Source organism: Xiphophorus maculatus, chromosome 10 (assembly GCF_002775205.1).
Source record: "Xiphophorus maculatus strain JP 163 A chromosome 10, X_maculatus-5.0-male, whole genome shotgun sequence".
Classification (NCBI taxonomy): Eukaryota; Metazoa; Chordata; class Actinopteri; order Cyprinodontiformes; family Poeciliidae; genus Xiphophorus; species Xiphophorus maculatus.
In genome coordinates, this window is record NC_036452.1 from 19,578,227 (window position 1) to 19,688,807 (window position 110,581).

At 39.5% G+C, this 110,581-nt stretch overlaps 2 protein-coding genes across 5 annotated transcripts; both read left to right on the forward strand.

Annotated features, from left to right (window-relative positions):
• The first annotated feature begins 16,334 nt into the window (after window positions 1-16,334).
• Window positions 16,335-76,170, forward strand: LOC102231360 (canalicular multispecific organic anion transporter 2). 4 transcript variants are annotated; one of them, XM_023340616.1, is made up of 31 exons: window positions 16,337-16,719; window positions 34,321-34,497; window positions 35,360-35,485; window positions 37,572-37,709; window positions 42,410-42,535; window positions 42,632-42,693; window positions 45,717-45,848; window positions 48,817-49,074; window positions 50,952-51,129; window positions 51,532-51,693; window positions 51,780-51,872; window positions 52,963-53,166; window positions 54,331-54,477; window positions 54,562-54,646; window positions 54,854-54,920; window positions 55,009-55,135; window positions 56,691-56,867; window positions 58,001-58,168; window positions 58,456-58,639; window positions 58,744-58,852; window positions 58,967-59,117; window positions 60,213-60,420; window positions 63,194-63,507; window positions 67,404-67,603; window positions 68,627-68,753; window positions 69,364-69,465; window positions 70,387-70,533; window positions 70,622-70,780; window positions 72,392-72,558; window positions 72,645-72,839; window positions 75,360-76,170. In XM_023340616.1, the coding sequence occupies exons 1-31, from the start codon at window positions 16,642-16,644 to the stop codon at window positions 75,469-75,471; spliced, it is 4,680 nt and encodes a 1,559-aa protein (XP_023196384.1). In that variant the 5' UTR covers window positions 16,337-16,641; the 3' UTR covers window positions 75,472-76,170. The 4 variants fall into 4 exon arrangements, with proteins under 4 accessions (XP_023196386.1, XP_023196387.1, XP_023196384.1 ...); XM_023340617.1 differs by lacking the exon at window positions 63,194-63,507 and adding an exon at window positions 60,777-61,087 and having other exon boundaries at window positions 16,338-16,719; window positions 75,360-75,471; XM_023340618.1 differs by lacking the exons at window positions 68,627-68,753; window positions 69,364-69,465; window positions 70,387-70,533; ... (2 more) ...; window positions 72,645-72,839; window positions 75,360-76,170 and having other exon boundaries at window positions 16,335-16,719; window positions 63,194-63,413; window positions 67,404-67,492.
• Window positions 76,171-87,469: 11,299 nt separating this feature from the next.
• Window positions 87,470-91,764, forward strand: LOC102231621 (WAP, Kazal, immunoglobulin, Kunitz and NTR domain-containing protein 2-like). Its single transcript, XM_014472728.2, has 2 exons — window positions 87,470-87,655; window positions 90,164-91,764. The coding sequence occupies exons 1-2, from the start codon at window positions 87,470-87,472 to the stop codon at window positions 91,703-91,705; spliced, it is 1,728 nt and encodes a 575-aa protein (XP_014328214.1). The 3' UTR covers window positions 91,706-91,764.
• The last annotated feature ends 18,817 nt before the right edge of the window (window positions 91,765-110,581 follow it).

The following is a 110,581-nucleotide window of genomic DNA, read 5'->3' on the forward strand; positions in this document are numbered from 1 at the left end:
GGTTTGTGCTCCCAGCTGGAGGATTCTTCGGATTCCTTAAATACTTCAGTGGTGTCGTACACTGTAGAGGGAGACGTCTCCAGTCACTCCTCGCTGTTCTTTCATGTAGAGCCTTGCAAGAAATATTCACGAGCCTTCAGCTTTTTCGTGTTTTGCCAGAACAAAACCACAAACTAACAAATAAAATATACAGGCAAGATATTTTATTTGGATTTTGTGTGACAGGATGGCACAAAGTGGTGGGAAGTGAAAGGAAGATTCTTATTTTTATTTGATGTTTTGTTTCGTTTTACTACAGTAAAACATAACATGTCAAACAAAAAAATAAGAACTTCTTTAAAGATGCATTTTATTAAAAAATATGAGTTTTTATTCATAAAAAACTGAAAAGTGCGGCATGCTTTTACATTCTATCCCCCATTGCTTCGATGCTCCTCAGTAAAATCAGTTGTAATCAAATGCCCTTTTTGCTTCACGTGTTTACTTAAATTAGAGTTCACTCGTGTCCATTTTAATCTCAGTACAAATCCAAATGTTTTCTGAGAAGTTTAAACCGTGGTTAATTCAAAATGTGTTCGTTTCTCTTTCAACTGAACAGCAGTAGATGAATAGAAATGAAGATAAATGGATAATTTTTTTTTTTTTAGTGTAAATCTTCAGATTGTGGTATGCATTTTATTAGCGGTGATGGAGGTAAACTACGAGACAAGCCTAGACCGAAAACGTCCTCTAGAATAACTGCAAGTATAGTCAGAAATGCACTGGAATAATTTAGATCGAAGCATATATGCATGTGGTAGAATGGCCTAGTCAAAGTCTGCACCTAAATTTGAATGGTATGATTTGAAAATTGACTCAAAATTGCAAATTTTTCAAAGGAAAATGGAGGGAACGTGGTTCTAGATCTACAAAGCAAAACAGAAATAATTAATCCATGTGACACTTCGGATTTGTTTTGCCATATATTTTGAAAAACATGCATCATTTCCACAAATATGCACTTAGTCGTGTGGGTATGTTGTACGTTTTGCCTTTGTCTTTGTATCCGAATGGTGATAGCTGTTAGTGTTTCTTGTTCCCTTGTGATCCAAATCAAAACACCAGCCTGTAAGTTGGAGAAATCCCCCCCTGGAAAGCACAGAGAGTTTAATGAGCTTATAGGGAGGAGAGGGTGGAGCCGCTCTGTCAGGGCCTAATTGCGTGTAACATGACACTGCTGGTACCTGTGACATGCCAAGCTGGCTCCACCATCCTCAGGTAGCTTCCATTAGCAGGCTGCTAGCAAAACAGAAATCCACTTGACTGAGGATGAAGAGGGTTCTTCCTGCAGGCCGAGGTTAACCGTCCTAATGAAGCAGGAGGAGAACGGACGGGCTTCAGGATTTGAAGTCAGATCCCCCGGTGGAGAAGGAAAAGGGAAAATTCATCAAACTTTCTCTTCTGGTCAACAACAACAGAAAATCTGGCTGGAAGTGCATTTGGTCGGTGGAAAAAATAACCGTCACCCTTACCCTACCCCAAGAGAAAGGGCAATGTTGTGAGCAGAGCATATACTCAAGCCTGATTGACAGCTCTAAGACCCTCCACCCGGCTCTGATTGGTGTGTTTCTGCAGATAGCAGTAGGACAACAGCGAGAAGGCAGAAGGGCTGGATTTTTTTCATAGATTACCCGTCTCATACTTTCCCAACATTGTGACATTTTTAACAAATATGTAGAAGAAAACAAAGAAACAAACAAAAAAAGGCATTTTGTTTATGAAAGTTACATACTGCAGCTTTAAATTAAACTCTTCGCTTATCAAAAATCAATCCCAAACTAACTCACTTGATCTTCAATGTGTTTTGTGTTTCGGTCTGAGGAGATAAAGTGCCACCGCAACTCAAAACCCAGCCTAGAGCTTGGCTCGGTATCTCACGGCTCCAGATCTCCAGTTCAGTGAGTTCAGCAGCTGCCTCTGCTGCCCTTCTCTCCGTTTGGTTCTCTGTTACTTTTGTCAGACAAAGGATGACAAGACGTGTTCTTCACGCAGCACGGACGGCACTCTACCTTGGCATTTCAGCTGAGGTTTAGAATAATACTTCGTATTGTTGCGTTGATAAAAGAGCCAGGCGGACGATTCACCAAGGAGAGCACTTAAGGATCAGTGCTGTCAGAGATAGACAGGCTGCTTCTCTGCAATCAAAGTCTAATTTTCAGTCACACAGAATGCAAATGCTGATCTCACGGCCTTTACAGCGTCATCAAAATGTTATTTCAGTATTTAAATTCAAATGATATGTGGTCCTTTCACATTATTTTTTTTAAAATTTTGCATAGTATCTATTCTTTCTCCTTACTATTAATGGACCCCAGGATTTTGTTTATCAGAAAATTGGAATATCATATGAGACTACTGAAATACGTGTTTAGTTCTGTAATGCTGTAATGCTAATGCTTGGATGTAGTATATATGGTGCATCTGGTCAAAATTGCGCCATCAATCTACAACCGTTGGAGGGGGAAAACCTTGTCAGAAAAGTAGAAGAAGAAATAGACAGACATCAAGAAATCACATAAATGAATTCTACGTAATCATTAGAGATAACATTACACAAAGTATAAATCATCACCCGTTTGTGACTTTGAGCTCAAGATCTGTAGAGAGTTTGGTGGTGGCAGGCTAAATAGTAGTAATATTACTTTAGTCTGATGTTTAAATTGGTTCCATGATCTGAAACATTTGAGTATGACAAAATTAGAAAAAACTAAACAAAAACAGCACTAAGGCCATACTGCTGGCACAGAGCGATCCACGCTGCACTCACTATTTATATTTGAGCCGTCGGCTCCCTTAAAAGCAGCGCTCGGTGTGAAACGATGTGTGAATGAGTTTTCGGATAAACAGTTTTCTAGTCATTGATCCCTGTGTGACTCTGCTCTTTGCTTGTGACCCATTGTGGCTGATAGGAGCCAGTAATGGCCCCCGGGGTGCGTGGTTCTGAGATCAGTGCAGTCTGAACAGACCCTCGCATTTATCTCGGACCTCCCTGATTGACTGGAGGTCCATCTTCCCATCAGACAGATAAATGTCGCGGTGTGTGACATTTATCTGTCACACACCGCGTGCATTTTGGGGCAAATGCTGGTTTTGCAATTTCTTGTCTCGAGCAGGAAAACCGGCAACAGCCACAAAGTTACGCTCAAGATTACGGAGCCCTCTAGGGGACATGGGAATTTTTTTTGTTTTGCGTTCCCTCGCAAAACTTTTGTGTTCCCTCGCAATGATCTACTGATCAGTTATGCAGCATAATTGAATACTGTAAGTCCCTTCTTACGGTGGCCGCCGTACTTTCTGCCTTAATACAAGGTTATGTAAGGTTTTTCCATGTATGCTAACATCTCCTTTTGAAATATCTGACATTTTATATCTTTTTCTTTAGTACAGAAAGGCTTCACAAAAATGTGATATAAACAGAAACTTCCCATAGGAAAGAAACAAAAATACATCCAAATTATTTGGACTATTTCAAAGTTATTATTGTGGAGTAATAAGTCATCTGACAGTTTTGATTGTGTCTCTGTTGTGTTCGTAGTCTGAATGGTTTAAAGGACTGCTTTCAGTGCAGTTCCATCTTAGAATTAACAGACATAAACATACACCCTAACCTCTAACCCCTAACACTTAACTACTTAATTCACATAATGGTGCGTTCACACCAAACATGATTTGAGAGTCAGGCGCATCTGATTTACATTCAAAGTCTATGTGGAGGCACGTCGAGGGCCGATGCAGTGCATCTGGAGCGTCTAGTGCGGCGCCATTTGAACCGTTTGACGCATCGAGCGAGTCCAACATTCCACACAGACTTTGAATGTAAACCAGACTCGCCTGACGCTCAAAAGGAGTTTTTTTTTTTTTTTTTAAACTTTATTTTTATTATTTTTGCAGTTTTAGAGACGCACATACATACATTGAACAGTTAGACCCCCCTCTAACAAAAAAAAAAATTACAGAGCAGCTAGTTTGACAGGAGCAGTTGAGTGATAACAAGGAAAAAACAAAAATAAGAAAATAGGTAATTGCATAAATTATACAGTTGGTGTCAGGCTCTGAGGAGTGATCCATTTCTTCCAGTATTTATTGTATTTATAAGTGGCAAGCCTTAATGAAAAGGTCAGTCTCTCCATGGCGTGAATTTCCTCAATTATGTCCTTCCAGTCCAAACATGACGGTGGTTCCACATCAAGCCACCGGCGAGTTATAGCTTTCTTTGCACCTGCTAATAATATTAGTAGAAGATATCTATCAGACTTCTTCAGTTCCTGAGGTAAATTACCCAGAAAAACCACAGTAAAATCACAACATAAATTTAAGTCCATTTTAGTATTGATTTCTTTTATCACTTCCGACCAATAGGGTGCAATCTTAATACATTCCCAAAAAATATGAAAATTTCCTGCAGATACATTCCCACAGTTCCTCCAACATTTTGCCTTTTCAGTATCGTTACAATGTTTACTTTTAATATCAGGTGTAACAAAAAAACGCACCATACATTTCCAGGAAAATTCCTTCCACAGGCCAGAACTTGACGTGTGAATCACAGAGTTGCATATATTTGACCACACCTCTTCATTTATTGTTATTTTGGCTTCTTTTTCCCATTTAGTCTTAATATATGTTGTATTACATTTCCTCTCCGTTTGTAGACATGCATATAGTTTGGATACCGTTTTTTTGGGAGGTCTTCCGTTGCTCGAATCTAATAGGATTTTAAGTATACCATTCTCGTCCTCCTCCAAATGTTTTATACTTTTATTGTAGTACTGTCTTAACTGGAGGTATCTAAAAAAGTCACATTTTTCCAGGTTATAGTTATCTTGAAGTTGTTTAAAACTTTTTAATTCATTATTCTTTGTCATCTTCCAATAACTTGTTATGCCTTTTTGTGACCACTGTGTAAATCTCTTATCCATTCTTGCAGGGAGAAAATTTCTATCATAAGCTGGCCATCTTAAAATTCGAGCATTTCTTTCAGTCTTTACTTGCTTTAATATTTTATGCCATATGTCCAATGGTACTTTTATCCATAAGGGTATTAGGTCAGAATCTATATGTTTTTTAATAAGATAACGATCTCCGAGCCAGGATTGTAGAGGTATATCACTGTAAGACAGGTCTATCTCTTTCCACTTAGCTTCACATGTTGGGTCACACCAACCCACTAACACTTTCATCTGCGCTGCTCTGTAATAATCCTCTAGGTGTGGTAAAGCCCATCCACCCCTTTCTTTTGACAGCTGTAGTGTCTGGAATTTTATTCTCGGTCTTTGGTTAGCCCAGATAAAATTTGAGATTGTTCTGTCCCAATCGCGAAATTGTTTGTCAGGTACTTTTATAGGCAAGGCCTGAAAAAGATAAAGAATCCTTGGTAAAAGGTTCATCTTTATTATATCTATTCGATTATGTAGATTCATGGGTAATAGAGACCAACGTTGTAAATCCGCCCTAATCTCTACTGTCAGTGGGATATAGTTGCATTCAAAAAGATTAGATAACTCTACAGGAATTTTAATTCCCAGATATTTTATAAATGTATTGTGCCAGTTGAACCTAGACATTTTCTGAATTTTTACTGACGGTTGATAATTAAATGAGAGAACTTGTGTTTTCTGTAGATTGGATTTATACCCTGAATAAGTGCCGAATGTCTTGAGTAAAGACAGAAGATTAGGTAGGCTGACTTCCGGGTTAGTTAGCAATACGAGCACGTCATCGGCATAGAGGCATATCTTGTGCACTGTGCCTTTAATGGCTACACCCATAATATCCTTGTGCTCTCTGATGGCCTGTGCTAGAGGCTCAATAAAAAGCACAAACAACGTGGGGCTGAGGGGGCAGCCTTGGCGACAGCCCCTTCCTAATTGTATTTTATCTGATAAATCCCCATTCACCTTAATCCTGGCAGAGGGTGACTCATACAGAGACCGAAAGCAACCTATAATTTGATTATTAAAGCCAAATCTTTCCAAAGTCAAATAAAGATAGTCCCAACTCACTGAATCAAACGCCTTTTCTGCATCTAAACTAACAGCTATCGATTCTGTGTTTTTCATTTGGTCTATGAGGTGAAGAGCCCGTCTCACATTGTCATGGGTTTGTCTGTTGTGAACAAAACCGGTCTGGTCTGCGTCTGTAATTTCTGGAATTATAAATTCGAGCCTTTTAGCCAATATTGTTGCAAATATCCTGTAATCAATGTTTAAAACTGATATTGGTCTGTATGAACCACATTCTGTTTTATCTTTACCTGGCTTAGGAATCACTGAGATCACTGCTCTTCTCCAAGATGGTGGTGTTTCCCCTCCAGAAAGTATATGATTAAAGCAACTCCTAAGCAGAGGAGTAAATAATTTTCGGAAGTGTCTATACCACTCCGCCGGGTAGCCATCCTCACCTGCCATCTTATTCCCTTTCATTTTTGAAATTGCTTTATTAATCTCCTCCTCAGTTATTTGTTGTGTTAGCCTATTATTTTGATCTGTTCCTATCGATGGTAAATCCAGTGAGGCAAGAAATGCTCTCACTGAGGACGGGTCTACTGCGTGAGGCTGTGTGTATAGTTGAGTGTAGTATAATTCAAAAGATTTTTTAATATCTTTTAGAGAGTGGTGTGTCATTTTATCTATTGGATTTTTAATTTTTTGTATAAATCTATCAGTTTGTTGTTTACGTATTCTCCAGGCCAGAAATTTCTTTGATTTGGGTCCATTTTCATAATAATTCTGTTTAATAAATTTAGTTTTTTCCTCTAACTGGTCTTCATATAAGCAGTTTAGGGCTTGTTTTGTTTCTCTTATTTGTAGCAGGGTGTGGTCATTATTATTTTCCATATGCTGTATTTCTAAAGATTTTAATTTTATAGTAAGATCTTTTAAACATTTCTCTTTTTCTTTTTTCTTATGGGAGGACCACATAATTAACTTCCCTCTCAAAACAGTCTTTGCTGCATCCCATAAGATACAGGGAGAAATATCCTCTGTGTTGTTGTGGTCCATATAGTCTTTGAATTCTTTTTCTACGAAGCTGCCAAATTTAGTATCATTCAATAAACTATTATTAAGCCTCCACAGGGTTTCTTTACAATCATTATCCAGGTGAAGAGTCATATACAACCCCGCATGGTCAGATATATCTCTCACCCCGATGTCACAGTTTATTATTCTATGTTTATCAACATTTTGTATAAAGAAATAATCTAATCTTGAATGCATCTGATGAGAGTGAGAAAAAAAGGTGTATTTTTTATCCCGAGGATGCAAGTTCCTCCATATATCTACCAACCCTAATTCTTTAAGCATTCTTTTAATGTATATTGCTTCTGTCTGAGCCTTTGTAATTTTGCTGGTTGAGTCCAGAAAAGGATTTAAGTGAACGTTCCAGTCTCCCCCGCACATCAATATCCCAGATACTTCTGTTGCGATCATGTCAGAAATTTTCTTAATAAGTTGTGTATTATTTCCGGGTGGTCTATACACATTCAGTAAGGTAACTTCTTTATGATCTATGTATCCTTTGACCAGTATATACCGTCCTTCTTTGTCTTTTCAAAAGGAGTTTGATGTGAATGCATCATTAGAATGTTCAGTTCCATTGGTAACAATGACATCAGCAGTGATATCATAACTCTATGATATCACAAAGGAATCTCTCTCTTGACTGTAGCTCACAGACAGTGTTTTCTCAGACCTGTTCCACAGTTCTATCGCGACAGATCACTCTTCAGAGCACTTTCGAAATTAATCAAAACGAGCGGAATATCGATTCCAGATACTACGAACCTTTCAGAGAAGCAAGGATTTACCAGAATATAGATATGAATCAACAACAGAATACTGGTGAACATGAAGCTTTTCCAGCTGAGCTTTCATGGATCAAAATGATGGAGCAAAACATCCAAGTCGACTACGACGAAATCCTTGTTTTTGAAGACGACAGCGAGCCGGAAGATGAATTATCGGAGATCCAGGGGGAACCAAGTCCTTCCGGCGACTTTGAGAGTCCAAGATCATTGGAAGTCGAGCAGAAAACAACTCCCTCTGCTGGCTTCCAGATCACCCCCTTAGTGGAAGACGTAGAAGAGTCTAGCCAACATGTCATAGATCTCACAAAGCAGGTAGGCGATCTTAAAGAAGAACTGCAGAGTAAGATTTTAGAACTCAATCAGGAAAGAGACCGAAGGATTGTGTGTCAGGCTGAAATGAAATCACAGCAGCAGGAAATTCAAAAACTGCAAAAAATGTTGGAAAAAGAACGTCATCTGCAAGTGAAACATGAAGATGGATCAAAGGTTTCTTGCTCTTCCAAAGTAACAACAGACAAGAGTATTCTTCAACAGCTGGATTTCTTCAAGAGGGAGGCAGAAAAATATGCCTCCCGCAATAAAGGTCTGATAGAAGTAATGATTGAAGAATACAGAGTGAGACTTAAATATGAGGAGCAGCTCAAAAGTCACACTGAGCAAGCTTCGAAAATCAAAGAACAGGAGGGAACAGTGAAATCATTGCAGGGTCAGGTTGCAGACCTGAAGATAAAGTTGAAACTTGCTCTGGAAAACAACCATCCGAGAGTCTCCACCCAACCAGAGGTCCCCCTCCGAAAAGAAGGCACCCTGCAAACAGAAGAAACCAAGGAAAGACAGACCTCCAATCAACCAGGGAGGTCCGAGGGAAGATGGACCTCCAATCAACCAGGGAGGTCTGAGGAAAGGCAGACCTCCAATCAACCAGGGAGGTCTGAGGAAAGGCAGACCTCCACTCAACCAGGGAGGTCCGAGGAAAGATGGACCTCCACTCAACCAGGGAGGTCCGAGGAAAGATGGACCTCCACTCAACCAGGGAGGTCCGAGGAAAGATGGACCTCCACTCAACCAGGGAGGTCCGAGGAAAGATGGACCTCCACTCAACCAGGGAGGTCCGAGGAAAGATGGACCTCCAGTCAACCAGGGAGGCCCGAGGAAAGATGGACCTCCAATCAACCAGGGAGGTCCGAAGAAAGATGGACCTCCAATCAACCAGGGAGGTCTGAGGAAAGGCAGACCTCCACTCAACCAGGGAGGTCCGAGGAAAGATGGACCTCCAGTCAACCAGGGAGGTCCGAGGAAAGATGGACCTCCAATCAACCAGGGAGGTCCGAAGAAAGATGGACCTCCAATCAACCAGGGAGGTCTGAGGAAAGGCAGACCTCCACTCAACCAGGGAGGTCCGAGGAAAGATGGACCTCCAATCAACCAGGGAGGTCCGAAGAAAGATGGACCTCCAGTCAACCAGGGAGGTCCGAGGAAAGATGGACCTCCAGTCAATCAGGGAGGTCCGAGGGAAGATGGACCTCCAATCACCCAGGGAGGTCCGAGGAAAGATGGACCTCCAATGAACAAGGGAGGTCCATGCGACCAACCTCCACTGGTTGCATAGAGGGGCTTCGTGTTGGCGTTGGCCTGAAGGCCAGTCTAAGCCCAGCTCGGCCTTTACGCCGACCCACACCCAGGTGGCACTAACATAGATAATTATCCAAACCCAGGTTTTGCCAACACTAGACATCATAAAAGTTCAATGTTTTACACAAATTTAGGAAATCAAATCAGACACAGGCAAATAATATTCCTAACTCCAAAGTCAATGGAGAAAACACAAGATCAATTTCAGAGTTAAAAACACCAAAACAAACATTATTAAAACTTTCCTATATATAAAAACTGCAGCAGGTAGAATTTCTAAAACATTAATTGGTCTCTCTAAATTGTCCTAAGGTGTGAATGTGTGTGCGCAAGGATAAGTGTGTTAGATGATGGTTGGATGAATATTTGTTAAAAGTGTCTGACATTAAAATATGAAACTTAGAATCTGTGAAAATTCCTCTGACTCTGCTGCTGTCCAGAAACAACCAATCAGAACCAAAAGACAAACATTTGCTTCTGATTGGTTTCTTATGTGTTGAATGTGTCCAAGCACATTCAACACATTAGAACAGGGGTGCCCAAGGTCGGTCCTTGAGGGCCGGCATCCTGCATGTTTTAGTTTTCTCCCTGGTTTAACACACCTGGATTCAATGATGGCTCGTTAGAAGGCCTAAGAAGAACATTGACATGCTGAAAAGGTTGTTGGTACCACCAGGGAGAGAACTAAAACTTGCAGGATGCCGGCCCTCGAGGACCGACTTTGGGCACCCCTGCATTAGACTACTAATGTACTACAGCTATGCAATTGGCAGAAATACAACCTAACATTATATCATCATTATTTATAGAATGATTTAGAAAACAAAATGCTATACAGGTTTGTCAAAACTATTTTGACCCATATTAGAACTCTGCATTCATTTCCCTTCATTTTAGTTGCTGCGGTTTTCCCTAACCTTAACATTAACTAAAACTTAATTCACATCTTACCTCTAATCTTTACACCTGACTCAAAGTAATGAGTCCATCATGTTAGGACCAGGCTTTGGTCCTAATATAATGGAACTAATATGACACTGGACATATAATGGTGCGTTCACACCAAACACGTTTTGAGAGTCAGGCGCATCTGATTTACATTCAAAGTCTATGTGGAGGCGAGTTGAGGGCCGATGTGGCGCGTTTGGAGCGTTTGGAACATCAAGTGAGTCCATGGCGTCCAACATTCCACATAGACTTTGAATGTAAACCAGACTCGCCTGACGCTCAAAAGGAGTTTGATATTAATGCATCATTAGAATGTTCAGTTCCATTGGTAACAATGACATCCGCAGTGATGTCATAACTCTATGATATCACAAAGGAATCTCTCTCTTGACTGTAGCTCACAGACAGCGTTTTCTCAGACCTGTTCCACAGTTCTATCGCGACAGATCACTCTTCAGAGCACTTTCGAAATTAATCGAAACGAGCGGAATATCGATTCCAGATACTACGAGCCTTTCAGAGAAGCAAGGATTTACCAGAATATAGATATGAATCAACAACAGAATACTTGTGAACATGAAGCTTTTCCAGCTGAGCTTTCATGGATCAAAATGATGGAGCAAAACATCCAAGTCGACTACGACGAAATCCTTGTTTTTGAAGACGACAGCGAGCCGGAGGATGAATCATCGGAGATCCAGGGGGAACCAAGTCCTTCCGGCGACTTTGAGAGTCCAAGATCATTGGAAGTCGAGCAGAAAACAACTCCCTCTGCTGGCTTCCAGATCACCCCCTTAGTAGAAGACGTAGAAGAGTCTAGCCAACATGTCATCGATCTCACAAAGCAGGTAGGCAATCTTAAAGAAGAACTGCAGAGTAAGATTTTAGAACTCAATCAGGAAAGAGACCAAAGGATTGCATGTCAGGCTGAAGTGAAATCACAGCAGGAGGAGATTCAAAAACTGCAAAACATGTTGGAAAAAGAACGTCATCTGCAAGTGAAACGTGAAGATGGAGCAAAGGTTTCTTGCTCTTCCAAAGTAACAACAGACAAGAGTATTCTTCAACAGCTGGATTACTTCAAGAGGGAGGCAGAAAAATATGCCTCCCGCAATAAAGGTCTGATAGAAGTAATGATTGAAGAATACAGAGTGAGACTTAAATATGAGGAGCAGCTCAAAAGTCACACTGAGCAAGCTTCGAAAATCAAAGAACAGGAGGGAGCAGTGAAATCATTGCAGGGTCAGGTTGCAGACCTGAAGATAAAGTTGAAACTTGCTCTGGAAAACAACCATCCGAGAGTCTCCAGCCAACCAGAGGTCCCCCTCCAAAAAGATGGCTCCCTGCAAACAAAGGAGACCAAGGAAAGACAGACCTCCAGTCAATCAGGGAGGTCTGAGGAAAGGCAGACCTCCACTCAACCAGGGAGGTCTGAGGAAAGGCAGACCTCCAATCCATCAGGGAGGTCTGAGGAAAGGCAGACCTCCAATCCATCAGGGAGGTCTGAGGAAAGGCAGACCTCCAATCCATCAGGGAGGTCTGAGGAAAGGCAGACCTCCAATCCATCAGGGAGGTCCGAGGAAAGGCAGACCTCCAATCCATCAGGGAGGTCCGAGGAAAGATGGACCTCCAATCAACCAGGGAGGTCCGAGGGAAGATGGACCTCCAATCACCCAGGGAGGTCCGAAGAAAGATGGACCTCCAATCACCCAGGGAGGTCTGAGGAAAGGCAGACCTCCACTCAACCAGGGAGGTCCGAGGGAAGATGGACCTCCAATCACCCAGGGAGGTCCGAAGAAAGATGGACCTCCAATCAACCAGGGAGGTCCGAGGGAAGATGGACCTCCAATCAACCAGGGAGGTCCGAAGAAAGATGGACCTCCAATCACCCAGGGAGGTCCGAAGAAAGATGGACCTCCAATCAACCAGGGAGGTCCGAGGGAAGATGGACCTCCAATCAACCAGGGAGGTCCGAGGAAAGATGGACCTCCAGTCAATCAGGGAGGTCCGAGGAAAGATGGACCTCCAGTCAACCAGGGAGGTCCGAGGAAAGATGGACCTCCAGTCAACCAGGGAGGTCCGAGGAAAGATGGACCTCCAATGACCAAGGGAGGTCCATGCGACCAACCTCTACTGGTTGCATAGAGGGGCTTCGTGTTGGCGTTGGCCTGAAGGCCAGTCTAAGCCCAGCTCGGCCTTTACGCCGACCCACACCCAGGTGGCACTAACCTAGATAACTATCCAAACCCAGGTTTTGCCAACACTAGACATCATAAAAGTTCAATGTTTTACACAAATTTAGGAAATCAAATCAGACACAGGCAAATAATATTCCTAACTCCAAAGTCAATGGAGAAAACACAAGATCAATTTCAGAGTTAAAAACACCAAAATAAACATTATTAAATCTTTCCTATCTATAAAAACTGCAGCAGGTAGAATTTCTAAAAAATTAATTGGTCTCTCTAAATTGTCCTAAGGTGTGAATGTGTGTGCGCAAGGATAAGTGTGTTAGATGATGGATGGATGAATATTTGTTAAAAGTATCTGACAGTAAAACATAAAACTAAGAATCTGTGAAAATTCCTCTGACTCTGCTGCTGTCCAGAAACAACCAATCAGAACCAAAAGACAAACATTTGGTTCTGATTGGTTTCTAATGTGTTGAATGTGTCTCAGCACATTCAACACATTAGACTACTAATGTACTGCAGCTATGCAATTGGCAGAAATACAACCTAACATTATATCATCATTATTTATAGAATGATTTAGAAAACAAAATGCTATACAGGTTTGTCAAAACTATTTTGACCCATATTAGAACTTTGCATTGATTTCCCTTCATTTTAGTAGCTGTGGTTTTCCCTAACCTTAACATTAACTAAAACTTAATTCACATCTTACCTCTAAATGTTACCCCTGACTCAAAGCAATGAGTCCATCATGTTAGGACCAGGCTTTGGTCCTAATATAATGGAACTAATATGACCCTGGACATATAATGGTGCGTTCACACCAAACACGTTTTGAGAGTCAGGCGCATCTGATTTACATTCAAAGTCTATGTGGAGGCGCGTTGAGGGCCAATGCGGCGCGTTTCGAGCGCCATTTGAACCGTTTGACGTATCGAGTGAATCCAACATTCCACACAGACTTTGAATGTAAACCAGACTCGCCTGACGCTCAAAACGTGTTTGGTGTGAATGCGTCATTAGAATGTTAAGTTCCATTGGTAACAGTGACATCAGCAGTGATGTCATCACTCTTTGATGCATCAAATGAATCTCTCTCTGTGTTTTCAGACCTGTTCCTGTTTCAGACTTATAAGTTATGAATCTTCTACGGGAGCATTGTTAAAATTATTTGAAGTCACAGAATCAGCCCAGTACAGGTTCGCATTCTCAGGTGAGAGACTCACCTGGTATAAAGTTAATTTTTAGGTACTGGAATTACACCGAAGATAAATTAGTTTAATCAAAGCACGTCATGATTATGCGTTCGTGTACTCCGTCTTAAGTGAAGAGCATACTAGGTTTTTTTTTAAACTTTTACCACCAGATGATATGCCTATATACCATGTATGACAATCAAAGTGGAATAAATCGATAATTGTGACAGAACTAAGAAGTGGTTTGGAGTTGATTGATACACGGACAGATGAGATTCCTCGAGTTAACCCAGTGCGGCCCTCTACCACCATTAGTTTGCCATGTTTTATAATAATAAAACGTGTTTATTATTATTAAGTCTTTGGTGCAAAAAACTGATTGAAAGTCGATTTATTCACTGCATGTTTATGTCTGTTAAGGTTGAGATGGAGCTGAACATGAAAACGGCCCTTTAGACAACCAGCACAACAGAGACACAATCAAAACTGTCAGATGACTCATTACCTGCGATAATAACTCAGAAATAGTCCAAATTAGGATGCATTTTTATTTCTTTCCTACTTACGGAAAGTTTCTGTTTATATCGTAGGTTTTTGGTGCCCTTAAAGAAAAAGATAAAACTTCAGATATTTCACGAGATATTAACATTCATGGAAAAACCTTACATAATCTTATATTAAAGCAGAAAGTACGGCGGCCACCGTAAGAAAGGCTTACAGTATTCAATTATGCTGCAAGTACTGATCAGTACAGTAATGCGAGGGAATGCAAAACCTTTTGGGAGGGAGCGCAAAAGAAAAACAAATTCCCATGTCCCCTTGAGGGCCCCGTACAATATAACACGCATCTCACCTTCTGCTGAAGACTACGGTAATTCACCGACAAGAGGTGTAGGAAAACAAAATGAGGCGTAAATCTGCCCTTGCAGGTGTGTTGAGCAAATAATAAGTCAGCCATTCATAGAAGACTTTAGGACCAATGCTTTCTGTGTTGACAGACAGTGGGGCTGTAGTAAGCTTCTATAATGGCTGTAATAAAAATATACAATGCTTGTGCAAATTAGGAACTAGTACATCTACAGTCGCTATGTATTTTTCCCATGCTGTGGCAAGCACTGACTCTTTAAAAAAAAAATTATTTTATGATGCTGAAAAACTTTAGGCAGCCATGAAAAACCAAACGAGCTTAATGGACAGAGGTGTCTTAAACGTGCTATTCTCCAACACACTCTGGACATGTTTTTCAGCTTTTTATTTCTAATTGTAGTGGTAAAGGACACCCTGGCTTATGGAGTCAAGCTGCCTGACCCGGAGAGGAGGGGAAGAGTCAGGCTGGAGTTTAGCGCGACCAGTCAGTATGAATGAAAACACCAAGAAACTAGACTTTAAAGATTAAGGGAAGTTTTGTTGGATTTCATTTGGGGCTCAAAGCATCAGCAGAAGACTAAAGCACAAACAGTCTGGACTAAATAGCAGTTCCATGATTTGGAAAGTTGCAAATTAATATGTAGACTGTTTGCGCTATGACAAATATGTGCAGATGAAATGTTCACGAACATGTTCCCTGCATAGTGTTTACACAGTGCCTATTGCAAGCGACCTGATGAGATAAAAAAAACAAACATCAGAAGTACAGGTATACAGTTCAATAATGAAACTTTTTAGACGGATGACTGCAGATATTAGTCTCAAAGTCAGAGTTGTTACAAACGTTGATTTCTTCCATTCTTGTAAAGTTGATTTAAGTCTACTCTATCTGTCTTCAGATGATTCAAATCGAAAAATGTGATTGCTAACCAGTTTAATTCTAGGTTGGTGTGCTTTGTTCACAATCAACAAGTGCAGACACTTGTTGATTGCAAAACAAGTGGATAACATGGAGCTCTGCATTCAAACACTAAAGTAAGACTTTCTTAAACACCTCTTTTGTACAGTAGTGTGTTTATACACATCATGAAAAGCCTCAGAATTGCAATTACGTTGTTTACTTTTGCTACTGTCAATTAGTATTTGAGGCTTGGCGGCCATTTTGGATTTCAGGTCAGGGTTAGTTAGAAATTTCTACTTTATGAAGAGATTCCAGCGATTTTTCTGAACACCTTTTAACTAGTTCCAAGCTATAAAATCATCGTTTCCCATTTTTACGAACACACACTTGCGTCGGTCTGTGTTTTCTTCTTTTCATGTAATCTCACACAGTCATGATGTTACTATCACTGCTTAGAGGGGCCGCCACCATCTGTTGCAAGATGAGGCAGTTCTTGTTTGCTTAACTGAGTGTCACCTTTTGACCTTTTTCCGGAAGACTTCAGATAAATCACATGAATTTAGATCATTGTTGTTTTGTTAATTTGGAGTAAAAAAAAAGAAGAAGAAGAACAAAGCACGGTTTTCCTCTAACGTTATTTTTGTCACGAGTCATGACTCAGCAATAAACCCGAGACTCCCGCTGCGGCGCACAGATCTGTGTTAGTAAGGCGAAGGGGAGGAGCGTGGAGACTCGGTGCGAAGGGGGCGGAGCTCGGTAGTAAGCTGACGCCTTTCCCTTTTCCATCGAGGCAGAGCAGCTTCCTCCTGTAGAAAATCATTCTCGGCTGGATACGAATGACTTCTTCCCCTCCCGGTCCTCGTCAAAGCGGAAGGAGCCGACAGTTTCCCGAGACAGGACGGCTGGCGGTCGGACACGCAAAAAAAGGAAACCGGGAACCCCCTCCGTCAGCGACGCGTACCTGTCCGTGTGGCATGTGACAGCTCGCGGCTGCGGGGATAAAGGACAGCGGCTCAGCAGACGGGACTCGGCCTTTCCGCGTAGACCGACGGAGTAATGAACTCCTCCGGTGGTACCCGCTCCCCCGCCACCAAGGAGATGGGGTGGCTGTGCGGAGACAAGCTCCACTTCTGGGTGAGTGCATTTCTCGCTACCGCCGCTGTACGCTGCTGAACAACACTCCCTCGGTCGTTTGGTGCCTGAAAAGCGTTTCTGGGGAGCTGGAGTATCTGTCGCAGCTCCTATAAATATCCCCCCTCTCGCCCCCTAATTGCATTTACCGTGTTAACGAGCTCCCAGTTAACAACATGAAGACTTGGGTGCTTTCGTGTTGCCTTTACGGAAGACGCATTGAAGCCAGTGAAGTGTTCACTCAAACTTGTTACATCTGGCGTGTGCTTAAAGCGCTTTGCCGACTTATTTGCGTTGTGCAAACGTGACTCTGATAAGTTCATTAGACAGTAGCCTTGCCAGGACTATTGGAGTGATAGCACACAGATAACTGCGTAATAGTAAAGATAAAAAATGTCCAGGAGCTGAGAAAACTGGTTTAGTGGCGTTATTGCAGCTCCCTCCATCATTTTGAGGCAAAGTTACATTTTAAATCCAATATAAAAAACGAAAAGTGATTAAAGTGCATTGGACATTTTCATTGTAAATATATGTACTATTATACATAATGTTTTCGTTTGGTGCAATCATAAAATTGTCCCGATAACAACATAATAACATTATATCAAGGCTTCAAGATGCAGTAGCTATTTTTATTGTTTAATATTGCGTTTAGTATAAGTTAACTCAGGTTTTCGTGCCTCTCTTCTTTGTTGTCCATGATCGTCGTCATCATCTTTTCCATCATCATCATTATCTCCCAGACTCCTTCCATGAGCTTTAACATTTCGGCCATTAAAAACTGCATCAGGATTGGACATCGAGGGCAATAAAAGTTTTAAGTGGCCATATACATACATCTTTTTGTTGGCAGAGCGTTAATTTGTGTTTTCTAAAAAACATAATGGCCTGCCGAGTATTGCATCCGATCAGTCCTGTGCAGTCCTAGTATTGGATATTGCAGAGACAATATACTGTGCAGTCCTACAGTAAAGCAGTCATGCTTAATTCTTTGTTGCCTATCACTTGTATGCAGTCATAAGATGTGGAGGGTTTGCTCATTTACAGCCCATGGATTATTTTAGCATAGTGAAGCTGATGTGTATAAAAACAGAAGTTATTTTCCACCCAACTCACTCACCAATTGGTCAGTACAGCATGTTTTTGTTTGTTTTTTTGCTTTTCCTGACATCCATGTAAACCATAATACATCCAAACAGTATGCTTGATAGATGCATTTGTTGTGTGTTGTGTGTGTGTGTGTTGGATCTTGAGCTTTCTCCATCGTTTTGTTACTGGCTCGTTTTATGTCTATAATACATTTTTGCAGTATTTTTCAATCTGTTTAATTCACAAAATGAATTTCTCCTTATCCTCACGATGTAGCTTTACATACAAGCTTTTATCAAAAGATTATGTTAACCTCTATTGTCCACAGTACAAGTCTGTGTTTGAATTATATGCAAAGGGTTCCTCAATGAAAAAGTTGTTTTATGGGAAGCGGTGAAAAAATGTGCAGATGGTGGATAGAACAGAGTCTCACCTGTATGACAAATCCAGAATATTTGCAAGCTGCTTTATGAAGCTCATGATGTTCAGATATGTGTTTTGTTTTTGGACGTCAAAATTTGGAAGTCAAAGTAGGGAAAACAAAGTAAATGCGGTTTTACAACCAGAGCACAGCCTTACAGTTTGCTCTCTGTTTTTTTCTTTTTTTAGTTCCACACAATCATAGTTATGCATCTTTTTAATGTGTACATACAGGTCCTTTCCAAAGTGTTCATACAGTTTTAAAAAATTTTTGTCTCACTTAGGCGCATTTTATTCTGAGTAATTTGTAGGATACATCGTCCGATTGATAAATTAGCCCTCATATCCTTAATTTTGGGTGATCGGCGATTGGCCAATACGTACATGTGAAACCAATCTTAACTTCTAGAATTACCTGGCAACATGTGGCCACCCGACTGCTGACAATTTAGCAGATTTGTCGCCATATTGAGCCTCTTTTCAAACCAAAAACATTGCCATCGGACAAAATCAAAACTACAATCTACATAATTATGATAAAGGAAAATGACTCATACTTTCCAATTTTTTTCCCCAAATAAATCTCTTAAAATTGTATCATGGATTGGCGTTACTCCAACCTAGAAAAACAGGTGGTTAAAGCACGGCGATTCTACAAAATATTGACTGAGTAAGTCAGTACGCCACAATTTTGAGATATATTTTTGGTTAAAAATGTGTAATTTTTCTCCCTCTCCACAGTTATCTGCTACTTTGTGTTAGTCACATAAAATTCAATAAAAAAAATACAACAGTTGTTGACAGTGACTGAGTGCACTAATACTGTTTTCACATGAAACTACACTGTGTAATAATTCCACGCTATTGCTGAGACAAAATTACCGCCCAATTAAATAAAGATATTATTAATAATAATAACAGTAATAGTAGTGTGTAGAAAGGAGTGGTCCGCTTTGTTTATCTTGGAGCGGCTGAGAATCTCGGTCTTCAAGATGTTTCAGGTTTTTGAATTGAAGCTCTCCAAACTGCATTTACACAAGAGGTAGTTGACGTTACCAGCTTTATTTTTCTTAGAGTCCTGCAGCTTTAACATTCACCTTTCCTTCAACACCTGGATCATGACTAGGCCATTAGTGGGACTGCGTGCTGGGGAGGTCACTCAGACATCTTGCACTAAAATTGAATCAAAACAGTCATCTCAAAGTGCAGCAGTTCTAGAATTACATCATTAATCAATTAATGTGATTAATTGTTAGTATTTATATAAATTGATCATGATTAATATCGCCTTTAAAAATTGTCAGCCATTTTATATTTTCTATTATTTCTAGAATAAATGGTAAATAGTTTTTTGTTTTGTTTTGGATATGCAAATGCGACTTATGTTATGATTCATGTTGTCTAAATGATTGTAAATGTGTGTTGTAAACTGCTATGAAGGTTGTTTTTTTTTAATCTCACGTTCACATCCCCCTAACACCAATATTTTGTCCACATTCTCCACCTCTGTCCATTCTACTGGACAGAAAAGTCAGCATATTTTCTTCCTGTCAGTATTTCTCAGGCAGCGAAGGGAAGTTGCTGAAGCGTTGCACCTAATATAGTAAAGAAAAGTCAGGAAGTGGTGACATAAAACAAATAAGATGCTGTTTAAATGAGTCCAATTCAGGCAAATAATAATAATAATATTCTTAAAACCTGCATTGTTTTTCAGATTCTTATTGAAAACAATTTTTTTTTTTTTTATCTGGGTTATTGTGGTTTGTTTCTATGTTGCGACCTGCTTGTGGCAGAAAACTCGATGGTTCTGATGACAACTTAAGCAGCTAAAATATTAAGTTTCTATCAGCTTTACCCAAGAAACATCAGATTTTCCTTCCCTCTCCTCTGTTCAGCCAACTTCTTTTTTCCAAATATCACCTCCACCACGAACACATCGCTGTGCTTAAGTGTCCAGCTGATTTGCCTCTGGGTAAATCCCGCTGCGAGACGTAACCGTTTTGTGAGGCCATGACAGGTGGCGTAGACTAGTTGCTGCTATTCACGTCCACTTCAAACAAACAGGAGGCAGCTGTAATCCCCCAGCTTTCAGCAGTGCATGCTGAGTACAGGTCAGAGTTAATACTTAGGCTTGATCAATTGCCCTATTTACAGTGTTATTCTTTTTAAGACGTCTAGGCAGCAGCTTGAAGTCCATTTGACAGCACAAAACAAGGTTTATATTAGGACAAACCGCTGCGCATGAGACTCTATTATACCCTAAGTAAGCTTAATGAAGAAATGTAGACACTTGTCAGACTTTGTAGTTTTAAAATGCTCATTGTGCCAGATATTCTTTTCTCTGTTCTGCTTTTTTATCTTGTGCAAGAATACCGGATATTCCCTCTAAAAATGCTTATATCTGCTAACTTTATTTGTTCAAACACCAGATATGCCTTAATGTGCATTAATACACAAAGTGTAAACCATCTTGCCACTACAGCCAATCAGCACCAAGGAAAGTGAATGCTGCTTCTGTACTGGGTGGTTTGCCAGTAGCGTGTCAAGTAGCATTGTGTCTGGATATCTCAGCTTCCCAAGCTGCATTTCCCCTTCCTAAAATCCCAAATATTTTAGATTGGTTTTCCAAAAAAGTCCACAAATGGTGAATTTCCACAAAAAATTTGGAGCTACTCTTCATGGAAAAACTTGCAAATGAGTAAGTCTGCAAATATCTTCTCTATTTTCTTTGTTTACAATCCCACAGTCCTAGCCTGACACACAGGAGGAGCAGATGTCACGGTCAGACAGTGGGAAAGCAGGGGTGAAGGTTGTCCCGTCAGACCGTCAGTTCCTGAAACCACACGCACAAAAAGCCTCGTAAAAGCTAACTTGTTGGATCCAAATGACCCCATTTCTTAAAACCTCAGGAGGCTTTAAAAAAATCAAGCAATAAAAACAGTATGACAGTTTTCAAGCAAACCTTTTGCTACCTATTACTAAGTAATAGGTAGCAAACCTATTGCTACCTATTACTAAGTAATAGGTAGCAAAATGGTATTATATATTGCAGTAAAACCCTGCAGGATTTAGGTATACCATTATCTTTTATTTCACCAACATGTTTCTTCTAATATTAACTTTTAGACTGGTCCAGCCAAAGCCCTGCATAAGTCTGCGATAGAATCAGTGGAGAGAGAGGGTGATGTGAAGCTCGACGTGAAGGAAGGAGTGTGATGTTGTTAAGCTTGTCATCAAAGATAAATTGCCAAAATACTATTATAAACATGCAAAACCCTTGTCAGCAGTTATAGGAAGACTTTTACTGGTCAACGCTTCAAAATTGCTCTCAGAAACAAACTTCTTGGTTTAAAGAAAAGCATCTGAAATCCAAGTCTGCCAGAGGTGTGAACAATTATGGGCTTAACTGTAGTTCCTCAGTGAAATACGCTGTGTGTCCCATCAAGACAAAGAGCTTTTGAAGTCTTGCCCCAGAGGGAGCGTTTGCTTGTCATGCCTCATTTTAACAAGATCTGCATGTACTTCTGGGCTTGGCTACAGCTCCAGTGATGTTGCGGTGAGTTTCCAGAGACTGCCGGGGACGGCCCTTCCCCATGCAGTTCAAACATGCCCAGAAAACCATTGCGTTTGTTAAGGGCATTCTCAAGTCAAGCCCAACCTAAACAAGTTCTGTTAGGGTTGGCGTTGGGGGCAAGAGAAGGCCAATCACAAACCATGTCTCTCCTTGTTGGTTGGTTTTTAACAGCCTTGAGGTGATATGGTTATTGCTTCATTGATGCACAACAAGGGTTTTAGCCAAGCAGAGAGGTTTTCTGAAGAAATGCTTTGAAACAGCAAGCAGATCTGATGGCAAAGATGATAAGTATAGACTGCAGCAAGATGCCTCTTGAACAAAACTAATCTGTCTGACAATACTGCTCAGTGCAACTTAAGTTCAACCATCTCTCTTAGGAAGTTACCCAATGAGTTTATCCCAAATTTCAAGGAGTAATGACAGGCAAGGCAATGGAGAGAACTACGGAGAAAAGCAACCTAGTGGCCCGTTGTTAATATGGAGGAGCTGCAGAGAATATGCGGAAAGGACACTTGTTAGTAGTTCCCCTCACAAATCTGGCAACAAGAAAGCCATTGTTATGAGAAAGACATGAGAACTCAAGCTAGCGGTTTGCTACAAGCCATGTAGGAGTTAAACTAAGGCTACATTCACACAGCGGGCAAAAACAACCCAAATGTGATTATTTTTCCAATTTCCGATTTGGATCAATATTGTTTTTCTTACTTTCTTTTCTTAAAATATGATTACAAATGACAGGCTGACTAGTCGGACTTGGCTGAAGCAGTGGTCAGATACAACCAGCAGGGGGAGTCTAGCGCTTGCGCTAGCTATAGTGAAGAGCACCAGCACTTCCTCCTTAGATAATAATAACCGTTGGAGCAGAAGCACCGTGTCCAGCTCTTTTATTAAAATACTCCCCTTCTTCAGGTATGAGTATATATATATATATATATATATATATATATATATATATATATACACACCTGTAGGTTGTAAGTGAGTTCATTAACTTTCAGAAAGCTGTGAGTTTTTTTGACGCTCCGAACGTTAACAAATTCCGTTGTTAGCGCTGTTGTTAGCGCCGTTGCTAACATACTGCTGTTTCAACGTTGATATCATTGTGTATGTTTGTAAGATAACTTAGATTATAATAATCGCTGGAGTAGAAGCACCGTGTCCGGCTCTCTTATTAAAATACTCCCCTCCTTCAGGGCATTTACATCTGCAGTCAGAACAGTGATGTTGCATTTTATCAGATTTTCACTTCATTGATGTGATACTTGCGTCTTAATTCTGCACCAGAAGAAGCCAGATGTGACAATTTCGGATGTAAATAATGGCTGAAGAAAGCAGTGTCGACACTTGGCACACTTCTTTGTTTGTACTTTCCTTTGTCTTGTTATGAAACTGTGACAATATAGTCGACTCCCATTGCTCAACAAGTTTAAAATCAATCCATAGATGACGAAATCCATGATTACTTACATAAACAATGCGTCAAGGTGAGGCGTCTGTGTTCTTCTTCTGTGCACGTGGGTTGCTTTTAGCTTGTAAAAACTGTCCACACAAAAGTCTGATTGAGGTCGCATTTAGTTAGTTATGAACCACCACCCAAAAAACAATTTGTATTACAGCAAAAAAATCTGAATTTAACAAGTCTTGCTGTTTGAATGTTGCCGAAAAAAGGGATAAAGCATGTTCATGTTTTTAAAATCACCCAGTCAAAGCCCATAAAATTAATGTTTGCAGATAATTTCTGTGTAATCTGAGATAAATTGAGCTATATTGAAAAGACAAAATGGCCTAAATGACGTGCAGTCAGTAATGAAATACCCCAGTGGACTAAGGACTGTAATCACTGTGAAAGGCAAAGAATTGGCCAAAAAATCTCAAACTATGCATTCCTTTCCTTCCACTTCAGATTGAATTATACACTGTGTTGCATTGCTCCCTCACATAACATATCGGTAAATACATTAAGTTGTGTGGGTGTAGCATGTCACAATGTGGAAAACTTCTGCCAGACATCTGTATAATTTAATAAACAGAATGTTCTCTTTCAAAGGCGTCACCTGTTCACAGATGAATGCAGAGGCAGACAGAATGCATGGCATCTAACGCACACATTACCAGGCTCGCCCAAAGCCTGTTTATCAGCAGCATTATACACTAACAATTCAGAATGTCAGCAGCAGCTTGGATTACAGCTAAAAGGAAGAGCAGCCCTGACAGGAGACGCGGGGAGGTGCCGCACTTTGTTTCATCTGCGGGCATCAGGGTCTGGACGCGGCTACCGACGGAGCTGAATCGAAATTGCGAAGAGGAAGCTGCTGCGGCACAACGAGTTTTTGTGACACGTCGGGCTTCGTGTGAAACTTCCCTACAGTTGCCTAACATTTTCGGGATCAGTTTTATTTCTTTTGTATATTTAGAAACGTTGCATCACTTCAGTTTTGCGACGTTTTGCAGAAATGTTGCAGATTTTGCAGAAAAATCCCTAGAATGTCGTTGACTTCAATACTGCTAACTAGATATAAAACCTGACACAGAGAGAGAGAGAAAGAAGGAGAGAGAGTTGTGAAATATGTGTTTTCTGTATTTCAAAATTTGAAGTGTAATGTTTAATGTTGGTTTAAGCATTACACTCCTTCCCTCTCGTAACCGCTCAAAACTTATGAGAGCAGAAGTAAACTGGTTTAAATTTGATGAATACATTTGTCTTATGTATTTTCGTAGTCAAAATGACATTAGTTTGTCATGTTAACAAATTTTGCTGGACGATAAATTGTAACAGTAATATTGTTCTTTTGAGATCATTTTCAAGTCATGTGGCAATATAATATCAGCAATAATGGCAAAAATAATGCAAAAACACATTCTGTGATATCAATAAACTTTAAATTCTAATGCACATTTAAAACTGGGACTGGAAGACATTTCAAATATCTAAAGTAAATTAAACAACAAAATATAATGGTGCTAGTGGAGACCAATGCACCACACTGAAGACTGTTGTCTTCCAGGTTTTGGTAGAAAGAGAGAAAAGAGAAAAACAATAAATTATGAAAACAGAAATTATTGAGGTTGTTTTGAAATATGTGATTATTTGGTTTATTGCTTATTGCAACAGGCCTTCAGTGGATCTACTTTAATTGATTCAATTCTGTCAGCTTTGAGGTTCAGAAAATTCTCTGATGCACAGTTTAGTGTTTTGTCTAAAACGCACGAACAATGGCACTAATGATTTCCATACAAGTGTGTCAATGAGTTTAGCTGGCAGCACTTCCTCTCTCCTAGAGTCTTCGTCCTCCCATTCTGAGTGGAGATCCTTTTACTGCTGTTTCCTCTCGTAAACCTTCACAGACTTAAGGCACTGATACTTCATCAACCCTTAATTAAAAGTATACATATTTTAGAGGCTCTCCAAGAAATTGATCAGATGATTTTCCGCTTGACTGAAAAGTCAGAAACTCAAAAAGCCAATATTTTTGGAATTTAATTAATTTTTAATATTTTTTATTTGTTTTATTCTTTTTTTTTTTGCCAACTCCAGGCCTAACACGCACATAATACTGAGGCAATAAAAAAAAAGCAACTTAAGTTCCTTATTAATCCTTATTTGGCAGATTCAAACCCAGCACATGTTCTTTTTCATATTGCTAATATGTCAAAGGACTAAGCGCCTTTTCATGTCTTGTTTTTGTAAATGATGATTCTTCTGGAATGTTTTTCAAGACATTGCTTGTTCTGTCATTTTAAGCCTACAAACACAGTCATTGTGGGACTTCATCTGGCGAAGCTAATGCGAGCCATCATGATTCCTCAATATGAAGATCAGGATTATGGGATGATTATGCAATTTAAATAATTAGCTAACACTTACTGCAGTCCAGGCAGAAATTTGCAGTATGCAAATGATGCATATTGTATATTATATTTTTCTTTCCATTGTGTTGCAGTAAACTGACTGGCCAACCGTTAGCTGCTAGCAACGCTGAACTTGGCCTCTGTTGGTGCTGAAGGGCTATTTCACAATCTAAAAACTGGATGTTTTTTGATCCAGTTGATCAACAAACAACTGGTTGTTGTAAAGTTATGAAACCTTTATTTTATTTGTGAAAACACAAATCAATGCTATGTTGGCAGAACAACTTTAGGATTATGCTAGAGAAATAATGTCAGTGACTTGTGATAGCTGGACTGGAATATTCTACAGACATTCCTAAAAACACAGTTTTACTTTTATCCCACATTTTTTACTGAGAAAGTGGGATTTTTTTGTGTTCTAACTACATCTTTGAAATTTAAAAAAAAGGTGTCTTCTTGTTTTGGTGAACCCGATACGGTCTATTGTCTTGTCCCATCAGCCGATGCATCCTCATTTCCCACTACCCTCTTCTTACAACCGATGTATGAAAGCTGTGTTTTACATCTCCTTGTCTGCTCTATTGTCCACTTGACTGTGAAGCCAGTGTGACCTAAATCTCGACAACGGTATCCACCCACTAAGGGTCCCTGCGGGCGTCACCCGCCGACAGGGTCTAAAATTAGACTAGCCAGTCTGTTGGTGGTGCCCAATGGCCAGCAGATGAGGAGAAAGACAGACCAGATGATGAGCAGAAGAAGAAAACAACATCTTCCAAGAGACTGTGGCAAAATCTGATCTCTGATCAGGAACAGTTCATCAGATCAGTTAAATATAGTATGATCAGGCCATGGAGAGAAGTAGGAATATTGAGAAACTAAAGAACAAAATAGTGGAAAATATATTTCAAACCTGTTATATTGTTAAAGTGTTAATTTCATTATTTAGATGTGCAGCTTTCCATTAAGATACCAAGCAGGCAAACAGTAAGACTTGGGAGATTGTGGCTTTTTGACTGCTCACATTTCTTAGAAAACAACAGAACTTTTCATATAAATTGAAAGCATTAACTACTTGATCTTATCATTTACTTTACAACTCTGTATTGAAACAGGCGTGTGGCAGTAACTCAAGAAGTAAAGCAGAAAGGTCTAGGTCATTAGAAACGGCAAACATAGTCTGAAGGAAAGGCATTGTACTCGTTAGGTTTATAGAAATGCCTGAGAAATTCACTTCTAGTTGCATTATAAACTACGTCCTTCCAATCTAAGGTTAAGGTGTAGCCTTGAATAACACCAAATATCTCTAAACCGCAACTATATTTTATCATTACATTTTACCAGCTAAGGCCACCAGGTTAATTGTTTGACTCTTCTCAAATCAGCTTTTTTTCTGAATGACTCTCCAAAATGGATCAGAATCTGGCGCCGCATCTTGGCCACAATCTGTCTGTCGCTCCAGTATTCTCCGTAACTTCGGGGAGGATGTTTATTATTCCTTGGCATTGAATCCACAGGGGAGCGTACGTAGCAGATGTATTGGGTTTCCAGCAATTCTGCTCCAACACGAGCAGACACATCAGCGTCAATAAAAGCCCTCTGTGATTAGGCCGAGTTTACTGATAGGCCAGCAGTTATCTTCAGACAAAACAATGTCAGTGACCGTCTCTGCGTCTGACAGAGTTCTGTCCCATTGGTCAAACTCATCATTATATTTGTGTTGTGTGCTGAGATCTTTGCAGCTCTTCTTGACTGCTGTGATTGAAAACAGGCGGTTTTTGCACCTAAATATAACGTATTACTGATTAATCGACATTCTGTCATAGTGCGATAATAACGTGTCTTACTTAACTCTCTCACCAATGACCTTCTACACTCTGCACTCTCTACTGTCTACTGTGTGTTAAGTAAATGGAGATTGTGCAGGACGTAGTGAAGGTCAATATGCTTCACTAGGGTCTACTATCGTCTAGCATGTAACGTGAAGCTTTATCTTACGTTTCCACACATACATCTGATTTGACATCTCCAGTCTTTGGTAAACTCACTCCTTGCTCCTGCTGAGGATGTTTTGATTTGAAACAAAACTTGAAGAAAACGTCTTACAATCTGGCAATACAGTCAGACCCCCAGTACTCATGAGTTTGGAGCCACAGCCACCAGCAAATAGCTAAAATCTTCCATTTAAAAACACTTGGAACCATCCATTTCCTTATTTTTAACTCCAAACATACCTTAATATGCTGTGGAAACCATCTTAGCACCACCACAGAAGCTAACAGCTATAGTTCACCGAAATCTGATCTTGGGGGTACAATCAATCACAGCCTCCAAACTCATAATACCACGCCAACCGGCATTGTGCCTAGGTTTTTCCGCTAACTAACCAGAATTTTCTTTCAAATATTTTAGATAAAATTTACAGAAAAAAAATCAGTGAAGAGGCAAATTTGTTTTATGAAAAATTTGGGTTTACATTCCACATAAATGATCCCAGACATTGTGACTCCGCAACTGCAGAGTAAGAGACAGTAACAGCGAGCTAGCCGTGGAACTAGCCATACAGTAAAGTCAAGTGCAGCGATATATTTACTTTTCTCCTCTTACCACAGCAATCACTTAATAATAATAGCAAAATAAACATTAAGTCTAAAACCATCCTGCTGCAACAGACTGAATGTTCTGCTCTTTGTGGGGGAAATATTTCAGTGGTTTTTTTAGGGTTGTTGTCGTCAGTTGCTATGGCAACGAGTCTGTGTGTAGCCTGGCCAATACAGAGAGTGAGAAAGACGTGGTTTTGAGTTGTCCTTCAACGGTTTCTCCCTTTGCTTTGGAGCACAGCACAAAATTAATAATATCTACATGTCCAGGTTTGATTGAGTTAACAGAATTATGCCACGGTGGCAGCGCGGCCATGCATGACATGTAGAAGAATAGTCCTTTTGCCCTCCATCTTTGTCCGCATGTGCGAAATTTCCTCATGTAAACTATAACATGCAGGTGGTCAGCATTTGTATATTTCATTATGATTAAGTCAGTGCCTCGACAGCTTTGCACCTCACCGCATGTCACTGCTTGTATTGTGTGCTGACAGTGGGAATTCAAACATATTATTTAAATTCCACCCAACTGATAATGCCAACTTTCCACCCAACTGCAAATTATGATGAGAAATTTGCTCTTTGTCAAATTAATGGCTTTAGCTATTAGTGGAGAACATAAATCTGACGAGGCCAAAGCAGGCCACGCACATGTAACACCAACCCTGACAGGCTGTAGTTCTGTTGGAGACGGTGTTCCTGTTGTTGTGCTTTAGCAGGGTTCAAATGTGACATTGTTGAGTTAACAAAGTTTAATTTTTGGGCTACGCCAAGAACAGAATCGAGAAATACTTGGTGCTTGGGAACTTTGTCAGGTCAGGAAAGATTGCCTTTCTTCCAGAGTTTCTCCGTTTGAAGATAATGATTCTAACTCTGGTTCACTAAAGCAGAAATGGTTTTAGTGACCCTTTTCTAGTCTGATACATTTCTCAGACTTTCTTTCCCATCTGTTTTTTTTTTTCTTTCCTCCAACTGCGTCATAATGAAAATGTTGGATTTCCTGTTGCCTCCTTTGAATCCGGCATTAAAATTGGAACAACAAAGCAAATGTAGGCTTTCCCCTTCATTATATGGACAAATGGATTGATAGCATAGTTGCCAAGTAACCAGCTCACTCAAACCCGTTCAGTGACATGACGAGGTTGTTGCAATCACTAACAGAAATCTTAAAGGCCACATTTCAGTCTGGGTTCCCTGTCGATACCTGCGTGCTCTGCAACTCTTCTCCAGAGGAATAAAGAGTCGCCAGAGAGGAAATAGCTATAGCTACAGTTTAGTTGTGTCGTCCTCATCTCATAGCAACAGGAGGAGGAATGAAAAGGCGCAATGGGCTGCTACACCTCGCTCTGTCATCACCGTCTTTCAGCTCTCTGAACTACACGATTAGACAATAATTGTTCAAGAGCAGCTTCCTCCTTTTTCGATGATTATCAGTAGAAAAAGCATTTGTAATTATGTTTCCCTGTGTTTGTTTTTTCTAAAAACCCTTCACACATTTCCTCTTAATGCGAACAGTACTTCTCATTTTATGCTAACTTCTTGAATTACTGTTGTGCAACTAGATATTTGCTGGTCAAGCGTGCCACGAATGCTTGAGCAGTTGCAAAATCATCTGTCATACCTGCCAGTAATTGTAAAACACAATGTTGATCTAATCTTTAAAAAAAAAAAAAAGGGAGTGTGTTTATGCAGCAAAGCTGCCTCAAAGAAGTTCACCCAGAAGGAGAGGAACTTGTGTCACTCCCACTTATGTCCATAGGTTCATTTTAATCCTGATTATAAACTCGTTTTGTAGGTTTGGGTGTGAGCTTTTTACGGCAGTCGGTCAATCAGTTTCCACTCCTCCTCCTCCTTTGTGCGGTTTTCAAGCATAGTTTTAGATTTCACATTTACGTTTTCTTCCTGCTGCTCAGTGGAAGTGGGGAAAAAAAAACATTTCTATTACAGAATTTGCTGCGCAAACAATTCAAATGCAGATTTGGGGGTTCGATAAATTCAATAAAGTTCAATAAATTCTGGCCAGAATAAAATAAGAATGTTTCATTTTGATCTAAAGCTTTGAGGCACATTTGACTGATTATAATCAGGATTGCTTCCTCTGGGTTTCTGCCTCAAACAGAGGAATCGAAATATGAAGGAATGTTTGTGAATGATATTAGGATGGAGTGGGAGATGTATAAACAAATTGTTTCCTCTTTTATCTTCCTTGTTGTCGTTTTAGCTTCTCTTTCTCTGATTTCTGTTTACCCATTTTACCTCTTCCTCACATCTCAGGGCTTAAAGGAAACATGTTAGTTAACTAATAAGGAAGTAATGGTGCTACTTGTGAGATTATAGACTATACATCTTGCCATATTAAGTTGAAGGCATAAATAACTTCCTTTTTAAATCTTCCTCTGTATCAGTTATCACAGCTCCATCAGTGGTTCTCATTTCTCTTTCGGTGTCATGATTTACTTTATTTCCTGCTCTCGTCCTTCTCAGCTGTATGTTGTTCATATAAAATTCTGGAATAGTTAAATTCCTCACATGATCTCTGCCTTCGCCGAACTGGCCTGAGATAATATAAACTGTTTACATTGATGTAATTTGTTGCCTCTTTCTCCAACTCTTCCTCTGTCTCTGCTTCAAATCTTTCCATATTAATTTGTTTCTACAATAAATTGGCCTGTTTTTTAGAAGCGCCTTTGTTCTCCGGAGGACTGATCCTGCCAACATTGGCGATAAAAGTAGGAATATATAAATGGCTTGAAAGTGTAATTAATGTGGGAAACATTGTATCCAACAATGAAAAGTACAAATCTCTCCCAACTTGGATCTTGACATTGGCCCATAGGTGAGAAGCGGGTCCACTAGATCCTCTTCTCCATTGGTTAGTTTAGCTCCTGCAAAGATTCAGAAGGAAAAACTAAATAAAAAAGTAAATTAGAAAAAAAACAGAAGAGAAAATAAAAAAAGGAAGTAGGGGAAAATAAATCAATGTATGATTTAAGAAAGTGACATTAAAAAACGTTCAATATAGAATATGAAGATATTCTATATTGAACAATATAGATAATATATAAAAATTAGAATATGGATTTAAAAAAATGAGAAAAATTGAATTTGTCCATTTCGATACCTAAAACGAAAACGTACCAAATTTCTATTTTTGTATAGTCAAGCAGTCAAAATGTTTTTCCTAGGAAGGGGTCTCAGACATTTTTATCTCTTTTCTCCACGCTGCTTCTGCTCACACACTCAGTCGTGGACACGAGTTAGTACTGATAGGGGAGGTCTGCGGAGCAGAGGAGGTTGGCAGCTGTGTTTATCTTGGTTCTGCCTGTGGGCGGGCCTTCAGGCGTGTTTGTCCAGGGAAGCAGCGCTAGGGGTCACGACTCACTGCAGTATGAAATATGTCTACTTTATCTTTCATTTCCGGATGGTCTCCGCTGTTCCTATTGTTCCACCAACTTTAAACGATGAGTCACGAGACGTGATGGAGTCTCGCCTTAATGCTGAATCACTGTTACAACTCATGGAGTGTAGCTGTAATACGTTCATTCATAGTTCACTGGTTGAACACTCATTGATTCCTTCTAAGTAAGAAGCACAACTTTATGTTTAGGTTAAAATTTTTCAAGTATATGAAAACTCACTTGAAATCAGACACAGTATACAAAAGTATTCTTGTTTTGTTCCCAAAATGAAAATAAGGAGAAAAAGTCATAAGAATCTTGAATTGCACTGCTGATTTAGAGTTCAGTAGAAAACTTATTTGCTCAATTGCATATCTGGTTTGCTCTAATTAGTCAAATCTTTACTTGGAGACTGTTTGTTTTATATTTTACATACGGGGTGCCCCAAGGCTCAATCCTTGGAGCCCTCTTATTAGACATCTACTACTGCAAGTTATATAAAAAATAAGATTATAAGACAGTTGAAACACTGAGCTCCTTTACATTAATACTAAAACCCCACCTATTTAGATTTGCTTTGAACCATAAAAATGGATTATATATTATAGCAACATATTTGAACACTTTGAATTACCCTTTTTCAGAAATGTTTGATTTCTGATTGATTGATGGTTATCTTGGCATTCAGATTTGTTTAATAACCTGAAATGTTTGTTTTACAAAACAAACAACAAAACAGAAAAAAATCTTCAAATTCTTTTTACAGTGTGGTGACTACAACATATACACAGAGATCAGATCCAGATTCACGACGGGGGCAAATATTGATTTTTGATTTTCTTTAAGTGCCTCAGGCAACACAAATGTTGGCCTACAGAGCCATTGGGCAGTATCTTTTTTAATACAATTAAGCACTCTTTGAAATATTGGATATTTTTAATATCACTCTCTTGCATTACATTTTTTAATACCACTCTTGTACATTAAAGAGGCAACAAATAACTGTTTGCTGAAATCGCTACAGGGAGCAGAGTGAGTGATGAAGACGGATTCTGCATCTCATATCAGCGGGACGGTGTGTTAGAGTCCTGCAGCTTCGGTTGATTCTCTTCAGTCTGATTGTTGTCAAAATATTTGTGTTTTTAAACATTTTTGAAGGTTCTTTCTAATAAAGATGAGAAATACATAACCAATTCTAGTAAAACTTTTTAGTGTCTTTTTATGCCACTGGAAGAAATATAGAATGCTTAGGTCCATATTGTCCATCCTAGTTGTTAGTTTTCAACGTCAGTTCAAAATGTCTCCTTTCCTCACCTCAAAAGGTTGTGTAGGAATCTGCAAAGGGCACAAACTCAGGCATGAAAGGAGCTCCATAATGTAAACCTGATCCTCCAGCTGCTGCTGTGTTTTGAAAAAGCATTAATGACCTTTGAACTTTCTTTCACCCACTACAAACTTGAATGTGTTCAAGTGGGTTTTATGTCACAGAGCAAAACAAAAAAGCTAAATTGTGAGTTGAAAAGAAACTAATACATGGTTTATTAAATGTTTTTAGGACGCGTTCACACCAACCACGTTTAGTCCGCTTTTATCGAACTCTAGCTGTTTGCCTAGAAAGTCTGAGCCGCCTACAAACCTTGGTCTTGGTTCGACTGAAGTGAACTCTGGTTCTGTTCAAATGCCTATGTAAACGCAAAGCAGACCAGAGACCGCTCCAAAAGTAGGAAGCGGAGTCTAGCGCAGGGTATTATGGGTAAATTTAACCAAAACAAACAAGTCCAAAAGTTGGCTAGCGGGAGAAATGGCCAGTGGTCTTTTACAAACCAATCCAATCCTACACCAGCTAAAACTGGATGTCACTCCCCATTTGTTTACATTTCATGAATAAGGAAGCTGCCCTCATGTCTTCTTCAGAGGTTTCTGTATCGTTTCCTTCTGTGGTTCTTTATACAGCGCCACCACAGGTGAGGAGGTGAATAAGCTTTTGAGGAGTTCAGTTTGCAGTGTGAAAGCGAACCACATCAGCTGAAAATGTAACAGATGTCGCAATTTTGTTCCCCAGTAAACACTCAGAGGCCTTGACCACTCAAATGATAAGTAAATGAAGTTCCTCTGCATGTATTTTATTTCAAGATGTTCTCAGAGCTTCGTTATAGAACATTAGTGAACAGACAGCACCATGAAGACAAAGGAATAAAACCGACATTTAAAGAATAATAGTTCTGGAGAGGTTTAAAGCAGTCAGGAAGGTTTTGGTTATAAAATAATAATCCATGCTTTGTCATCTGAAAATAGTGAAAAAATAAATCAACTTGAACATACACTGAGATTTATGGTTGTAAGGTGACAAAATGTGGTGAAGTTCAAGAGCAATGAACACGTTTGGGAGGGAGGAAGTCTGTTGGTTTGACTCCAGGCTCTGATGGACGTTTTGTTGGGTTTCTGGTGCAACAAAGTAACAACTGAGATGTTTTTTGCTCAGGATTCTTTAGTTTTCCTTTACTTGATCTAAAAGAAACGCCACTAACCGTGACAGTGTTGTTTAATCTCTCTGACTGATTACGTCTGTTTTGAAGCTTCTGTCCTGTGAGATGACCCGGTTGTTGTAATCCGAAGTTTTTCTTTTTGAGACACCTTGTTGTGTGAACTAACCAGCCAATCATCTGGTCCTCTGTAGGAACCCAATCAGACGTTCCACACGGACCGGCCCGACCTCTCCGAGTGTTTCCAGCTCTCCGTCCTGGCGTGGCTGCCCTGCGTCTTCCTGTGGGTAGCCTCTCCGGCCTACATCTGCTACCTGAAGAAGAGCAGCCGAGGGTACATCATGATGTCGCTGCTGAACAGGTTCAAAACAGTAAGTGGGACATTGTTGCTTTAAATAAGACCTTAAGGAACAAAACGGTTAATAGTTCAGTGACATAGGAATGAGCTCGACCATGAAGGAGCCTGAAATTTAAAGTCCATTTTAGAATCGACAGCGTTCGTACAGGTGCTTGAAATCCTTGAAAGGCTTGATTTCAAGTAGGTGTTTTCAAGGTTTGGAGTCCATGAAAGTGTGTGATATTCAAAGTGCGCCATTTTGTAATAAAGTGCAATCAAACGTTTGATTAAAAGTCTACATTTTATTTACAGTTGAAACCAGATATTTTCATACACTGAATGAAAACAGACATTTTTGTTCTTTTATTTTCTTTGTCTTATTTCTGAAGTTAAATAAGACAAAATGTTTCTTGTTTTAGGTCATTTAGAATTACCAAAATTATTTCTGTTTGCTGAACGCCAGAAAACGTAGAGAGAACATTTTTTAGAATTTAAAAAAGAATATATTGTCTTTAATTCTTTTAAATGAATTAATTTGTTTTTAATTCATTTATTCTATTTTCATCTCCAAAGTGTGGTGCTGGAAACTTACCTTGAAGATGCTTGAAAAGTGCTTGAACTTTGCTATTGGAAAAGTGTTTCATAATCAATAAAAACAGTTAAAAAGTCTGTTTAGTTTTAATTCACATACACCTTTGATCTGTAAAACAAAACAGGTGAAGTAAAGGAAGGCTTCCTTCAAATCGTCACACTATAGACAAATAAAAACTAAATAATCAACTTCCCGTTTTTCCCACTAGGAAGTGAACTGCTGAACTCTTCTCTCCTGTTCTGTAGTTTCTCCCACCTCTTTGCTTTTCTATCGTTTCATTTGTTTTATTCTCACTCATCCTCAGGCGTTCGGCTTGTTGCTTTGGATCGTGTGCTGGGCCGACCTCTTCTACACATTTCACGAGCTGCAGCAGGGTCAGTCCCCGCCCCCCATCTATTTCATCACCCCGCTGGTGCTCGGCATCACCATGGTAAGGAACATGCAGGCAGCGTAGCATGGGTCAAATAGCGACAGCTTTACAAAAGACCATTCATGGACTGTATGTCCTGCAGCATAGGGGTTGTACATTTACCTTTGCATATGCAAATTCAAAGTGTGGAGCACACATCTGTGATGCTGTCACAGTGATAACAGATGGGACCAGCAGCACTCCCTACAGATTTTTTTTTTTAAAATTAAGATTGCAGGTTTCGTCCCGTATGAAAATGATATGCTAACTCTTGTTCTTCCAAACTGTGTTAGCATAAGACTGTTGTGCACTAACGCAGCAGCGTCATGTGGAGCTGTATTTCATGCAGCTCCCCTGTGGTTGAGCATTCAAGCTGGTCTCCGGCGCTGACGAGAGGTGAAGGCAGCCAAAACTTCTGTTTTTATAGGAAAACGTATAAATGTGAAGGCAAACAACTCGTCTCGTCGTTCAGTTCATGGGAACCTGTCGCAGATATGCTGCATGAAAAGAAGTTTGTGACACATCTGGAATAAGAATGTCATAGCAGACACTTAGAAAGTCTTAAATTAATATATACCTAAAATTAAGGCCTTAAATTGTCTTAAATTCGTTTTGAATTGTAAGTTGGCCTTAAATATGTTAATTGCAGGTCTTAAATTTTGTCCTGACTATTTAATCTCATATATTCAATACGCTTTTTTTTCTTGCAAAAGTTCAGGCAAAAGTTTGAGACATTTTCATTGCGTTCTTTGACTTGAGGCTATCAATGCTAACCTTGCTAGCTACATAGCTAGCTATCTTTTTTTGTAGTTTTTAACGGATAAATGGAAACTTGTCACCAGTTGTCTGGATGAAGTTCGTACATTTCTGTGAATATTTAGTTCTTAAATTTCATTCATAATGGTCTTAAAAAGGTCTTTAAAAGTCTTAAATTTGACTTTGTGAAATATGCAAAGACCTGTGTTATTGCGTAAAAGACAAACTAAAAGATTTCAAATATGAAAACAATCACTGACAATACTTTCAGCATAGTCATGAAGGCGAAACATAAAAACACTACAGTCATTATTTCAGTGCAAATATCTAACAGATGGAAGAAATGAAAATACTTTCGGCAGTTTTTTATGTGACAAATACTTCAGTGTTTAACTCTGAGGCATTTTAAGAAGGAAGTTTTTCTTTTACGTTAAAATAGTTAGATTTGCACATATTGAGTTATTTTATTTTTTTTAATGATAGAAAACACTTTTTTACACCTTATACTGCAAATGTTCTGTTGAATCGCAGCAGTTTGTTATATTTTGTGAAGCAGAATTACAGTAAATATTAATGTCTAGCTACTGATTTGATTTTGTTCATTCACACCACATCTACACATGTTTTTGGTTATTGGATGTGGTTTAAAAAAATGTAAGTCCTACTAATGGAGGCTGCAGAAGACCTGAGATTGAGATGGAGGACAGCTGGATATAAATGCGCTCTTGTTTCTCCGAGTCGTAACGGAAAGATCGCGCTGATCTCTGAAGGAACCTCACCATCAGATGTCATAAAGATTATTAGGTGAAACTAATCATTGCAGTCCTTTTCTTCAAGACCGGCTCGAGTATTTACTTTTCTCCCATCTGATTTTAGCAAATCATGATGTTCTGATTTGATCCATGGTCACTAATCTGCTGTTTGCTGTGACTTTTCTTTTTTCCTGTTTTGCAAAAGCATCAGTAAAACCAACGTTTAAACCCAAAGATACCCACTTCCCCATCTAATCTCTGATAAAGGCTCACAGTTTAATGTAAAGTCATAGTCCGTAACCTCGGATCACGGCTAGTTTCGGTTCCCCCTGTGGCTCTGACTCCAGTATTTAGCAGCGACGGAGCGCTAAAAGGGCTCAGATGAACGGTTCAGATAATCCGTACACTTCAGAAGAGCTGCACCAGTTTACGACAAATCCAGAAAATTTGTGGTCTGACCCCGTGTTTGACGGAAAACAGATTGTTTTCAGGATGCTAACCCCAGTCAGAGTGCAGCTCACCTAACGTGACCTCCGCCGCTTTGCTCCGGCTAATATGAAACTTAATTTCTCCTTTTTCGCCTCCTCTTCCTCTCTCAGCTGCTGGCCACGTTCCTGATCCAGTATGAGAGGTTACACGGGGCCCAGTCCTCAGGGGTCCTCTTCTTCTTCTGGTTCCTGTCCTTGCTGTGCGCCATCGTGCCTTTCCGCTCCAAGATCCTGAAGGCCTCCAGCTCGGTAAGAGCGCAGACCACGTCAATAGTTTTGGGGTTTTTCATTATTGTTTAGTTGCTTTTCGCCGTTACGTTTTGACTAATTGAGTTAGTTTTAATTAGTTTTTGAGTAGGATTGCTAGTTTTCTATTAGTTATTACTTAAACATTGTTTAGTTTTAGTTTTTTCATTCTTTGACCTTGTTAGCTAGCTAGCTAACAATGTTAGCATTGAGTTACCGGTAGCTTCAAGTCAAAGAAAGCAATGAAAACGACTGCGTGTTACCTGAACTTTTGCCTTTTTTAATTCTGCACCTAAAAATTAACCAAAGTATTGCATTGGTTCAGTAATGCAGTAACCCAAACCCCTTCAGTAATAAATATTCAACAGAAGACAATTTTTTTTCACAAAATGGATTCAATTATTGCTGAACAGCCAAAGGACTCTGGTGTTTTCTTCCAACTTTTGCTGTTGCCGTTTTGCAGACTGGCATTAGGGCCATCAGGAGGAGCACTGAATGACGTAATCTGCCGACAGCTGACATAAACTGCTTGTAGGGGAAAAATAAATCTATTTCACATCATTTCTAGAGGCTGATAAATAGATTCATAAACAGGAAAAAGAAGAATATTTGGCTTTATTTCCAGTGTTTTCGTTAGTTTTATAAATGCACTACATACAGTAGCTCCAGCTAGTTATAGTTTTCCCCCCCATTAAGTACTGTTTTTATTTATTTCAGTTCACAAAAAGGTTTTTTTAATTTCTGTTTTTGTCAGTTTTAGGCTAATAACATTTCTCTGCAGCTCCTAACTGTATCAAATCTGCCTTTTTGTTCCCTTTTTTGCTCTCTGCAGTCTTTTACATAATGCACCACTCAGACTCCCAAGTCGTTTCAGGTCACTTGATCACTCAGCGGTGCCTGTGTGTTGTTTTTAGGAGCTGCTGTGGAGTTTACAGTGAGTAGATGTTTTAGCAGGGGTCAGCTCAGGGCAACACTAAGCACAGAGAGCAGAATACTGGACTTGTTGTTCCTAGCGGCTCACTTACAGCGTGCGCTCCGCGCCGACTCCGCACCAAAGGAACCCGCAGCCTGCGAGACGGGCAGGAAGTGTGAAAAAGAAATAACAACAAACTGTAACTCGTGCGTTGGAAGCAGGAAAGCATGCGCTTTAATTCCAGTCACACAGGTTGAGTGCTTAGATTGTTGCCTTTCAGCGCCGTAAGCTCCTCAGCTAGTTTGAGGCTTTCCTGGGGAAAAGAGCAGAAGGACGAGTGACCTAGTAAATATGACCGCTTCAAGGGCAAGAAACATTGTTGGGGTATTTTTTTCTGTTTTTTTGTAAAAGCATGGGGTTTGTTGAAAATTCATACACATCATGGCAACGCATACATACCAACTGTAATAACAGGATATGACATATCTTTATGGAGTTGTACTGGTTATTTTAAGCAAGCGGTGACTGATGTGCTCAAACTTTTTTTTTTTTTTTTTTACGTTTGTGTCTTATTAAAGCCACAAACTTACAGGCGAATTCAATAAATTTTAATATTCAAAAGTTCAGTTATTTGAGGAACTTTATTACTAAGTGAAACAGTTCATATTGAGTCATCACACACAAATGTTTTAAAACCTTTCTATTAGTTAATTATGATAATTTTCCATACTTTCCTAGATGATAAATTGTCCCACAAGTTATCGAGATAAACTATAATATTGTTGTATTGAGACCATTTTCGAGTAATATTACGATAATTGGATAATAATTCAAGTGCATCCTCTCAAAATATCAGTAGACTTTCATTCCTAACGAATATCTAACACTGAAAATGGAAGACATTTTAAGTACCCCAAAATAAATAAACAAAACAACTAAAATAATAAATACAATAAATGATTAAGACTCTGTAAACAAAATTGTAGTTAAAAAAAGAGGCTAGTTTAGACCAAAGCACCAGACTGAAACCTTTTATCATCCAGTTTTTGATAGAAATGGAGAAAAGCAATCACACAAGTAGAAATTATTGAGCTTGTTTTAATTTAGCACGCAATTAATTGATTTATTGCCACAGGCTTACATGACTTTTAACTGCTGAAAACCTGCCTAAAGGTTGTTATTTTCAAAAGATACTTTTAATCTGTGAAATGAGCCTCATCTGAATGCAGAGATATTTAAAATATCGCTGTTCATTGTGGGATGTGTTCTTGGGAATACAGTAGGGTGATTGACAGCGCTAAGACCCTCCTCCTGGTTCTGATGGGTTTTTTCTGGCTCTGTGTTTCTGCAGATGGCCGTAGGACTACTGGGAGGAGGTGGAAGGGCTTGATTTTTTTCCCCCACAAATGATTAGTTTCATATTATACTGTCATAGTGACACGTTTAACAGATATATAAAAAGCATATTTTTTAAAATTAAAGTTAAAGACTGCAGTGAGACTGGATGAAGAGCGTCTGGGAACATTAATTGTCAAGTCTCAGTTCTTCTGCTTAAACAAAGCAACCGAAGAGCACGATGCTGCCACCGCCTTTTCTAAACGTAACAAGCCAAAACATCTGTTTTTCATATTTATGGCAGTTTACTCACAAAGCTCTGCGTGCCGTTTTCTCCAACTATTTCTGGATGAGATGTTGCAATAAAAAAAAAAAAAAAAACACTTCCAGGATTATTCCAGGTCTGCCTGTATTAAGTGTTTTAGGACCCAGATTTTCATCAGATTAGATTAGATTACATTTTCTCTTAGTCGTACAACTTTCCCATGACTTTGATTAAAATCAATATGCTAGCTAAGGAAGAAGTAAAAATGCTGAGAAAACCAATACAAAACGAGAAAACCAGCGTAGCAGATGGAAGATAACGACTTTCACCCAGACTGGACAGACGTCTTCATCTTCATTCTTTATATGGACGGAAACCCGTTTGATGCACACGGCTGAAGACGATAGTTACTTTTAGGAATGTAAGCACTTGTTACCAGACGACATAAACAGTAAACATTTGAGTCATCACCGGTTCTAAAATCTAAGAGATTATTAATGATTCAAGTCTCTCGTCTGACAGATGAACCAGAATCCCGGCTCAGGAGAGAAACAGACTGTTTTAAACATGGTGGAGCCGCCTTGGGGGTGGTAGAGCCCCGAAATCCGCCCCCGGAACCAGACTCAAAGTTTGAGTCTGCAGTGACTCAGCGTCGCAGCTAAATGTTCATTTATGGGTCATAAAGCATGAGTCGGTGCAGCGTAGGCGTTTCCCAGGTCGCACTGCAGGAGGCTTTGCTCCTCTGCTCTCTCTGGCATTGCCGCTCGCTCTTTGGGTGAAGGTTTTAGCTTGTGTTTAAATACCCGAGCTACTGGATTAAGCTCCATAATCAGAGGAGACTTTACCCCCAGCTAACCTGTTTATAAGGTTAATATGCTCGTTCTGATGTTTGCAGGAAACAAATATGGGCCGCTGTGAGATTTCCATGGGAGGCTGGCAAAAAAGCCATATGTTCAAAAAAGTGTATGACATGAAGTAATGGATTTTAATTAAAACAAAAAATATATATATTTTTGTTGCTGCTAAACATACTTATTGATTATTGGAAGAATCAAATGTTATTTTAATTTTGATACCTGGACTGAAGCTTAAACGTAGACTAAACAACTAAACTTAATAGTCACTTTCAAGTGTCTATACTATGCAGAATGTTGTATTTTGTTCCTGCTCTTCTCTTTATAGAGTGACACATGCATTATTCAGGCTGTCTGCTCTGATGAATCATCAGTAAGCTGCTCAACACGCTCTGTGGTTTTGAAGCAGCTTTACATTAAAAACAGTGATGGGTCACCGTCGTCTCCTTTTCACATGACTTTTGTTTTCGGTTATTTGATTTGTCTGCGGCCTTTTTATCAACCAGTTAATTCTGTCGCCATAAGCAATTAATCAATCAGGGTTTCCCCTCAGTGCATTATCAGCCTGGCGGGCCACCAGGCTTTACTTCTGCCCCCACCAGCCTAAGCATTGCTTATTTATTTAGGTCTCTTTAAAATGTTTGCATTTTTTAAGACTTTATAGTTGGTGTTTAGGTATTAATCTTTCAATAACACATAATTATCAAGAGATATTTTCAAATTTCCTGTCGACTTTAAACATTTTTTAACTCAAAAACACGACGGGCCGCTGGATGAAAGCATCCAACCACTGGGCTTAGCAAGTTTTCTGGGGGAAACCTTGAGCAATTAACTGCATGATAAATGAAAATGATTATTATTTTTTTGAAAGGCAGAGATTTCAAATTCTATTTTATTTGAGGTTTCGGTTGCATGTGTTTTTTTTATTTCCCTTCTTCTTGTTGCGTTTTATTTCGGATATTTAAAATGTCTTCCAGTGTGGAGTGTTATGAGCAAAATTAAAGTTGATTATAGGGTTCTTACAGGTGCTTGAAATCGTTGAATTTCAATTTGGCGTTTTCAAGTGATTGGAAAGTGATTGGTTTCTGTACAAATTCCTTGAAAGGGCTTGAAATTCAAACTGCACAGTTTTGTAATAAAGTGGAATTTAACATTTGACTAAAGGCCCACATTTAGAAAGCGGTTATTTCCAGTTTGAACCAGACATTTTCATACATATAATATAAAGACACAAACACATTTTTTCTCTCTGTCTGAAGTTAAATCGGACTACGCTTCTTTTATCCTGGATAAATAATTCGCAATATTTATTTTTCCCTTTTTTTGTGCATTTCAGGGCGGCGTTCCGGACAAGCTGCGCTTCACCTCCTTCTACTTCTACTTCGGCCTGATCCTCCTCGAGCTCGTCCTCTGCTGCTTGAATGAGAAACCTCCTCTCTTCTCCAATGTGGTCACTGACCCTGTGAGTCCCACACGTTGCAACATGTTTACACTTTATATATATTTAACTGCTCTGACTTGTGTTTTTTGCCCCTCTTTTTGCCCCTTTTCTCCTCAGAATCCGTGCCCTGAAGCTACAGCAGGCTTTCTGTCCACCGTGACCTTCTGGTGGTTCACAAGGTGGGCCGCTGATTAATTTAGGTTTTTGTGATATGATTTTATGACAACTCTGAAATCTATCATCTCTGTTTAGCTTGAAGTAACTGCAATATTTCAGAATTAGAAAATTAAAGGTTGAATATTTCAGCTTTATTTGTTAGCTTTTCTCTGTTTCAAAGAGCAGCAGCCAACAAATCCAAGTTAAAAACCAAACCTTCTGCTGAGTAAAACTGTGTTGAAATACCTACATTCAGATTGGCAACTTGTTAATTTGCTAAAGAAGATTCACCAGAAGGAGAAATACAGACAAACTTTAATGTAACAGTACAATATAACAAATTTCTCATATCTTTTTACGGACTGATTCTATTGGTTTATATAGGGCACTGAAGACAAGTATTAACAGTTTAGAGGTTTTAAGGAATTTTATTAGCCACTATATCAAATTTATAGTGGCTAATAAAATCACTATAACTTTTCTTATGAAGTTTTATTAACATAATAAAAACATTTCGACCAATTTCTGACCATATTATGTCCTGTAATTGATCAGTTTGTCAGCTTCTCAGTGGGTTAAAAATGCCAGTCGTCTGTTCCTTGACTGACTTCTCGAAGTTCATGCTGGAAAACACATAGACTGTAACCACCAAGCTTTAGAAATTATTATTAGTGTTCACGCATCCTTAAAAAGTCTTAAATTTATGTATCTAAAATCAAGGCCTTAAATGTCTGGAATTCATTTTTAAAACAAAGTTTAATATGTTCGTCACAGGTCTTAAATTTGATCGTCGCCTGATTATTTAATCTTGTATATTCTACGTAGATTTTTCAAAAACCTTTTTTCTTTCAGGACTTTGCTGTCAGGGAAAAGTTTGAGTCACACTCAGACATCTTCATTGCGATTTGTAGCTACAGACGTTTCAGTGTACCAATAATCCACTGCTAATACACCCTTTTGCATTTTTCATTAGTAAGTGCAAATTTATCGCCAGTTAGATGGAGGAAGTTCATACATTTCTGTGGAGATACGGGCCTTAAATGCCATTGATAATGGCAACTTAACGATTCTGGACTTCATGGTAAAAAGTTTAGACACCACTGGTCTAACCTAATAAATCATTTAGCATAAAAATCTGAAAATTATGAAATATAAAAAACTGAAGACTCGAATGACTGCTGCAAACCTTGCCTCTAATGAATTGTGACCCATGTAGAGTGAATGAAGCTCTGAGCCTCCTTTAGTCTCTATATTCTGATTTCCGTCGCTCAGACGACCTCAGATGACCTTGAGGCTCTGCTCTGTCTCAATGACTGAGTGGGAGGACATCAGTATTACAGGAAAAGGTTTCTCTTCCCACTTTCAATATGCAGTTTGCGTTGGTGTTTTCCTGTGTGAAAGAACAGTTCCCGGTGATTTCTGTGCATTGGTTTATAGGTCTGTGCCCAAACCCAACCGTCTGTCTTGGTGGTGGGGAGAACATTATTTGGTAAACCACATAAATTAACAAGACAGTTTTCCTGTAAACCTATTAGCTTACAGGAGTATCTAAAGCCACTTCTTCATTACCAAGTCTCAGTCTCACAGGTTAATGTTTGGTTCAGGTTCAGCCAAGTTGGGTGTGTCTCCACTGGCTGTGTTTTACTTGCTATTGTGGGCGTGGATATGTGCTGGAACACACAGCAGATAGGTTCGATGGTGGAAACTTAAAATGACATTGCATATCATCCTCCGTGTGGTTGTTATCATTGTTGATTCAAATAAAACAGGATATTTCATTTCATCTTAAAGATAAAAAGCCAGAAATGTTGAGTTGATAAGATTAAAGCCTAACCAAGACAACGCGTGCAGCACATGGCTCGGTCTGGCTTGTACCACCTCTGAAGGGGTTATGAAAAACGGGAAGGAGCCACGCAGGACCTGCAAATGGAGACAACACTGGCTGGGACTGGCGGCCAGAATTTAAATCAAAATTTAAATTGATATAAATGAATTCCACAATAAAAGGCAAACATGAAATATAGACGGTATCCAAAATGAAAGGGAGGCGAAAACCTACCCTGCTTTCCTGCTGTGGTGGAACTAGTTAAATGGGGCGTCTGCGCATTCTTAAAAAGTCTTAAATTCGTATATCTAAAATTAAGGCCTTGAAATATCTGAAATTCATCTTTTAAAATGTGAGTTGGGCTTTAATATATTAATCAGGACTGTTCAATCTCTTATATTCTGTTTAATTTTATTTTCTCATAGGACTTTTCTGTCAGGCAAAGGTTTGAGTCACATATTGTGACTCAGGACGGTTGAAGCTACTGTATAACTAGCTGCTAACACATCCTTTCATAGCTAGCTTTTTATCATGGGTAAGTGGAAACTTATCGCCAGTTGAATGGACAACGTTTGTACGTTTTATCCATTTTAGATACAGGTCTTAAATTCCATTCATAATGGTCTTAAAAAGTCTGAAATTTGAGTTGGTGAAACCTGCAGAGACTTTGTTAAAGCTATTACCGTGCTCATTTATGTACTGCTGTTTTGTAGCCATGAAATTATTTGTAATAACTTTAAACTTTTCATGTGGAAGATACTTCAGATTTCCAGAAAAACCCAACGTAGAACCAAATTCCTCTCAACTACTAGTAAAAATGTGCCGTATCAAAGTAATTTAAAACACAAATGCATAACATCACCTTTGCAGTTGTAAAACAATGTTATCCCAATAAGAGTGTTACGTGGTGATCTTTTAGTTTCCATGTCAAAGTTGTATTTTTCTTTGTCATGTTGTAGCTCTCGTTCAGCCACCTGAGTGACAGTGTGCAGCAACAGATGGAGCAGAAGAAAAGCATTTAAAACCACAACTTTTCCAAACCTTAGTGAATTTAGAAACCAGTAAGCATCCCAGGCTTGCTCTGAAGTCTGGAGCTAATCACTGGGATTTAGATTCACAAAAAATGAGGCTACTGAAGATTTTCACTTGAATGTAGTGAAAATTATGTATTCATTTACTGTATGTGATTGACTCAATTCAGCTGCTTTTTCTCTCTCCCAGTTTGGCCATCAAAGGTTACAAAATGCCCCTTGAAGCCAAAGACTTGTGGTCGCTGAACCAGCGCGACAGCTCCAAGAAGATAGTGCCGAAACTCCTGAAGGAGTGGGAGAAGGAGCAAACCAAGGTCAAGAGGTACGAGTTTAAAAGCTCTAGAGTGAAGGGGCCGGTTTCCATCTCCTGAGGCATGGAGTGCTTTCATTCAGTCTTTGCTACTCATTAAAAAAGAAAGTTTACCAACAATGAAAACTTTCAAAAAAATGTTTTAAACATCAGATTGAACTTAATTATTTTAATGCTAAAATAGCTCTACTGTGTCTGCAACTCATTATTTTTACCTGTAAAAATGCTGCCCAATGTCTAAAGTTATTTAGAAAAATGTCTGAATAGCTTTATTCGTCAAGCTACGACTACAAACTTAAATGTGTCTTAAGGTTTTATGTCATAGACCAACACAGAGTAGAAGCATAATTAAATTTTTTTACTTTACACACAAAATATGACACATGTGGCTTGCATTGTCATATATTCAAATACCTTTAAATACAATCCACCCTTAAAAAGTCTTAAATCTAAAATTAAGGACTTAGTGTCTTAAATGAATTAGAAAATATGTAAGTTGGCCTTAAATACTCTAATCACAGGTCTTAAATTTGGTCGTGGCCGGTCTATTATATCTTGTATATTCGATGCAATTTATATTTATCGTGGGACTTTTCTATCAGGCAAAAGTTTGAGTCGCACTCAGACATCTTCATTGGCTTCTGTGACTCGAGGCGGTGAAAGCTACCGCTGACTATACCTTTGTTGGCTAGCTAGCTTTTTTGCATCTATCATTGGAAAGTGTAAATTTACTGCCTGTTGCCCGGATGACGTTCGTCTTTGCCACTGGCTCCACTTCTGTTGCCAACTCAGATGACGCTATGTGTGTTCTGTGCCAAGAAGCTTCACATTTGTACATAAATTATGTGATTTTCTGTGTACATTTCTGTCATGATACAGGTCTTAAATTTAATTCATGGTGGTCTTAAAAAATCTTAATTTTGAGTTGGTGAAACCTAGAGAAACCTTTCAAAATGCACTGCAAAAAGTCGTCATTTATTTTTGGTCAAGTTTCCTGCTCAAATGTCTTGGTACACTAGAAATAAAACTAAACTAGCTTACAAGTAATTTTTGAGCAAGACATGAGGTTGTTTTTAGTAATTAATTCCTCAATATTAATGAAAACATTTTGGTTCCACTGGTAGATTTTCACTTATAACATGGGAAACACGTCTTGTTATAAGTCAAATTAACTTAACTATTTTATTTTCTTTCACAGACGCTCTCCCTGGAGTCTGTCTGATCCTAAATTACTTTACAAATACGGACGGAGCAACTTCTTTACGTGCAAAGCTCCTTTCCTGAAAAACCTCATTGCTTTAAACACAAATACACGTCAGACTTTTCAGATGCGCAGTTGTAAAAACCTTTAAAAACCTTTATAATTGCGCATAATTGGTGCAGCTGAGTTGTGTTGCTTTTTGCCTCCCTGTTAGACCACAGAGAGCAGAGGATGTTGTGTGAGAGGGCGGGTCTCTTTGTGCACGCTCTTTGAGCTGCACAAGTGAAACTCTGAGCATGCTCTATGTAACCCACACAGTGGGATGGTTTCCTCTAATATGTCGAACTTCTTCCAGCTCACCGACTTATCAGATTTAAAGAGTAAAAAGAAAAGGCAATTTAAAAAAAAAAGGTGCTAAAAACACACTTTAAGATAATTAGACATGGTTTTGCGTCTGTGTTGGTAATTCATAATAACAATCATTTAATGGCTCGGGTAATTACACCAAACATGTTTTCAGCTATAATTGGTCTGGCTTTTTAGTTTGCCCTGGAGCACAATTTTATTATGTTTTTATTACTCTTTAAAAGAAAAATAAAACCTGCATAACAGGTTTGCTAAACTCTGGCCTCCTGGAGGCTGTTTCCTGTTTCAGTGCCACAACTTTTTTTTCCTGTGTGTTTCATTCTGGACTGAGATTAACTCGTAAATCGATATGTCAAAAGCTGGATTGGCCTTTTTCTTTGAGCTGCACACAAACCTGTTTGTATTCAGCCAAAGCTCGACGGTTAGTTGACAAATGGAGGGTTTTCTGCACTCTAAGCTTATGTTAGAATAGGTTTGTTGTATTTATACAAGTAAGTATATTCCTTAACAAGCTGACTCATTCCCCCTATTGACTGCCTCTGGTCCTGCTGAGGGATTTAACGGTCACTACTTAAACAAGTGCAGTTGGTTGGACGGGACAATTATTCAGGTTTTGCTCCCGCTGTGTGTTGAAACTTGCTTGCTGGTAAAGGTGTCCATCTCATCCTGATACAAAATAACTAATAAAAATGTTTTACAATGTAGAAATTGAAGCTAAAATAATTAAAAGGGAGTTATAGTAGTTCTTTTTCACTGCATTTTTATGACTTAAGCACCTTCAGATCTGTAATTATCCACAAATACAAACCCATGTTTTTTTAAAATGTCTTAAATAGTTTCATTTTTACACCTTTTGACAAACAAGACTGCAGATCAGTCAGTGATAGATAGTTATGGTTTCAAGAAGAGTTTATTTTCCTATTAGTCATAGCAGTGATTTTTCAAAGTGGGGGCAACCAACTCAGAAAAATAATGAGAGAAAAAAAAGCAAACAGAAAAACACAAAACACACAAATACCGATATTACAAATATTAGAAAATCCCAATATGTTGCTTCCTGCATGACTTTATAGCTTGTTTAAAGCTTTTTTGTAATAAGAATCAATGATTAAACTGGAATTTCTTTTATCATTTTGCCCTAAAAAGTGAGAATTGGTTGTAATCTATCTTTTCAGTAGAAAAAGCATATTATAAAACCTGGAGGATAGTCGAGGCATTGAGTGATTTAATTCTATATATATATATATTTTTAATTGTTGAAATTATTCATTATAAAATAGATATCTTCTACTCCAAGGTGACCGTGTTTTTTATTGAGTGTGTGTCACAATGACCTTAATGACATATGAAGCCTATTTTGACATTTCCATTGACTTTTAAATTATTATTTTTTTATTTCTACCCCTCTAACAGCAGTGAACAGAATCTGACCACCAAGGCGACGTACGCTAAGCAGCAACCATCGGCCACCAACCACGTCTCAGGAGGAGCCGCGGGGGGCGAAACCAGCCCGGAGGAAGTGGAGGTGCTGCTGTCCAATCAGAAAGCGGCTCCCCACCAGCCGTCCTTCCTCCGCGTCCTCATCAAAGCGTTCGGCCCCTACTTTCTGATTGGCTCGTGCTTTAAGCTCCTGCAGGATTCCATCATGTTCGTCAACCCCCAGCTGCTCAGGTAAAAAAATAAATAAAGTTTAGAGTCTCCGTCAGCAGGTTGCTATCCACGCTGCGTCACATTAGCAAATAAAACCTTCTTTGTTCCAGTTCTGAAAACAACTATTTCCAGCACTTTTCTTCTTTTTTTTTTGCATGTTGCGTTTGCATCTATCCAAAGTAGGGTTGCTTTCTTCTGATAAAAAATGTGTGCTAGCTTTGTCCGAGATATAAATAGATTTCCTCTTCGGGCCCTTAATGGCCCCCGGGTGAAAATTTGATTAAGGCAAATGTTCTGTGAAAGCCGTATCTCCAAGTTTCAGTCAGATAAGATGGGAGCTGTTCACCAACAAATTTCCCTCCATGCATTTTATCATATGACTCAAGATTGTTAACTAATACCGATTGTATCTGTTCTGTGTAGCACAGGCAAAAAGTTCAAAACACCCTCAAGTCTTAATTTGAGTTTTCAAAATGCAGCATATCCTAAAATCTTCTGTTAAAAATGGATAAAAACAAAGTCATGATGAAACTGTAAGTGTGCTGGTGTGTTTAGTCAAGTATGCCAGACAAATTCAAGATGACTTTTCTAGTTCTGTCTAGTTTTTAACCCACATGTTCTCTGACCCACAGCCGGCAGTCTTTTGTCCGATCTTATTGAGGTTTAAATCTCACCCAATTAAACAAGTCAAATAACTCAGACTGACCTAAAGGGCTTGACTGTATCTTCATCAGGCAACAGGCATCCTGCTGCTGCTGTTTCCTGTTTCTCTAGTTTTGCTAGTAGCCAAAGGCTAGCAACCACCCTAAAGAATCTAAAGTATGAAAATGACGAGCAGTGTGCCTAGTCAGCTAGCTTTTAGGAAACAAAAGGAAAAATGAGCTAAAATAGCACTGTTAAAAAAGCTAAATGAATGATAGCTCAGTTTAAAATCGACTAGCATGCTACAGTAAAAGCCTTTTCTGAAAAGTTAGCTGAAAGCTGACATGCTAGCTTACTTCAGTAGTCTGCAGGTTTTTTACTTACACTGTTTAAAATCCAGAATCTTTTCACTTCCTGACATAAATTCAACTACATTCATTCAGTTTTAGGTCAGTAAGGATTAACAAAGTTACTTCTTTTTTCCTAAATAACGAAGACGAGGAAGACAAATGTTTACCTTCACCCATATGTAAAGGTTTGCATACGTTACCTGTCTCCTACTTGAAGAATCTCTGCTTTCAGATCCAGACTTGTGGAGGTCATTCAGGATCTTCCTCTTATCTTTAGATTTTTCTATAATATCACATAAAGAATCAGATGTTGCCTCCATATAGGGTTAACCCTTGGAACAAACTTCCAGAAAACTGTAAAACAGCTGAAACACTGACTTCCTTTAAATCTAGACTAAAACCCCACCTGTTTAGGATTGTATTTGAAACGTAATCAATTACAAATTTATTGATGGAACTTGACTTAATGTCATGTTTTGATTGTTGATTCTATGTTGCTTTGTGTTTCTGTGTTTGATTTTATGTAAAGCACTTTGAAATGCCTTGCTGCTGAAATGTGGTATACAAGTAAAATTTGATTTGAATGATTGATAATAGCTCAAATGCTAAGAATTAATCTAAGAAAATTACAAAACTGAGACTTCATCAATTACACTTTCCCAAAGTTCTGGAAAGAAAAAGGTGTTTCTATTAGCTTTGCAGCCTCCATCAGCTGCGAAAAGATAAAATGATAAAGAGGTTTAGTTGATAATAATTTGTGCCCTTTTACAAATTGATCAACTTAATTCATTTCAGTACAAACGGCAGGACATCTGAAATCACTCCGCCAGTGATTAACGAGGTGCAGATTGTTGAATCTGAACGCTTCGATTATTTTGTAAGTTTGAATTTTTTTTACTTTTCCAGAATGTTGATCTCCTTCACCAGTCAGAAGGACGTCCCTATTTGGTGGGGTTACACACTGGCCTTCCTCATGTTCTTCGCAGCCATCCTGCAGACTCTCATCCTCCACCGGCACTTTCAGTACTGCTTCGTAACGGGGATGAACGTCCGGACCGCTCTCATAGGAGCCATCTACAGGAAGGTACATATCCGACAGTCACTTTCTCAAACCTCAGTTCACCACCCCACGTTCTGCAAATCTATCAAAATTGGTGGCAAATGTCTGTGCTACGTTTGTGCTGATTTGTGCCTTTAAAGATATTAGTAAATGTTTCCAGAGGTCATGAAAGGTCAACGAGGCCCCCCCCCCCCATCACCTTCTTCAAATCATGCAAAATTGTGTCAATCAACTCAGCTGCGTTTGTGCTGGTTTGTGGAGTAAACATTTTCTGTTTGCGCTGCTTTGGCCTTGAAGATATTAATGAAAGTTTAATGGTCAAATGGTCAATAGAGTGAACTAAACAGCTGTTTTAATAATAATTGTTTTGCATTAAAAAATATAAATTTTTTCTCACCACTTTTTATTGTTTCTCTTTTTTTTCAGTCTCTGGTCATAACGAATGCTGCCAAGCATTCCTCTACGGTGGGAGAAATAGTGAATCTGATGTCTGTCGACGCACAAAGGTTCATGGATCTCACCACCTTCCTCAACATGCTCTGGTCCGCTCCTCTGCAAATTATGCTGGCACTCTACTTCCTCTGGCAGGTACGCAACACAGATAATATAGCAAATTTAACCGCATTTAAAAATCCCAGCACTGTTAAAGATAATGTTTCTTTCATATTTTGCAGAACCTTGGTCCATCTGTGCTGGCTGGTGTGGCTGTCATGGTCATGCTCATCCCCTTTAATGCCGTCATCGCCATGAAGACGCGCGCCTATCAGGTACAGAGAGGGACGCTGTGTGGAATTCATTTAATTTTGAGTATTTGTTTTAAAAGGTAAACTTAAGTACTTTTTGTAATTATTACGCAGTATTTCCAAATTGTTTACTGTGAATCTTCTCGAGACTACAGAACAGAAAACAGGTTCTAACATCTTGGGCTCAGGGTGGATGGATTAGACCAAGGGTCAGTGCTGAACTCACTTAAACTTTCTGATGTAGAGATGCCCCATTAGATATTTTAGGTTAATTTCCGACCTCAAGTTTCTGTAAAGTTCCAACCTACTGATTTAAATTCAAGTTCATAAATACTTTATTGATCCCAAATGGAAATTGAATAGAGCAAAGTAAAAAAAAAAAAAAAAATTGGCTAAAATCAACCGAGCTGCACAGAAAAAAGATGGAACAGTTAAAAAAAACAAAAAATCAGGAACGAAGGTTTGAAAAAACCTCAATGAAAGTAAAACCACACCAATGTGGAATTGAAAACATTGCTGATATGCTAATTTTGCTGAATTTTAAATAGTCTTAATGATCTTATATTAGCAATTAGCGCAGGCTAACATTAACACAACAGTTTCCATATGGATTCCCTTGGGATTGTAGTTCCTTGCCTTAACACTGAGATAAAAAAATTCTGTTTATTTCAATATAGGGAGATTTAGAAAACTTGCAGCTTTGCTGTGCTCTATTCAGCCTTCCTGTTATCTGATCAAAGACTCACTCTCCTGTGGCCCAAATGACGTGTCTGGGTAGAAGAAGATGCAGTCTCCCTTTAAAAGCCTTTTATATTTCTCATTCCTCTAATTTCAACACCTGACTGATAGAGAAAATTACTTGAAAATTGTTTCAGTGACGTCTGTGCCAAAGAAGTTCAACAAGGTAGTGCTTTCTTATGGTCGATATGGATTTTTGAGTTTCCAGCCGGTTGGTTTTTGCATCGTACATCTAAATCACATGTGGAATCTTGCCGTGTCATGGAATCCTCTAAAATCTACCTTAAATTTTAAGGTAGCTTGTTAGCTTCTTATGTATGGTGGCTATTTCTAGGTCTGTACATCCAACAAAATGCCGTTTTGCATCCATCCTCAGGTGGAGCAGATGCAGCACAAGGACGCTCGTATCAAGCTGATGAATGAGATCCTTAACGGCATCAAAGTCCTCAAGCTGTACGCCTGGGAGAACTCCTTCAAAGAAAAGGTCCTGGCTATTCGGCAGAAGGAACTTAACGTCCTCAGAAAAACAGCCTACCTGGGAGCACTCTCCACCATGGCCTGGACCAGTGCCCCTTTCCTTGTAAGCTCTTAATGCTTTACTGTTTACTAATAATAAGTGAAACAAATGAAAACCTCAGAGACCACATTGTTCTTTTTGTCGATAAATTTTATGTAGTTTCTGAGATACCCTCCTCTTCAATTTGTTTTAGCAGGAGACTTTCATCACTTATCTTTGTTTTAATTGTGTTTTTGAACTTTTACCAAGTTGCTGCATCTTGATCATGTCATATAGTTTAAGAATTTAGTAGCTGATGACTGATCCAAATCCTAGACGAGCCCCCAAAAATGTCACAAGTACCTTAAACAGGAGATTTGATATATGGAATTTAAGGCTACTTAGGCATTTTTAATCAGAGAGAGAGTTGGTTCTGGGTGCACCAGACCTCTCAGGTCTTCTGGTTCTGGTTCTGCTCTGCATCCCCAGAACCAAACGAGGAGAAGCAGCTTTCAGCATCTATGCACCACCAATTTGGAACAAACTTCCAGAAAACTATAAAACAGCTGAAACACTGACTTCCTTTAAATCTCAACTAAAATCCCACCTGTTTAGGATTGTATTTGAAATGTAATCAATTACAAATTTATTGATGGAACTTGACTTAATGCTGTGTTTTGATTGTTGATTCTATGTTACATTGTGTTTCTGTGTTTGTAATGATGTAAAGCACTTTGAAATGCCTTGCTGCTGAAATGTGCTATACAAATAAAATTTGATTTGATTTGATTTTGATCAGTACTTTGGTCAGTTTTGGTTTTATTTTATAGTGATTTTAAAATATCTTATTTTCTGACATTTATTTTCTAGTAGGTCTTAAAAGCAGTTACTTCTCTTTAATTTATTCCCTCTTAAAGTTTTCTAATTAGAAATATGAAACAAATTACATTTTTCACAGGATACAATTGACATTTAGCATGCCACATAATATAGGGAATCTCTATTAATGCAGCATATGTAAGGCAGGAGATATACTATATAATATGGGATGGGGGTAGCTGATAGAGACTGAATAAAAGGAACCGAGAATGAAACTAAGCAGAAACTAATGCATTAAGCACTTGTTTTTTGGGGTTTTTTTGTTTTCCGAAACAAGTAAAATAATGCGCTTAAATGATGCTAATTGCTGAATTACCATGGTGTAATAATAGGCCTTGACGTCTTGCTGCTTTACCCATATGTCTCCAGGTTGCCTTGACGACGTTTGCCGTGTTCGTCAGTGTAGATGAGAAGAACGTTCTGGACGCAGAGAAGGCCTTTGTGTCGCTCTCCCTTTTCAACATCCTTCGGTTTCCTCTGAACATGCTCCCCCAAGTGATCAGCAGTCTCGTACAGGTGTCCTTTCTTCCCCCTCTTCTTCTCTTCCTCGTCCTCCCTGCGTTTTCTTCTGCAGCTTTACGTCTCTCTTCTGCTTCTCAGGCGAGCGTGTCGCTGAAGCGAATCCAAAATTTCCTGAGTCACGATGAGTTGGACCCAAACTCCGTGGACAGAAAGACCAGCTCAGGTAAAAACAAAGCCCAATCCCTACTTAAAGGGCGTTGTCAGGGTTTCTTTTCACTTCTTCCAAAAGGGAAATCCTTCTGCAAAGCCGCCTCGCCTTTCACCCAGTGTCTCCGAACCTAAAGAGCAGTGACATGACTCAGGCTTTCTCGTCTGTCATCAGTTGAATGTTGTTGAAAAGAAAGTCTTTCATCCCGTTGTTACTCAACAGAGTTCGCCGTCTCGGTAGTCAACGGGAAATTCACGTGGGCCAAAGAAGATGAACCTGTTCTGGACAAGTACGCCACGCTCAGCTACAGATACGTTCATTCACAAGTCCTGTGTTTTTACTTCCCTAACTGTGACATGTTTGCTGTGTGTTGTTAGCATCAACGTGATGGTGCCCCAGGGCTCCCTGGTAGCAGTGGTGGGTCATGTTGGCTGTGGGAAGTCCTCGCTGATCTCCGCGCTGCTGGGCGACATGGAGAAAGTGGAAGGCGAAGTTTGTGTTCGGGTACGACTTCACTGAGAATTACTTTCCCTGTAAAGTAGCGTCTCCCTTTTTTTTTTTATAAGACTGCAGATGAACCTGCCGCAACGTTTCCCCAACAAGGATTGAACATGTGACTCACTGTTGTAAAAACTGGCGAGTTTCTGTCTGACTGAAACAAAAACTTTTACAATTTCTGTGACCACAAGAATCCAGCAAAGTAAACATTTCACGCCCCTGATGAAATCTTTCATACCTTCCCACAGATTACAGTTGCATCATTGTACAAACGTTTCAAAATCAACACTTAATTTCAAGTTTGAATAGTTTATGTGCAGGAATTTTTAAAACAAGGATTCTGTTGTAAAAATTAATATTAGGAACGTTCAAGACGGAATCAAATCGGAGACAGATACTCTGCCCAGGAGAAAATGGGATGGGTTTACAAATCCAGTAACATCTCTTCACTCTCCAACAACAGAAATGACCTCACTTCTATAGTCTGTGACTTTGCTGCGTTGAGTTTGGACACACTGGAAACAATACTTTTCTGTAATGTTGGAGTGTCAGAAGGTCATCAAAAGGTCACAGTGAACTTTGGACAGGCAAATGTGAACTTGGTTAAAAGAGCAGAACATAAAAAAAACAAATTAGTAGATAATAAACCTAAAACAATGCAAGTAATAAATGCAAATGATTCTTTGAGTCTACGAATAAGATAAGATGCTAAGTAAAACAAATACTATAAATGTAATAATTCAATAAGTAAATGTGGGATTATAAAAATTATGACTAACATATTTTTCTAACAGATTCCCAGATATTTTTCTTTAGATTTATGCTATTTAAGTTGAGCTTATCTTGCTTCCCAAATCTTTCAGCAGTAAAACATTTAATATGCACTTTTCCAGTTATTGGAAAATACTTTGAAAACTACATTTTTCAAAGTATTTTCCCCCCTAGCAATTTATTTTACACATACAGTCCAGACCTACGTTAAAGAGGTTCTATTTAAGTGTTTTCTTTATCCTAAAGATCCGTCAGTACTTGGGCCCAGATGTGGTTATTGCCTAATTCATGGTCCAATTATATTTCCCACTTAATGAATAAAATTATCACTTGAAAAGTTACATTTCTCTTTGATCAGGTTCTTTGTCTTTTCCTGAAATTTATTTAATGATCTGATGCAGTGAAGTATGACTAAAAAAAGCTAACTTTGTAGGAATCTGTACTTTTTCTTTTTATAGCTAAAGTTCAATGTTTTCTAAAAGATCAGCATTTTTGACAGCTATACCTCGGATTAAAAAATAATTAGACAGATCAAAAAAAAAAAGAAAAAGAGTCCAGCTTTGATGTTCAGCAGCTACTCTAGGTCGTCATTTTGTAGATCGTAAATTGTCAGGTTTTAGGCTTTATAGTGTCAAGTTTCAAGTGCTTGCACTGCATACACAGTGGAACGATTGCAAATGATTTATTTTGTGCAGCCAGCTGGAACCCTTAACGCCCAGAATGCGAACATTTCACACACTCTGGACACAAAAAAACGGGAGAACTAACAGAAATCGGACTCTGTTCTCAGGGGTCGGTGGCTTACGTTCCCCAGCAGGCGTGGATACAAAATGCCACCCTGCGGGACAACATCCTGTTTGGGAAGAGCTTCAACGAGTCCAAATACCGCCGTGTTCTGGACGCCTGCGCCTTGACGCCAGATCTGGAAGTGCTGCCTGGAGGAGACATGACAGAGATCGGAGAAAAGGTAGAAAAGCAAAAAGAAAAAAAGTATCCCTACCTCCTGAATGTTTCTGCATTTAGGTTTTACGTTATTGGCAAACACACAGCAGTGTGTAATTAGGAAGTGGAAGGAAGAGGATGCATGATTTTCAAATACTGAAATAAGTTCTGAAAAGTGTGGTGTGAATTCACAGATACTCAACTGGAGGAAGGTCTGGACTTTGACTGGGCCATAACACATTTTGCAAACTCTTCCACTATAAGTCTTCTGCGGTCCCCAACAGGTTTTCTTCCTGGATTGTTCTGCTTTGTTAACCCTTCCAGACCAAACCGAGCACTAACGATCCAGCCAAATTTGCAGAACTGTAATTGCGCCACACTTTGCTCTGTCTGAAAAATTCCAACGGTTTCTGAAAGGGGAGACGTTGCGCTTTCCAGACAATATTGAGTTATTACTGTAATTTCACTCCTGCTATAGCAAGGGCAATATTTTAATAGATGGTAAAATTGGGACAATAACTTGCTAGATATTGTAAGTTGGAGTTGTGATGAATAAATGGGCAAATATATTTACTTGCATGACATTCATAAAGTACTGCGTTCAGTTAAAATAAGCAAAAATGTCCAGACAGATTTGAAACTTGGGTCACGAAGGGTTAAAATATTTGTGCTTTGCTGGTTTGGTTATGCTTGTTGGCCGAAACATTCAGTCATTTTTCCTACATAACTTGAAGCAATCTAAAAAGAGGGACGTCTTATGGCTTCGTAGAGTAGAGTTTCTCTTTAAACGCTTCAATAAACATCTATTAATTAGATAATGTCTTAAAGACGAAGGCATTGGGTTTTATTTAGAAGAGTAAAGGTTTCTGAATACAGCTAATCTGAGTGAGGTATTTGTAAAGAAAAAGAGACAAAACTTTCATCTCTACTTACCAAGTACCAATAGCCATCACAATTTTCATTGCACTTTACAAATGTGCACTCGTAAAATTCTACATGCATGAACACATTTGCAGCACTTCCTTCGAGAAAATCTTGTGTTCATAATCTAAAATGTTTTGTTTGTAATATTTTGTTTTCTGATTTGATGATATGACATATAAAACAGAAAGAACCGTCTTTGATGACAGACGATGACACCGTCCGGTCTCTCTGCAGGGCATCAACCTCTCCGGCGGTCAGAGGCAGAGGGTCAGCCTGGCTCGAGCTCTGTACAGCGACTCCGAGGTCTACCTCCTGGACGACCCGCTGTCCGCCGTGGACGCCCACGTGTCCAAACACATCTTCGACAACCTCATCGGCCCTGAGGGCGTGTTGAAAGGCAAGGTGAGGAAACTCTCTGACGTCGCCGATCCGCACAGGTACTGGAACCACTGCGGCGTTCGAGTGATAAAGTTGGATCTTATCGCTATTCCAGTGAGGAAGCTGTCGGCTTTTATCAGTAAATGACTCATTCTGGGTCGTAAACAAAATCCTCGGTCTTTGATAAAAGCCTGTTTTCTCTGACGGGAATCTGTGTGGAAAGCTTCTCTGAACTTGTGCTTGTAATAAAAGGTGTGTCCGTTGGGGTTTCTTTTATTGGTATTGATTCATTTCCTTTGTTTGGTTCCAAGACCCGCATCCTGGTGACGCACGGCATCAGCTTCCTGCCTCAGGTGGACAACATCGTGGTGATGGTGGAGGGTCGGGTGTCGGAGATGGGCTCCTACCAAGAGCTGCTCAATCAAAACGGAGCCTTCGCGGAGTTTCTCAGGAACTACGCTCTGGAAGACATCGTGGAGGAGGACGAGGCCACCGGTTGAGCAACACTTTCTCCTTCTTCCGTCAATCCCTTCTGATATTAACGGCTGAGTTAGCTGGTTTCACCCTGTCTCTTTCTGTTTGCCCCAATGGTTTCACAGAACAGTTAATAGAAGATGAGTTGTTCCCCGACGACGTCCTTAGTAACCACCACACGGACATGGTGGACAACGAACCTACGGTTAATGAGGCAAAGAAAAGTTTTATGAGGTGTGAAAAATTAGAAGTAGTAAAGCCTCCATAACCGCATCCTGCTGGAATCAAACAGCCTTTCTGTTTTTATGTCCACTGACTTAAATCTGTTTTCCACTTTCTCGTTTTCAGACAGATCAGCATCCTGTCAGGAGACAGCGAGAACTTCCGGTGCCGCTCAGTCAGGAGACAGAGCCAGAAGAAGCACCAAGAGGCCCAGGAGAAGAAGAAACCCCAGGAGGTCCAGAAACTCATCCAGGCAGAGACAACAGAAACAGGCCGGGTCAGTTGAGAATATTCTGTTCTGGGTTTTTTCTAGCTTTGGACTGCATCAATTCTTTTAAAGTGAAAGTTTTTCTTTCAAAGTCACTGATATTTTACTTCAAAAACAAATCTGTTGCTGTAGATTTTTTTAAAGCAATTTGGTCATCAGCTTTTGTTTCTGTACTTTTCTGTGTAAAAAGCTGGTTAATTAAAAAATGAATAGCAGGTTCAGATGTTTTGCCCTTTACGTTAGAGATATGCCTGATCCCTGAAGTAATTAACTTTATGTCTTGCTCACCCCATCAGGCAGGTCAATGCAATTTACTTGATCAGGCTGTCTAGATGTTTGCCTTTATCCAGGTAGCGCTTGTAAAGATTTACAAGTCAACAAGTTTCTTAAAAAAAACGTTTTTTAGCCTTCATGATGACCGTACCTGTTCTCAGCTCTGTGAGCCAGACAGCTGTAGGGAAAAGCTGAGCAGAGAGCAGCTGAAACACTAGTCATTAAATGTTATGACATTCAAAGCGTAGTACTAAATTTATGAAGCACAATAATGTTTTCTCTATATTTTCTCATCAAATTTTTAACAAGGACAGCATTAAAGTATAACAAGCCAAATAATTGAATCTTTTTTAAAAAAGAAAAGAAAGTATGCTAACATTTAGCTAGCTAAATACTTTTTTTTCTCCCAGGATTTTTCTCTCAGGCAAAAGTTTGAGTTGCATGTAGACATTTTTATTGCATTCTGTGACTCGAGCAGGTTGCCGCCACTGGTGACAAGCTGCTAATATACTCTTGTTGCATAGCTGCATAGCTAGCTATGTTTTTTTGCATCTATCATGGGGAAGTTCAAATTTATCGTCAGTTAACTGGACACCATTCGTCTTCTGTCGCCATCCCATATGAGGCTAGGTTCATTCTGAACTACGGGGGTTACGACTGTAGTGAGCATCAGAAAACATAGAAAGTATGACACTTCTGTACAATTACTTTCTGATACAGGTCTTAAATTTAATTCACGATGATCTTAAAAGGTCTTAAGCTTGAATTAGTTAAACCTGCACATACCCTGCTAAAACCATTTTGCTGCTGACATTTCTGAACTTGACACAGGTAAAAACCAAAGTGTTCCTGGAGTATGCAAAGGCAGTGGGACTAGTGCTGTCGGTGATCATTTGCTTGCTCTACGGCTGCCAGAGTGCCGCCGCCATTGGCTCCAACATCTGGCTCAGCCAATGGACCAGTGACTCGTTGACAAATGACACCCAGAACAACGTTCACAAGAGGGTGGGGGTGTACGCAGCGCTGGGCATTGCACAAGGTAAGAAACCAGACACTGACTATTGAAGTATCTTTTAAAAGTTAGACTTGTCCTTTCTCATTTTTTGTCTTGAAACTGTGCATAGACACTTTGAGTTTATGCTACGGCTTGTCACTTCCACCCACACAGCTTCTTGGTGCTGGAAAATTAATCTGATATGGTTTGATTTGCAGGTAGTTTGTTGTTTTTCTTGCGCAGAGAGATTTCATTATGCTGACAGGAAGCAGTTTTTGGATGGAGGAGACTGTGGATCTGAAGCCTGGTGTTTACCGCTCCTCCTCTCCTAGCGACCTGCCAGTGTCTCCATCTTGCACCTTCATTCCTTCTTCCTCTCCTCTGGTTCAACCCCTTCCCAGGTATCCTGGTCATGGCCTCTTCCTTCACTCTAGCCATGGGGAACATCGGCGCAGCCAAGAAGCTGCACGCCAACCTGCTCAACAACAAACTTCACACACCCCAGTCTTTCTTTGACACCACACCCATAGGACGCATCATCAACCGCTTCTCCAAGGATATCTACGTGATCGACGAGGCGCTGCCATCCACCGTGCTCATGTTCCTCGGGACCTTCTTCGTTTCCCTCTCCACCATGATCGTTATCGTTAGCAGCACGCCCATTTTTGCCGTCGTCATTGCCCCCCTGGCTTTTATTTACGTCCTTGTTCAGGTACTCTAGGGCAGGCGATCCTCCGTCCGCTGTGCCATCAAAGCGTTCTGTCCTCCTCTTCGCTCATGTCTGACTCTTCCTCCTCCTGGAGTGTCATGCAGCCTGCATGTTTGGCGCAGCAAATCTTCTAACCTTCCAGTTACGGCTTTTGTTTCCCTTAGCATGTGATGTCGGTGATGAGCGCCTCGTGCTGTTGCTGATTTCACTCCTCTTTGCTACTGGATTTACTTTGCTCTCTCCTTGCAGCCAATACACTTCTGTCCAGCCTGCAGCATGCTGCCACACACCCTTCACACACACACACACACACACACACACACACACACACACACACACACACACACACACACACACACACACACACACACACACACACACACACACACACGCACACACACGCCTAATAATCCTTCTTAGGGTAAAAGACATTGTCAAAGTAGTAGAAATTGTTCTAAATAGCTCATTACTGCCCTCTAGTGGATCCGTGATGATGCATCTCAGCCTAATTTAAAGTAGGCCACTTTTTTTCTACTCTTAGGGTGTCCAGGTTGGTTATCACTGTTGCATCAGTGATATTTTCACAATCTCTACAATGTTGCGCAATGTTTAGGTTATCGCCATGGAAACCTGGAGCACCTTAGATCTCCCGTGGCATAATAACAGCTGCTCTGGGTTGATAAGATTTCCTCTCATTTCCCTCCTTTCAGACCACCGTGCATCAATGTTTTGAAAGATTGTGCAAGCGGATACGTTTTTAGACGAGGCCAGCCACATTTTAAAGATTTGTTTCGATTAGAAACAATGAAGGATTCCCATGTTTACATAGACTTGTTGTGCACACTATCAGAGTTCACCTTTTTTTTCTTAAATCAATGTAAACACAACAAAAACACACAATATGTCCCGTACTGCTTTGGATTTTACAATGATTTGCAAATGTTTTCATACCTCTTGAATTTTTCACATTTTGTGCCGTTAAATTTGTGTGTGTTTATTTTAAAGTTTTAGGCAGTTTCACATAGTTGTGCTATGTTGATAATTGTGCTACTTGGTTAGATAAAAGTGTATCAAGTTTTAGACTGGCCCAGTCAAAGTCCAGAGCTAAATCCAGCTGTAAACCTGTTACAAAACTTGAAAATTGATACTTATAGACGCCGTACATCCAGTCTGTCTGGGCTTCATCTACAGTTCTCAGATTCTTATGTAAAAAAAACCCCAACTAGTTTATCATTTTTATTTTACTCCCCAAATATTTTGTATTTTATGCTAATGATTAAAAAAAATACTTTGTAATATAACAAGATATACATTTTAAGAAGGATGTATACTAAAGCACTGTATTTCATTGCATATTCTATGAATTTTAGATATTCACATTAATTTTTTTAGGGTCAATGTCAATTCCTAGTAGTTTATATTTTTATAAAGTGGGGTGCTGCGGAGAGCTTATAACCAGTCATTATTTTTACCTGCACTATACAGCTGCCTAAATGCCGCCAGTTTCTTTCTTGGAGTTATTTGTAAGTTAGTTTTGTTTTCTTTCAAGTGTACTAGGAGGTTTGCACTAGAAACTAGACCAAAATTACTTGGTAAGATTTTGTGTTTTCTCAGTGCAATAATGTCTGGTCTTTTGCGTTGCACTCTTTTTAATAATTCACACATATTATTACATTGGTTTAATGTTGGATTAGTTATGCTACCTAGTTAGTTATCCGCTCATGGAAATTTGTAAAGATACCTGTGAGCAGGTGGACTATAAGTGTTTCTGCCTCATTTAGCCTACACTCATCACTTTATTCATAATCAACAAGCCAAACTGACTTGCTGAAATAGCTGATATTCTGAGTCACAATGTTTTTCTGCAGGCACAGAAATCCCTCAGTATGGTGAAGAATGCCACTTTTTCACAGAGGAAAAGTACTGTGCCAATTGGAAAAAAAAAAATACAGATTTAACTTTTTTTTCTCCTTCACTTCATCAGGTGTTAATAGCTTTCTGTTGATCTGAGAAAGTTGAACTTGTTTACGGCAGACAGTCGGAGCAGGTCCTTATCCATTTAACGCAGGTGTTGTTGTGTTGTCCTCCCCTCCCTCCTCCTTCTCGCAGGTGTGCTCATTTTGGTTAACTGCCTCTTGTGCCGGGCCTACTGTATGCTGCGGGCGGCCAAGCTCACGCACCGCAACATGCTGCAGGGGGTCCTGCGAGCCCCGCAGGCCTTCTTCGAGAGCACCCCGACTGGGCGGTTACTGAACCGCTTCAGCAAAGACGTGGATGCTATAGACTCCCACATCCCCGATAATATTGACATATGGATGCGCACTTTCTGGTACACACTGAATGTGCTGCTCATATGCTCTGCCCTCACCCCAATGTTCCTCATAGTCATAGCCCCGTTAATGGTGTTCTATTGGTGGGTTCAGGTAAATAGGAAACAAGTGTGCCAACTCATGAATACATGCATGGTTGTGAGTGTTGCCGAGCGAGTGTGGTGTTTATAGATTGCTGTATGTGTTTGAGGCAGTAATCGTTGCCACCGTAGTGTTTTAGGTCGGCTGTGGTTTGATTTGTTTTTGCTAGTTTGTAGTCGCAGCAGCTTCACGTGTAGCTTCGAAGGGTAGCGCGCTAGCTAGTAGCAGAATTCAGTTGGACTGTTTCCGTCAACAAATCGTATTTGATGTGCAGCAAAACATTAGCTGAAAAATATGAAATTTTGGATTTTAATTTTGCTAAAGTAAATTCTTTGAGGCATGGCTTTATTTATGGCAGAAATAAATTTGTCAATCTCTTTAAAGGCTAAATAATAGCATTTCTTTTTCAACTGTGGCGTTGTACACACGTATAAAAACGAATAACTCACGTCACAACATTTAAAAATATCTCGTACACGAGTGGTCGGTTTCAGAAAAGTTTTCATCCGCATGAACGCGCACAGATCCGCTCCTGAGCGTTGTTTTAAACATTCCAAACCTGCAGGGGGCAGTGTAGAGCAAAGCTAAAACCTATGGCAGCCAATCAGATTGCTTCTAAACTAACACAACTTCCTGTTGGGATTTAAACAAGGCGCCAGGAGGTTCGCTTGTGTAAACGGATGTGTAGGTTTTACAGGTTCTACTTTTAAATAGTGCGTTAGAATATAAAGTTAGTTTTTTGTTTTTTTTATCACCGTAATGTGCGGGACTCTAAATTTCAGTATTTCTATGTTCACTTTTAAACAGATTTAACAAATTTAAAAAAAAATTAATATTAATAATCGTTTTTATTAAATATGAAACAGAGTTTTTGTGTGGATGAAAGGCCAAGATGCATAAACATTTAGATATCCGGCTAAATGTAGACTAGGCCTAAGTTTGAGCTTACCGTAGTTATATTTATTTTGATGACATTAAGTTTGAAACACCCAACAATAGAGTATCAAGTTTAACACAATGGAGACCCAAAAAGTAGTAATAGGGAAAAACTCCAATCTATAACGCAAATAATTGCATGGTCATTTGTCTAGTAAGGTTGAGGAAGTTGGGAGAAATGTTGTTTGAGAAAAGTAGACTAGTCCTTTCTGAACAGGAAGTTAAAATTATTCTGGTAAACCCAATCTGTCTGTAAGTGAATCACCATTTTTGAGTAAATGTGTGATTCAGAAGACTATAAATAAACTCCTATTTCTACCAGTGATGCAGCATAGCCTATTTTATGCCATAATTAGCAAGACATCTGGTGCTAATGAATGGCAACAGCTGAAAGTTTCACTATTGTATATACAGATTACTTGGGAGGCTTTAACTGCTAAAGTGATGTAGCAGCAAAAAGATTATTCAAAGGGCACCTTCTGTCATTCCAATCAAAATCTATATCACAAAGGTCAACAAAAGACTCATAAAAGGCAGAAATCATAGTTTAACATTAGATTTTCTTAACAGAGAAACTTTATGCTCACAAACAAAACTTGTGGTATGATTTCTGAGAGCTTCTACAAGTTTTGATAGGTTAAATGAAGGGATGGACTGATATTAAAATTTGCGCTTGTATTGATATCCAATATTGTTATTGCTGCTAAGACTGATAACCAATATTTACATATATTATATATATTTCTCTACACTTTCAACCCAGCAGCATTACTTCTCTGCTTCACTTAAACGCCTCACAATCTTGAAGATATAACGATATTTACCCATATCACCCTTTCCTGAGACTAATTTAACCGCTAGCTTGGCAATTATCTTAGAAGTTACACATCTTCTTTTCACAATATTTGTTTTAATATAATTTTGCTAGCTAAATATTATTTAAAAATGTCCACAATGTGACTAAAGTAGCCTAACAAGTCGTGGTTGACGTCTAAAAACAACTACATTCTGTGTGTGAAACATTTATCCTCGCAGTAATCACATTTTTATTGAGCGATTTTCAAATAAAAAATGAATACTGTAAAAAAAAAACAGCTGCTACTTAGTGCTTTGTACAACTGTTTTAAACTGCTGGTTACTAACCAAGGGATTTGAGCTCGTTGATGGATTATACTGACAATCGGAAGGAGAACTGGGCATAAGTGGTTACATCATGGGGCTTGGTTTAGGAATATTTAAGAGTGGCTTGGAAAAGTGTTTATGCTCCTTTTGTTATTTTGATACTTTACCAGCACAAACTTTAGTCGGTTTTTGGGGGATTTTATTTGACAGACCAACAGAAAGTACAATGAAATGGAAGAAAAATGTGCATGGCATTGAATCAGAAATCAACGGTTTTTTAGGTTTACATCAAGTTATAATGTTATTCTCTTATCAAAAACATACTTGGAGTGGTGATTGATTAATTCAGTGATTCTTTCATGCCTGTTTGAGAAAACTTTTGACCACCTGGCAACCATTCAGATATGCAAAATGCTTGGTCAGATCTAGCACCGCCTTCAGGGTGCATGTCCTCCTCCGAGCTACAGTTTCCAATCTTTCAAGCTCCTGACTCGCAGAGCATCCCTCCCCACTACTTCCCAATCAGCTCCTTCAGACTAGCCAGCAGCAATTAGCAAACACCTGCAGAGCTCATCATACGAGCTACTTCTCAGAGCAACGCTGGTAAAAACGTTGTTAATGTGATGGCTTCCTGAAGGCAGCGCTTCATAAAGAACAGGAGTTTTTAAAGAGACAGATTCCCAGTTTTAAGGCATTAAACTACATGGTAAATTTTCTTTTAAGTCATATGTGTATTTATATAGCATTTTTTTAAACAACTGAAATTAACATAGTTACTTGATTATGCTAAAAAAAAAGTGCCACTAAATGCTTGGATTTGCTGTATTCCGACATTTATTTATTTGTTTCATTTGTGCTGGTGTCAGACTAAAAGGCCTGAATGCAAATGTATGCCGCACTTTACAGGTTTTCATAAGTGGAAAAAAAAATCTTTGGAAATCAAATTTCGTACCCCACTTGTTGGTCTGCGACATAAAATCCCTACGATTCACTCAAGTTTGTGGCTGTGAGGAAACAAAATGTGAAGAACTTGGAGGGTTCAGAACACTTTTACAAAGCTCTGCCTGTCTGGGATCAAAACCAGTGTGTCGGTATTTAAACACTGGGCTTCAGTGTTGGTGGTTATCGAAGGAAGACTCTGTGTGTGTTCATGCTGTGATTCTACCTGGACCTCCAAATGAGCAAAGTCAGTAATAACAGGGTCATTTCTGTCCTGCTGCTTTTTCATAACATCCACCCTGCATGGTTTGCTCTTTGCTGCATGACTCTTTGTTTCTTCTTCTGTTTTTTTTTTTACCCCTCCTTCCCTGAACTGATCTGGGAAACAAACTGAGGACATACTGTCGATACTAAAGGCTTCTGGGCTCCTAACACTTTATAATGAATCCTCTTTACAAGACTATAAATGTGATTTTTTTTAAAAGACAATATGCTGCATCTGTAATGAAAAACAAAACACCAGCAGCTCCACTCCACTGGTGCTGAGTTGTTGTTGCAACATCACAATCTGGCAGCGCACCTGCAAATTCATTAAAGTGTTTACATGCAGCGGCGCAGAGAGCGTACAGCATTCCTGAGGTCGGCGTGCTGCTTATGAGCTGATGGCGATTGGCAAATGATCAAAAATCTGATACCCGGAATATCAAATAACTCTGCCGGTGTTTTGTTCTTTTTTTTTTAGCTGCTTTTATTATTATTATTATTCATGCGCATGTTTGTGTGTATGTGTACGTGTGTGTGTTTGAACTCATCTTTGTGCATTTTTGTCTTTCTGTAATTTCTAAACAAGTGGGAAGGCCTCGTCAGGTTGTAACGCCGTGTTTGTCTCTCTCCTTCCTCGACGCCTGTAGAGATTTTACGTTGCCACGTCGCGGCAGCTGAAGCGCCTGGAGTCGGTCAGCCGCTCTCCCATATACTCCCATTTCTCCGAGACCATCACCGGCGCTAGCGTAATCCGAGCCTACGACAGGCACGCTGCCTTTGTTCTGATGAGCGATATAAAGGTGGACGAGAACCAAAAGAGTTACTACCCTGGTATAGTGTCCAACAGGTAAGTCTCCTTCCGATTTAGTCGGAAAACACCAGCTACTTTGTTCTATGATTAAACGCTTGTAGAAATTGTAAATATTTGAGCGAGTAACTTTAGCTCGGCTCCAACAGCAGAGTGAAATCATGGTGGTTTAATCCCAACAACACTAAAACAGAACAAGGTTTCTTTTTTACACTGCATTGCCATAGTTATTTGCTTGCCTATCTTCGAATAGATATGAATTCATTCAACATTTTCTTTTTAATATGATGTAGGGCTGAAATGATTAATCGTATGAATCGCGACTAATTTAGAAATCGCTTAATCGTTTAGCGAATCATTTAAGACGGGTCTGGATACCGTGTCTGTTTGTAAAAGAAGAATCCAGCCAATGGGGAATATAGTTTAAGAAATTCAAAAACTAGCTTATGTTCTTAGATTGATTCAATTTACAATTTGTATTAATGTAAAAAAAACAACTTTGAGACTTTGTACGTAACCGACCCAGATCCACTAATGTCTGACTTCACAGAACCGTTTTTGCCCGTCTTCGTTCCCGCTGTTTTCTCAGTCTCTAATTCACACAGCAAATATTAATTATTAGTAAAGTAATTAATAATTAACAGTAAGAAAGTGGGAATTAACAAGGTGGACACTTTTCTTTTTAGCGTGTTTCTGGCACCAAATTCCAAACATGTTAACATTTTCCAAAACCCTGTCAGTGGAAACGTTGATGGTCTGTAAAGTTATTTTGCTATTTAGAAATTGATTAGAAATTTACAGTCATGTTGAATTATAGTTAAATGAAAAAAAGAATCAACAGTTCTATTTAAGATAAGATAACAATCTCTTCTACTCGATGATGTAATTATGTCTTATAACCATCGTGATGATGAAACACGTCATTTCCTCTCAGCGCACCAACCATCACCTCTCTGGCCACACGACTTAGAATATTGTTATTTTTTCATCCTGACACAGAGTGTTTGCATAATGGCAGCATAAAGGGGGACGGTTTCTAACTGGACGCCCGTTGTCATGCAGGTGGCTCGGAGTTCGTATCGAGTTCATCGGGAACTGCATCGTGTTGTTTGCCGCTCTCTTCGCTGTGATGGGAAAGGACACGCTGAGCCCAGGCCTCGTGGGTCTGTCCGTGTCATACGCGCTCCAGGTGAAATGACTCATGAGCAACTTTTTACTGTGGGTCACCTTTTCCACTCAAAACTCTTTCACATTTTGTCACTTAAAAAAACAACACAAATTTTTGTGTTTGGCTTGATTTTTAAGAGAGAGACCAACACAAAAAGGAGCATCATTGGGGAGTGGGTGGAAAAGGTTCACAAAAAATATTTATGTATGAAATGTGTGACGTGCTCCCTTTACTTTAATGCCTGGAAATAGAATCCTGAGCAAGCAAATGTCTTCAGAAGTCTTTTAACTAGTGAAATGAAAGTTATGGCAGAGGCAAGAGGAAAATTATAGTTAAAAGAAATCAAGTCCTGTTCAACAATATGAATTTTTGGCCATATTTGGAGGAAAACATCCCCCTAAGCACAGCAGCTTTAGGCTGAAACATGGCGGTGGCATTGTCATGCTGTAAAAGCGCCACCACTTCAGCAGGGATCGTTAAGCTGCTCAGAGTTGGTTGAGAGATGGAAGAAGCTGAGTGTCACGAAGACGAACGCTCAAAAACGTCGGCAGTGTGCAGCTACTCATAACTTGATCAGTAGATTTCCCCGTGTGGCGTTGAGCGACTTTTAAAACCAGGATTATTTGAACAGGTGACCATGTCTCTGAACTGGATGGTGCGGATGACTTCTGACCTGGAGAACAACATAGTAGCGGTGGAGAGAGTGAAGGAATACTCCGAAACCAAGACAGAGGTATGTGGAGCATCCTCAGTTAAAACAATTAATCAAATTAATCTCTTATTGGAATAATTGTCAACTTATTCGTGCAACAAATAATCATTAAGTTTAGTATAAAGACTCTTAAATAGGCCGTTTGCTGAAAGAACCACACAGTTCAGAGCGGTAATTAAGCCAAAACTGTTAAAAAATATAAACACTTTTTGCGTTTAAGATGAAAAACCTTCTCTTTCTGTAAATATAAAAATGTTGTTCTTGTTTTTCTAATAATACAATATTAATATGGTAATAATTATTTATTATTTAATAAATTATTATTTATAATTATTTGTTTTAATTATTATTGATAATAATATTTAATAAGCTGCAGAATTTAGCTAATTTTTTATCCGATTAATCGCTACGAAAATAATCGCTAGCTGCATCATTATTTAATTTATTTTTATTTTTTTAGAAGCAATGCTTGTTTCACATGTTCCACAGAAGCTCATGCAGGGCTGAGCATGTGTTTGCTTTTAAATCAGTGATGCTGCCAGCCCCCCCCCCCCCCCCCCCCCCACACACACACACACACACGCACACACGCCCACACACCTCCAGACCGACTCCATGCTAGACTGAAAAACGCAGGAATTCAGCCACATTTCATAAAGCTGCTGTGCTGTTCAGCTCGAGTTGCGCGGCACCTATAAACCGTAACTAGATCCAGAAATGTTACATTACCTGCTTCCAACTAGCCCCCCCGCCTGCTGCCCAACACAAACACTACGTTTTGTACACTCTGTACTTTAGCAGCACGGCTCCCTCCGTTCACTAGCTGCTCCACTCTTGATGAAATGCTTTGCTTTAAAAGCGAAATACAAAAAGAAAATGTCCCTTCCAATAAAAGTTACCAGAAAGTGTTCCTGTCAGAAAAAGGTGTGCTCTCTCGTCTAGGCCCCGTGGGAGGTGGAGGACAAGAAGCCCCCTGCGGAGTGGCCCACGCAGGGCAACGTGGAGTTCAACGAGTACAGCGTTCGGTACCGCGAGGGTCTGGACCTCGTCCTGAGGAACATCACGCTCAGCGTCAAGGGAGGAGAGAAGGTAGTGACAGTTTTTACATTTTTTTAAAATTGAGATGGATTTTTAATCAGGCACGGAAAAGGTGACCGCGCCGGTTGCTTCTGAGCAGATCGGCATCGTGGGTCGCACCGGAGCTGGGAAGTCCTCCATGACGCTCTGCCTCTTCCGACTGCTGGAAGCCGCTGGAGGGGAGATCACCATCGACGGCGTGAAGATATCGGAGATCGGCCTGCATGACCTGAGGTCCAAACTCACCATCATTCCTCAGGTACAAACCCCGTCACTACACCGCACGCACATTAGCCGTGTTTCTGTCAACGGGTTTTGACACACTTTTTGAAGTATCGCATAAGTAAACAGAGTTTCCTCCACCATGTCTTTGTGTTGAAGATGTTAAAAATTGCAAAAATGAAGTGGAGGTGCGTGAGGAGGCATCATCATTTGGAAATGTGTGTGAGGTCAACGGGCAGGTGCAGAGGCAGCAACGCGTCAACTATAAACTTAGATTAATCCGTCTTTACTGCCACTGTTATCTGGTGTCTAAAACCCTATTTAAAATAAACAAACGATGCTCAGCCTGGTCGAGTGCCAAATAAAGCCTGGTGGCCCGCCAGGCTTACAGTACACTGGGGGAAAAGGCTGATAGAAAGAAAACATTTTCAATTACGCAAAAATGTTTTAAAGCCCGGCTGAGGTGGTTTTTGGATTTTGCAAAAAGGTGAAAGATATTTGTTTTTGCAAAAGGGGAGATGGAAACACATTTGCCGAATAAGTTCTGACGTAGAGAACTTTCCCATCCACTGGTGAGTCTGGGCACTCAGACATTTGATTACGCACAAGTGGCTGCATAATTCATGTCCATCTTTCATAATTTAAGTGCGAGTTACATGTATCTGTGTGACCTGTGACTGCACAGTGTGGATTGTCTGCTGAGCCTGTTAAGTACTAATTAAAGCAAATGACATGCAATTTAATTGAGTACGCCATTATTATTTTAAAAAGTGACAGAGGTAAAAATGGAATGTGACAGATTTGTGTTTGATCGTGTCTGGTAAAATGACGGACAACAGAAAAGTCTAGGATAACCTCTGGTTTTCATCCACTGGTGGGTTTGAGCCTTACTAAAGACACGAAATTGTGAAAAATTTCTGCAATTTCTTCTTATTTTTTCTACATAGAGTAACAACATCTGACAACATTACACTTTAAGCCTGGTTGATTCACTTAAAGCTAGAGATGCTCCGATCTCATATTAATATCGCTCACGATGATAAAAACTCTAGATTGGGTATCAGTGACAGTGTTCCCGATCAGATCTATTCAGTCAAATTCTATTCTCTGAGCAACATCATGTTTTGCTATTTATTTTGCATTATATTTAAACATCCTAATCGAACTTTCTGAACCATAATGAAAGAAGGTTTGTTGCAGTTTATTTTTACATGTTGGACCAAGTTGTTTTTGTCACTTTCGGTTTTATTATTACTTATTTTACATTGGTTGTTCAACCCATGCGTGCGCTGACTGAACAAATTAAAGTTTTTACACGTTTGACCAAGCTTGTGAAGCTATTGGTGTATTTCAGTATGATGTACTGGTTGGTGCAGAGTTATCAAATAAATTTGTAATTCAGTACATTTATGTCTGTTTTTAAAAAAAAGAAACATTTTGAAGTCAGTTCAGCGCTGTGTTTCTGCATCAGATCGGCATCATCCTCAGATATCGGAAGTAAAACACAGTTGGATCGGTGCATCCCTACTTCAAACCATCAGATGGAAACACGACTAATTTGCTTTTTTTTTGTGATATTTCAAAAATTAGCTTTCTTTTAAGATTTTCCATCTTCATTGTCTGTAACAAGCCAGTGTCTCTACCCCAGGAACCTGTGCTTTTCTCCGGGACTCTGCGGATGAACCTGGATCCGTTTGAGAAGTACAGCGACGACGACGTGTGGAAAGCCCTGGAGCACTCGCACCTCCGCAAGTTCATCGGCAACCAGCCGGCAAAGCTGGAGCTGGAGTGTACGGAGGGAGGAGAGAACCTCAGGTGCACTTAGCAGACTAAAAAGGAGCCACTGAACAGATGCGGGTCGGGTTTTTGTTGCTGAACATCTGCTGGTCTTTGATCCACAGCGTGGGCCAGAGGCAGCTGGTGTGTCTGGCTCGTGCTCTGCTGAGGAAAACCAGGATCCTCGTCCTGGACGAAGCGACGGCTGCTATCGACCTGGAGACGGACGACCTCATCCAGTCCACCATCCGCACTCAGTTCGAAGACTGCACCGTCTTCACCATCGCGCACAGACTTAACACTATTATGGACTACACAAGGTCAGACAAGGGCAGATTTGCAAATAGCAGCCTTTTTCCCCCCACATCTTTTCACCACTTTGAATGTATTTTATTATAATTTAATATAAAAACAAGTTTTCAAAACGTTTTACTAATACAAATCTGAAAAGTGTGGTGTGCATTTGCATTCAGCCCCCCATTACTCTGATACAAAAACAATTTTTAGATTGTTAGATTATTAAATCCATCTTCCACTTGACAATCACTAATTTGTGTTGGGGCTGGGCAATACGGCTTAAGCATAAAATCTGATTTTTTTAATACCAATTTTAATCTATTTTTCTCTCATACCTCTCTTTAAAAAAAAAGATATATACATATATATATATATATATATATATATATATATATATATATATATATATATATATATATATATATATATATATATGAATAAATAAACATTATGAATGAGAGAAAATATTTTGAAGAGCTGGTTTTTAGTTCAATTTTCTTGTTTGAACAGGAGGATTGAACTGTTCAGGTCAACAGGTGAGTTGACCTGAACAGTTCAATCTTAAAGCCCAAATAAATAGAAGCTGTGAAAAACGCACTTGTCAAACAAGATGGACTTGTTGATGCCCCTATATGGAAACCCAAAAAGTGCATTGGTGAAAACAAAAATCCAGATTTACCAAAAACCAAGTCTTCAAAGGCAGAATATGCTATTGATTGGTCAAATCGATTAATTGCCCAGCCCTACTTCTCACAGAAAAATCACGATGAAATATATTTTTTCAAGACTCTGGATCAGAAAAAGATGATTCAATGAGTGACTGATGATGAAAAAACACAAAGTGGAGTCACAGATCAGAGTCCCCGTCTGTTCCTAAGCTGCAGCCTTCTGACGTCACTGTACAGTGAGCGCTTTTATAGACGATGTCAACTCTTTGTCACACATTAACATGAATTATTGATCACAATAGCCTCTGTCCTCTGAATGATCCCTTAATGCCTCCGGTAATGGCCGTTGCCAACACGAGCATAAAGAAGATCAGCTGTTCGAACTCGACTTTTATTACATCTCCCAGCTTTTGCTGCCAACATCCATCTTGGGGAATCGAGCGGAGTTCTGATCGTTGGGAACAGAGCTGGGTTCTCGTTGGAGAACAGGAAGCAGGACTCATAATAAAAGAAACCATTGATGTTTACGGATAAGCCTGATGGAGACTGATGTCTGCAGATCATTGTCCCTCACTGCTATTATTCTGAGAAAGCAGCAGCTGGCAACACGGCCATCGTGTGGCGTTGTTGTCCCTGTGTTATGACTAAACACTTTAAAAGACCAGAGCAGGAACTATTCCCACATTTTGACAAGCTATGATCATGAACCTTAAAGTATTTTATTAGCATTTTGTGTGATAGACCAACACATTTAACCAAATAGCCGTATTACCTGCTCAGTATGCAGTCAGGTTCTCCAGAGTCCTGCTGATGACCTGGTTGTTGGACTCAGGTGTGTTGAAGCAGAGAAAAGTTGTAAAAGTTGCAGGACTGAACCTGGAGGCCTGGAGCTGATAGACCAATGCAAAGTACAGTAGATGGTCTATTTGTGTAAAGTAGAAACATTATTATGCATAGACTTACAAATTCTTACAAATCAAAATATGAGTCTGGCATACAGTTTAAGATTTCCCATCTGTAACTAAAGCGAGGAAGCCCGTCTCTTCATGGTGTGTTAGTCAGGGTGTCCGCGCATCCTTAAGAAGTCTTTTTATAAATTAAGGCCTGAAATTTTGTCGTAGCAGGATTATTTCATCTCATAATATTCTCATAGATGTCATTTTCTCTCAACCAAAAGTTTACCATCTTCATTGCGTTCTAGAGGCAATTGAGGCTACCGCTAACCGCTAGTTGGTAGAAAGTCAAACTTAAGTTTAACCTTGAGTTAAAATTTAGGCTGAAAAATCAATAAATTTAGGGTAATGCTGAACAATGAATAAATAACAATATATATCTCGTGATAGACACATGATCAATATCAATAGATAATACATTTGATATAATATTCACTGAACTTTCGCTGCTTACCCTCTCACGGTGAGCTAAGCAAGGTTGGTGGCATCAGCTCACTCGCTCTTTGGTTACCTAGCAACAGCCTTTTGAGTAATTTGCGTAGCAACAGTTTCAGGTTTTGCCACCGTGCCTCATAACTGCTTAAAAAACATCGGCGGGGAGTGAATACTGAGAATAAAAGCAGAAAGCCACCAGCTTGGCAGTATTTCAGTTATTTACAACAACAAAATGGAAACCAAATCAATAGTTATCGATATCGACTGACATGAAACACTTATATCGTGATACGTTTTCCATCCATGTCGTCCAGCCGTAATCTAGGGAATTGTTGGGGAATGACTGACGGCTGACGATGAATTTGCACTTACCCAGACATGCAAAAAAAGCTAGCTAGCTAGCTAGCAAGGGTATATTAGCGGTCGGTAACGTTCTGATTGAACAGCCACAGACGATCAGTAACTTTTGTTCTCTCTCTTGTTCCAGAGTGCTGGTGTTGGACAAGGGACAGATAGCAGAGTTTGACACGCCCACAAACCTCATATCAAAGAGAGGAATCTTCTACGGCATGGCTAAAGACGCAGGACTGGTGCAGTAGAGGATCAGCTCAGTTCATCACAGCCTGACTCTGGGCTTTAACCCTGGCAGCCGAGCTGTTCGTCACTTCGTTCTTACGTGGACTTGCTACATGACATGACTGTGTTTATGTTTTTCTATAGGAGCACTTTCTGCTCGCTTTGAATGAACCCTGAACTCATTTTGCAGGCTTGGGTCAAATTGCACTTGGGGTGGAAAAAGTTCTAGTTCTCATCAGGTCTTTTTTTTTTTTTTTTTGGAGTGGTTGTCAACACCTGCAGCCACTCGTCCAGCTGTCCTTCTGTCACATCAGCAGGAAAAAAAAAGCCATACACACAGACGCTGCTTGACCCAAGCCTGCTGCTTTGTGCCTTCTGCCAGTGTGATAAGCCAGTGAATGTATCATATTTTAACTTGGCTCATTGCTGCAAAACAGCTAACAAGGAGGAACTTTTATTTTACTATACAAAGAAGAAGACTGTGCCACTGTACCGTCCTCACGAGAGGAAAAAAGAAAAGAAAAAAAGACTACACTTTTGAGATAAAAACCCACGTTATTTTTGTACTGTACCTTTATTTAAACCACTTTTGAGAGATTTGTATCATCTAGGGACGCTTCAATTATATGTGTGATTCTTCTGTGAACCAAATCTATAAAAACTTGAATTCTATACCACCAAAATATGAAAATAAATAATAATATGCATTTATTAAAAAAAAACAAAACAAAAACAATGGAAGATTAATCTGTGCGTGCTTTGTTGCTGACATCAGCTCTACCAGTTAAAAACTATTTGTTGATGTGGTAACATTTGGCTCACTTCATGACCGACTCCTACTGAGGATACTAGATGTGAAAGCTGTCGCATCGGGTGAAAAGAAGATCAAATTTTAAAATTGAGGAAAAACTCCATTTATATATATTTTAAAAGTTTTAACCCAAATTTATGTTCTGAATCAAAAACCATCCATAGACTTTGAAATACCTCAAAAAGCTAATTGAACTGTTGAGTAAAACCATTTTAAAGTATCACAAATGGTCCTCGTTTGGGAAAATTTAAAGGAATGAAACAGAATTGAAGACTTCTGTGTTAAGGGCAGATACAAAGAAAATGAATTATTTTGGAATTATGTATGTAGGTGATTGTAATCATTAAAATCCAGCTAACAATGAATCCATCCACAGAGAGGACTCGTTTCAGCTGCTTGTATCCAGGATTCACTACTGTTGTAGAAATCTGTCAGTAAATTAAATGTGTAAATCATTAAACCTCATTTATAACGTTTTAAAAATAATATCCACTTATGTCTAATTAGTTAATTCCCCATTCTACCATTAAATAACTTGAACTGAACTTGAAATATTTAATGCTTGTACTTGCAGTTATTTTTGAATTATTACATTTATAAATATTATTTAATTTCTTGTTTATGAATACCCCCTGGCCCCTATAGTACATAAGTCTTCTTTTAACAGTTCTCTTGGCTTTTTGAGATTTAGCCAAAGTCTTTTTACTGAGTGGAGACACATTTAGATTGGTGTAAAACTTTTTCACAGCACAAGTATTATTTATCTTGAGTTCCTGAGTCTGTGTTTGCAGCCTGATTTAAAACAAACAAACTGGGTGGGTGCGTATTGTGAGCTAAAATGTTCGTTAGCTGACCAAAAACATTAGCACAGTTGTTAATGGTACGTCGACCGGATGGTGCTGCTATACTTTTTGAACGCCAGGTGGCGCCTAGTAAGTACGTTCATTTATCAGTCTATCAAATGTGCAAAGGCGCATAATGAACACCAGATGGCGCTGTTAGTCCAGGGGTTCTTTAAACTTTAAACCACTGTTTCCGAATACATTGCACGGTTCAGTCATCTAAACTTATTCCATTGAGATTACGGCACGGTGTCCTTGAGCTCATCTACAGGCAACATGAAGTTTGGATTAACAGTGTGGTGGAGTTAAACATAACAATCCCGTTCTTCTTCAAATATCCAGGTGTAGCACACTTTGGTAATTACCAGCCCACCGTCTTGCAGAGAGGTTGGGATCCTGCAGTAACCCACCGCCGTTGTTCTCAGTAAACATTTTTTCTAAGCTCATCCTGCTTTTCTAAGAAGGTTCTCACTAGCTCCCCGAAGGGCTTGTTTTCCTCCTGCAGTCTGACTGACGGTGGCCTGTTTTGCTCCCCATTTTAAGGCTCCTTGGACTGCTTGGTGTGGTTTTTCAGGGAAAAAAAAAAAGAAAGATTCCAAATGAAAATCCCACACCTGAAATGACCTCTGCAGCTTGTATCTGCTTTGCCATGAGACAGCGTTTGTGAAACAGATGGAAATTGTGAGTCATTTTTAAAACTGGGTTTTATTTTTGATAAGTCCACAAGTCAGACCCAGCGAAAGAGATACAGGCAGCAACAGCTTTAGGAAGAGCAGATCTCAGATCCCTACGGCAAGATGCCTCTTGTTCTACTAAGAGGCAATCTGTGGCTAGGATTTCTTAATATCTCCTCCAAACTTAATATTTGGAGTTTTTATAAGCTCCAAACTGATGATAGCTTTTAAAAACTGATTAGAAAACCTCATTCAAAATTTGCCAGAATGTTTCTGAATATTATGTCTGCAAAGATGATCTGATTAGGATGTTCTTTCACTCCCCAGAGTTCTCTGATAAGTTACTAGGCCTTCCCATCACTGACATAAAAAAGTAAGGTCAGGCTTACTCTTTGCCTGTTAGACGCTGTGGTCATGTTGGGGTGGAAAAAGTTGAGTGTTATCGGCATGTAGTAAAATATTTTTAATTATCCTACTCTATAATCTGAGCTATTCAGAGAATGTGACTGATACAAAGAAGTGGGCTGTAAACCGAGCCTTGAGGAACCCCACATGAATTGTTTGTTAAATCAGATTTATGACAGGGTAATGAAACAAAGCAACCCCAGTCTGCCAGGTAGTTTGATTTGATCAGTTGTGCCATGTAGCATTGACATTTAGTAATATGACAATGAAAACACCTAAGGGTGCAAGTGGGAATAGCCAGTTAACCTTGACATGAAGACTTTCAAATGGTGAGAGGGACCTAGAGAAAACCCCAGATTGGCCTCAACACTATCATATAACCCACATCACCATATATAGATTTGTCTTAGCTACATTTGCCTACAATCTGTTTCAGAAATGCCTATTTCACACATACCAACAATCACATTGGAAGCTCTTTGCTGCCATCTAGTGGTCAACAGACCACATCGCACTGACACCAGTGAACATCCAGGGAGATGGAGCACTATTAGGAGCATTTGTGGCCCTCTGGTGGTTGATGCTGATCCACCATTTTATTTTTTATGTTTCTTCATTGAAAGATTTTCACTCACAAATAAGATCTTCTTATTTTAGACATAACACCGGAGACATTTACCATGTTTCTGTTTTCGTTGATTAGATGGATAAACACAGCCAACACTGACCCATCCCCGACTCTTGTTGCCAATGGACCTAAAAACATCTTGACGAGACCTTTTTTACGTTTTAGATCAACAATTATTTCATCCTCAACTTTAGTGTTCTATATAAAGTGTGACTTTTTGATGCATTTCATATTTATATTGTTTTTAATGTGGTGGATGGATTTTTTAGTTTTATGTTTAGCTTTCTTGGCTAACCTCAATTTGCAAATGTGACATACAAATACAATTAATATTGACTTTTGTGATATTTAAATTATAGCTTATAGTTATGTTAGAAATTGTTATTAATACAATGAGTAATAAGAAGATTTCGTCACTGGAAATCACTAAATAGTGCATCAGCATCAACACAGTGAGACAGTCTTGCTCCTAGTTTCTATCCTAATCGCCTCTGAAGCTGCATAAGATATATTTTCATTCTCGTTTTATTACCTCTTCTCACAGAGCAATGTGTTTTATAAAGAAAAATCTGAATGTTTTGTTAATTTTTTTTATGCATTGGTACATCATATGATATTAACTGTGTTAATAAAGACCCTCGGGTTTGTCAAGTCAATGGATTCTGTCGGAAAACCAAGTAAAGCGGGTCAGTAAGTTTTATCCTGCTAGAGTTGATGGCTGAAGCAATATTTTTGTTGTTGTTGTTGCAACAACTTTATCCTGCTATTGGGTAAGATTACTCCAACCAGGTAGTCCCAGCCACAAATTGAGTGGCAAAGAGAATGTGAAAAACTACATGTAGTCACAACATTCAGATTTTTATTTTTTTTTAATTTAATTATATTGTTTTCATGAAACTTTTTCACAGTACTGCTGGAAACCAACAAGGTTGAAACCCATACCTCACTTGGACATGTGAGCTTTCAAGTGCTGGACATGAAAGCTAAAAGTTGATCCATACAATGAAATTACTTCCATCAATGGGACAACTACCAACAGGACAACTTTTCCCAGCAATGAGGCAGCGGCTGGTGCCAATTGAACTGTGATTGCAGGCAATGAAACGGTGACAAGCGCCAGTGGGACTATAGTGGTTGGGAACAACTTTGTGACTGGTTCCATTAGGATTGTGGTTCCACGCAACCAAACTGTGGTAGTGTCCAACAGCACTGATATTGTGGCCATCACCAACTTGACTGTGTTTGTGAGCAATCAGACAGTGAATGGTACCTTGATGTGGGCAGTAGTCAGTGCCAAAGCTGTCAATAGGACAGTGATTGATGTAAAGACTATTGCCAGCACCCTTGAAACTGTGGTTGCTGGCAACAAGACTGTGGCAGCCACTCCTACCAATAGGAGTGTAGTTACTCCTATTGGAGTAACTACACTCCAATAGGAGTAACTACACTCCTATTGGAGTAACTACTCCAATAGTTACTCCTATTGGTAGGAAACTACTCTGTAGCTGGTCCCCATGGAACTGTACCTGTAGACAAGACAGCAGCCAGAGACAATGAGATTGTTGGCAACAAAACTATGGCCAGTACCAACAAAATCTTGGTTACTGGCTATATGGCTGTGGCTGCTGCTGGAAATAATACTGTGGTTGTTGCCACAAAGAAAAATATGGCTTCTGGTAATGTGACTGTGGCTAATGCCGTCACCTTAACTGTGGTTGACGGAAACAAGAGTGTGACTGGTGCCATCTGGACTGTGGTTGAAGGAAACCAGGTAGTGGAAATGTTGAGCAGGATTGTGGTTTCCAGCAATCAGACAGTGGCCAGCTCCTGCAAAACTGTGACTAAAACCAATGGCACACAAAGGACGGTTGCTGTGGAAACCAGACTGTTGAAATGGTGACTGTAGGCAATATGACCATGGCTGCCACTAATGGGACTGTAGTTTCTGGCAATGAGAGAAGTGTCTGCAACAATGAGACTCAGGCCAGTGCCAATGTGGCTGTGGGCAATAAAATGATTGAAAGCAGCAACAAAACTGCAGTTATTGGCAATATGATCATGGCCACTACTGGAAAACATTCTGCGGTCACTTGGCAATGAGTCTGTGTCTGCTAGCATAAACAAATCTGCCTGTTGCTGGCAATATGATTAATGGGACTATTGTTCCTGTTAAGGCTAAGGTTTGTGACAATGGGACTCTGGCTGGTGCCACCAACAGAATCTTGGTTGCCACTAACTGGATACTGGTTGCTGAAAACAAGACTATTGCCAGCGCCAATGAAACTGTGGTTGCTGACAACAACAGAACTGTGATGGTGGGTAATGAGACAGAGTCCAGTGCCAACAGAACTGTGAACGTTGCAGGCAACAAGATTTTGACTTACACCAATGGGAGACTGATTGGCATCAAGCCCAGCATTGCCACCACCAAGGGGATTATGGCAAACGTTGCCACCACCACTATCGGAGTCGCTGTCAAGGGTGCCATCACCATTGTTCCCACAAGGGGGTGCTGTGGCCGCCGTCAAGAAGACTGGGAGCAGGAAGACTAAAGAACTTTTTAAGAAGCTTCTGAACTTTGGAATAGGAAAGCTCATAAATTAAGATTTTGTATGACCATGTCCATGTGAAATAAAATTACTTTAATCCATTTTGAGATGGATGGTGGTTATTGAAACACAAAGTGAATATGAAATGAACACATGTCACCATGGTTAATTGATGACAAATGATGAAAAATGTGGAACATTTCAAATGTCTAAACAGTGCAAACTACTACACTGAGCTGCAGTGCAACCTTTTGACCACAACAGTTGACTCTAATCTGTCCCTTTCCATGTTGTAGCACGAGTCCTTATCCAGGTCTCCCAGTAATGTTGAAATACTTTTGTGCTCTAACAAACTGGCATCAAAAATTGAATCCTTAAATAACCTGGCCTGAAGGCATGCTCATTCCCACTTGATTACAGAGAACAAGTTGGGGATTTTCTCTATGAGCCATTTATAGCCTTAAGACATAACAATAAAAAAAATAGTTTTATTGAAGACTTATTAGTTCAAACTGACCTATCTAGACAAAATTTTCCATCAATGAGCTCTGCTTGCATATTTTATAGAAAACAAATCAATTCAGTTGAACTCAAACGGTTCTATTGGAACTATTGATCGTTTAACCGATCAGTAATAACCCTCGTGTTTTCATAATTAGACAGAGGATGAAGGCTGAGAGCAAAATTGCGTACCTAAAGATTTGACTATCAAATGTAGATCAATGTTTATCTCTGAGAAACAAACGCAGAAAGGTTTTAGGTGCAAGTAGGTTTGGAAGAAAAAAATCAATCAAAAGGAGGAACTTTCAGGTCCATGAACATGACCTGCTGCCGTCGTAGAACAAGACCAGAGCGGGGTTTATGTTTGGTTCAAATGATGGTTTAATTAGTTGCAACCATCTTGGATTCTGCTCTGGGTTCTGATGTTCCGTCAGCTGGTTCTGTGGTACAGTCTGGACGTCTTGGTGGTTTCTATCTTTGGAAATCACAACCGACACTGAAGAGACACTAAACGTAATCCTGCCTGATAATTTGGGGTTTTGTCTTGGGTGCAAGAAGACCATGGAAGCAATATGAAACTTCCTGGAACTTTAAAGATTAAAGTATTAAAAGTACAGTAAACAAAAACTATTTTGCAACTGAATTGTAGAGTAATGGGTCAGGCCTGGTTTTCATTCCAACTGTATTTCTTCCCACTGGTTTCATGTCTCACAGGGCTGACCCAGCGTTGGGAGCCGCCAACCACAGTATTTTAGCTAAGGGTGCCATGTTTCATTATATGGCTGTTAAGGAAGAAGGATTCGAAAACCCTGGTGCTTCTTTTCTTTGTAAGAGTCGGTGCAAAAACATTCTGCCTAAAATATAACCGGCTCGACCCAAGAATGCATCGATTTCAGCAGCTTACTGCGTCCTAAGCTAGCAGGATCCTTACCTAAGAAAAAAATGATATTTGACAGCTCGCATTTAAAGCGGATTTAGTTTAATACTTAATGCATTTAGACATAATCTATCAACCCAAGCGGCATGTGTATAAGATTGTTTCAGCTCAGTAATGAAGACCTGTACAAAACATATTTTGTTCCTTAGAGTGACAAGTTTGCGCACACAGCCTCCGTCAAAGACATGCAACAAAGGACATCATGTGTTTTCTTGGTCTGACGTTTATTACGTCAAACGGCCGGCTTGTTCAGGTGTCAATGACATCATTTTGCAGCGTAGACAAGCTGACAAGTAATCATACATGCATAATGTGAGCAGTTGTTTGTGATTAGTGGAGAAACGCAACAATTATAATCCCTCTTGCAGGCCTGAGAGCCTCGGCTCTGCCAGCTCGTCAAGATCCCAGATAAACAACGGCTTTGCTTGTTGCGCGCAGGCAAAAACGCGGACATCTTCAGAAAAATCTGTGTCCGCGTCAAAAACAAACAATCCCCACCACATGCACTCTGGCACAGCGTGAGTCCGTAGTTATTGCACTGGAAGGCAGACTAATAGCTCCCCATGTCCTCAGCTGAACTGTGGGGGAAACCATTCAAAGCAGTTTACACGGGAAAGGAATGAGCAGCCCAGATTATAATAACAGCTTCATTCATTAAACGCTGTGCCAACACACGCCTGCTGAGGGGAACGTCTCCTGCTCTTCAAAGTAATTCTTTTTTTTTTTTTTCTTTCAGAAGTTGCGCTGTCCTCATCTCACCTCTGCAGCTTCACAACTCAGATTTGTAAGGGAGAGAGTTCGTTGTTTGCTATTTTACGTCTCCACGGATCACCTGCTGCTGTTTCCATTACAAATCTGCTCAAACCTTTTCCATATAATGTAAAAAAAACAAAAACAACATATTTTCGTTTCGTTTCCATTAAACAAGAAGTTAAATTAAAATCGCACGTGAACAAGCTAGTTAACACTAGCTTGACAACAAGTCAAACTCACGCAGCGACGGATGTAAATGCTTACATGAGATATACTGATAATTCAGCCAAGGCGTTCGCGCTCATTATCTATCACCCAATCAGAGGAGACCTCAGTGTCTTATTCGGCGTTTTAAGTGACAAACTCCTTGTTCGGGGCGGCTGTGTGGCGGCTTGGGGAAATTGTAGTCGGTAGTTTCACAGAAAAGCTATGAATTCAAATGAGACACAACTTTTTGTGAAAAAAACCCCAAACATCCTCCTACTACTTCCTGTTGTCTCCTTTGTCGTCTCCGCCAGTGGTAACATGCAGATGGTGATCATGTGACTCGTGTGATGTGAAAAAAATGTTTCCGTTACAGTTTTGCGAAATACATCTATTTCGATAAGGCCAAAAAAAAAACCCCACTTCATCCTACCACAAAAACCTTTCTATCAAAAAAAATTTTTTTTTTCCCAAATTGTTGTTTCTATTAAATTTATTTTCATAATTTCAATTTGTGCAATTCTGTGGTTAATGGAAACGCAGCAAGTGGTAGTAAGAATGAGTGTACTGTAGCTGTGTTTCCATTCACCGTATAATTGCACAAATTGGAATTCCGAAAATAAATTTGCTTAATGGAAGCATGTCGATTAAAAACAAAACAAAGACATTTTCTGTATTGAAATAAGAGTATTTCACAAAACTAGAGCATTTACACTTTTTTTCTACATCACACAGTCGTGTGACCAACAGCTGGACGTCACTGCTGGTACAACTTGATACATGTGGTGTCTGTGACCTCAGGACACGGTCAGTATTCTGGTTTGAGAATCTCTCGGTCTTATCTTGGCATTTTCCCTGTGATGTGGTTGTTGTTTTCATGACCTCCCACGCAAGTAATTCACAATCTGAGCGTGAGGCGGCGATAGTAAGAGTCAGCTTCTCTGATTCCGGGGCCACGCTGGAAAAACTGATGGATTGTACTTCCCTCCAGGTTGGGGGTTAGTCTCCACCTCAAGCGGAAGGAAACGTTTGTGTATCTTGGTGTTTTTCTCACAAATATTGGTAAAATGGAGATGGGCTGGGGCTTCCGCTGCTGTACTCTAGGCTCAGCTGAGCCCTGAAGCATTTTATTTAACAGTCCTTCCAGGTCCAAAGACTCACCTATGGTCATGATAAAAGAAACCAGATCCGAAGAAGATCCAGCACTCGCTGCAGGTAGTAGGTAGATGGACGGACGGTTGGACAGACGTCATATTGCAGAATACAAGTCTACATAAACACTTGAGGTCTTCAGAGCCCAGCAGCTAGAAAGATGCACAATTATGTCTGATTTTAGCAATTTAGAAATAGTCCAACAGAAGATTTTTAGAGCAACAAACCTAACTTCAAAGTTAAGTCTACACACAGATCTTCCAGGGTCAAGACTCAGTGTTACTTCTATGTAACCCCAAATTAAAACCTAGGTATTTTCTCCACTTTTTTGGGGCGGGGGGGGGGACAAAATTTAACTCTCTGAGCTCCAAGGGATTTAAACGTCTGCTGTGTTTTAGGCTAGTTAAATGTCTCACACGTGATTAAAAACGACAAATCATTCAGAAAATACAAACTAAAACTCCAACGCAGCTTCATTTGATTTTAATTTGAGTACAAAAAAACCGACTTGCATTCTACTCTCTGCATGTCGCAGCTTTAACACCAACATGCAGATGAAGACTCGGTGTTTATTTGAGAAAATAGTGGCGAACATGATGACATGCTTTTGTATATTTGTACTGAGGGATGGAAACAAATTTTATTTCTAAATCTTTTATGGCACTATTGGCCTTTACTGAACAGTAAACAGAATGGAGGCGTGCAGCGGATGGTCCGAGACCGGGAATCGAACCAACAACGTTGAGGACTGTAGCCTCCACATATAAACCTAACTTATAAAGAATATCATTTTGATTGTGTCCCTTTATTTTTACCACAACAAAAGAAAATTAACACCAACATACCAAGCAAATGCGTATCTAAAATCATGTAGTAGAATAACGGCCATTTTTAACTAATCTTGAGCATTTTTTCAATTGGGATCTTGAAAGCACTGAGCAGCCTCTCTTTCTCTCTCTGCATATAAATATAGTAAATGTTGTTACATTATATTGTAGAAATCAGTTGTCGTTTAAAAAGATTTTTTTTTTTTTGGTCAAAATGCCCCACTTTTGTTCATCTTGATTAATTTGTAAAAACAAAAATACGTTTTTTTTCCCACCGTGTGTCCTATTAAATAAGAATTCCCTGCTGTTGGAACTTTAGCTCATTACGAAGTTTACTGCAATATTTCTTTCATCACAAGTTGTTTCGAAGTCTAGGGGGAAAAAAAGTTGTTCCCGTTCTTAGAAGATGAATTATCGTGCCACAGTCAGTTCCGTCATCAGATGAGAGTTGAACATTTTAGCTTTTTCTGTCATGTTAACACATTAGATGAATGAAATCAGGCTGAATTGGAGAATAAGTGTTATAACAAAAATAACAATAAGAAAAATGAGCCAAATTCAGAAGATTATTCAGCGTTAATAATCTTTTAAGCGTAAGGATATTTCCACTTGCAGGCCTCCTTTATGACAATCTCGCCTTATTAAGATCATTTTTGTCTCTTTCTAAGTTTCTTTTCTCTTTTCTCATCTTTGATGTCATTTCAGTGTAGAAAAAAAAAATCAGAAAATCTACAACAGATCATGTTTGGCTGGGACGAATTAGGTGTTAACATCCTGTCGTTTTCTGGTTGGGTGTCGCCGGGTTCAAATCCCAGCTGGAGCCTTTCGTCACGACGCACTGATAAAACACAACGCAGCTCACGGATTCCAGCTAAAATCCCTTTGAGTTTTTGTTTTGTCAAAAATGATTAACATTAACAAAGAATGTGTTGCATAAATATACAATAGGAAAAATGAGAATACCAATTATAAGATTTTTATTGCTTTGACACCAACATAACTACACATATTACTGAGAAGAGCATAAATACTTCATTTAAAAAAAAAAAAATTATGTTCAAAATTTATTATTGCTCAAGAGAGTTGCATGTTTGACTGAAAAACGGCTGTAAATCCGCCAGGGGATTTAACGATTCTGTCATTCTGGACTCACTAAGTCAGCCTGACCTTCTGCCGCAGGACAAGCGGCGTCGACATCACATCACCCCTGCTCTGGAGCAAAGCTCTTAATTTTTCATTTCCACCTTAAGACCGCGGATAAACAGAACATCTGGTTTTAATCTCAGCAGCCGTTAAATAAATCTTCTCAAAAGCAACACGTTTCCCCCTCTCAACTCCGCGCGTCTTGGCGCGCCGCGCGCCCTGGCGCCGCTGGAGACCGCAAAGGGTTAAACGGGGTGTTAAAGCAATCCCTTTAACAGGCAGGTGCCCCCACTCGGCCCCAACCCCAAGCGGAGCTCCGACTTATTAAAACAGCTTCTTCCTGCATCGCAGGAGCAGCTCCTAATTGTCTTATTGCGAGCCGCTTGGCGAGTGATGGCCGCAGATTAGGGAGCGAAGAGCAGACAGCCAGCGCCGCGACTTCACCGGGACTCATCGGCTCGGACCGCATCAGGTTGCTTCCTGTCGCCCGGCATTTCTTTGAGCAAGTGTAAGTGGGTTGTTTTTTTTTTTAAGGGGGGAGCTGGATCACAGACCCGCAGCTCTGTCTCCGATCTTCACCACTTGTCGAGTTGAGATGCGCTGGATGCTGTTTCCACGGTGGATCTGGTTCCTGGCGTGCGCGTCCGCGCGGATGGAGCTCGGCGGCGCAGCTCTGCCCAGTGTCACCTCCTCGCACGCGGGCATCTGCCCCAATGAGATGAACCCCAAACTGTGGGTGGATGCCATGAGCACCTGCACGCGGGAATGTGAATCAGATGAGGTAGTTTACCTTTTTTTTTTTTTTTTAAATCACCGGTATGCAGAAGAGTTTTAAAGTTTGATATTTGTATTTTAGGGTTATAAAGTGTCTTCAAAATTATTCACACCCCTTGAACTTGTTCATGTTTTCTTTTCTTACGAGTACAGATTGAAAAACCGACATAATTGCAATAGGAACGGAAATCGACACATCGCGATCTTCCTTTTTCCTTCTTCTTCTACTTTTTTTTTTTTTTTTACAAATAATTTTTTTGTGTGTGCCTTTAGCCCCAAATTGAGCTATTTGGAAAAAAGCTAATGCTCAGTCAGAGTACTACTGATTCTTAATATGATTTAAATCTGGACTTTGACTGGGCCACTCTCAACACCTGCATCCTGAATGAGCTGCACTATTTCCTTATTGATCTGCCTTTAAATTTGCGGTCAGGTGAACCTCCACCCTTGAGGCTAAACTTAAGTCTCATGTTTTTGCATCCTCCATGCATCACTCTGATGACTCTGACCAGCTTCCTGTCAGTCTACCTGCTCATGATGCCGCCACCATGTTTTAGGCTTGTTGGCAGTTTTCTGTCACACAGTGTTTTCTAAGTAGCTCTGAACCTTCAAATTTGATCTCCTCTCTCAACGTTTATCTATAAGTCATCTGAAATTAAACTTCTTATGGCTTTCTTACAACAATGTTTCTCTCCTGTTACTCGAGTAGTGGTGCACAACTACTAGTTGTCTTGTCAACCTGAGCGTAGATCTCAGTTCTTCCCGTTACCCTGGAGCTGTCAGCTGCTTCTCTGCCTAACACTCTTTTTGCCTGGCTTCCATGTAGGTTTGGAGTTGTGCTCACTCTTTTCAATCTTGGAAAATCAATTGAAAGGTGCTTCATTGAGACGTTCAAAGCCCTGCGAGTAACTTAAATTGCTTTTAAACTTTTTCTCTAGCCACTCTGCTGTGTTCCTTGGTCTTCCTTATGTTGCTTGTTTGCTAATATTCTTTAACAAGCCTCTGAAGCCTCTCCCATACTTCATCCAAAGTGTTAAACTCGATTCTCATTCTTGATTGTCCATCGACCATATAATTGTGCAAATTGACATTTTAGAAAAAAATTGACTTTTGATCAAAAGATTTGGCTCTAGGATGGGTTGTTGTTTTTTTGGCTGTATCAAAATGGGTTTATTTCACAGAACTGTAATGGAAACACTTTTTTTATATGATCACCAGCCTCTGGCGCAAAACACAAAGAAGACGGCAACAGGAAGTAGATGGGGGATCGTGACGCGGCATGTTTTTTAATGACTCATCGTGTGAACAAATGTACATGTGGTTTTAGTTGTGCTTCTTATTTAATGGAAACACCACAAATGTGAAATTGTGATTTTCAATATTAGCGGAATATTGACAAAGTTTTGCGCACATTTGTTATGGAAACGCAGCTATTGAGGTAGATGCGTGATGAAAATAGTCTTCTCCTTCTTGACACAGGGCTCTGGTCGATCTATTCGGACAGAGCTCTTTGCGATGTATTGTGAGATTGGTCAGACATTTGCGTACGGCAATGTTGGTCTTACGCGTCAGTCCACTCCCACTATCTGGTTTGTGTGTCTGTCGGCGACACAAATACTTCTGAGGATTGTTTATCATGTAGATCAGTCAAGTTGAGGAATTAGGTACATTTGTACAATTCTTCGTCACATGGCATCGTCATGCTCAGCCAACATTGTCCCTTCCTCCACCTGTTCAGTGAATTTATACATGTTCATCTCTAAGGCTCCTGCCGCTATGTCTTAGTCTGAAACCATGATGTATACTGAAACGGAAGAAGTGTTCCCCAGGTGGTCTGCACCATGTATGAAAGGTTTGTGTGTAAATACAAAGTTCCTGCAACCCTTTGACACTGCATCGACTGTTTGGCTACGGATGAAACATGAGAGAGTCTTAAGTCCTTCACAAACCATCTTGATTAACAGTAAGAGTAAAATACACACAATTGGACCCTATATGCCAAGTTACATGAGTTCTGAAGGTAATTAATTGCAGTGGATTTTACTTATGGGTATAGAAAGCTAAATAGAAATCCATGCCTAAGATTAGTATTTCTTTAAAAAGAAATACACAGAAAATCAAGAATTGTTTAACACCCACTTTGAAGTAATAATCCCCATAACTTCTCCCACTGCTTATTTTGTGAGTGTGTGTGTGAGCGAGCGGAAAGTGTGTGTTGTAGTACAAGAGGCTGCATGACTGTAAAGGGATGTTACAATGTTTTTATTCTGGTGAAATATTGGTGAAAGACCAATACTTTATTTTGGTCTTTCACATAAAATCCAACTAAAGGAGTTGAAGCTTGAGTTCGCAACTTGACAAAATGTGAGAAAGTTCCAGGTGTCGGGCTGCTTTGCAAGGTTTCGTATTGTTTTTGTTGATTGCAGTGTGTGAAGCACTTCCTACTCCTTACTTGTAAAATCCACCCCATGCACCGAACATCCTTCATGAGCAATCTTCTCTTTGATTCTTACAGGAGTGTGAGTCCTTTGAAAAGTGTTGCCAAAATGTCTGTGGGAACCACAGTTGCGTTGCTGCCCGCTACGTGGATGGGAAGAAGGGCCCTGTGGGAATGCCCAGGGAAGCATCGTGTGCCAACTTCATGTGCACCCAGCAGGGCTCCGAGTGTATCATCTGGGACGGCCAGCCCGTGTGTAAATGCCGGGACCGTTGCGAGAAGGAGCCGAACTTCACCTGCGCCTCAGATGGCATGACTTACTACAACAAGTGTTTCATGGATGCAGAGGCGTGTTCTAAGGGCATCACCCTCTCAGTTGTCACATGTCGATTCCACCTCACCAACACGAGCCCTTCGCTTCCCCAGGTGACCACGCTTCGTCCTACGACCGCCCCCTTTCAGCCCACCGTCCCGCTACAGATGGAACCTGAACAACCTGTGTTGGTCACCAGCCCCGTTCATCAGACCGTAAACGTGGGCGAAATAGCCAGCTTCCTGTGCGATGTCACCGGTCAACCCCGGCCTCAGATCACGTGGGAGAAGTGGCTGCCCTTGGGAGTCGTGAGGGTGATAATGAGGCCCAATAATGTGTTGGGGAACATGGTGGTCACAAACATCGGCCAGCTGGTCATCTATAACGCCCGGCTGCAAGATTCTGGGGTCTATACCTGCATGGCTTGGAACCCATCTGGTTCAGTCCAGGTCCACCACCAGCTCACTGTGCTCTCAGCAGAGGTGTTCAGCACTCTGGGGCCCAAGAACCTGACTCGCTGCCTCCCTGAAGAATGCCAAAACCCCTTTGACAGCCAGGAGGACTGTGGAACGGAGCTGGAGAAAGTCAGCTGGTATTACGAGCCCAAATCCAACAACTGCTTTCCCTTCAGACACTGCCACAGCAGCAATGACCAGCCGCCCAGAAAGGTGTTTGACACGTACGAGGGTTGCATACGGTGCTGTGGACCGGAGCTGTCCAGGCCCTGCGGACTGCCCGCCCTGCAGGGCCGCTGTAAGGCCTATGAGCCCCGGTGGGCGTACAGTACCACCATGGGCGAGTGTCAGCCCTTCGTCTACGGAGGCTGTGAGGGAAATGACAACAACTTTGAGTCAAAAGAGCTCTGCGAGGAGATGTGCCCCTTCCCAAAAAACCACCGCTGCAAAGCTTGCAAGCTGAGAGGCAAGATGGTGACTAGCTTCTGTAGGAGCGACTTTGTGGTCTTGGGCCGCATGACGGACATTATGCAAGAGAAAGACTCAGGCCACGCCCTCTTGACTGTGGAGGAGATCTTTAAGGACGAGAAGATGGGTTTGCACTTCCTCGGCAAAGAACCTCTCGAAGTCACTTTCCTCAACATGGACTGGAACTGCCCATGCCCAAACATAACGGGCGCGGCCGCGGAAGGTCAGGTCATCATCATGGGCAACGTCAGCGAAGGAATGGCCGTCCTCCAGCCCGAAAGCTACGTGGGCGCCTCCAGTCCCCGTCGGGTACGGAAACTGAAAGAGGTCATCTCGAAGAACACCTGCGACATCCTCAAAGCAATCGCCAACAGCCCTCAGTAGGTTTCTCACTGCACAAACGTAGACTTGACAAAACTGAACAAACTGTTGTGAGCTCGACCTCAATGAGGCGTTGTTTGAATCTTTTGATTCAAAAGGTTATGTTTCTTGGAATGTTTTGCTAATTTTTTGTCCCCCAGTTGTATCTTGTTCATCTAGGATTTTGTATATTTTAGTTTCTGTTTTGCCTAATAAAACAAACTAAATGAAGATGTCCTTAATTTTTGTCTTATTGTGCTGTGAACAGGCATCTGCATTGCAGATTTATTTTGCTTTTACTTTAGTCAAATCTAATGGTGTCAGATCGCTAATGATAACCTGAAAACACTTAAATGCAGTGTTAAATTGTTTTATTTATTTATAGAAGAAAAAAAATCAACCTTGTTTAAGGTGAAAATTTGTTAAACTATAAAAGTGAACAAATTTTTAAATTACAAAATGTAACAAATGCTAAATAATAAAATTCCTGCAATTGACCATAATTTTTGGAACGTTGATTTCAATCAACATCTCAGTATGGAAACGGTTACAGAGCCATTTCTAATCTTGATGCTTTTGTATTCACCCAATTTTTCTGTCCAATATAAAAACAGAATTTATGATACCAAAAAGAATAAGCAGAAACAACAGAAATTTATTGGGGGCCAATCATTTTTCACTGCACTGTAGCTTATTACTAATTATTGTTACTTTTCATGACCTCCAGCAGAATGGAGAACAGATCTTTTTCTATTTTTCATATAATTTAAATGGCCTTGTATGTGTATAGTCTATTGTTACAGCTCTACTTCCTATCAAGAACTTTGTATATACACGTTATATCAAACCAACATGTTAAACATAATATAAGCTTTGATTTGTTTAATTAAAAATGATTTGTTATTACAACTTTGTTGGGTTTTTTTACAACCAATTTTGTACTATTTTTTTACTAACTTTGCTTTTCTTTTGGGGCTATTTATTGCCATGTAGGCTTTGTATTTTACTGTGTATGTAATAATAAATAAATGGATTTTTATAATGTGTCTCATTATGTACATAAAATACAAGTACATAACTCCATGAGAAGGATGCTTCCTGCACGCTGACATTAAGCCCCGTCTACCTCCGTGGCTTATCTGACAGAGACTTGGGAGCCGTACATTCCCAGCCAACTCTGCCCCCCCCAATGCTTACCCTAAAAAACTTCAAGAACAGAACCATTCATTCTAAAGACCCCCGTGGCATTGTAAAAAGCTTCACCCTATTTTGATTTGACTGCGAGGTCCAGCCTAATTGGGTGAGGAGCCCGAGTTGTAAACCTCAGATCCACTCCCGTGGAGGAGTTATGTGTTTCATGCGGTGCCAACAGACTTCTCTGGGTTCCTAGGAAAAGGCCTTGGTGGGCTACGACGAGGGTGTTCCACTTCCCAGATGAGGTTCTGTTTCCCCCATCCACATCGATGGAGGCAGGACATTATCGCAACTACAGAGCTCCTCCACTGGCTGCTGTTGAGTGGTGAAATAATTAGAGCTACAGTACGACAAAGTCATCAGCAACATAAACTTAAAAGCTGCGAAATGTTCACGGGGCTGCCGGGCAATGGAAACACTTTTATTTACCAAATGCATCGTTCAAATTAATATCACAGAAGTGAAACATCTACATTCTGTGATCAATTTTCACACTACACTGTCGATACGTTAATGTAAGAAAACACAATATATAAGAAAAGTTGTGGTCCAAAGTTTATGTTAATATGTATAAATTTCAAAACATTTTTTTCTAATTTAAGTCATGTCAAGGTCATTTTTATTATCTTGGACCCAGCAGTGTGCTCCACTGTAACATATAAGTTGTGTTTTTGACCACAAATACTTGTTAAACGGTTTTCTTTAAAACATTACTAACCTATATAGATAGCTAAAGCCAAACCAAACAGCTTACACGTGTCAAGATTCTGTTTCAGATGTTTTTATCTTGTTAGGAAATGTCTTTGCAATTAATTATTTTCAGAAGTTGTTGGAAAAACTCAAGACTTAAGGTAGGGTGTTTTTTTTTTTTATTGTTGTAATGCTAGCAGTGCTAACTACTCTTATCGCTATAAGGATGGGACTACAAACACATAAAATGTAAACTCCACAATCATTTTTATTGTATGGATTTAAAAAAAACACTTTGGATGAAATTCCTGCTCTTTTATTTCATAATAACAGCAGAGTCGCTAAAAAAAAAGAAAAAGAAATACACCTCTGGTCATTACCTTCAAGAAATGGAGGAAGTAGTTCTTTAATCATTCTCTGGTTGATCAGCAGAGGCGGCTAATGAGGACGGCACGTCGAACTGGCTAAAAGCTACGGTTAGCAAAGAATAAAAAGACTTGTGGTCACAAATCATCTGATGGGCAGGTTGATAATGGCTGCTGTACATAACGAAACTGCAACAGAAAGAGAACAAAGACATGAATGAGTTGAAAGCGCCGTGAAAAGGCTAGCTAAACGTTAGCCATCAAATGCTAATGTTGATATATATATATATATATATATATGTATACAGTACAGACTAAAAGTTTGGACACACCTTCTAATTCAATGGGTTTTCTTTATTTTCATGACTATTTATAAGGCAAGAAATCCCACTTATTAACCTGACAGGACACCTATGAAGTGAAAACCATTTCAGGTGACGACCTCTTGAAGCTCATCAAGAAAATGCAGAGTGTGTGCAAAGCAGTAATCACAGCAAAAGGTTGCTACTTTGAAGAAACTAGATTATAAGGGGTATTTTCAGTTGTTTTACACTTTTTTGTTTAGTGCATATTTCCACATGTGTTATTCATAGTTTTGATGCCTTCAGTGTGAATCTACAATGTCAATAGTCATGAAAATAAAGGAAACGCATTGAATTAAAAGGTGTGTCCAAACTTTTGGTCTGTACTGTATATATATATAGTAATAGATTTAATAAATCTATAAAATACAGATTTTGATACAGCCAGGTCTAGTGTTCACTAAAAGTTGAAGCATATTCTTACACTGCTAAAACACAAAAACCTATCAAGTATTTTTGTTTCCACAGCAAAAATACTTGACTTTATTTTACTCCAACTAAAATAAAACTAACATGCAAGAAACTTGTCATCTAAACACAGAAGCTTAAGTCAATAATTATTAAATATTGATTTAAAAAAAAGTACTAGTTCCATCAGTAGACTTTTTCACTCACGAGAAAAACTTTTCTATATTTTTGAACTTGTTTAGAGGAGGGTACCTTTGCAGTGGTCTTATTTACTATAGAATGTTTAAAATTATTAAAATGTATGAAATATATGAAAACTACCATATTCAATTTTTAAAAGATTTCAATTTGGCAGTTAAAGTGATCTCTTGAAACAAAAAGATCTCCATCATGGGCAACGTTTTGCTCAGCCCTGTGTTTCTCTGTTCGTAAAACCTCCCAAAAACTGATTTCATTTTCTTGGCCTCCTGTACGGTATCATCTTGCGAACCGGATATATGAACTCGGTCGAAGCATCTGACAACGATGTCCAGAATGTCTCCGTACATCAACCACATCTAAACATGGCGACAAATGATTTGGGAAGTTCTGAAGATAAAAAAATTGGCGCCCGGTTCCAAACGTAGGATATTTTCAGGTGCCGCCGCAACGTGCTGCCGTGTCAGATCTATCCTGGTGGCACGCAGAGGTTCGGCAGAATGGACGTCAGGGGGGGTCATAATGATTTCCACATCGGTTCGTTTGCACAACCTTGTGTCTTCAAGCACCTTGAACTGGAGCCAAACATTTATAGCTACAACCAACTATTAAAAACAAAACAACAAAAACAAAAAGGAAGGGGGAAAAAGAAAACAACACACTATCAGTTATTTCTCCAAAATTATGTCTATTAAAAAACACCGTTAACTACTTTAACGTGCGGTTCGGGGTCTACAAAAGCACAATTTATTATCAATTAAAATTCAGACATATTTGAAACATGTGTGATCTCCATTTTTCAAACACCCGCGCGCTTTGATGCTTCTCTAATTTGAAGTGGGCCAACACATGAGTTATGCTTTGATATGCGGTGCAGATTTTTTTTTTTTTTTTTGCTGGAGTAGTTCTTTTTCTTTTCTTTTTTTTTTTTTTTTTTTTTTACGTCCTTTCCTCTGTCGATCCGATGGGGTCGTTGCGTTCACAGACTCAGTTCACACGAGGCCGGAGCTCGCACATGGAGCTGGGTCAGGCAGAACGGACCCACAGAGGAGGACGGGCTCAGGTTTGGGGGAGCCTCTCTGGGTGTGTGTGTGTGTGTGTGTGTGTGTAGATCTGTAAAAACGTGTCCGTGTTTTGGATCCGGGCGGGATCGGACAGGAGCGCCTGTGGAAGAGATCAGCTAGATGGGTGGTTTAGGACCTTTGATTCACGACCCTGCATCTGTTATGTTCATACGACTCGGAAGATCTATTGAAAAGATACAGCGGCCACCTCGCAGGCATTGACTGGAGCTGCCACGGTATATCATCCCGTGGCAGAGGGAGCCGAAAGGTTTGAAGCTGGTAGGTGGTAGTGCGTATGAAACCAATGTTTGGTTCTGTGCGTGGGAAAATAATGTTACTGTATAACCTGCAGAGGCTGAGTGTAGCAACCTCACCTGCACAGAGTCCTGTTTTTATGCAAGAGGAAAAAAACAGAAACAGAGTTGAAAAAACCTTCTTCGATTCATCTAAGAGTTCTACAATTACACAAAATGTAAAAAAACACTGAAAACTTATAAAAACAATCGATGCTTCTAACTTTTTCACATTCTCCGTAGATCGCAGAATGTCTCTCTGTTCGGTTTTCTTACGGTAATACAGAGATTTAAAGAGGAGCAAGCAAACAAACTGATGATGTCCTTGACCTTTGACCATCCACAACCACTCTGAGGTTCCTCACAACCTTTCATTTCCCTTTGGGTTGAATAAGGTTTTCTTCAATTGAATTGAATTGAATAATTGGTTTTCTCTAACATGTTGAAACTCATCTGACTTAAGCAGAGTCTAAAGTTTTTCAGTGTTTGGAGACGATCAAAGTTTTTGTCGGACTCTGCTTGTCCACCTGCTGTTTGAGAAATGACCACAGTTTCTCAGCGGGGTTACAATCTGGTGAGTTTTCTGGGCAGAGGTTCAAAATGTTGATATACTGTTGATATAAGTATCGCGACACAGTGAAACACTTCATCATGCCGGAAAATCCTCAGATCGTCCCCAAATTGTTCCCAAAGTTGCTCTTGGATGATGATTTGATGCGTCTATATATATATTTTTTTGTATTGGCAGTGGTCTTGGGCAGAACTGGGAGGAAGCCCACTCCGTCGACATAGAAACGACCCAACACAAAGACTATATCAGGATTAGTTCTGCCAATATCGAATTTTTCAATACTTAGGTTTTCTCTGAATAAATAACCTTATACACAAGTCCAACATTTGCCATTTCCAACCATTATTTCCTGGTACTTTTATCCGCAATCCTGAGCCCATCGTTTCCTTCAGGTCTTCGTTGTTCTGAGTTATTTTCTTGTCTTTTGTGAACCGTCGATGTTATTTTGGTAACCCAGCCTCGCCTGAAAAAAATTCAGCTTTGTAACAGATCTAATCTGTTCTTGAATTTCTTCAGACCGCAGTATGATTTGTTGCTTTTTAAAACCCTTAGCTTGCGTCGTGTTTGTAGATGGGCTCGATTTAAGTGACATTTTGAATTATATTTGTACATAGGAGCCAAGTTGGGTTTTAATGGCATCTTCTCCTCCGTGTTTCCTTTCAGCTACAGTGTGTAACTTTTATAAAAAATATTTTTTAGCTAGCACAGCCGGTAATGAATGCTAAGGCTGAATGACCCGATGACGGTGGATAAACGGTTTTCCTGTAACGTTAAGTTGTTTCTCTGCCATTAGCACATTTAGCAACCAATACATGAGGATGATTGACAGCACTAAGACCCTCCTCTTGGCTCTGTTTGGTTGTTTTTGGTCGGGAGTGGGCAATAGTGGCTCAGGGAGAGAAAGAAAGAAAAAAAGATGAAGAAAGCTATAATGGAGCTTTTTTTTAACAATGCACCTTAGAAACTCAAGTTTGTCCACAATTGTCCCAGTTGATGTACAAAATCTCTTTTAAAGTATATTTTAAAAATAAATGCTTGTGCTTCCATCTTGTGCTTCCGTTATGAGAACATGTTGTAAAAAGGGAGACGATTTCATTTTTTGTGATTGCTGAAAATCTGCGTAAAGATGCTCACAAGGCTGATATGGGCCTTATAAAAAGTTGCCCAGGGCAACAATAAAAAGGAGGAGGCTTCAGTATTATGATAAAATATATCTTCTATCGCTCAGTCTTTTTTCTCATGAAGTTTTCCATTGGTTTTAAGTATGTGCAGTCAACGAGGAGGTGGCGTCCCCATGTGCTGATTGGAGCTTTTGTTTCTGTTGCAGAAAATGAGGAGAGTGTCTCATGTGTTACTGCGCTAGATGTTTTTCTGCCATTAGCAGGAGGAAAATGCTTGGAAAAGCTGTTTGAAGAATCCGAACCTTCCATCGTTGTTGTTCACGTTGCTCTGTGATGCTAAGCTAACGGTTTACTGTAGCATTTTGGCGACATCTTTTGTTTGATTTGTCCCAAACATTGAGGTCTTTTGTTCATCACACTTTTTGTAAACAGAAGGATGTCGCACGACTGCAATAACCGTCCCCTGTGAAACATGCGACTGGAACAAAACGTTCTGTTTTTGTTTCTTTTACATGTTCACAAAAATCTATGTTTTTCACTAACCAAACATGTCTGCAGTTATCATTATAAAACACAAAAAGCTTATTGTTCCACTGTAAATGTGGAGTTTTGCTAGCAGAATTTTGGTTCGACTTTTTCCTTTAAATAATTGCAAAATACACGGAAATATACATTACATGATGTTGCCTTAACAACCCATGAAGAAAATACAGATCGGTCAGTTGCTTTTCTTTGTAGCAGAACATAGAAAATACAACACAAAATCAGTTTTTGGAAAAACACACCTGATATATATTTAATTATTGGTCAGAATTAATAGCCTTTTCTTTTTCAAATCAAGTAGAAATAAATAAATATGGGATGACTCAGTATTGAAATAAAATGTTCTTTGGAGTGGTGGGATGAGAAAATGTCAATCTTTATTTGTTATTTTTGGTGTCAGTACCAAATGTTTGCTCACGATCACATAAATCAGCCAAACAGGTATGAAGATTATGCTCTGTTCTATAATTTCCAAGAACTAAAAAAAAATTACATACTGCCATTGTTACAGGACTCAGCCATGATGATCCCCACCAGCAGCAGCTTTCAGGCTGAACCGCTGGCTTTTCTCATTTTTGCATACATTGGCCTTGCTTGGTTAAAGGATGGAGCAACAACAACAGCGCCCTCTAGTGTCAGCGGTTCACAATGCACCTTTGTTTTCATCACCACAAAAGAACATCAAGATGACAGAGAACTGTTTGCATTCTTCTAAACATCAAGATTAAAAAACTGTTTTCTTGCTCATTTTGATTTAAAAAATCTTTATAATTTTGTGATAGGAATGACCTATAATCAACTACTACTGAATACATTATGTGTTCAGTATAATAATAATAATAATAATAATAATAATAATAATAATAATAATAATAATAATAATAATAATAATACAGGACTTGGGTAAGTCATATGATACAAATAGATTCTATAAAGGTTAAAACTAGTCTTGGTACTTTTTCTAACCTAGCTCTGGCTTAATTTATTAAACCCTGGGTGGTGTTAAGGGTTTGACCCTAATATTTGGTTAAAGTAACTAATATCTGATATTTATGTGACCAAAAACTGGGCTGAATCTAAACACCTGGGTAGCTAAACACGTCATATTCAAGTAAAAGTAAATGGCAGTGAGTTTGGTTTAATTCTACATTTATCAGATTTAAAAACCTAAAACAATGATGAACCACATAATGTCTGAAAAGATATTTATTAACAAGCATCTACATTTGAATACCAGATATAATAATTATTACATAACGCTGTAAGCATCATTTATGGCCAATTATTTTGACTAAAGTGTGATTGCTAAACAAAGCTAGTGCTAGCACTAGCTTGCGCTGGCTAGCTAGTGCTAGGTGGTAAACGGCTAACAACAGACTGAATCTTCTAACTTAGCACACTTCTGACTGAGCAAAGAAACAAAACTACAACAACTACAACAACTAATTAAAGATTTAAGAATTAACATATTTATGGCGATGATAATTTCAAACTTTAAAACGGGAAAGTTGATAAGTGAGATGTAAAGTTACGCATAAAATAAACGCAGTGAAATAAATACATATTAAAGCTCAATTTCTTTTTAATATCTTTCCCACACATTCAAACGCACCTTGAACACATTTTAAAACAGTACACCCTTCATTTCACTAGAGGGCAGCACAAGCCCGTACATTTCTCCGACATCTCAAGCGTCCAGAGACGTCGTAGTGTTAGTGAATAACGTCAGTATGTTATCTGTATGTTCTGCTCTCCCCAGGAAAGCTTTCAGAGGACTCAGTGAGCCATTAACATCCGCAATGCAGGGAACCGCTCAGGGAAAGTACTGTGGTTCTGTTAGCGCATCACTTTTATTGTCCTGTGGTGAAAAAAAAAAGCTGTTATCTAAGACCCAGATAATTGACTATGTAATAAAGACACAAAGGGGAACTGTTCAAATGGACCGCAGACTTCTGTCCCGCATCCAAATGCTCAATTATGCTTTTTACAACCTCACTCAGCAAACTGAGTTACTGAGCCGGGGGTCACTTCTGTCCGGCTACTGATGCTCTCCTTATGTAATGAACGACAGGAACACACAAGCAGACACACACACTTGACATCCCACAAGTGATGTAATACAAGTATAGACTCCAGTTGAGTGCGATGAGCAAAGAAAGCAGTGATCGTCTAATAGAAAATGAAAGTAGAATAACTCTTTATATAAATCCTTTTGACATTCATAAAAATATTAAAACAAACTTTTTGAAACATGCGTGACTCCTGACTGAATTAGACTTAGACTTAGACTGACTTTATTGTCATTTTGCATGCACAGGGTGTATACAGAACAAAATTTCGTTGCATACGGCTCAGGACAGTGTTTTGAGCTTCCAATGTTGAACTGATTGGTGTCTTCCTGTATTTTTCATGGGCGTTAAGCTGTTTTTGATGCAAAACAAAACTTTTAGAACATGTAGTATCCACTTTAACACATTTTGTCACACTTTTTTATATTATTATTATTTTTGATGTACCATGTCCAAAACTCCTGTGCATATTGGTAAAGGATAAATGGTTTTAATTTTTACCTTTTTCCATCACAAAAAGGGTGATTGACACTGAAAAGTGTGGTGTGCACCTAGTTTCAAGGTTTTCATACCCCGACAGTAGATCTCTGTTGGGGTGTGGAGGAACAGCATGTGAACATGAATGTTTAAGTCTTGAAATAGATTATCTGTAGGATTCACATCTGGACTTTGACTAGGTCATTCTAACACATGCATATGCTTTGATTTAAACCATCCAGCAGCTTTCTCCCTGACTTGTGTGATGTGTTCGTTGGTTTTTATGATGCATTTTGTTAACAAATGTTCTCTAAAAAACCTGCGATACATTAACAGAAAATGTAGAATAAAGTTAGATTACACATATGTAGATCCTGTTTACTAATCAGACGATTTCTGAAGGCAGTTGGATTTTATTTTATTTTGGGACATCAGAGTCAAGCTTGCTGAACACAAACACACACAATCATTTTCAGATTTTTTTGGCCCACTTCACATGTATTCAACACTGTTTCAGTCTATCATGCAAAACCCTTTAGAGTACATTGAGGTTTTGGGTTGTGACGCGTCAAACCAAGGAACTGTTCTGGTTTTATGAATACTTTGAGAGGTACATTATGAAACGCTTAGCAGTGGCAAACAACATCATTAATTATATAACAAGTGACAGTGAATGTTGGTAACTAATAGTTTAAATACATAAATACCCGCCTTAAAACTTCCCACATTAAGCAGGTCATTATCTGATTCTAGAATGTAGATAACAATAGTTGGAGCTTCTCACGTTAGCTTCCTGTTTTTCTTGTTTATCTATGGCAACGCATAGCTTGCCATAGCATAGCAACGCTAGCTTAAAACGCATAGCAACGCTAGCTTAAAGCACACTTTCACCCCTTGAATGGTTTATAATTAGCTTTCCTATCAGAATTTGGGAAAAAACTTCATTGTCTCCCGCTTGACTCACTAGGCTTGAATAGCATTAGCATTCAGCTTTAGACTAGCTGGAGTGGCTATGGTGCATTCTGCTTGTTCTTAAAAGTTGGGATGTACAGACTCTAAGTCAGAACATCCAGCTGCAGTAGACCAAGAAATCAGAGCCACCTGGAAAATTGAAAGTTTCTCACAAACTCCAACATGGGCCTAAAGACATAGAAAACAGTTTATTTATTGACTTACAGTTTATTTTGTACCCTCGAATTCATGCTTCTAAACTATCTTTTTAAATCAGTGTATGCATAGCACTACACAACGTTTGTGAACAGATTTATTCAATGTTTGCATGAATAAACAACAGAGGTCTATCAAATTATCCAATACTGCTAATAGTTGTTAGCCTTGTCACTGCTAGCATAACAAATAGCTATTCACACTGGTTTTGCTACTTAATCCTGGAACTAGAGCGAGTCAATCAATTATCAGTTGAGTTATTATCAAGTCAAATAGCACTGTTCACATTTACTTAATTAGTTAATACTTTGCTAATGAAACTAAAATAGGTAAAGTAAATTAAAAAGTGTATATCTGATAGCTAGCTTAAATGTCATGGATGTTTGATTTGAAAACTCTGGAAGCAGAAGTGGCTCTTTGGACCTTCCATAATGGTTCTTCAAAACTTTGACTAAAAATGGTTAAATAAATAATTCTAAGAACTTAAGTTTTAAAAAATAGACACAATAACAAATGCAACATTTCATGTTTCATAACAGAATGACACAAAGTACTTTTTTATTTAACTCTACTTTTCTTATTATTATGCTGGACACTATGTGTGACTACCAACATCCCACATAAGAAAATGTAGCCATCATTTATTTATTTTTTTAAGAAGTTTTGGGTTTTTCTTTATATTGAAACCTAAAAATAGGAATAAAATGAATAAAATGGTCACTCTCTAAACATTAAAACAAATTTCCTGTAGTAGATACTTAACAAAATGTATAAGGTGTCTTTTTTCAGAAGGTTAGGTTATATTTGTAACTCTAAATCTGCTTTTGTTCTTTTGGTTTTTTTAGCTGGACTGAGGGCAAAAATGGCTTTTTGGATTTTAAAGGTTGCTGGAAATTATGTTAAGGTTTTAATCTAATCAATACACCTTGAGGGGACCCCAAACTGCTCAGTGTCCTAAAATGTAATTATTTATTTTTGCTTCTCATGAACTCAATTAGACGTGCGAGAATAATCTCAGTAAAGAAACGGGTGAGGGGGGAGAGGGGAAACGTTTGTCGCGTCCCCATGCACTCGCCCACTTGTTCCTAAGGTTTTATTTCTGGCTGGTCAGGAATAGACCAGCAGTCGAGTGGAAGTGGTCGACATGCTGGAAGGCTGGTCTCCTCACCGTCTCCCCTCCGCCTCCCCTCGTTCGCTCTCGTCCAGAGCTCCACTTGCCTGAGTGTGTCTGGTCCAATCAGTCACGACGGCTCCTGGAGCCTCCGTGACCCGAATCCATCCCTTCTCCTTGCCTTATGCAATCCCTTCATCGCAGGCAGAGAGGCTGCTGCTGTTCTAAATCTCCACTGCCCTGCTTCTGTTGCACACATTACGCAATCTGCTTTAGAAGTTTAATCAGGATGCTGGCACACCGCAAAAGTACACAGCGGGGGTGTGTGTGTGTGTGTGTGTGTGTGTGTGTGTGTGTGTGTGTGTGTGTTCAGGATCAATAAGGGATCTATCAGGTTTGTCACACACAAAAGCAATGTTTCACCCTCATGGTCAGCAGCGGCGGAAGGATCAGTGATAGACAAACTTTCCTCTAACTTCATCAGAAGGGTAAACTTCGCCAAGCTAAAAAAAGAGAGAAACGTGTATATTTAGCCGAGCGGGGCTGACCCACCTTGGTCTAAATCTGTGTGACATAATTTATGATGTAAGTTAGTTTTGCTGCTTGCATTAAAAAAAAAAAAAATTTCGGAACTATTTCTGTTTGTTTCAAATGCATTAGCAAACACCTGTTGACTGATAAATGTTAAAGAGATAGGCTCTCTGAAGTTATTATGACTGATAGTTTCCTTACTTTTTAGTGGAAAGATGTCACATGGTACGGTGAGTTTGAAGAACTCCTCAGAGCGATGGAAAGCAGACTGATTTTAGCTGAGTCTGTCATTTCCAGAAACAGTGCAGTATTGCTAAAGGGGTTAATAATTAAATAATTAATTTAATTATTTAATAGTTGGAAACTTTTAAATCTCATAACGTTTAAATCTCTTCAGAAATGTTCTAGTTTTATTTGTTGTTTCTGTTGTTTTGTTTATGCATTTGGGATTTTCAAAATGTCTTCCAGTTCAAATGCTTAAATGTTCATAAAATGTAAAGTTTATTGATCTTTGAGAAAGTGCTCTTGCATTACTCTTCCATTATTACTCTTATATTACTTGAAAATTGTCTCAAAACAACATTATTGTTTATTGCAATAATTTCTGGGATAATTGATCCAAAACTTCTTATCATGACTTATCATTTCTTATCATAATTTCTTATCTGCTAATTGTTATTAGGCTTTGTTAATATCCATTAAGGCCATAACTTTTTTTTTGTTTTTGAGAAAATTACAGCACATCCATTAATTATTATGAACGTACTCAGTGACTCATGAAGTGGAGTGCATCTGAAAAGACGTAGTCAACGACTGTAATAGAATTAGCCTTTCTGTAGTGAAAATGAAATCTGGATCTAAAAAAGAGGAAGCTTGTTGAAGTGGTCTAACAACAAAGCCTTGAGGAACTCCATATGTGATCTGTGTTCGTTCAGACATATAAATGAACTTCAGTAAGTGTTTTCTCGTTGGAAGACGTGGCTGAAGACATGACCAGACTGCACTGCAGAGATTATGGTCATTCCAAAAAGCAGTTTGCTTAAGACACTCCTTATTATAGATTTCAAGAATTATTCAATAATAAAGATGTTTGTGCTCAGCCCAAGGTAATATTCCTGCGAGTAACAAGGGAAAAAAAAAAAGATACCTCGTCTTAATCAGAGCAGCAGCTATAATTGGAAAATGAGGCATGAGGCATTTCTGTTTTGTCAAAACACAATTAAGAGAGCGTCTCCGGCCTCCAGACTCTGTAGTCTCTGTGGTGTGTGTGTCGGCGGAGAGCTTCATTAATTCACACACCGTGTTGATCTCAGCCGAGACCCTCATCGCCCCCCTTCCTTGTTTTCGGGGCTCGGAATAATTTGCTGGAGTTAAAGCGCAGTAAAGCTCTTAAACCCTGATTTTCCTCGTTTACCCTGTCTGTTCTCTCCCTCCCTCGTTCTTCACTCCTCCTCTTGTCTTTTGGTAGCCGTGTTTGCTAATTACTACTGGATGTACTTCCCTCCTATTAAACAGATTAGTAGAAATAAATAAAATCTCTTGATAGGGGTGTGCATGGGTGTGGCAATCCAAGTCTTTAGTCAGCAGTTTTATGTTGACACACGTCCACTGTAGATATTTGATCTTTTCTTCAAATTCTGGCTGAAATCTTCTAAAATCTTGTGTTTTGAATCGATGAAAACAACATAGCTCATAATTTAAGAAAAACAGCACCATCACACTGGGGGGGTATTTTTTTTTCTTTATGTTTAGAACTGAGATGTTTGTTAAAGTGGATGAGTTTTATAATTAGTTTCACGATACCGGTTGACAGAAAACCTCTTGGTGTCTGACGCTACAGATGGATTTCATTTTCCAGCATCGTAAGGAAGGAGCCCATCATAGTTCCACATCAACAGAAGAATACATTTGTGTGAGGAAGATTAAAAGTTGGGGTGCACCGACTGCAGTTTTCCGGCCGATCACCAATCGTTAAAAAGCCTGACCTGCCGATTCCAGTTTTGACCAAAGCTGGTTTTGTTTGTCTGAAATGTTGCTAAATGAAGCAAGAAAGTCGCTGAGTTGGCAACAGTGGAGAGACTATTGCTAACTGCAAACCTGCCAGTCTGTCAGCAGAGCTGAATTTGATCTTGTGATTAATATTTTAAGAGTTTTTAATCACTTTTACATTAGTTAATGTTTCTACTGTAATTCTGAAGCACTTTTAGATTTACATGTAAAGATCATTAGAAGTAAAACCTTATTATTATAATTTTTTTTAGACCTTTTTTTTATTTTAAAAACTGTATTTTATTTCAATCACCCCTTACATACTGTATATATTATTCACCAAATGGTCTGTATACAATAAACATGACAAACTGACAAAAAGCAAGAAGGGCTATTGATCTACAAAATAATTGGCCAAATAATAGAATGAGTAACAGCAATAAAATAAAATAACCAAACTAACAAAAAAAAAAACAGCAAGCAAACAAACAAGGAGGTATACATTAAAATGAATATATTCTAAATAACCTTTGCAGTCGTCGATAAGATGAGTGGATCAGATCTGCTTCACATTGAAAGTGTTGACCGATCGCCCAAAAGTAAGGAAACCGAGCCGATATTTATGTCAACCAACTGCTTATCACTCATTCTTTAATGTAATCTTATATTACTTATTGTGTTGAAGATATTCCAATGTAAAGTTATTTATTCGAAGTGAAGTACAAAAACAAAGAAGAGATGACCCAAAATTGCCCTAATGCTTCATAAGACAGGTTGTCGATGAACTTAAAACAGCACGATTTCAGGGGTGGTGCCTTTAAATTCACAGTGCGTGTGGCGGCGAGGAGCGCGAGCGCTCCGTTTCGTCTTCCTGTGGGCTCGGCACACACATGACGAAGCTCCTCCACGCTCTCAGAGGACAATCGAAAGGCGGCTGGGGATGAAACCCAAGCAGGAGCTGAGGGAGGTCGGGTGATTAAGGGGCTGCCTGGAAACCAGGAGTGGACTGGAAGTGGGCACGAGGGAAGAAATGGGACAGGGCAGGAAGTTTGAACGGGTATCGGTGGCAGGACATGTGAGAGGGAAAGGGACGGGGGGGAGCAGGTGGGGGTGTATGGAGAGGTGAGGTCACATGGGAGGATCAGGTTAGAGCGGAGGGAGGGAGGGAGGGAGATGGGACAGGAGGTGTCCCCAAAGTGCACAGCCCAAAGCGGTCTCCTGCATCTGGACACGGGCCAGGAAAACTGTGCCAGGGTACATCATGTTCGCTCTCTCGTTTCTCCCTCGACCACACACACACACACACACACACACACCAACACACACGCTTACATGCAACGGCACACGGGGGCCGGCGAGCCAACACTCCTACGCTCAAATTTGTTCCGAATTGCTGAGACATATTGACACACATAACAGCCTAAACACAGAAAACAATCTGCTAACCCGAGCTGACGCCAGTACACACACACACACACACACACACACACACGCGCACACAAGCAATGAGTGTTTGCTTCATGTAAACTTGTTCTAAAGAAGATTTCTATTTCTACAGCTAATCTGCTCAGTGTTCATTTACATCACAAGATGTGATGGGAAGGAACTGCAGCAGATCTGAGTATGCTGGGAAATGATTCCTGTTAAAGGAACAATACGCGATTCAGGAGTTCACAAAGCAGGCGCTGGAAGCCTTGGCGTTCTCATTCCTGTCTGTGTTGTCCTTTCTTTTACTATCTGAAGATTGGAAGAAACAAAAAAGAAGCTCAAAAGGGATCGTTTTTCTGGAGGATTTTGTTTTGCAGCTTACGAGAATTAACCATAAAATATCTGCACCTTTAAGAAATGTTTGAAGAGTGTTGAAAAAGGATTTGCACCCCTTTGACTTTTTAAAAAAAAATTTGTCGGGTTATAACCGCAAACTTTGACATATTTTGTTGGGATTGTATGTGGTAGACCAAGACAAAGTAGTGCATAGCTCTCTAAGTGAAAGGAAATTTGTTGCACAGTTTTTGAGAGTTTCAGCAAAACAAAAAACAAAACAAAAAAACTGTTAAACAGGTGTACTATTTATTTTACACATGAGACTGTTTTTGCATGAGACACAAAATCTTACCAAGCGTTTTTGTTCTGGTTTCCAGTGAAAATATGTTGGTGCACTGGAAACATAAGTATAAGTTAACTTATAAGTAGCTTTTCAGGAAGAAATAGGAGTTTGTTTCAAGTCAATAATTCCTTAATAAAGATGAACAAGAACTAGTTCCACTGGCAGATTATTTGATTTTTAATTAGTTCTTTTTCATCAATATTAAGGAATTATTGACTTAAAACAAACTCCTATATGTTGCTAAAGCGCTACTTAAAAAAGTATGTAAAACCATACGTAAAACTAACAAATGACATAAGTTATAAGTCAGTCTTACCTAAGGCTGAAAAACGCATCGCGATAAGCATTTTATATCAGTCAATATCAATAATTATTGAATAGTTTGATTGTTTTAAATATCTGAAATTCTGCCTAACAGGTGATGTGACCATTTGTGTTTTATCCACAGATTCCTCTCGAGCCGTTGTTCTCATTTTCCCCGGTGACACCACGCCACTGTTGTTCATTTTTAAGCACTTCTGAGGCAGGATGCGGCAAAAGCTGAAACTGTAGGTTACTCAACAGGTTGTTGCTAGGTAACCAAAGAGAGAGCGAGTTGCTAGGTAACCAAAGAGTAAGTGAGTTAGTTGATGCAACCAACCTTGCTTAGCTAGCCATGAGCTTCTGCCTATATCTCCCAGAATGCAATGCGGATCAGTGAAATTATAGAACATTCTAGCAGACATATTACTTATTGATACTGATCACGTGCCTATATTGTTATTGACTTATTGTCCAGGTTGTCCAAAAGCAACAATAATTAGAATATAAACAATATATAAAGAATAAAAAATAATAAAGACGCACTTGTTACAAATTCAAGGTTGAAATTGGATTATTGCCTAATAACCTGAAAGTCCCACTGCTTCTAAAACAAGCATCTGTAGTTCATACTGTAAATATTGTAGTTTATTTTACCAAAGAGAATAAACTAGGTTCACCCCCCTTTAGGTTGATCCAGGCCTGCAGGGATTTAAGGTTTTTTTTTTCCTGCAGAGGTGAAGGAAACCCAGCACTGGAACATTCCACTCCTGATGTAATGTGATGAAGATATTTGCGTAAAAAGGCAGGAGATAAAGGAAGGCTTTGTTCTGTAAAGTCGGCTGTCAGACACCATCTGAGCTGATGCCACAACACTCCTCCTCCCAACCCCTTCATCCTTTCCCTCCCCCCCCTCCCTGATGTGAGGTCGTGAACCCTCCAGAGCTATACCTGATGAATCCTCGATAAGCGTGTCGGCAAAATGGAAAACAGAGCATTTACAGAACCTGAGAGGAAGCCTCTGCAGCAGCAACGTGAGCTCAGTGAGCAGAGCGGGGGGCGGGGGGTGACCATGCAGACTTACTGGGATGGGTTTTCTGCACGAATACAGATTGGCACGGAGATAAAACAAGATTAGATGAGTCACTGCCTTTTCATGTAGTTCGTCAGGCTTTCTCAAGGTTTAAGGTCTGTCTCCGGGGAGCCTGCCAAACTGAATCTCCTTTCTTTTTTCCTTTTTTCCCCCCCAGAATCTCTTAAGCTAACCTTCAGGCTAAACTGCTGTTCTGAAGTCCTCTGACTCTGAATGCAATTCTCCTGTGCATTTATTCCAGCTGCTCCACAGCGGTGGATGCTAATGGCTGCTCACGCGTACAGGCTGCAGTACATGATGTTCTTTCATGAGGCTGGACATGTCTGTGGCCGGAGTGGGTTTAACCTTCACAATGTGACATACACTGTGTGCCTTTCTTCAGAGTTGAAAGGAGCCGATCAAACAAATAAGAAAAGGGGCGAGGGGCCTTCAGAAAACTGGAGGGAAGGGAGAAAATGCAACACAAAAATAATTCTAATAAATGTTTTAATAATTTTTTAAAGATCACAAAATATAATTTGGTTTTCAATCATTATCATACAGTATAAGTTAAAATAATTTATTGAAATGTTATTTGCCATACTCATCTTTCTGATTTATCAATGTTTTGATCTCAAGCTAGCATAGCGTAGCTAACTTAAATTGGAAGGCATGAGGCAACCTGTATGCTAAATATTGAATAGAGAATAAAAGTGAGAAAGATATTCTAAAAGTTTCTTTAAATATTTTGTAGCATATTGTCTGTGGGCTTCCAAAGGCGATACCTGCCCAGAAGCTAATGCTGTAAACTTACATGTTAGCTCAGAAGCTAGTGCTGCTAACTTCTGTTACCCCAGAAGCTGGTGCTCACATAAAATCTCTTCAGGATAAAGTTATGTTTTACAACTAGCGCTGGATGATATGGACTTCAAATTTTATCATAAAATTTTGCGCTACTGTTATTATAACGGTAAAAATGATGATGAAAAACTATTTATTACATCTTTTTTATGTGCCTGTATGGCTGTGACTGCAGGGAGCGGCAATCATATCGCCACAAACACAAATACTGACATCGGCCACTTTCTTAAAGAAGTGTGATTTATGTCACTAAACTGCAAAAATGTAACCACATTTAATCATTTTTTCAAATTCCCCGACATTTACCAATGCTCTAGTGGAACAGACAGTTTAGAAAATAGTACAAATAATATTTCCAATGTCAGTTTAGGTTAGTTTAGAATCTAAATTTATCAATACAGCGATAA

What these genes read in the sequence shown, in the direction of transcription:
- LOC102231360 (XM_023340616.1), top strand. Translation starts at nt 16,642, where the DNA reads ATGAACTCCTCCGGTGGTACCCGCTCCCCCGCCACCAAGGAGATGGGG. An exon ending in CCAATGTGGTCACTGACCCT is followed by an intron (nt 42,536 to 42,631) that starts GTGAGTCCCACA and finishes TTTTCTCCTCAG; the next exon opens with AATCCGTGCCCTGAAGCTAC. An exon ending in GAGGGAGGAGAGAACCTCAG is followed by an intron (nt 72,559 to 72,644) that starts GTGCACTTAGCA and finishes TTTGATCCACAG; the next exon opens with CGTGGGCCAGAGGCAGCTGG.
- LOC102231621 (XM_014472728.2), top strand. Translation starts at nt 87,470, where the DNA reads ATGCGCTGGATGCTGTTTCCACGGTGGATCTGGTTCCTGGCGTGCGCG. An exon ending in GGGAATGTGAATCAGATGAG is followed by an intron (nt 87,656 to 90,163) that starts GTAGTTTACCTT and finishes TGATTCTTACAG; the next exon opens with GAGTGTGAGTCCTTTGAAAA.